The sequence below is a fragment of the Panthera tigris genome, chromosome B3 (genome assembly GCF_018350195.1).
Source record: "Panthera tigris isolate Pti1 chromosome B3, P.tigris_Pti1_mat1.1, whole genome shotgun sequence".
Lineage (NCBI taxonomy): Eukaryota > Metazoa > Chordata > Mammalia > Carnivora > Felidae > Panthera > Panthera tigris.
The window spans coordinates 120935998-121077061 of record NC_056665.1 but is presented as its reverse complement, the minus strand read 5'-3'; the positions used below and the strand labels follow the sequence as shown (position 1 = coordinate 121077061).

At 49.8% G+C, this 141064-nt stretch overlaps 2 protein-coding genes and 2 non-coding genes across 13 annotated transcripts; 2 read left to right on the top strand and 2 right to left on the bottom strand.

Moving 5' to 3' along the window:
- Positions 1–45893: 45893 nt before the first annotated feature.
- Positions 45894–45967, bottom strand: TRNAE-CUC. Its single transcript has one exon. It is a non-coding gene; the product is annotated as a tRNA-Glu (tRNA).
- Positions 45968–64292: 18325 nt separating this feature from the next.
- On the top strand, positions 64293–64399 carry LOC122239776. Its single transcript, XR_006219158.1, has one exon. It is a non-coding gene; the product is annotated as a U6 spliceosomal RNA (small nuclear RNA).
- A 2316-nt stretch (positions 64400–66715) lies between these two features.
- On the bottom strand, positions 66716–100008 carry LRRC74A (leucine rich repeat containing 74A). 6 transcript variants are annotated; one of them, XM_042990199.1, is made up of 14 exons: positions 99622–100008; positions 97749–97877; positions 94888–95060; positions 92000–92107; positions 90905–91001; positions 85929–85978; positions 85473–85554; positions 80823–80908; positions 80189–80383; positions 76867–76962; positions 73498–73644; positions 71089–71196; positions 70881–70963; positions 66716–67114 (listed from the first exon to the last, which is right to left on the bottom strand). In XM_042990199.1, the coding sequence occupies exons 1-14, from the start codon at positions 99656–99658 to the stop codon at positions 66988–66990; spliced, it is 1518 nt and encodes a 505-aa protein (XP_042846133.1). In that variant the 5' UTR covers positions 99659–100008; the 3' UTR covers positions 66716–66987. The 6 variants fall into 6 exon arrangements, with proteins under 6 accessions (XP_042846133.1, XP_042846128.1, XP_042846129.1 ...); XM_042990194.1 differs by lacking the exon at positions 66716–67114 and adding an exon at positions 68382–68560; XM_042990195.1 differs by lacking the exon at positions 66716–67114 and adding an exon at positions 68382–68560 and having other exon boundaries at positions 70881–70960.
- A 523-nt stretch (positions 100009–100531) lies between these two features.
- On the top strand, positions 100532–138915 carry ANGEL1 (angel homolog 1). Of its 5 annotated transcripts, XM_007095023.3 has the most exons (11): positions 100532–100613; positions 112198–112312; positions 116023–116598; positions 117521–117747; positions 118210–118279; positions 118906–119339; positions 121883–122009; positions 122531–122641; positions 135262–135331; positions 135889–136052; positions 136793–138915. In XM_007095023.3, exons 2-11 carry the CDS (start codon positions 112210–112212, stop codon positions 136951–136953), a joined length of 2043 nt encoding a protein of 680 aa, XP_007095085.2. In that variant the 5' UTR covers positions 100532–100613; positions 112198–112209; the 3' UTR covers positions 136954–138915. The 5 variants fall into 5 exon arrangements, with proteins under 5 accessions (XP_007095085.2, XP_042846124.1, XP_042846127.1 ...); XM_042990190.1 differs by lacking the exons at positions 100532–100613; positions 112198–112312 and adding an exon at positions 113195–113298; XM_042990193.1 differs by lacking the exons at positions 100532–100613; positions 112198–112312 and adding an exon at positions 113350–113420.
- Positions 138916–141064: the final 2149 nt, after the last annotated feature.

Sequence of the window (141064 nt, the reverse complement as noted above, 5' to 3'; positions counted from 1 at the left end):
CCAGCTTTCCCCTCCCAGCGCTTTGGCAAAGGCTGCAGAGGGGAGGGTGGCTGGGAAAGGGAGCTGGGAGGAAGAGGGGAGGAAGAGCTGGGGGAGGAAGAGCTGGCCAAAGAGGACCAAGGGCGGTGGGGGGCAGGGGCAAGGCCCTGGCTCACCCCGATGAATGGGTTTCAGGGTGGCTGAGGAAGCCTTGCCAAAAAGGCAGAGTGAAAAGGCCGGCCCCGTGCGGCGCTGTGCGCGGTTTCCATGGTGACACCAGCTGCTGCCTGCGCTGGGCGCTGGCTGGCTCCTTCTGCGGGGCCTCGTCTGCCACCACATGGTTACCCAGCTCAGTGAGGAGGAAAAATCTGACGGGTCGCCTTGGCCCGGCGTGTCACCGGTAGTGCTAGAGGATCTGTGCAGCACTCTATAGGGGAGACAGGGTCCCGGGAGGTGCCACCAGAACCTCTGGGAGCACATGACTCATCCAGTCCAGTGTGGAGGGAGGGGCCATACAGGTGTCACAGGGCCATACAGCTGGACACGGGGATGAGACAGACTCTCCGCGGCCTGTGGGCCTTTGGTGGGAAAAGGCTGGACCAGATGTGTTTGTTAAACATGGCTGTGCCCATAGAGGGCCTCTGGAGGGTACATGAGGTGGTAGGACCCAGAGGCTGGGGGGGAGGTGTTGCAGCAATCCAGGAGAAAGACAAAGGCCTGACCTAGGGCACCAGCAGGAGGTAGGGAGGAGATCAGAGTTACTTAAAGGTGGAAGTGACTACATCTGGTGCTTGGGTGCGAGAAAGCCGATGACGTGGAAGCATCTAGAACATCTATCTCCCGGGGCAGCAGGTAGGTGGGGCCGCGCTCCCCAAGGCAGGAGACAGGGACATGAACTGTCTGAGATGGGGGCTGTCTTATACCATCGCAGTCTATCTGCTCCCCACCGTAGAGCCTACCAAGGACTTGGATCATGGTGGGGATGCCCAAGTTTGGTGAATGAATAAGTGAAAGAGGGAGAGATAAAAAAGTGTGTGCAACCAATAAGAGAGAGATGCACTCGACCCAAAGTGCGCACCAGGCCTCCGGATGCACACCGCCCCAGGAAGCCCGAGCAAAGACAAAGCTGTACGGGTGAGAGCACACCTCTTGTGGAACTTTGTCACCTAAGTGTGTGTGATTGCTTTTGTTATTTTTGGTCACCTTAGCATCCAAATCAGGTACCACAGGTTCATTGCAGTTCTATTTGTTTTCATTTATTACTGATTATTTTTTTTTAATAAGCTCTACCCCCCGTGTGGGGCTCGAACTCACGACCCCGAGATCAAGAGGTGTGCGCTCTACCAACGGAGCCACCAGACGAGCCAGTTCTATTCGGGTTTACTCACGGCAGAGGTTTTTGTTGTTGCTTTTTTGTTTGTTTTTGTTTTTGCTGTGAAACCTTTAAGTTTCTTTTCTATATAATTTATTGCCAACTTGGCTAACATACAGTGTATACAGAGTGCTCTTGGTTTTGGGGTTCGTGATTCATCGCTTACATGCAACACCCAGGACTCATCCCAACAAGAGCCCTCCTCGATGCCCATCAGCCATTTTCCCCTCTCCCCCTGCCTCCCCCATCAACCCTCAGTTTATTCTCTGTATTTAAGAGTTTAAATACAGGGTGGAGCCCTGTTTCCTGAGCCCTAAAACACATCTACCTGTGAAGATGGTTGGTTTGCAGGCACCTTCTGGCTTTAAGTAAGCAGACCCAGTGGGTGGATATTTAGCAGAGGGCCCAGCAGTGTCGCCCTCACGCTCTGGGCAGGAGTCTGCTGCTCTCCTTTATGCGCAGGCGCCTTGAGGCTGAGGCTGCGGGCGCTTCTGAAGGGTCAGTGGACCCGGAGCTTCACAGGGACACAGCTACCTGTCACTTTTTTTTTAATTTTTTAAAAAAAAATTTTTTTTCAACGTTTTTTATTTATTTTTGGGACAGAGAGAGACAGAGCATGAACGGGGGAGGGGCAGAGAGAGGGGGAGACACAGAATCGGAAACAGGCTCCAGGCTCCGAGCCATCAGCCCAGAGCCTGACGCGGGGCTCGAACTCACGGACCGAGAGATCGTGACCTGGCTGAAGTCGGACGCTTAACCGACTGCGCCACCCAGGCGCCCCTACCTGTCACTTTTAAGGGGAACTAGCTGGCCAAGGGCACGCTTTATCTGATCCCTTCCACCTGCTCTTGCCTGCCTACCCAGGACGTCTTAGTACTTGGGGATAACCGGGCTGGCACCAAGGGAGCTCATGCATATCCAGGTCTGCCCCGTGCTCAGTCCACGGACCTCTTCTCTAACAGACCAGCTAACTCACGCTCTCCTCCCAAGACCCAGTTTTAGGCTCTGCCGAACCCTTACCTGTCATTGTTCTGTTTACTTGTTTATAATCAAATGTCGAGGGGTGCCTGGGTGGCTCAGTTGGTTAAGCGTCTGACTCTCAGTTTCGTGAGTTCAAGCCCTGTGTAGGGCTCTGTGCTGACAGTGTGGAGCCTGCTTGGGATTCTCTCTCTCTCTCTCTCTCTCTCTCTCAGTCTCTGTCTGGTTCTCCCCGCTCATGCTGTCTCTGTCTCTCTCAAAATAAATAAATAAACTTAAAAAAAAAATCGAATGTTGGTTGTGGGAGCGTAAGGTCCTTGAAGAAGGGACTTTGGTATAGCTCACTGAGGTTTCTGTTTCTAGAGCAGTTTCTGGCTGTCAGGAAGCACTCAGAGTTTGCTAAAAGAGTTAATAAGTGGATGAATGAACAGATAAACCATGAAAACAGGCAAGTATTTCTTTCTTTTTTTAACTTTTAATTTTGAGAAAGAGAGTGTGCACGCATAAGCTGGGGAGGAACAGAGAGGGAGAGAGAGAGAGAATCTCAAGCAGGTTCCACTCTCAGAGAGGAGCCCGACGGGGGGTGAGGGGGACAATCCTGGGATCATGACCTGATCGTGACGCTCAACCGACTGAGCCACCTAGGTGATCCCTGCCAGTTTTTCTTATGCATTCCTCCTCTGATGGGGTTCAGGAGGCCATTGAGTGGTTTTCTTGTCCATCTTGCTGTTTCCAAGGAGAGCTGGATTCCAAATACCCCTGGAGACTGGACAAGGGCAACAGTGTTATTTATTATTCAACAAATACTCTCTGTGTGCCTACAGGTGCCAGGACCAGTGTGGGACACAGCAGGTGGGGCAGTGAGCCAGACCCACAGGGTCCATATTCTCATGGAGCTTACATGTTAGTGTGGTAGACAGACAATCGTATAAATGAAAGAGTGAAAGAGTAAATACATTGTTAAACGTTGTAGATGGAATGGAAAAAGGCTTATAGCAGAGGGGGAAAAAGGGAATCTGATTTAGATAGGGCAGTCAGGGGAAGTCTTTCTGAGATGACACTCTAGCTGAGCCCTGAAGGTTGAGAAAGAGCCAGGCATGTGAAGAGCTAATGGAATGTTGTTGCCGGGGGAGGGACCAGCAATGCAAAGGCCCCAAGGCAGGAAAAAGTTTGACGTGCTTCTGGGAGGCCAGTGGTCAAGGAGGTGTTGCAGAACCTGGTGTCGGAGGGCCGTATGGCCCGTGGTGACCAATCTGGTTATTTGAAGTGCACTGACAACGGCTGGTAGGTTTACACATGTGAATGACAGGACGTGACCTGTGCTCTGGCTTCTAAGTGGAGAAGGCATTGGGGATGGGGTGGAAAGCCCCATCCTCCAATGGAGGGTGGTGGCCATAAGGATGGAGAAAAGTGGGTAGAAATGAGACCTGGCTGGGGTTGGGCTGAGAGGATTGTTCATGAAGGGCTGAGGGTAGGGAGTGGGACGAGTCTCCCGACACCCAGGTTTCTGGTCTGAGCAATCCAAGAAACCTGGTGAACATCGCAACGCCCAGCCGCCGTCACAGAAAGACCTTGTGTTTACTGGACACATGAGAACCTTTCCTCCAGAGTCCAAACGGGCTGGGCAGGAGGAGGTTTTGCTGCTGCTGATTAAATAAAGAGCCCCTGTGTGAATGGCACCGGGCTCGTGTCTTTGAGACACCGTGTCGCGACAGCAGAGCTTGGGGAGTGTTGTTATCAAACAGTGTGGTGTGGTTTAGGGTCGTCTAATTCTTCCTGTGGCTGTTCCCCCCAATTCTAGCACTTGAGAGCATGCCTGGACCCAATCATCTAGACACAGCACTCTATTTTTGCAAGGCCTTCCTGCGGAAAGGGAGTAACTTGAAGGGCAGATGATAAGCCTAGGGATGGTGATTCTAGCTCAATACGACGAGGAAGAGCTTGCTAACAATCAGAGCTTTCTCACAGGGATGAGCCTCTCATCACTAGATGTATTCAAGGCTGGCAGGATACTGGGGCTTCCCCAACCGGGGAGCCAGTCTCCAAGGAGACTGAATCCTTACAGTTGTGAACACCTCTTTCCTCTAGCATCCCTGCATCTCAGGAGATCAGCCACTGCCTCCCAGGACCTGCCAAAAAAACAAAAACAAAAAAAAAACCCTCTGCTGGCCCGCTAAAGGCAGCAACTCAGTCACCGCTAAGCCTGCTCTGTTTGCTCAGGCTGAACCTCTCTGTTTCCTCCCCGCCCATGGCCGGCAGGAGGGCAAACCCCAGCATGGGTGGGGCCGTGGGGCCAGGCTGATGCTGTGCAGGCCTGCCTGAGGTGTCCCGGCTTTTCAGGAAAGGGAATCCTCTGGAGCCTGGCGTGGTCCCCTCAAACTCCTCCACTTACCAGCTAGACTCCTACCGGGAGACCCTAAGAGCGCCGTCGGGGTGAGGAGGAGGTTGTCCTTGACCAAGCCATCTGGGCAACCCCAGCCCCCGGCCCTGCTCCTGTTCCCGGGGGTGCCCCCCAGAAGAGCAGCAAGCGGGCGGAGGGAGAGGACTACCCTGAAGTCCCCGGGGGAAGGCAGCCCCACTGCCTGGTCCCCGCTGTGGGCGGGGAGTGAGCTAACCCTTCAGACAGGACTGTTTTGCTACTGCAGTGGGTCCCCCTGAGTTTCGGGAGGGGAGAGGGTTGACGGGTCTGCAGCTCTGGAGAGAAAGGACCGCCCCGGGGGAGGCAGCCCCAGGCCACGGGCCACCATCACTATCTCTGCTCTACTTCTGATGACTGGTTCTTTGTTACCTATCAGGAAATTGGGGATATGATAATCCCTGCTCTCTGTGAGAATGGGGACAGGACAAGTCTAGCCCCGTCCTGGCACTTAGTAGTGCTTGACGGTGAGTTTTCTCTGGAATTTTCTTTTTCCTCCATGTTCTCCCCTCCCTTATCATCTATAGGAGTAGCACTGCTCACCAAGGTGGGGAGAGGTGTGCTTGTAAAGAGAGCAAGATCCTTGCAGTCTGAAGGAGCCCTGCCTTTGCTGATAGGGCTGCAAACTTGTATTCAGTCCAAAATAACAATAGAGAAGGCAGGAGGGAGGGTCAGCTCCTGAGCTCCCCCGTGGCTGCCATGGAGCGTGGCTGGCTGGGGTGGGCTCTCCATGTCCAGAGCTGTGGTACCACACCTGGGGACAGGGTCCGGGAAGGGGACCAAGGGTATGGAGAGAGCAGATTAGCATTCCAGATTGGGGGCTGGGCTGAGAGCTGGGGGCCACCCGGCTGGGTGGGGGAGGGGGAGGGGAAGGGGTGGAGGAGGGTTGGGGGGCGGGCTGGGGGCTGCTAGCTCCTCTAGCCAGCTGACCCTGTTATTTTTAGCTCTGGAATGCTCTGCCGGAGCCCCCTTCAGTGCTGTTTATCTTGCTTTTATGTCCCTGCTCCTCTCCAGGAGGCTCTGCAGCCGGAGTGGGTGGGTGAGGGGAGGAGATTAGGGGTGCCAGGAAGAGTAGAAATTGGCCTCGGCTGCGCCTGGGGAGCAGTGGGAGCTGCTCCTTCCCCCCCACCCCACCCCCACCCCCAGGTCCAGGCTGCCTTTTCCTCCTTTCAGCCTGTCCTAGGTTTGGGGCCACCAAGTTAGCCCTCCTCCCTCTCCACCGCCTCTGCTAAGACCTCACCGCCCTTGTCAGACCCCCAGCCCAGGCCATGGGCAGCTCCGTCCTCTCCCTGTCCTGGGCCCTCTGGACAGGTCACCTCCCAGGTGGGGTGGGCAGGAAGGGTTGGCCCTCAGACCCCTGCCCCTGGGTCAGGACACACTGTGGGTGCCTTGGAGGAACTTCTACCTGAAAATGTACAGGAGCAGCATGTTCCCTAGGAGGGAACTGTTGTTAGGACTAATGAAACGGTGAATCTACTGACACTGGGTAACCATGAGCCAGGGCTGTGAGGACAGGACGGGTCAGTCACATCCTCTAGGGGTGCTTGTGGGCTGCTGATGGGCCATGAGTGTCTTAGAATCTTTTGAGCAGCCACTGGAGAAAGCCACGCCCCTCCCCACAGCTCCCCACCCTTGTCACTGTCTGCTGAAGCTCTTTTTTTCTTTTAATAAATATACAGGTTCGTGTATCCCTTTGAATTAGTGTTTTTGCATTTTTAAAGTTTGTTAGTACTCTCTACACCTAACGTGGGGCTTGAACTCCCAATCCTGAGATCAATAGGCAGATGGTCTTCTGGCTGAGCCTGCCAGGTGCCCCTGAAGCTCTGGTTACAGGGATGTGTCACTCACCAATTCCTCTCCCTCCTCCCTGAAACACAGGGTGCTGGTCTGGTCCCCCACCAGCGCTGGGGACGAGGGACACTTTTGGTGCAAGGCCAGCCTCCTGGCTGCCTGAGGGTGGGGGCTTCTAGAGTATACTCTTCCTGCTGGGCCCCAACCACAGACCCCAGAAGGACGGGTTAGCAGAGGAGAGGGGGGCAGAGGCAGCTGGAGGCAGGGAGGAGTGAAGAGCGGAGGAGAGTACAATCCTGAAGTTACCATGATGATTTCCTACCGGGGTGGGCGAGCTACCTCTTCTGGTCCTTTCCTTTGAGCCTTCTGTAGGAAGGCTTTATCCCTCCCTCCTTTTCCTATAGGAAAAGCCCGTCAGCCCCTTTGGAGGGCCTGGGAGGGCTTGGAGCCAGAACTCTGAGAGAGAGGCCTAGGGGGTCAGCAGTGAGCTCGTAGCAGCCCCAGTGCTAAGGAGCCGTGAGAGCATTCTGGCCACCGGCTGCTGTCAGTGAGTCAGTCAGTAACTGTCCATGCTCTGGGCCTAGTGGCAGCCTTGGAAAACCACGTGCCAACGTGGGGGTGGGCCTGCCCAGAACAGTCCTGGGTGAAGGCGAGGGAGCAGGGAGCCCGTCACCGTCACCTGAGGCCACCCCCATCTCCTCCCAGGCATGGGACTAATGCCACTTAGAGGTGGGGAAGAGACAGCAGCTGCCATATCCCGGGAAAGACGCTGACCTTTAGAACCAGAGACAGAAATAGCCCGGGAGAGGACAGATCTGCGTGGGAGAGACGTCCAGGCTGGGCAGGGGCAGGCCCAAACAGGAGGAAGGGAAGAGAGCCATACCAGCACCAACTGAGCTGGACGCCCTGCCAGTCATTTCACGTGCCTTCTCTCGATAATATCCCACCTCCCCGTCTACGGGGTAGGCATCACCATCACTATTTCACAGATGAGGAAACTGAGGCTCAGAGAGGCATAGCTAAGCTTCTAATGGGCAGAGCTGGGACCGCTCCAGACCCAGCTGGCCTGACAGTCCATGACCTCACATCGCCCGCAGGACCACTCCCCGTGGCCGATTACTATTGCCGTCACGGGGTGGGGTGGGGGGTTGTCCGCTGGCCCTGTCCTCACAGTTGGCCCCACGTGGGCCTGCAGGTCTCAAAAGGTAGACCTCTGCTACTTCTGTTTGTTAAATGACCCCAGAGCCCCCGCACCTCGGCAGCCTGTGACCAGCTTCCTTTCCTTACTCACAGAGATGGGGTTCCCCCAAATCGTGCTGGACTCAGGGCTCGGCAGAGGCCCCAGGAGGCCCTTCCCCAGAGGCAGTGGCCAGGACAAGCTTGGGGGAAAGGCCCTAGCTCAAGCCGAAGTCTGGGAAGGTGAGAATAAGAGGCTCAAAATAACAGCCTACTGGCTGGCTGGCTCCCCGACTCCCTCCCCACTGACAGCTTCCCAGCCTCGGCAGCTCCCAGCTGTTTTTGCTTATCTGAAGCCAGGGAGGCTGGTCTCCTGGATACCAGTGCTTCTGATTAGCAGTTGGGTCCTTCTGGGGCAGGCCCGTCTGCGCATCCCCAGCCAGCTGGGCGTGGTGTGCCCAGGCCCTCCTGAACCAGCCCTCGGAAAAGTGGCAAAGGAGGAAATGGGGGGGGGGGGTGCCAGCGAGCATGCTTACAAAGAGACTCCCCCCGCCCCTTGCTCGGAGTTGCCTCAAACCCATGCTTTCGAGCCAGAGAAACTGGGCCCTGCTCCTTGCTGGCTGTGTGACTTTGGTTCACATGAACTGCTCTCAGCCGCTTGCTTTCTTTCTTTCTTTCTTTCTTTCTTCACTTTAATTTTTTTAAGTTTATTTATTTTGAGAGAGAGTAAGAGTGTGCATGCAAGTGGGGGAGGGGCAGAGAGAGGGAGAGAGAATCCCAAGCAGGCTCCTCACTGTCAGCTTGGAGTCCGAGGTGGGCCTCGAACTCATGAACCGTGAGATCATGACCTGAGAGGAGTTCAAGAGTCGGATGCTTAACTGACTGAGCTGCCCAGTCACCCTGAGCCTGTTTCTTTATCTGTTTGTCCTCCGGGGAGGCTGTGAGGGTCCAGGGGGGCGGGCAGCTGGGGAGCCTCAGAGGCAGGTGGTACCACTCCTGCCTCCTTGCTCCGGGGGGAGGACCTGCCCCACCCTCCTGGTGCCCCCGGTGTTTAGCTGGGCTGGGCGGCTGGGCTGGGCCTGGGGAGGGCACAGGGAAGACTGGACAAGAGAACCAGGCAGTGTGGAACACAGCCCTGCCCTGCGACCAGCCCTGGAGGTGGGGGGAGTGGAAGAGAACAAGGCCCTGGGGGCTGGACAATGACCAAGAAGACACGTTCTTGTGGTCTCCTTAGGTGCAGTGGTCCCAGGGGACTTGCTTCACTTGAAAGACAGACGTGAGAGCTGTGAGCACATTGGGAGAAATTGAGGCCACTCTGTAGAAAAGGGCTTCCCCAAGGTCATGTCTCAGGTGTCCGGGACGCCTGTCCAGAGCCAGGCCCATGGAGCCGGCAGCATCTCATGATGAGAAGCAAATGACTGAAGGATCCCAGTGACCCTGAGAGGCATACGTGGCCATCATGACCCTCTTCCTGACCTTCTTGGCTTAAGAAGAGGGCAGAGGAGAATAGGAAGAGTGGGAGGGGCAGGGAGGGGCACGATTTCACCAGGGCCTTTACTTTTTCACTCTCTGAATGGAGCATGAGATCAGCCTGTGCCTGTCGGTAGCAAAGAGTGAGGCCCATGAATAATGCAGGAAGGAGCACAGGGCAGCTAGAAAATGGTTAGTTTCATTAAAGCAGTGAATGGGCCTGGAATACAAAATGGAGGGGAGGCTGGGGCTGGGGCGTGAAGGGAGGGGCTGGGGCGGGAAGGCTGGGCTGGGGCTGCCCTTGGGGTTCCAGACTGAGGGACTTTCTGCCCTCCGTTGGGCCCAGGTCCTATCATGGGCCTCCCCATGGCATCCACAGTTACCCCGGGCTCGTGGACCAGGCCGAGTGCTGGGAGATGCCCCAGGCCAGCCTTCCAGTTGGTTAGGGCCGCAGCAAATGGTCACTACCTCCCAGAGGAGCGGGCGCTGGCGAGCAGTGTGGAAGGAAGGCTTGGGGCTGAACTTTCTCAGGGAAACTGAGGGAGCTTCCAGAGATGCCCTATTGGGAGAGGGGGACACACTTTCAGCAGCTTGGGAATTTGGGGAATTCTTAAGGAGGGGTGTTCTTAAGAGTCAAAAAAGAAGAGAGGAAGTCCCATCAGAAGAGATGTACAGTAAGTGTAGGTAGAAATGTACCCACCTCCTTAGACGCACAGCCGTCTTGCCCAGGGTGCCTCAAAGCTACACCTCTGGACTTAAAAAAAAAAAATGTTTATTTTTTTATTTTGAAAGAGAGAGAGGGGAAGAGGGGCAAGGAGAGAGAACCCCAAGCAGGCTCCGCGTTGTCAGTGTGCAGTCCCGTGCGGAGCTCGATCTCACGAACCGTGAGATCATGACCTGAGCGGAAATCCAGAGCCACATGCTCAACTAGGCACCTAAGCCACCCAGGCGCCCCTCTGGACATTTTTTCCCCCAACTCCCATGGTTATCTATGGACGACTTTTACGGGATAGAGACAAAATCAAATTTGAGTGAGCACATTTACTCAGGCTAGTAGGTGGAGACTGCAGAGTCGGCCAGAGAATCTGGAAACGCGGGTAATATTATTGTGTCGTGGATAGTTATGTGAGAGCCACAAGCCACGTAGCCAGTCTGTACTCACTTCTGTCTCCAGACTTGGTGGTTGCTCTGTGATTTGGAAAGAGGGACGGCACGGGCGAGCGAAGGGACTGTCAGAGCAGTCCTGTGCAGAGGCTGGTGTGGCAGAGGGCCTAAGCTGCAGCTGATGATGGGAGACGAGGTCCCTAGGCCACACCCACCACTCCGTGACCAGCTCAGTGGCAGTGGGGAAGAGAGGTATCAAAGGAGACTGCCTGCCTTCTGACTTGGAAAATTGGGTGCTGGGTGGCCGGGGTGCCGTTTACCCAGAAGAGAAGCCCCGAGGCTTTGGAGTTGGGGGATGGAGGGAAGACCCTAGTTTGAGACTCTTGGCCCTCTGGCAACTGGAAAATGGGTCAAGAGATTGGGGTTGCGCCTTGCTGCTGGGCGCTGTGAGTACAGGCAGGCCTGCTCCTTCCTCCCCTGCCCATGAGGACGGTCCTCCCAGCCAGGGCCTGGGGCTCTGGGTAGTTCTGTTACCCAGCGCAGCGTCCCTGCCAGGAGGGGACCCTCCGTCGCCCTTGTTCCTCTGGCCTCTGAAGCCCAGGGCACTCTAGGCCTTTCTTCTCTCTGCCTGCAGACAGGCCCTGGAGCAGCCCTGAGATGTCTTTCCCACGGGCAACACCCCAGGAGAAAGGCTTCTATTTTTTTCTCTGCCAGTAAAAAGCCCCAAGGGGCTTGAGTGCCCTGGCAAGCACCGAGGGGGGGCCCTGGGGTGTTGCCCTGCGGTGGTGGGGGTTGAGCGCAAGCCTGCCCCCATTTAGGCTCTCTGTTGCCTCCCAGCTCCCCCAGGGGCTCCGGGTCCTCTTCAGCTGCACCCAACTCCACGCCACCGCTGTGCCACGGAACAGTTTCCCGTAAACACGTCCCCAAGCAGCACGTGCACGCAGATAATCCAATTACAGGAGCAAATAGCAGTCCAGGGAGAGGACAGCCCTGTGCGGCCCAAGCAGGGGAAGAAAGGAAACAAGTTCAGCTGAGATTGGGGGACAAGGGAGGCTGTTCAAAGAAGCCCAGAATGCCAGGTAAGGCTGCAGGACAGCTGGAAGTCAGAGAGGAGGCAGCTCTGGGGCTGGCAGGGGATGGAGGTCCCAGGGACCCGATAAAGACAAGCGGGTGTTAAGTCAAATGGAAAATAGAGGAATGCAGATCAGAGGAGTCTCCTTGGCGGGGTCTGGAAATACGGTATCACTTATTCCCACATGCTTCATCTGTGCGCTGCAGGGACTGTTCTGGAGAGGCAGAGAAAGGACACAGTCCTGGTCCCCGAGAAGCTCAAGAGATGGGGCAGAGACAGGGCAGGGCTCCTGAAGACAGAACCTTGACCAGGGCTAGAAGGTGGTGGGGGCAGGAGTCAGCATTCTGGACGTGGTGGACAGAGCTGACTCCATCTCGAGGGAGAAGCAGCAGACATCAGGGAGGGGAGCCGTCATGGAAGGGCCCGGAGGCAGGAGAGAGCCTACTGATTCCGGAGAGCTGCAGTCAGGTCACAGCGTGGCTTGAGCGAGGGGTGTGTGTGTGTGTGTGTGTGTGCGCGCGCGCGTGCGCTGGTAGGTAAGAGCAGCCTTGCTACAGGTCCTGTGTTCTCTGCTGAGAGTTTTTGTACCTTAACTTGAGGGTAGTGGGGCGCGTTTAGGTGACAGGGTAAGATCTGTGTTTTGAGGACAGACTAGGTGCTGGAGGCTGAGCCGGAGAGCAGCTGGTTAGGAAGCCGTTCTAGCAGTCCTTGCTTAAAAGAAAGGATGAAGTCTAAAAACGCCACCTCATGCTTCTGTGGCCGCGTGTGTGCCCTGCACGCCTCTCTTTACAAAGAGTAACTCGCTCAATCACCACCACAATACTCTTTAGCCTGTATACTATTATCCCCACTTTGCAGACCAGGCAACTGGGGCCCAGAGGGGGTGAAGTGACATTCTCAAGCTCCCATATCCGTGCTGGGAAGCCACACTCCGTCTGGCCCAAGGCTGAGCAGTACGGAAAGGCTGTAGCTGTCCAGATGATGAAGATGTGACAGACTGGCAGGACGTCACTGGTGAAGAGTCTGGCTCACTGACTGAGCCAGGAAAGCTTCTTGGGGGTGGGAGCGGGAAATAAAGGAGAGGGTGAGGGAGTATAGTGGGAGGGATGGCATCCTCCCCAAATTCATATGCACCAGGAACCTGTGAATGTGACCTTATTTGGAAATAGGGTCTTCGAGAATGTAATCAAGTTAAGATGAGGTCATACTGGAGCAGGGTGGGCCCTAAGTCCAAAGACAATATCCTTATAAGAAGACGGAAATATGGACACAGACGCAGAGAGGCAAGCAGGGGGGAAACCATGTGCCTGTGAAGGCAGAAATTGGAGTAATTGGTCTACACACCAAGGAGGGGCCGCGGATGCGGGCAAACATCAGAAGCCGGAAGGGGACAGGGAAGGATTCTCCCCTCGAGCCTTCGGGAGGAGGATGGCCCTGCTGACACATTGATTTTGGACGTCTCACCTCCAGAACGGTGAGAGAAGAAACGTCTGATGTGTTAGGCCCCCCAGCTTGTGGTGATTTGTTACGGCAGCCTTAGGATACTAATACGCTCTCCCCACTTCAAAGAAACAGAGGCTCGGAGAGGAAGTGGGTGGTGTATCTAACTCGGGGTCAGGAAAACCTTTAAAACCCGGAGGAACAAGGCAGGTGCAATCCTATTGAGGAGCCTGAAAAGAATGTCGAGCTGGTTTGGGACGCCCTCGAAGACGAAATTCTCTGTGTAATCATGAAAGGTCTTGATGAGAAGGAGAAGGGGAGGAGCCCACGAGATGAAGTGCATCTCGGCAGAGCCGGCAGATGAGCTCAGACTGGAGAAGGACACATTCAAAGCTGGAGGAAGGGCACAGAACCAAGGGCAAGAATAAAGGCGCCACAGCGACGGCAAGAACAGAACTCAGCCCGCTGCACCCCACCTGGGGCTCGGGCTTGCAGAAAGGGCCACCGGCAAAACACTTTTTTTGGAAAGGGGGAGGGAAAATAGGGAGTTCTTTAGAATCAGCTTTTTAGAATCACCCATGGGGTGAGGGCTAATTTAGCATTCGTGGATGACAGATATACCCAGATGTTATTTGTCACTGATCTTCTCTATAAAGATGATGGAATGGGAAACACATTTTTTTTTTTTTAAGGGAAAGGGTAGCACAAATATTAGCAAGAGGGAATTGAAACTCAGGATTGGGGAGATGAGATCTGTAAGGGGATGAGATCCATGTCACGGGAGGCATTCAAGCAGAGAGTGGAGGAAGCTCTCCTCGGGGGTGTTGTAGAGATGATTCCTCTGAGGCTTTACAGTGCATGCAACCCAGTTCTCGTGGCCACGCTTCCTGACCCCTGGATCTCCTCCACCAGGGTCAGCACCCTGGAGGCGCCCTTGCTTTGCTTTGGTGTGGAGGCAGCAGAAAGACAGCACTGCTTCAGTGCTCTGGCCCAGACTGGGTAGTGTTGGGCAAATCAGAACCTTGTGATGTGGTGCTTTTCTTTCTGCGAAGGTCTCGTGGCCTCAAAAATGCAACTAAGTCTTCGGCTTTCTTGTTATTACCAGGCACTGACTGCATCACCCCGTCACCCGCCTCCTGTCCGTCCCCCACTTCATGCCCACCTCCCCAGCTTTGGCCTCCCCCTCCTCTTTGACCTCCAGTGCTTCCCTGTGTGTTCACAGAGGGGCACGGAGGAGCAAGGCAAGGCCGTGTGGGTGGTGGCTGTGGCCAGGCGGAGAGCGGGCTCCCGCTTTCTCCTCCCTTCCCTTCCTCCTCGGCCTCTCTTTGTTCTCCTTCTGCCCTCTTTCTGCCTTTACAGCTGGCAGGATTAGCTGGCTGGGGATGAGCCAGGGCGTGCCCTCGCCGCTCAGTCCTCTGTCTGTCCCTCAAACGGAGGGACGGTGGGAACGTTAGCATGACCCTTCAGGCCCCTGCACCCCCACAATCCGAGACGCTCAGATTTCTGGATTGCCCAGGTGCCTGGGTGTCTGACCCCTGTGTGTTGGATGTAGGTGGGGGGAAGGAAACAGGGAAGTGTGCCCTTGGCTTAGGACAAGGATCTGCATGACGTTTTCTTTGACCTTGAGAATGCCTTCTGCCCACCCCGTCCCTCGGGAGACAGGGAGCTGAAACTTGCCCCTTGGGGCAAATCAGCGTCTGCGGCTCTCACAGTTCCCCGGCATGACTGAGCCAGATTTCTAGTCGGAGGCCTGAGAGACAAGGTGGGAGTGGGCCACGGGATGCCAGCACCCACTGCCTCCGGGACTGGCCTCCTGACATCACTGTCACCTCAGTATACGCGGATGACAAGAGTCTCACTCGCAGCTGCCCTTACCTGGCCTGACAGCCTTTCTGTCCTGCTCTGACTTAAGATCCCTGGTGCCTTTCTCATGCCAAGTTGAGAGTCAGCCTCGCCCCTCTGGGCCCAGCATGTGACACGAGAGACAGAGCAGATAGCCTGCTCTGGCTTTTAGGGGACAGTTGCCTGTGGTTCGTTCCACAGTCTGACCTCTTTCAAATCCCCTTCCCTTTATCCTCTCAGATCAAACCAATACACCTGTTGTTTATTCTTTTTATACATTTAATACATGTTTGCTGAAGAAAAGAAGCAAAAGTCTATAATAAGAATCAGCACCTAAAAACTATCACCACGAACATTTTGGTGTGTACTATTTTTTCTCTCTCTCCTCAGACACTGAAGATTCATCAGTGACAAGACAGGCAGGGCTCCCAAGGGCACACGTCTCTGTTTCCTTCCTCCTACCTACAGCCAACACACAGGGGGTGGGTGTCGGGCCCAGGCAGCTCAGAAATCTGGACATCCGAGCAACTTGGATTGTGGGCGTGCAGGGGCCTCAGGGGTCATGCTAATGTTCCCATCATCCCTCCGTTCGAGGGACAGACAGAAGATGGGGAGGCAAGGGCTCACCCTGGCTCATGCTTACATGTCCATGGGAAAAATGATACATAATCTTTGGAACAACTACTGACAAACAAGATCTAACTCTCCGTACGCTCCTCTCCCCTCTATCTCCATCTCTGGCCATTGATCTCCTGCCCAAGAATCCTTACTTTTCTTTTGCATATATTCGCTGTGGCAGAAACAGCCCTCACACGCAAAGGGAAGGTGCTGGACCCATGTCTGGGGTGGGCTTTGTGCTGGCCAGGCCAGAAGACAGCCCCCATTCTTGCCAGAGGCAGGATTCCTTTGGGTCCTTGTCTAGAGCGCTGAAGTCTGCCTGAGCCCCACGCCCTGTCCCGGAAAAGCCGCATCTCAGCGTTCAGTGTATGAAGGAAGGGCCCCTGCAGACGTGCCCCCTGGCCAGTCCCAGAGGTCAGCCGCATGGCTACTACCTCGCGGCGGGGGGGGGGGGGGGGCCGGGACCCAGTCTGCTCCCACCGTGCTGGGGCCACTCATTGCCCTTTCTTGCATGGCAAGCGGTGTGAAGGAGAAGGAGGGGGTAGTGAGGTGATGAGAAAGGAAGGGAAAGTGAGAGAGGATGGGAGGGAGGGGAGGAGAACCAGCCCGGTTTCCATAGCAACCACACATGTGAGCCAGCTGCTGTTGCCATGGAAACAAGGAGAGCCTGCTCAAAGGCTGTGCTGTCTCAGGGGAGACACAATTTTTGACAAAAAATACCCTTTGATAAAAATAAAGAAAAAATAATGAAAGCCACCCTCTCTGGGATTGGGGGCACTGCCGAGTGAAGTGACAAAGGGAAGGAGGGGGCTGGGCTGTGGGGGAGGAGGCTACATGGCCAGGCGCTTCTGCCTGCTGCAGAGAATTGCCGAGTCAGTGTTTTAGAGCCAAGGGGGCTTCCAGAATCACCCCACTTGATGGATGAGGGAGGGAGGCTTTGGGAGGGAGGTGGGCAGCTCACTCAAGGTCCCAGGGCAGGAGGAAGCAGCTCAGGGACCCCGGGGGCTCTTGGGAGAAGGGGAGGGACACGCCTTTTCTCTGGGGTGGCTGAGCCAAGCCTGTGGGTTCTTCACCAGCCAGTGCCTGGAGACTGGGAAGGAAGAGAGAGGCGAGGGCCAGGTGCAAGCCCCTTTAGCTCGAGCTGTGTGTGCTGCAGGCCTCCTCGGCCTCTTTCTTCCCCTCCCTGTGCCCCACCCCTCTGCTAAGCTTGGCTTCACAGGGTTTTGGCTGTGCCTCAGGGGACCAAGCTCAGACGAGCCCCAGTCAGCAGGGCTGGAGAGAAATTGCCAGCCAGAGACCCCGAGGGAGCTTCCCAGGGTAAAGACGGGAGAGGGGAGGAAAGAACGGGAACCGCCCAGAGAAAGCTCTGCCGTCTTCTGTCTCCTCCAGGGAAAGCCCCGCCACCTGACATCAGCGCCTTGGAGGTGGGACCACAAGTCATGTTCGCAGGGCACTTGGTTCTAGATGAGCTATTTGGCCAGAAGGAGATGCTCGTGGTTGGGGCTGGGCTCCGGGGAGATCAATCAAGACACAGTCAGCACAGGAAGGTGAGGGCTTAACAGCTCAGGGTTTTAATAAATACGAGGGCTCCGTGCAGTATCCCTGGGCCCCTGGCCAGATGGGGGGGCGAAAGGGGGGCTCTGAATACCCTCTCATTTCACCAGAAGCATCTCCCTCTTTAACTCTTTTATGTTTTTTTTTCTCTCACAAAGCATTTTCCCAAACGTGACCTGATTTGCTCCCCTCTGGCTAAACCAAGATACGGATGTGTCCGTCCTCACTGTAAAGAGGACGCAGTCTCGGAGAGGCCGAGCCCCTCTCCCAAGTTAACGCGGGTCAAGAATTCAACCAGCGGCCAGGCCAGAATTCAGGCCCTGGCTCCGGAATGGAATGGCAACCCCGTTTCAAAGGAAGGGAAGATGAGATACAACCAAGGGCATGTTCTTGCTAAGGCTCTCCCTCCCTTCTCCTTGAAGAGTCCAGAGGCAGGACAGGATGCTGCCCTAGGGCTCATGGCCAAGCACGTATTGTGGGGAAGTGACCTTGCTGCCTTTTTGTCCCGGGGCTCTACCTCCTCTTTCCTTGGGAGCTTTATGAGGCCTCGGCCAGGGGCCTGGAGGGCAGAGTGGATGGCAGGAGGGTGGGACTCTGCCCTCACCTTCTAGGAGCGCCTCATGCCTCCTGTCAGCTGCCCTTCACCGCTCCCCACTTGAGCCTCTAAGGCAGAGACCACGTGGGTGAGTTGCCATGGAAACTTCGGAGTTCTAGTCGAAAGCGGTGCCGGGTGAAATCCGAGATGGCTGGGGGAAGGGTGGGGGCTGGGATACCTAGGTGGGGCAACTACACCTGTTTGGCTAATGTCCCCCTAGTTCACCTCTTCCCTCGACAAACCATCTGTTTCACAGGCCTCACTGCCCTTCTTGCCTGCAAGAGACCTGCCTCCCATCATCGCCATAGTGCCCTCTAGCCCCACGCCTATGCGTGATCTCCGGCAGTAGCCCTACAGGCCGTGTCCTGATTCCCCAGAGAAGGAGCGATTATCCCTGTTATACAACAGAGGGGGTGAAAAACCAAGAGAGATCATTTTTGCCATACGGGGGTCGGGACGTTACCGCAGGGATTATCTGGAATATAGGGTGTGTTTGGGAAGGGGGGGGGGTGCCTCAGGGACATGGTGCTCCAGAGAGGGGAACCTGGACCCCACCTCTCTTCTCCCCACCAAGCCTCAACAGCCAAGCATTCAAGGCAGGCTGACATAGGAAACAGGAAAGCTCCAAGTCTGACCTGGGGTTTGAGAGGTGGGTGTGCATCGGGCTCAATTAGAATTTCCCGTAGCCACAGCCAGACCCTTGCTGTTCCCCTGCCCTTGCCTGACCTAGGCACTGTGCATGGTCTTGTCTGCTGTCATTCTTGCTGTTCACCCCCCACCCCGCCCCCACACACACCCCAACTGATAGCAGAGGAGATACGAATTTTGCTTCTCCACTTCACTGTGTGACTTGGGCAAATTGCCTAGCCTTGCTGAGCCTCAACGGCTTCTTCCATGAAACAGGGATAAGAAAATAACTAACTGCCCCATAGGGTTGCTGGGGGGTTGAAAGAGACAATACATTCAAAGGGCTTCGTGCCCGGTATCAACAAAAACAGAAATATTATTGCTATCATTATCTATCCCTCAACACCCAGAACAAGCTCCATACCCTCCAGGAAGCCTTCCTTTCTCTAAAGAGGGAGGAACTAGGGCTGGGGAGCAGCCACCCTGCCAGGCACTTCCTATGCACTTTTTCACTGCATTCTCTCAACAGCCCTGGCAGGGAAGTGTTCTTTTATTACCCCCATTCTCCAGAGGTGGACTCTGAGGTGCAGTGAGTGTCTTGCTGAAGGTCATTGGCTAATAAGAAGCAGGGTCACGATTCAAGTTCACCCTGTCTGGTGCCTTGTTCTTTGTTTCTTACCACAACGTGCACCTCATACATGGTACAATCCTCCCCCAGCCGCTTTCCTTCTGATTGAAAGCAGTTTATTATTGCTTCTGATTTTTTTCTTGCCTTTCTCGCCTGGCCTTCCTACACCAGGGCAGAGAGTAAGGAGGTAAGCAGAACCAAGGAGGGTCAGGACTCAGATGGTCCCCTGCTACCCTGGGAGCTAGCCACAGCCATGGGGGGCTGGAAGCAGGTGGCCTGGCATAGGAATTTCCAGGTAGGGAGCCAGCTCCAGTACTGGTAGGGGTTGTCTGGACTCCAAAACAAATTCTCCCCAACTCATTCTGATTTTCTGCTCAGCTCCGACCTTGGTCTCTGGACTCCAGTGTCCCAGACCGGGGCTGGTGAGGGCTTGATAGATGACCTTGACCTGGCTTTGTCAGTCTGGGGACTTGAAGTGTCTCCTTCAGGTGAAGAGGAGACAGAGAAGTGGGGGGAGGTAGAGGAGAAGGGGAGGAGGAAAGAGAGACAGGAGCCAGGGAATGGAGGGGGGAGGGAAGGACACCGGGGAGGGGAGGGAGGTGGGAGGGGAGACTGCCAAATGTGATTCTGAGCTCTGAGGGAGAAGAAAGGATGAGAAAGCAAGAAATACGCTTCAAGGGCAGGATGAAAGGGGGAGGGAACTGAGGTTGGTGGGAGAATGAGAGAAAGGAGGAGGCCAAGAAAGTGAATGAGGGAGAGGAGCAGGGGAGAGGAAATGAAAGGAGGGGAGAGGCTGAGGGAGAGAGAAAGAGGAACAAAGACTGAGCCGAACTGAGCAGCTGCCGTCCTCCCTCCCGCCAAGTGAAGGCCTCAGAGGGCCGCAGTGGCTGAATGAACTGGGAGCCAGCCATGACTCAGTCTCCGAGGCTCCTGCCCGCCAAATCCTTCCTGGCTCAGCAGTTTCCATGGGGAAGGGGGCACGTCCTCCACCGCCCACCCCTTCTCTGTTGCAGCATCTTCTCTGAGGCCCCATGAAGCCCCCACCTCCCCGGTCTTGGCGGCTGATGCCCGCCCTTAGAGTTCTCCCAGACAGATTGTCCTGGGCAACCTTTCTGGAACCTTCCAAAGAGGTGGAAACCAGCTGCTGTGCTGGGAGGATGGGGTAGGGTGGGAGCAGGTGTGCATGTTGCCCAAGGAAATTCCCCTCCTTTCACTGCTGAAGCCTGGCACCTTTCTAAGGAGGCCAGGCACAGGAATGGCTCCACCTTCATAAAAGAATGAAAATGTATCGAGAGCTTAGCAGCAACTAAGCAGGTTATACTTTATCCCACTCAATCCTCACAGCAACCCCGAGAGGTCTGTACTACTATTGTTTCCATTTTCCAGGAGGGGCATGAGAGCTAAGGAGGCCCAGCTCACATGCCTGGCATCTAACTTCTGGGGACAGAGGTCATGGTTCTGCTGGGGCTGCAGGGGATGGCATTGGTAGCTCTGGGGGCCCACGGAGAAGCTATTATCTGTGATGGTTTGGGCAGGTGTCAGAAGCCTGTGCCTCAGTTTCCCCATCTGGCATCACTGTTGCTGTAAGAATGTGCCAGATGAGAATCTGACCAGAGGAGCCAGGACACAGAGCCAGCGACGTGTTCCTTGCGGGTAATGTCCATTTGCAGGGAGGAAGACCTGGGTATCTGGAAAGAGAGCTGTGTAAACAGTGTTCCCCTCTCACCAGGCTCACAGGCATCTCCAGGGAAGGTCAGGTGGGTGCTCAGAAGTCCTTGCTTTCATGGGGGCTCCTGTGAACCTCTTTCTAAAGTGCTTTCAGGGTCGCCTGGGTGGCTCAGTCGGTTAAGCGTCTGACTTCGGCTCAGGTCATGATCTCATGGTTCGGGAGTTCAAGCCCCGCGTCAGGCTCTGTGCTGCCAGCTCGGAGCCTGGAGCCTGCTTTGAATTCTGTGTCTCCCTCTCTCTCTGCCCTCCTGCCACTCATGCTCTGTCTCTCTCTCTCTCAAAAATAAATAAACATTAAAAAAAATTTTTTAAGTGCTTTTATATATGGGTGAACACACACACCACACACACACACACACACACACACACCCTATTCTTATCTTCACAGCCACCTTCCATGGCACCTAAAGTTCACCTGGCATTATTTTATGTGGCTGGAGAAAGCTAAGGTCACACCTTGTTGGCAGCAGGGACAGTGGATACCATCTGGATGCGTGGGCAGTGACATAAAGTTTCTGGTCCCAAGGTACCCTGTGGGTTGTCAGGAAAGTAGTAGGCACTCTGTGCCCACCCTGTACCCAGACCTCAACACCCACCCACCCCCGGCCTCACCCCCCCCCCCAATACCCAGGGCTCATCCTGCAGGTGGTGTGGGTGCCGTTGTTCCCTTGGCACCACCTGGCAGCCTCTTCACACTGGCCAGCCTCAGTGAGGAGCTGTGCCTGTTTCTTGCCTGCCCTGGGTCTCCCGGCTCCGGCGGATTCCCCTGTCACCTTCAATCAGGGTTCGCGTGTTAGACTGTGGGTTTGGAAAAGGGCTTCCCTTCCTCCTCTCCTGCCCCCCTACCCATGGCGGTCACCTTCCCCTGAGGCCAGGGATGCAGCAGCCTCATAGTGGCCCTTGCTAGGTCATTGGCGGCAGTGGGAGGGCTATTGGGGAGGGCGTGTGTATGCATGTGTGTTTCCATTTTCAGCCTCAGGTGACTGGAGGGGGTGGGGTGGGGGTGCTCCTGGAGTGGGATCCCATCCTCCTGGGGTGGGGCTGGCCCCTCCCAGCTCAGGCCCAGCCAGCTCAGTTGCATCCCAGAGGCAGAAAAGATTGTAAGACAGACAGAGGGATGCTGGACGGAAGAAAGATGCCCCAGAAGGAAAACCAGAGCGGGAGGGTGGAGCTGGGCTTCGGCACCGGCGTCAAAGGAAGAAGGCCCGGATGTGGGGTGGGAGCTCCGGGAAGGAGGGAGCCGGGGCGGCAGAGCAAGCACAGTGAAGGATCCACAGCCACGGAGGGGGGACCCGGGAAGGGGTGGGCCCCTTATTTCTGCCATCCCCCCCCCCCCCAGGTCTCCCGCTGCGCTTCCCCAGCCGAGAGAAGGCCCCTCTGCTCCTCCAACATGATCTGTAATTTCCGGCAGACATTTGAGGTCCCTGACATCTGCATAATGTGGGCCAGTCTCTTAGCAACGGGGAACAGCTGTCTGGCATTTCCAAGATTAAACTGTAACTATACACGGTCCTTGCCAGGGGGAGGGGGAGGGGGAAGGGGATAAACACTGCCTCCTGGCATTTTCAAACTCATTTAGCTTTTATTCATTTCCTGCCTCCAGTAAAGAGGCCAGGGATTCAGGCTGGGCCAGGCTGTTACTGCCCCTGACTCTGCTGCTGCTGAAATGGCAGATTGCGCTTCACCCAGATCTGTTTGCTTGCAGGAGAGGAGAGGGAGAGGGGACAGCACTGGCCCTTTTGGTCTTTGTTGTATGTAATTTTTCTAGGTTCAGTGATCCTGGCACACACCTTATAGGTGCAGCTCGGGAAGAAAAGCTGTGTGGTCTAGCGGTCAAAGTCCCCGAGGCAGCTCTAACCTGGTTTAATTCCATCTAGCTCCATTGCTAATAGCTGTGTGACCTTGGGCCAGATCCCTTTACCTGTCTACACCTCCATCTCTCCATCTGTAAAAGGAGATAATTCTATCACCCTGAGGGGTGCTGTGAAGATAAAATGAGCACTCAGGTAATAGATCCAGGATTAATAATCGTGCCTCTCTGTTCCTCTGCTCATGTCCCTGCCCTGCTTCTCTGTGTTGGCGACCTCAGGCTCTGCTATCAGGGCAAAGGCAAGACGCCGTCCATTTCTCTGGGAGCCACCACCTTGAACTCTGAGGCCCCAGGCAATGACACTTCTGTCCCATAGGAATTAAGCAGAGCTCAGCAGTCCCCAGCGGGGCCCTCTCTGCCACCGGACAGAACATGTCCTATACCTTGACCCGCTCAGGCCTAGGCAGCCCCCCTGTCCCATCCCCTCCACTGCCAGCTCCTGCCATTTGGCTGTAGCTCCTGAACTCGTGAATGCGGTGTTTTGGTTTTGCAGCAAGAAGGAAAAAAAAAAAAAAAGGGCGGGTGTGGGGAGGGACAGGACGGGGAGAGGGAGGAGGAGGGAAAAACCCTTTAGCCGCCTGTGCTGGCCAGTTCCAGGAATGTGTTCTCGGACATCAGTGCCAAAGCAGTGACCCAGGCGAGGCGGCCAGGCCGGGAGAGGGAGCGGCCGGCTCAGGGGCGAGAGCTCTCCTCCTCCCACGGCAGCCTCTGCTGACTCATGACTGCCCCAGCTGGCAGAAGCCTTTCCTGGGGATGGCTGTTGCTAAGATTCCTGGGAGATGACTGATTGCTTCTCCTTGAGCTTGGTGAAAACATGTTTGTAGACTGCACACAAACACATACGTATACTCCTGTGGGCCCGCACGCCTAGCCTGGATACCTGCACACGCATGTTTGCGTGTCCAAATGCGCGCATCGCGTGGGACACCGACACATGCTCACAGCTCCCGTCGCCCTCATGACCCTCAGGTTCTAGTGCATGCACACGTGTGTGGACCAGCACTGACCCCGAAGAGGGGCGGAGACACTCCTGGTCTCCAAAGGCTGAGTAACTCAGGCAGTGGGAAGCTGCCAGTGTCTGGGCCTGCTTTAATCTGAAGGAACTTTCAGGTTGCCTTGAAACATTCTTGGCCTCTGTCCCTCCTCCCCTCCCTCGGTTTCTCGGTTTCCTTCATTCTGCTGTAATGATCTAATCTTGCCTTCTCCCTGGGCCTGCCAGGTTTTTGATGTCTGGTGATCCAGGCACTCAGCTGGAAGCTGGAGTCCTCTAGAGCTGGATTCCTGGCCTGGACGTGACACCCCTAGGGGGCTTCTAGGGAGCCTCAGTGCCTCCGTGGAGGCCTCTGTTCCCCTGGCGAGAGGGGGCTGCCGTGAGGACTCATGGATGCAAAGTGCTGGGCCTTTCTCTGGGCTCTGTGCTGATGTGATTCAGGAAATGTCAGCTCCCCCTGTGTCCCAGGTCCAGAGTCTTGGCTGGGGTGGGCCTGACTGCTCGGTGCTCAGCATGCAGCCCTGGAGGCCTGGCCTCTAGATGCCAGCACCATGTGTGACCTTGGACACACTGGGCTCTTGCTGCCTTGGTTTCCCCACCCGCTGGGCTGAAATCGGACTCCTTGCTGAGTCTGTCCGGGTTTTACTGCGACAGGGCTTGGCAAGAGCTTGGGCACCCGGCGAGGTTGTTTGTCATGGGTTCTTGAAGAGGCAGAGGGGCAGATGGCCCCATGCCAGCGCGGAGCCCATACTCCTCTCGCCAGCTCCGCCGGGCTCAGGCTCAAGTGTGGCTGCTTTAAATGCACCCACCCCAGGGGCTGGTCCCATGAGCACTCTCTGCTGTGTTCCAGTGGCGGTTGCTAAGGAAGGCCCGGTACCTGGCCTCAAGGGATACGCTGTGGCCAGCCTGGCTTCAGCGGGCTCGGCAAGGCTCACACCAGCTACAAGAAAAATATCCATCTGTGCTGAGGGCCCTCAGTCCTAAAATGAAGACAAGGCCGGCTCCATGGTTCCTGCTGGTTTAGACACGCAAGGATGTGGGGCGGGGGCGGAAATTAGGAGACTAGAGCAAATGACAAAAATAAAAACGAGCTGCACAAAGAGACAACTCTTTGTGTGGATGTCAACAGCCTAATGTAAGCTCTGACCGCAGGAACTCTCTAGAATGCCCATTTTGTATACTGCCACAAAAGTTCAGCAAAACTCAACAACCCCAAGGCGGAGAATGTGCAGCATCGTGTTCTGAGGACGCCAGCCTCCCTACTTGGGCCACAGCAGTCTGCTGGCCAGCCCCTCCGCTCCACCCATGCCCCCCAGCTCCAGCCACAGGACAAAGCGTCACCAACAGCCTGCCTGCTGTCCTTGTTTTCACCAGGAGGTGGTTAGAGCTTCTGCGTGAGTTGCCTGCCAGTCAGGTTGGGGAACTACAAGGTACATCAGTGAAAAAAGGAAGCACAGGGTGGTGAACTCTGGGTTCCAGCGCTGTTTCTGAGCAGAAGTGGGCTTGCTGTAATCCTGCTGGCCAGCACGCAAGTGGAGAATGGTCATCGTGATGCACCTCGATTCAGCTTTTCCTCCACGCGAAGCACCTTTCCAAGTGTGTTGCATTTATCCATCCATCTACCTTCACAACGGCCCCATGAGGGAGGCAGTGTCACTGTCCCTATTTTCCAGATGGGGAAACCGAGGTGCAGCGATGTTAAGAAGCATCTGGGAAGTCATGGGGTCAGGATTCCAGCCATAGAAATTTGTCTCCAGAGCCCAGCCCTTAACCACTTTCCTCCATTGTCTCCACTGATTATCACGCTCCGGGTTGGCCTCGGTGAGTGACATCAGCTGTCACCACCTTCCCCACTATTGCCACAGTCAGCAGAGACAAGTGTTCTGATATTCCTGTTCCAACACTGGTCCGCCTCTGCCCTCTGGTGAGCTCACGTGTCATTCAAGACAAGCCTCATGGCCAGTTTTATTAACTTGTTCACTTCTGAGTGACCCAAGGCATCACATTCGACCCCTTGGACCTTTTCTTCTCCCCCTCTGTACAGGGAGAAAGGGGCTTATGAAACCTCCCCATTCCTCTGCTTCTCTGACACCATTCTTAGAAATTTCTTTCTTCCAGGGCTTGTAAGCACAAAGTCACAGGTGCTACCTGGTCACACATGCACACATACATATGTACACACATCATACACACAGCATACACACACAAGTGCAAAATCTTGAACAACGTTGTAGACGCTCTATGGAAATTGAGCAGGGCTGCCGGGAGTCTGGCATGTTGCATTTTTCACGGTAGGAATGATCAGGGGCAGCTATGAGCAAACATTTAACAGTTGGGGTTCTCACACATTTGTGCAGTTATCAGCGGGCTTTCACAGCCATTGTTGTGTGGGATGCACGTGCAAGTGTGTTCTTGTTCATAAGTCTTGTATCCTTGCCTTTGGCCTGGACTGTAATTAACGCCCATGGGAACAGGGTGTTTTCTGGTGTCTCCCCTATATTGCCCAGTGCAGAGACGCTTCTAGCAGGTGATCAGTTTGTACACGTGCATTGACGAGTAAAGCAAAGACACTGAATGACTTATACTAACGGGACTTAGGGGGTGAGGTGCACCCCCCCATCCCTGTGGTACCGTGGGTAGCGGCCGCCCAGACCAAACCCACAAGCTCCTGTCTAAGCCTGCTCCTCGCTCAGCGGTCCCACCCACAACTGCTGATCCTGGGAAAGGTATGCCCGCACCCCCTGCTTCTCTTGTGTCTCTGTCTGTGCCTGACTCTCCTTTTCCATCTTCTATGTGGAGCTTTGCAGGTTCTCCCTGAACTACTGCCTCTTCTCGGCCCCTTCACCCCTTTTGATTTTCCTCTCCGGGGAGGAGCCAGATGCAGGCATCTGAGCAGCTGCTGGAGAGAGAAGGACTTGGAGCTGGAGGGACTGGGCTCCCAGCACCACTTCATTTGGACTGTCCTTCCCCTGAGGCCCAGCTGCACACCAGGAGTGCCAGGACCCGCACTGGACCTCTGGGGAGCTGCAGAGTGAGCCCTCAACTGTCCTCAGGTGGGGCGGGACTGAGGAAAGTCTCTCCACAGCCACGTCCGGGGTCTGCTGTGCACGGAGCTGCAGGGTTTAGGGCTAGAACAGGTGAGTTCCCTCCCTGGGCCTGACAAGGATGGGAAGGAAGCCAGTGTTCAGTACCTGCTGGTTTCCGGGTGACATGCCTTCTGGGCTCAGGTTAGGCTGGAAATGACCAGTCTGAACCTCCTAGTCCTGCCTGACCTTGAACCAACTTTGTTGATGAGGGAGGGGCCGGGGCTGGAGCTGATGAGATACCTCCTCGGTCACGGGGCATGGTGGGTTTGCACAGCTCACTGACCCCTTCTGTGGATGGGGCTGGGTGGTGGGAGGGTGTAGCCTGAGGCAGGGCCCCAGGAAGCTGAGCTGAGCTCCCGCAGAGGAGCATGGTAAGGGTGGAGGGGGCCTCGGGGCCCACCCTGTGGCATGCTGGGATGAGAAAGCAAGACTCAGCAGATAGGTCAAGAATTTTTCTTTTTTCTCATCCTCACCTCATTTCAGGCCATGTGTGGAGACCTTTGCTGTCCCCAGGCTTGTAGACCAGGACACATGCCTTCCAGGGGTGTTTCTGCTGGCCCTGAGGCTAGGGGGACAGAGCCACTGCTAGGGGGACAGGCCTCCTGCCTTGGCTCCCCAGTCCACCAGGTTCGGTGCTGGAGAAAAAGCCTCAGCCTGCAGCCTGCTGGCTACACAGCGACACCTGGTGGGCCTTGGATGTGGTCACAAGAAGATGCCAGAGTCCCCCTTGCAGGCCAAACCCCTGGTTCCAGCATCGCACTGGGCATGTGAGGGGACCAAGCTGCTAGGCTGTTGTCCCAGGCCAATGCCCCAGGGGGCTAACCCCCATTACCACCCCCAGCCCAAAGTCTGGGGCGCTGGGGACCACTGGACCCCAGGAGATGAGCTTTGGCAGGATTCAATGCCCCATCACACAAGGACTTTTGGGGGTCTGGCCAAATGGTGAAACCATGGTGCTTGGTCACTAGGGTTGGGTGGGGTTTGGTTGGATGAGAACGGGCTAGGAGGGACTGGGCCCAGGATGGGTCCTCAGCTCCAGTGCCTGGGGACATTTGGAGGTGCAAAGCAGATTCTGCTGCTCTCCTCAGGGCTGAGTCAGAATCCTTGCCAGGCCCTGACCCGGGCTTACAACACGCCGACAGGGACACGCTAGGTGAACCGGTTCTGCACAATTCCCCTGATGGCACCACCCACATGGGGGGCCCCCGAGCCTCTGTGTTTTTAGAACCGGACGATGACCAGGAAGGGTTCTGAGCAGCATTGTCACCCACTTCTCACTTTTCATGATGTGACTCAGGCAAGGTCACCCAACTGAGCGGAAAACAGGCTTGGAGGGCACGCAGTGACAGGTCGCTTCCTGTGGACTGTGCGAAGCGGGGGACCCAGGTCCGCTCCAGAGCACAGCGCTGCCAGGCATCTAGATGCTGAGCTGAAAGGCCACGGCTTCCTTCCTGCAGATTCTCACGGGTGATGGTGCACAGTATTTTCCCGATCTCTTTTCTCGGTTTCTCAGTGTTGACAGCTACAGCTTTGGACTTTGGGGCTGGAATTCAGTTTCCTTTTATTTATTCATTTTTTCTTTTTTTTAAAGGTGCTTTTAAAATGTTTTTGAAAGTTTATTCATTTATTTGGCGGGTGAGGGAGGGGCAGAGGGAGAGAGAGGGGGAGAGAATCCCAAGCAGGATCTGCACCGTCAGGAACCCAGATGCTGCAGGAATACCACCCAGTGTCACGCGGACCCCGTGGTTGGAGCTGGTTTCCCCAGTCAGCAGGTTGAGGCAGTAGAAAGCTTAATTCCAACCTGCCAGGCATCACCCTGGGCTGGCAGGCTGTTCTAAGCCCCAGGCTCCTGTAATTCAGTGCCAGGGGATGCAGACCCCTACAATGGGGTTGAGTATGAATGTAGAACCCCTGCTGATGTGTGCCACACCCCGGACAACCCCTGCTCCCCAGCCCTCCAACCTTGCTGTAGGCTGTATATTATAGATTCCACTTGCCTATTGCCTGGGGTGCTATATCCTGGGCCAAGGACGTTCTTTTTCAAGGCTGCGGTCAGAGGTCAAATTTGAGCTTGAAAAATGTGCATGGTGGTGTTGGCCATGGATTAGGTTAGGAGAGCTCTCCTCCGAGGCTGAAGCTAAGAGACTGTCAAAGAAGGTGGCAGGAGAGATATGCTGGGAGTATGGGGTATGCCCTAGGCTGGAGGTATAAGCTAGTAGATTCTACCCCTCCATGTGCTCAGTACCTCCCCTCACAGCCCTACCGCTGAAGCGTTGTATCAGTTAAGACTACTTCAGTTGTAAGTTACAGCATTCCAAACCAAACTAGGAAAAAGGGAAATTATTAACACATTTGGGCATCCAGCCTTCAGGCACAGTTCGATCCAGGGGTTCAAACAGTGTCATCAGGGACTTATCTCTCTCTTGGCTCTCAGCTTTGTCTCATTCTGTGTACTGGATTTATTCTGCAGAGGGGCTTTCTTCCTGTGTCAGGAATGTGACAGCCAATAACCTTAGATTCACATTTTTCCAACCTAATAGGTCTCTAGAAACATCTTTCCTGTCTTTCATATCCCAGGAAGGACTCTTAACTGACTTGCTTGGGAGCATGTCCATTAATGAACCCATCCACATAGGGTCCTCTGACTTGGTGGCTTGGGACACTCTCTGACCCTTACATCCCTGGAAGGTGGGGGGAGGGCACCATGATTGACAGCTGCATCAGCACCACCTGGAGGAAGGGGGCGGGGAAATGAGTTGAGTATGCAAAGCCACAGCTGCTCTTCTCAGAGGGACCTGCCCAGGGGGCTTTCCTCTTCAAATCAGAATGTCAGTGCAGGAGTGTTAAACTTCTCAAGTCCACCCTGGCTCACTTGACAAAGGAGAGAGCTGAGGCCAAGGTAAATGCCTTGCTCAAAGTCATCCTGTGTTCTGCAGAGGCATGACATCGTTCCTGGTTCCATCTCTAATTATTCTAGTCAAGAGCCAAGTGCAGTGGCCAAAAGGGTTGTCTGAGAATCCCCTCTTCTTCCAGAGACTTAGAGGAGAGCCAGGGGATGAGGACAGTATAGTGGGAGGCTCCTTAGCTCCTTATCCATCAGCCGAAGGCCTTTGTGTCCCCGACTCTTCAGCCTTCTCAGGGTTATAAGGCAGGAGCCCCCACCCCAAGGAGACGGTCACTGGGCATCAGGACACGAGAAGGTGGGCCTGGGAGGCTGGCTAGGAATGCGGGGAGAGTACAAAACAGAGAGGTGGGTCTCAGTGTGTGGGGGTGAGTCATCTGAGGGTCTAAAAGTCAGGCTAACCTAGGGGATGGAGGCACCTTGGGAAAGCCTGGTGAATTCTGGTCAACACGGGACCGTCAAGCAGAAATATTTTCAGCTGTCATCTTAAGAGAGGTCCTCACCCAGGGCAGGACGTGAAGTCCAGTGTGTGTGTGTGTGTGTGGAACGGGGGGGGGGGGGGGGCGGGAACCAGGAAGGAAGGCAGCTTCTTCCTCCTTCTGGCCACATGATCAAAGCTCTCTCTTTATTCATGGTCACATGGCCACCCCAAACCGCTTGCACATGTCCTCCATGTGACCCCCCTGCCTGCTGCTGTCACGTCATCTACATCCCTCCCCACAGAACACTGGCCCGCTTTTCTCTAGCCCACGAAGTTCTACCCCATAGCTCTCGACCTGGCTTGGGTTGTGTCTTCTGTAGGCTAGTGGTCCTCAACTTCAATTTTGCCCCCCAGGGGACATTTGACAAGGTGGGGAGATGTTTTGGTTGTCACCCCGTCAGGGGGCTGCTATTGACATCTAATGGATAGAAGCCAGGGATGCTGACCCTCTTACACGGCACAGGACAGCCCCCCACAACAAAGAATTATCCAGCCCGTTACAGGAATCGTGCTGAGGTTGAAAAGCCCTGCATGTTGGAGTGTCTGGGGCAGTGCTACCCAGCTTTGCTCCTGTCTCCTCAGGCTGAGCCTCCACCCTAAGCAAAACCAATGTGTGCTGGTTTAACTCCCAGCTCCCCTGCTCACTGGCTGTGTAATCCTGGGCAACTAACTCAACCTCTCTGGGCCTCTGTTTCTCATCTGTATAAAATAGGGCTAATAATAGTACCCACCTCATAGTGTTATGAAGATATCTTTAGATGGCTTTATACACCCGCACCCACACCCACACCACACACACACACACACACACACACACGCACAGAATTTAGAAAGGTGCTTCACTCAGAGAAAGCACTCACTGTATGTCAGCAATTATTATTCTAATCAGTGGTCATTAGGATTGAATCTCCCTTTGGGAAAGTTTTGGAAATTTGTGTGTGCCTTTGGTGGGGAGAGGTCTTCTCCTATAGTCATGCCTGAGAATTGGCATATGGAAATATGTGTTGCTTTCTTATAAACTATTTTTTAAGTTTATGTATTTATTTTGAGAGAGACGGGGCACGGCGGAGAGGCAGAAACAGGGAAAGACAGAATCCCAAGCAGGTTCCACGTTGCTAGCACAGGGCCCGACATGGGGCTCGAACCCACAAACCATGAGATCATGACCTGAGCCATGACCAAGAGTCAGACGCTTAACCAACTGAGCCACTCAGGTGCCCCTATTAAAAACTATGTTTTTTCTTTATAATACAGTTCAGGTGTTAGATTGATTAAAAAATATTATGTCTATAGGTTGGCTAACAAGTTGACTTTCAGATTTTTAAATTATTACACAATATTTTAGAATAACTTTTTTTTAAATTTTTTTTTTAACGTTTATTTATTTTTGAGACAGAGAGACAGAGCATGAACAGGGGAGGGGCAGAGAGGGAGACACAGAATCCGAAATGGGCTCCAGGCTCTGAGCTGTCAGCACAGAGCCCGACGCGGGGTTCGAACTCACGAACCGCGAGATCACGACCCGAGCTGAAGTCGGACGCTTAACCGACTGAGCCACCCAGGCACCCCTAAAATAACTTTTAAAAGGAGCGTTGTTGGGGCTCGTGGGGGCTGAGAGACACAGTTCTAGATAACTGAATCATAGTGCCTCTCTTGCTATTTAAAAACTTTTTTAAGTTTATTTATTTATCTTGAGAGAGAGAGAGAGAGCATTAGTGGGGGGGGGGGGGGGCGGGGGGAGGACACAGAAAGAGAGAGAGAGAGAGAGAGAGAGAGAGAGAGAGAATCCCAAGCAGGCTCTGCACTGTGAGTGCAGACAGAGCCTGATGCAGGGCTTGAACTCACAAACTGTGAGATCATGACCTGAGCCGAAATCAAGAGTCGGACGATTAACTGACTGAGCCACACAGGCCCCCCTACTTCTGCTATTTTTGACTGAGGGCACACCCACCAACTGAAAGCTTGGCATAAATGCACACATTTAAGCAATTTTTACCAGCTCTCCCCACCCTTGTACCCACATCCAGGATAGATCCAGTCCAACTCTGCCCTCTCCCACCCTCGCCAGTGCCCAGCTGCCTGGAGCCCCCAGCACTGCCAGTATGGGCCCAGAAGGGTAGAGCTCAGAGCCGGGATACTCACAGTTGGGGCAGGCACCCAGCCTCGCCTGCCAGTTGCCTGATCTAGAGAAAGTCTGATGTTTTCCAAGGAAGGGTGTTGCTTCCCACCACACCCTCTGGCAGGCTCAGCCTAGGGATTCAACAGCTCAGTTCTGGTCTTGACTAGAGCCCCTTCCTCCCCTCCCTGCCCCCCCCCCCCAGCCTGGGCTCTTTCCATCAGATTTGTCCTTATTACAAAGTGATCGTTATAAGAAAAAATGGACAAAGTCACAGAACAGGAATCACACCTACTCCTGTTATCCGAAGAAAGCCCTTGCTAATATTTTAATTTTTTCTTGGAAATCATGCTTCTGCATTGTATTTTATTTTTTAACACATGCTATTTTGTAACCTGATTTTTTTACCCCACCCAACTATATATCGTGAACATCTTTCCAGGTCATGAAGTATTCTACTACCAAGAAATGTCAATGAGGGCCCAGTATTCTATAAATAAACCATTATTTATTTAACTAGTTTATTGGTTGCTGGACATTTTGTACCTTGTTTTTGACCTTGTTTGAATCCTGGCTCTGCCACTTAGTATCTGTGTGATATCAGGAAAGTCATCTCCTCTTGCTGAGCCCCGGTTTGCTCGCACGTCCACTGAGTCGTCAAACGCCCCAGTGCCCTTGGGCGTTGCTTTGAAGACCCCCAAGTTGTTGTGTGATGAAGTGCTTGGCACAGTGCCTGGGATGCGTCCCCAGGAGTGCTTCCTCAATGTGAAATCTTCATCCCTTTCTCTGTTGCGCTTTCTTCTGCTTGTTTAGGATCTCCATGTGTGCCTTGGCCACCGTGAAAGATGGCCTTCTCTTGACTATCATTCTCAGGGGAGGAGGCCGTCTGCCTGCTCTTGGCTGAAGGAACGAGCTCATCATGGACTCTGGACTGGAAATTAGCACCCAGTGGTGATTGGACTACCAACCAGGCCAACATCTTCCATGGCTGAGTCTGGATTTCCAAGCAGATCTCTTAGGGCAGAGCCTTTGGAAATTCCCATGATGTAAATTTCCTGGGCTAGCAAGAATGACTCACTACCCACCTCTTCCAAGGTGAGGGGCAGGTCTGCTCAGGTCCCTGGGCACCTGCCAGGCTGTGTGCTCCCACCTTGATGTCCAGAGATGTGACACTCTTGGACAGCAGCCATGGTCCAGGAACCTCACACACCTGCCCCAGGCCATTGTAACCCTGTGTGAAGGTCTGACCGGTCCTGCCTTGAACCAGCTTGGGGGGCCACGTTTCTCCACAGCCAGGCGTCCCCAGGACCTAGCCACTGGTATGACTAATCACAGTGCCCATTTCTACTGCAAAAGGAAATGCTCAGGCCCACACCCCTGACTACAAAAACAGCCTCTCAGCAGAGATATTTGCTTCCAACAACCAGAATGCAGGCCCTAAATAACCCCAAATAGAAAACTTAGGCACAGGCCCTGTGCACGCACGTGCACGCGTGCACAAACACACACACACACACACACACACACACACACACTTCTTCACATCCCTCCCATATTCTCACACCCATGTGCACACACACACAACCACCCAATGCAGGTGCCAGACAGCAGTTTATGTAACTTAGCTTGGGCTTGGTCATGATGTTCGGAGGTAAAAGTGGGAAGAATAGGACTTGAGACCCCAGATGCCAGACTGCAGTACTTAGAAGACGCATGCGCTGCAAACAGGAAATGAGACGGCACGCCCACCGTGGCGCCCCGTTTGTCTGACCACGTACGGTGCTCTGACTGGGGTAAGAGGTCCTTACCTCCTCTCGACCCACATGGAAAGTAAGCACAGGAGGTCAAAGCGCTGGGAGAGGTGAGGAAGGGGTGTGAGAGAGAGGCCCTGGGCAGGGAGGCAAGTTGACCTCAAGGAGGAAACGGGATTGCAGACGATCCTGGAAGTGTTGAGAGGATCTCATCAGAAAAGGTGGGAACCTTCATCCCCCCCAACAAGCCCCAAACCTTGGGGGTTTCAGTGTAGAAGAGGGAATCAGTGTAGAAACTTTTACAATGGAGTTTAAGGCAACCAATACTTAGGGAGGTAAAAAAAATTCCTTGTGTTCCACCTTCCCCGGGGAAGCGCTGTCCCCCACTGGGGGCACAGCCACCCCCACTTTTTCCTGAGACAAGACCTTCTTAAACGGGTTGGGCAGCACCACTCTGCCGCTTCTTGGGGGAGTTTCTGACAGGGAAGATCTGGGCCAGTGGCTCGCTGTGGCCGGGGTAACCGCTCACCTCCATGAACTCCGCACCCTTGGGGCGCCTGGGTGGCTCAGTTGGTTCAGCGACCAACTCTTGACTCTTGATTTCCGCTCAGGTCCTAATCTCAGGTTCATGAGTTTGAGCCCCACCTTGGGCTCCACACTGACAGTGCAGAGCCTGCTTGGGATTCTCTCTTGCTCAAAATAAATAAATAAACTTAAACAAACAAACAATGCACCCTAAAGGGTCACAGACAGTTCTTGGTCTCTGCCCCTTGACTCACTGGCCTCAGCTGTTGCACTTTTTCAGTTCATGTGAATATTTTACCTGTTTCTCTCTCTCCTGTACTACTGTGGTCTTCCACCTGGGTGGCCTCGTCTCTGAGAGAGACATGTGGCAATGTCAGAGACCTTTTTTGGTTGACACAGATGGAGGGGGTCCTTCTGGCCTCTAGTGGGTGGAGGGATGCCGGCAATGTCCTGCACTGCACAGGACAGCTTCCGGTGACAAAGAAATAACTGGCCCTGAATCATTAGTGCTAAGGTGGAGACACTCCGCTGTAGCTTATCAGTTCCAGTCGGATCATTGTGCTTCCTCTGCCAGCATCTCCCCCCATTTCTACTGTGGGATTTTTAGTCCACTGTGGGTTGGGGAACTGGTTAACCAAGCTTGCTAGGACCGGTTTTGAAATGAGAATAAAGAGGTGTGGTATTCAACACCATGGACTTCTCATGAGTCAAGTGCATGAACTTTGTGAACCTGACTTGGGCTGGACTGGGCCTTTGGAACTGAACATAGGACTCAGTGGCTCTAGCAAAGGCAGGGAGGTGCCAGGGACAGGGGTCCTGGGCCTTCGAAAGGGGGATCCGTAACACACAGAACAGACCTGGCTTTCTCTCTCTGGAAGGTTGGCTTCCTCCCACCTGGTTGGACCTTGGCTCGCTTCTCTTTGGCTTCTGCTCCCCAATGTTCCAATCCATGGCCATCCCCCGTGTTTCACTCTGCTCTACAACTTGGCTCCTCCTGGCCCTCATCTTGCAGCCAGGCAGAGAACAATGGGCCCTCTTTCTTTCTTTTGGGTTTTCCACAGTGTCCTGCATAGGCAAGAGGGTCACACTTGTGACCTCTGGGTAAGTGACATTTTACCGTATTTGGTTTGGGAACGTACCATATGTATAACGTGCCAACACTCTGTTCTTGGCTCAGGCTTGCTAATTCCAGATTTTTTAGGACTTTGGTTGCAAGGAATGGAAATGAACTCTGGCTGGGCTAAGCTAAACAGGAAATCTATTGGAAAGACCCAAAAGGTATCTCAAGAATTCCAGGGCAGGCCTGCCACTGGGCTTCAGGGATGCACTCAACCCAGAGACAGGGCATTGTGGGGGACACGGAGAGTCCTTCCTCCCCTCTCTACCTTCTGCTTCCTGCTCCTCTCTCCCCATGCACAGCCCTGCTTTCTGGAAGTACAGAACTTGGGGTAGAGAAGATCCAATAAAAACAACAGTAGCTGAATCTATGTGTCCTCCACTCAGAAGCAACCAGCTTGGGCTGGAAACTCGTGGTCTTCATCCCTGATCTCTGGGGAAGGACTTTGATTGTGGGTGTGCAAATAATATACTAGATATCCATGGTGACATACACATTAATGGCCAAGGCAGGATACTGAAAAGCAGCTTGTCAGAGATGCGGGGAGAGCTCCTGTTTGGGGTCTGGGCCGGGTTGAAATGAAAGCAGCGATACCCAGTAGTGCGTGTCGGGGATGGGGAGGGCCTGGCCTCGTTCTGTTCAATCTAACACGCTCGTAGGAGAAATGGCCGTAGCTGCAATTCCCAAGGAGCTCCCCCTCTGCCGAGGGAGTCAGACAGACGCACAGACCAAGAACGACAATACCGAGTTGGGATGTTGACAACAGTGGTATAGACAGAGTGCCCTGTGCGTGCCAGGACAAAGAGATAGCTAACTCTGCCAAGTCAGGTTAGCTCAGGAAGAGCAATGTTTGAGCTGAGCCTTGAAGGATGGAGTGAAGAAGGACACGCCTGAGCTTGTCGAAAGCCCCAGGAGGCCTGGGTGACTGGGTGACTTCAAAACAACATCCTTGGGAGGATGTTTTCTCCTTTCCCCACAATCCCCTCCCTTTTCAGCCCCTGGATGAGGGTCCTCTTGCTGCTGTCACAAATTACCCCCAGCTTAGTGGCTTAACACAACACAAACTTATTTTCTTACGGTTTGGAGGCCAGAAGTCCAAAATGAGTCTTACAAAGTTCAAATCAAGGGGGAGGATCCATCTGGCTCGGGGAGTTTCCTTGCCTTTCCAGCTTCTAGAGGCCGCTTGCGTTCCTTGTCTCATGGTCCCCTTCTTCCAACTTCAAAGCATATGACTCCTGCTTCTGCCTCCATGATCCCACCTCCATCCTGCTTTTGACCTTCCTGTCTCCCTCTTATAACGACCCTTGCAATTATGGGGCCCACCTGGATCATCCAGGATTTCTCATCTCAAGACTCTTAACTTAATCTCACCAGCAGAATGCCTTTTGCTGTGGAAGGGAACATTCCCAGGTTCTGAGAATTAGGATGCAGACATCTTGGGAGTGTTGGTGGGGGCACCATTCAGCCAACACAGCCTCCTTCACCACCTTTCTCCTCCCTGCTGGAGGCAGAGACACCAATCTGATTGGAGATTGTGACACTCCTGGGGTGGGTGCCTGCTCCCAGCATTCCAGGTTCTCCAGCTGTGATTGGAGAGTCCATTAGGGTTGTTGCAGGGTCAAGATTTCAGGGGGCGGGGAGTTGGAGGCCCCGCCAGCTCTGTGTTAGTAAAGCCAACCTTGTAGGCAGGTCTGTGCTTAGCTCCTTCTGGTTTCTTCTTGATGGTCCAAGAGCCCAAGGGAAGAAGTGAGTGCCGAGCTCCCCATGCCTGCCACAGTAGTGGCTGTTGGCTAGGCGGTACGAGAAGTATGGTGCCCAGAGCAAGACACAATGGACTTTGTGTTCCATCCTGGGGCTACAATTTATTTACCTTATTATTTGTTTTTTAAAAAAGATTATTTGTAAGTAATCTCTTACACCCATGGTAGGGCTCAAACTCACAACCCCAAGGTTAAGAATTGCAAGCTCTCCCAACTGAGCCAGCCAGGCGCCCCTATTTATCTTATTTTTTTAAAGTAACCTCTACACCCAATGTAGGGCTTGAACTCATGACCTGGAGATCAAGAGTCTCATGCTCTACCGACTGAACTAGCCACGTGCCCCTCTAATGTCTCTTTAAAATTTTTTTTTAATGTTTATTTATTTTTGACAGAGAGAGAGAGACAGAGAGACATGGGAGGAGCAGAGAGAGAGGGAGACACAGAATCTGAAGCAGGCTCCAGGCTCTGGGCTGTCAGCACAGAGCCCGAGGTGGGGCTCGAACTCACAGACTGTGAGATCATGACCTGAGCCAAAGTTAGATGCTCAACCGACTAAGCCACCCAGGCGCCCCCTTCTTTTAAAAAAAATTTTTTTTAATGTTTATTTATCTGATGTCTCTTTTAAAAGGTAGCCCCAGTTACCTGGGTGGCTCAGTCAGTTAAGCATCTGACTTTGGTTCAGGTCATGATCTCACAGTTCGTTGAGTTCAAGCCCTGAGTCAGGTTCTCTGTTGACAGCTTGGAGCCTGTTTCAGATTCTGTATCTCCCTCTCTTTCTGCCCTTCCCCTACTCACACTCTGTCTCTGTCTCTGTCTGTCTCTCTCAAAAATAAATAAACATTTAAGAAATAAAAAATAAAAGGTAGCTTCGGGGTAGGGGGAGCAGCTGGCTGGCTCAGTCGGTAGAGCGTGAGACTCTTAATCTCTAGGTCATAAGTTCGAGGGCCATGTTGGGTGTAGAGATTACTTTAAAAACTGAAAACATTAAAAGAGACATTAGAGCAGATCTTAGAAGCGTGTTCAGGAGGAAAGGACTAGAAACATGTCATGTGATGAGCAATCACAGGAAGTAAGAGAGTAATTAACATTTGGTGAGTGTCTAAATGTTAAGGTACTTTGCATGGAGGTGCTTTAATCACTCCAGAAACCCTTGAGAAAAGCACACTTATCCTCTTTAAACAAATGAGCAAAGAGGAGCTCAAAGAGCTTAAGAACATCTCCTAAAGTGACCCCACTAAGGAAGTAGTGGGGCTGGACTTGGAGTTGGGGGCCTGTCTGACGACCCCTCCCAAGTCGAGACCCGAGCCTCTCCATACAAGAATTTGGTCTAGAGAAAGCTTTTGAAGCAACTGCTGGTTGCCTGCCCTGTGACCATTCTCCCTTTTTTCTTTACCAATAGCGCTTGGCATCATTTTATTTTTATTTGAGGCAGCGACGTCCAGATGGAAGCAAATAAACAGAAGACGTCCTCTGCTCCGGTGCAACTTGTGGAGCCCATGTGACACAATTCTGGCCTGTGGGACACGAACAGAAGTCTGCTGGGTCTTTCTGGGAAGGTTTTGTTTCCTCGTTGCTTTTCTTTTTCTTCCTGCTTGGGGTGTAGACTGGAGTCTGGAGGTGCAGGAGGCACGTTGCAACCATGAGGCAACCCCAAGGATAAAAGGTACCTATTATGGACCGTGGAGCAGATAGGTAGAAAGGAATGGGGACACTGAGGTGGTCATGGAGCTGTCATCCCAGCTCTGGGCCACCCACCCAGCCCTACTGTAATGCAAAGGGCTCTCTCCCTCTGCATTTGGTTAAGCCGCCTTAGTCTGGTTTCTGTTTCCGTGCAGCTGAACTCAATCCCTACTAGTAAAAAGGGAGATGCCAGCTCTCCTTGAACACCTGAAGGACTGTCTTTGGAAGTGGGCTTGGACTTTTCCTCTGTTGCTAGTGACTGCAGAAGGTTTCGGGAAACAGAAACTGGCTCGGGCAGATGGAGGAAGAACCTTCCAGCTCTGCTCTTGGTTCTTGGCTCAATGGAAAAGTTGACAGTGAGTCAGGGGCAGTCCGCACCCAGGGGAGAGTCTGAGCAGAAACTGGATGACCCTAAGTGGGGCCAGATGCGGAAACAATGTTTGGATCAGATAACAGGCAAATCGCTGACGTCTACATATCTGAGCATGTGACAGGGTCTGTCAACACATGACCCTCCTAATAATGAGTCTGCAGGATTGTATATATGCACATGTAAGGGAATAGCCTCCCCTGATAAAACAATTCCCGGTACAGGGGTAGCCCTGGAGGGAGAATCACAGTGGTTGAGGGATCGTGGCTGGCTTAGATAACCTGGTTATTCTGATTTTGTATTTTCCCTTGGGGGTCTCCCTCTTCTGTCGTGTTATCTCCCAGGGGGTCTAGCACTCAAAATCTCCGCAGTTACAAGTGGCATAAAGTCCCCCAAAGGATTATTGACCCAATTAAAAAGTCTTAGGGGTTGTGGCTTTCAGGCATGGCTGGATCGGGGTGCCCAGATGCTGTCATCAGGAACTTTTTTCCTTTCCTCTCTCAGTGCTGCTTTTCCCTGAGTGGGCTTCGTTCTCAGGCAGTTTCTCACCTGGTAGTGGCCAGATGGCAATGTCACACTTGCGTCACAGCAACCCCAGCAGTGAAACAGTCTTTTTTCTCCATTCAGCAACAATGCTGACGAGGGCTGTCGTTGGCTCAGCGAGGTCACATGCCCTCTCTTGGCCAATCATGGAAGTCAAGGACACACAGTGCTGCCATTGATTATGTCAGAGTCATGTGCTCCTCGACGGAGTCTGGTGAGATGTCTGCCCTACCTCCACTGAAGGGAGGGAAGGATGGGGTCCCACCCGGAAGAAGGTCCATCCGTGCTGGTCAGGGTAAAGCAACAGATATCTCTCTAGTGTAGGCATGCAGCCCCCCTTTCACAGTCTGGCTGAAGGCTAGTCCCTGACTTTGGTGTCCATGCACGTGGTCAAAACTGTCCAAGTCTTTCTCTAAGGGAGAAAAGGAGGACCAGTTAAAGACTCATTAGGAAGCATAAACGCAGCCTGGCTCACCAGGTAAAAGTTTATGACTTCAATATCCAGCTCAGCTGGGACCTGGATGCTGTTTGCAGGAACTTCTACCGGCTTTTTCTGCCTTTAGTTCTCCAACTGCCATTGCAAGGCACTGGTAGAACTTTCCCAAATGAAGTCGCTAGGCTTTTCGACACGTGGATTTGATGTGACTCTGCCAAGAAGACTTCTAACCCTGCTGCCCACTTAAACCTCACTCTTGGGGTTCTGGAGACCACCGCCTCTCCAGCCCCTTCACGGAAAAGGAAAGAGGTGCTGCCTTGACTCCCTCATCAGCAGGCCATTCTGGTATGTATGTATGTATGTATGTATGTATTTTTATTGCTTTAATCAGAGTAGTAGGTTTTTAAAAATCAAATACACTAGGGGACTTACAATGAAACCTCCAGAGGCAACTATCTTTATTATTATTTTTTAATTTTTATTTTTTTAACTTAAAAAAATTTTTTTCAGTAATTTTTATGCCCAGTGTGGGATTTGAACTCAAAACTCCAAGATCAAGAGTTGCACATTCTGCTGCCCGAGCCAGCCAGGTGCCCCTACATTTCACTTTTTCTGTAATTTGTTATGCTATGTACCTCCAGATTTCTAAATGTACTATATATTTTTTATTTTATTTATTTTTTGATGTCTTTTTTTATACTTTATTTTAGAGATAGAGAGTGTGAGTGGGGAAGAGAGAGAGAGAAAGAGAGAAAGAGAGAGGGAGAGAGAGAGAGAATCCTAAGCAGTGCAGAGCCCGATGTGGAGCTCTATTTCATGATTGTGAGATCATGACCTGAGCCAAAACCAAGAGTCAGATGTTCAACAGACTGAGCTACCTAGGCTCCCCTAAAGATGTTATATATAATATATATAACATTTAACATGTATTAGATATTTTTATATATTTAGATATTTATAATATTTTAGATATTATCAGTTGACTTTCTATAGTGGAATCTTAGGATTTAGGTCTCTAACCACACACCCTACTCCTCAGCCTAACGCACCTGTTCTCTGACATTTTTGCTGAAACCACTATTTAGTGTTTACATTATTATGTGCGTGTAAAACTAGTTCACAGCTGAGCCCTGTAGTGCACCATGATTATATTTCCTCTCTTATGCAACCTGGAGTTACTAGATTTGCCTCTTTCTTTCTTTTTTGTCTGCGTGGTTAGCTGTTTGGGTTTGGTTTTTTTTTCCTCTCTCTGGGAGCCCTGTCCTGCTTCAAGTTGAATTAGCTAACTCTGCCATCATCCTAGAATGCTCCTTCCCTCCATCATCCTGGGGATCCTTTATTCCTTTCTCTTTTTGGTGGCACAAATCCTTCCTTTCTTCCTGAAAAAGTGTGCCTTAGAAGTAAATATTTTGACGCCTTGCATGTCTGAAACCTTTGTGTTCTCACCTCCCACTGACTGATAGCAGTTGGGCTGGATATAGAATTGTGGGCTGGACACAGTGTTTTCCTCAGCACCTTGAAAGCATTGTTCGTTGTGACTGTTCCAGTGTCACTGTTGCGAGGGCCGATGCCAACGTTTATTGAATGAGTGAGTGACCCCGGGAGTGCTTGTCACATTCAGGTTGGTGAAGCTGTAGACCTTGGCACCCTGACTTAGCACGTGTTGCTCTGCTGTCATCATTGTCCACCCCTGGCTTCCGTGTTTTGTGAGGGGCAGGGCTCTCACCCTAACTGTTCTCTGGAGGGATAAGTCCAAAAGGTTCTATGGCTGGGCTCTGGGAAGCTTTCAGCCTGGTTAGTGCTGGTTCCGTTCCCCAAGCTGCTACAGAGGTCTACCACGTTCAAACACTCCCGGAGACCGCTGGTTGCCTGCCAGCCTCTTCCTTTTTGCAGGTGGAGGCAGTTCAGGCCACCTCTGCATGTGAAGGGTCCTGTGGCCGAGGTGGCTCCTGCCAACTGGCTCCTGACGCATCACAGTTCCCTGCAACTGTGAGCCATCCCATAAGAATAACTCTCAAGACACTTCTCCTCCCTGTTTCCACTGCCCCTGCCTTGGCTCAGGCCGTGACATCTCTCTCCTGGAGTACTCCTATAGTCTCCTAAACACGTCCTATGGTCTCTTCAAAACACGTCCACGAATCTTTGGCGCTCTTCCTTCCGAAAGGCGGAGGCTGACTCCTCTCCCCTTGAGTATAGGCTGGACTTACGGACTTACTTCTAACAATGGAATTACCCTCCAAACCACGGCCAAAGTAATCTATCTAAAATGAAAATCTGAACAAGTACTTAACATTTTTTCAACTTGAAGTATAGGTGAGGAGGTGACATATGATATTAAGTTAGTTTCAGGTGTACAACGTGTAGTGATGCAACACATGTACATTACAAAATGCTCATCACAAAAAGTATCTGACAGTACTATTGACTATATTCCCTGTGCTGTGCTGTCCTGTACTTCTTAATCCCCTGCACCCGCTTAGCCCACGATCAAGTAGTTTTCCTTCTAAAATCCTGCCCGTGCCTACTCACAACTCTCAAGGAGGAATCCTAACTCCTTTGCTTTGCACTCAAGGCCCCCTCTATCCCACCTGGTCTCTCGGCCTCACTCCAGGGCTTTGTTTCAGCGACACTTCTCACGCTCCCTCACGCGGAACTCGTGGCACTGCCCTAACCGGGCCATGCATGTGTCTTTGGGCCCCTGTCCATGTTGTTCTCTCTGCCTGGACTGACCCACATTTCCCTCTTTCTCCAACTAACCAGCTAACTAACTAGCGTCCCAACAAATTAACTAACAAGAGTAGCTTGGGTGCTGGTCGATCGTGAGCCCTACCGACCCTTGGCACCACTGATCCTTCACCTCCTGGGATTTGAACTAACAGCATAAAGCCAAAGGGGGAGGGTGGCGAGGGTACGTAGCAATGGATTCCTGCTCAGAAACCCTTTGTGACTTGTCCCTGAGATAACCAAGAGATACTGGTTGGTTTGGGCATGCTCACGCACTATCCCGTAATTGCTCTCAAGGCAGCGCATGTCTGTGCATCTGACTTCCTTATGACAAGCTCCATGGTGAAACCCACTTATTTTACCCCTTCTTCCTCTGCTGTGCCCATTCTACCCTCTCTTCCCGGTTGGCGCCTGGTACCCAGGGTGTGCCTACCTGGTAAATGCAGAAGGAGAGCTGGGTGAGGAAGGCTGCGTGGCTTGCTGACTCCGGAAGGAGAGCCACCCTCTCTGTTCCCCTCCCGGTCGCACACAGCCTCATTGCCCCACTGTCAGGTTAGGTCAGGTGGCCTAGAAGCAGTGAGGTGGGGATTCTTGCACACGTGAGTTTTTGAGGGAGGGCTCTCAGGTGACTGCCAGGGGAGTGAGGGGAGCAGGAGGGGGCAGGGAAGATCTTGGCATCTTGGTGTGTTCGGCTGAGGTATGGCATCAGCTGTTTTTTTGGGGAGCTCTGGAGTAGGAGCAGCGCCACGAAATCGGTCACATCGTGAGGCAAGGAGACTGGCCTTTTGTGTCCCAGTATTGGTCAGTCATTGCCTCAGTCAGGAAACAACCAGCATTTCAGGCTGTGCAGCTCCAGTAGGCCGGGGGCAATTCTCAGAAGAAGGGGTCAGGTGTGAGCATCTCACACCCACAGTGCTTGGGGGTGGGGGGGCCAGCCTGGCGCAGGGATCTGGGTCACTATGCCCAGCAACTTGGGTGCACAGCTCCCGGCCTGAAGGTGCCTCTCTGGGCCCACTGGCACTCAAGATTTAGGCTGCCAGAAGCATGAGGCTGAGTTGGGAGCTCAAAACAGGCCTCTAGTTTGCCCAAGGGACTGCTTACAAAAGAAGGCTTTGTAGTGGACTGAATCATGTCCCCATCACATTCTTGTCCACCTGGAACCCCAGTATATGAAATAGGGTCTTTGTAGATGTTTTAAGTTAAGGTATAATTTATATAAGGTATAATCTGTCCCAGATTTGGGATGGGCCCTAAATCCAATGGTGAGTGTCCTTATACGAAGGGAAGACACACAGAGACACACAGGAAAGAACCATGTGACAGCAAAGGTGGAGATTGGAGCGATGTGCCTACAAGGCAAGGAACGCTAGGAACCACCAGAAGCTGGAAGAGGCAAGGAAAGATGCCCTCCTGGGGCCTTCAGAAGGAGTATGGCCCTGCCAGCATCTTGGTTTTGGACTTTTGGCTTCTTGAGCTGCGAAAGAATAAATTCCTGTTGTCTTGAGCCACACGGTTTGCAGTCATGGGATAGGCAGTCCTTGGGAACTCACCCAGGGCTCACCCCCTCAGGGCTGACGCAGGGGCGAATACAACACCCCAGGCTGGGAGTCTCCCTGCCACCAACTTCTTGTGTAACCTGGGCAGTCCTTTGCCTTCTCTGAGCCTCGCTTTCCTCACTTGTAGGCAATCTGCCAGTCCTAAATCTGGCGTGAGGGCATGAGGTTCCCCCGAAATTCCCAGGCTGAGAAGTCTTAAAGACACCCCGATTCCCAAGTACCCTCCACTCACCCCTGGTCAGGGGTGCGGGCCCAGACCTGGGTCAGGTGACTCCAACACAACTGCTCTGCTCCCGAGGCCCCACGTGGGCATCCCTGGAAGAGCAGGCTTCTGAGGAACCTTCTAGCTCTAGGTCTGTGAGAAAAGACTGAGGAAAGCACACCAGAATGGGTAGCTGGCTGCAGGATCTGTTGTTAAAACAGAACAACTCCCTAAGTGGCACATTTTAACGTGCTAAGCTGATGTGAGGGTTTCTAAGACCGAGATGGAAAAACATCTGGGGCAGAGCTTCTCCAGCTCTCTGTGGTCATGGGCCAATTGTTAAGTGCAGGAGGGCTGTGCGGTGCCTTCTCATGGGCGCGAAAACAACGCGGTAGGTCTACACTAAAGTGCCCGCAGATGCACGGGACACCCTGGAAAAGGCGGGGTGCGAGCGGTGGTCTCTGGAATGGGGTCCTGGGGCTGGCGGGCTGCCCATAACCTTTCTATTGTCTCCTCTCCACAGGTTTTGAATTTTTTACCCTCTGCATGTATAACTTAAAAAAAAAAAAAATCAGCATGCTTCAAAGCAAAAAGGAAAATGCCCTGGTGCTTGCAAATAAACACGGAAGAAAGAGAAAGGAGTTTCTCGGCTCCTCCCTTTCCCCACGTGGCCAGCCCTCCCGGCAGTTCCCCTGTGAGTCTATCCATATATCTGTGCACCTGCCTCCTGCAGCGCCAGGTGCCCAGCAAGGCCAAGGGCTAAGGGTGGGAGGTAGGCTTGGCACCCCTGGAGCCCGGGAGCTGGGAGTGCAAGATTCCACACACAGGCAGCCATGCGTGGGCAACAGAGGCTGAAAAGTAGCCACAAGAGGCAACACACGGAGGCCAGCTGGAGGGGGCCCATGTTTCATTCCATAGCATAAAGCTTTGTACTCAAAAACTTTTTTTAATTAGCGAAATCGCCAAATGAGCGGTGGAGACAGCAAGTCCTGTGGGCTCCAGGGGAGGACAGAGGCTGTGAACGGACCCCAAGGAGCGCTTGGCCAGGGGGAAATTCTGAGCTGGGCAGATAAGGTGGGGAGGGGAGGTGACCGGGGTCAGGTATGTTGCTGGGTCCTGGGACTGGGACGTTTTGCCCCATTTGGGCACCCGCTCCCTAAGTGGCACATTTTAACATACTGCGTTGACGTGAGGGTTTCTAAGACGAAGAAGGAAAAAACATCTGGAGCAGAGCTTCTCCAACTTTCTGTGGTCACGGGCCAATTGTTTTCCTAATGTGTAATCAATGACGAGCCGTTTCTTTTGTAAAACATAACACAAAAGAATTGCTGGAAGAAAATGAAATGAACAAGGGACATAAAATACAAGCCAATTTTTTTTGAAGTAGGCTCCATGCCCAACGTGGGGCTTGAACTCACAACCCTGAGAGTGAGAGTCACATGCTCTACCGACTGAGCCAGCAGGCGCCCTCCCCCCCCCAATTTTTTTTATTAGATTCAACTGTCATAAAACCGTTCTGTCGAATTGCTTTTCTAAAATATCTAAATGCTTGGGGACAGTTCTCGGACTTCTCTCATCCTGGATCTGAGCAAGCAGTGTGCACGCCGTGCCAGACCACGCTTCGAGCAGCCCTGCTCCAGAGAGAGAGAGCCTCAGCGAGCGAGGTGGCGAAAGCTTCAGAGAAGATGGCCAAAGAGTGGGGCTTTGAGAGCGCTCCTTCCCAACCGCCCCCACGCCACCGCCCCTTCCAGGCTTCGCCCACATCCTGGTGTCTGATGCTCCTGCTGGGAGAAGCCCCTGGAGAATCAGGCAGGCCAAGCTGGGATGAGTGGTGTCCTGGCATGTTCATTCTTCAGGATGCCTACACATTGTGTTATTTAAGTACTTGTTCAACATTTGTTCGGAGGAGAGGCTGAGTCCCGCCTGGGGCGCAGGGGTAGGATAAGGAGGCTGGCAGAGGCTTCAGTTTCTCCTGGACTCTCCTTGGCGCTTTGGTCCTGCCCCCAGGTTGTCGACCCCTCTTCCTCAGTGAATGCCCTGCCGGTGACCAGACTATCCTCTTTGGAAGGTGGCTCGGGATGGAGCATATTCCTTGGTGAAAGTCTCTCCCTGGCCCTAGGCAGCTTGTCCCCGTGGGTCCTGTGGTCTCCTGAGGTCTCTCCTTCCTGAAGAGGTGCTTGGAGAAGGCAGCCTGCTCAGTCTTGTTAGGACCCGTGATGTTTTAGCACCCAGAATGTGAGCCTCCTCCTGGTTTAGTATCTGGACAGCTGCCCAGCAGGCCTCCTTTAATGACTCTGTTAGGGGGTAGCTTATTAACCTGTTTTCCTGCCGTGATGGGGCAATGATAATAAGAATAAAAATAACTACCCTTGTCTGACTCTGAGCCAGGCACTGGGCTCAACACCTTACGTGCACTATCTTGTCTGTCTCACAACCCTGGGAGGGTGAGTGCTGCTTCCATTTTACAGACAAGCAAACTGTGGCTCAACTTTTAAGCAACCTGCCAAGGTCACACAGGTGGTGGCTGGGAGAGGCAGGTAAGGCCAAGTCTGTCTGACGCTGAGCCCCCATTCTGCACCAGGGCGTGCAGGCCTCCAATGAGTGGGGAGGAAGAAGAACCCAGAGTGGGATCTAGGTGTTGGTCTGAAAGGAGCTGGGCCAGCGCAGGCTATAGAAAGCTGAGCAGGGACAGAGCTGAGAGTGACCATCACCTTCTCCATCTCCTTGGGAGAGGAAGCGGGCAGCCCCCAGCTCCCCCGCCGCAGTGCACACTTTGACTCTGGGCTCAGGGGACACTGGCAGGTACCGACCTCTCCGCCTGGCTTCCACAGGAGGTTTTACACTCAGCCCTCTCGCGGGGCTATAAGGTGCCGGGCAAGCGCCAGCTTTAGGGTGATTTTACCCCAGGACATTCCTCAGCCAGCCAGCTGCAAGATGATGAATAAACTTGGGGCTTTTGCATTTTGTAAAAGGTTAAAAATAAAATGATTGGGGGATGTGATCAGGCAAGACCCCTTCCTTTGCCCCTTTTCCCAGCAACCCCCCCCCCCCCGGAGAGAGAAGGTCTTCAGGTCAGAGGGAAAGAAAGCAGCTGCAGTGAGACAATGAACATCTGGGTTGGGTGTGGGCAGTAAGACGATACAACGAACATCTGGGCGCTATGCCTGGCCCTTCTCACCTCTTCCTGGCTGCACTGAACCCTCAGCAGGGCAGACGCTGGAGGCCCCACTTATGTTTGGATAAAGAGCAGGGGGACAACCCCCCTGGTGTCCCCATGTTGCTACGAAAGCAAAGGGACCTTCTTACAAGGTGAGAAGCTAAGATGTCTCCTGTGATTCTTTTCTGCAAGGTGCAGGGGATCCTTTCTGGTCACCGGGGAAGGAGAGAGTGACAAGTCCGTGGGGGAGCTGCAGTAATACATCCCTCAATAACACGCACCTCACGGGGCACCTGGGTGGCTCAGTCGGTTAAGCGTCCGACTTTGGCTCAGGTCACGATCTCTCTGTTTGTGAGTTTGAGCCACGCGTCAGGCTCTGTGCTGACGGCTCAGAGCCTGGAGCCTGCTTTGGATTCTGTGTCTCCCTCTCTCTCTGCCCCTCCCCTGCTCATGCTCTGTCTCTCTCTGTCTAAAAACTAAATAAAAACATTAAAAAAAAATTAAAAAAAAAAAAAAAGAACCTCGTTAGACTCCACGTCAGCTCCACACGTACAAACGACGGATGTTGCGTAGAATATAAAAATCATGAAGCACGATTGACAAATGCCATGTGTGAACCCACCATGTCACTTGAGGACTATGCACAGCGTTTTCTCCTCACCGTGACCTGTGAGGTCAGTATGATTGCTCCCATTACAGACAACTCAATGAGTCAAGTTCGCAGGAACCAGAGAGGGGCTGAGTCAGGATTTACGCGCTGTTGGTCTGATGCCAAAGCCTGTGCCCTTCCTCTTCCCTCAGCTCGCTCTCTAGGGGTGAGAGTTCTCTGTCCACTCCGTCTGTGCCCTCATTTTCTGTAGGACTGTAGACTCACCCCTCCCGAGGTGTATGTACCCTGCTGAATCACAGAGTTTGAAGGGGCTCCCGATGCTGAGCTGGGTCACCCCAGGCTCTGGGTACCCTGCGGTGTCGAGGACGCAGAGGAGCCCTCAACGGTCTCGCTCCGTACCCCCTCAGCAGCCAAATGGCAATGTTGCGGCTGCCAAGAGCTGAAAACACCCACTTTATCAGCCGTTTCCAGGTTTAGCACACAAAGCTGCTGGCCACAGGGAAAAGAAAACTGGGGTTTGCATCGTCCATTGTTGGGTGACCTGGGCCAGGTGTCCAGAAGCTGAAGTTTGGTCCCCGTCATTTGATTTTCTCTCATTCCCTCCCCCACCCCATGCAAATGGGGTACCGATTGTTCCTGGCAAGCCAGGGGCTCAGTTCACTGAGGGAAGGAAGTCCCCTCCCAAGAGACCTGTTCTAAAGGGGGAGAGGGGTTCTCTTACCCTTGGCTCCCTGGCTGGCATTTAATGGGTACAGCATTGCTGAGACAGAAATACTTACATTCCAGTTGGTACATAGCTGCCCAAGCCTCCCCACCAAACCCCCCACCACTGTCCCAGTCATTCTCCCTGGGAACTCTGGGACATCTCCCAGATCCCACAACTACAGGGACATCTCTGGGGCCTCCAGGACCCTGACCACTGCCAAGGACAGTGCCCATTCTGAGTGCTGAGGCTGTGCTGCTGGGGTCATTAAAATATTTGAATATCCCCCCTCGTGGGACCTATTGTCTCAGGGTTGAGGAAAGGCCATTTTGAGGGAAGTTAGGGGTTCTGGGTTCAAGCTCTGTCTCCAGTAAGCCGTGTGACCTTGGACACACAGTCTTTCTCCTCTCTTGGCCTCAATTTCTTTACCTGTAAAACGAAGGCACTGGACCAGATGAGTTCTAAAGGCTTTGATAGAACCCTGTGATTCTTCCCTCTCTCTCCCAAGCAAGTGTCTGGGGAGGGGGTGTAGAGGGGGAGGAGGGAGGGTGGCGGGGGGGGGGGCGAGGGAGAGTGGCAAATCCCCAGTTTCCTTGCCACCAAGCCTCATCTCCAAAAGTGACAGGACCTGCTGCCTTCCATGTCTTCAGGCTTTAAATCGAGGTGATCCCTGGTCTGGCGGTGTCTGAGCCCCTTTCTGTGACCCTTCCCCCTTCCACCCTGCGCAGTTCACAGCAGCATGGGCCTCAGATCCTCTGTCTGCCTGGCGGGCTTCCCCAGGCACAGCCAGGCAGGGCCGCTTCGCTCTGAGCAGCTCCCCTTCCTCATTGTCACCCCCCTGCTCCTCCAATCCCCGTCCTAGGCTCAGCCCTGCCGGTCCCAGCTCCAGAGGCCCCAGTGAGGACACAGACTGTGTGCTCCCAAAGCGCAGGCTGAGGTGAGGGTGGGACCAGAGGGGAAGGGCTTGATGTGTGGCAGCTGGAGGGGAAGGGGTTGGAGGGGAGGTGGCAGCCCCTCCCCCCACCCTGCTGAGCTGGCCGTCCTGGGGCGCTGGCGGCAATGTCACTCCTAGCGCCCCCAGTCCCCAAGAGCAGGGCTCAGCCAGGTGGTCCTGCCCCCACTTTTTCATCAAAGCCCCAAGTCCCACGGGCCAGGAGGCAAGGGGCTTTCCCATGGGAAGGGGTGGCAAATCATGTGTGGGCCATGTTGAGGTTGCTGATCTGTGATTTGCACCCCGAGGGAAAGAGAGCCGTGACAGATGAATCCTTGTGGATGTGGGAGCTTTTCCGCCCTCTCCAAGGGAATACGGTTGGTCTGTGGATTAGCTGCACCACTTGGGTGCTGTAAAATGCAGATCTCCGGGCCCTCGGACCGAAGGGGAAGGGCTTATTCCTCTTCTTATTCCACTTTTCATAGGCTTCCTGCCCCTCTGATTCTGATGCACACTGAAGTTTGAGAACTTGGGAGAAAGCTAGTTGCACTCTAATAAGCTTTCCAAGCTTCTCCACTAGGACATCTAGATAGAGATTTTCTTTTCTTTTCTTTTCTTTTTTTTTTTAAGAGGGGGCAGGGGCAGAGAGAGGGGGCGAGGAGGGAGAGAGAGAATCCCAAGCAGGGCTTCATGCTGTTAACACGGAGCCTGCCTCGGGGCTCTAACTCACGGACCGGACCGTGAGATCATGACCTGAGCCGAAATCAAGAGTCAGAAACTTAACTGACTGAGCCACCCAGGTGCCCCCAGAGATGTCTTGTTTTGCAGCTACAACCTGGAATTCTCTAGCCCTGCAGAGTCTTCTGGGCCTGTTATCTCCTGCTTTCCTCTCAGCTCAGGGTGGACCCCAAATGCTCAGCAGCACTGCATTCGAACTGTGGCCTCCCCGCCCCAGTGCTGAGTCTAGCTCGGCCAGCCCGTTCCGGCTCCTCCTAGTCCTGTCCATGGACAGTCGTGCCATCCTCCACTACCACCCCACAGTGCTCTGCTTCTCACAGGGCTGGCCTCATGCCCACATTCCTTCGAAATTCCCATCTGGTGTTCTTCCATGGATGATTGTAAGCTGCCCGGAGGATGGATTCCTAATCCTGTGGGCATGTACCCGTGGGAGGTCCAAGGATGGTCTACAGAGGGTCAGCAGAGCCCCCGAAATTGCAGCATTGAGGGAGGCTGCATTTTTCTGGGGCCACTTCGTAGTTTTCGTAAGAGTCTGTGTCCTAGAACATACTAAGAGACACTTTAAGGATGGGGACTTTTTTCTCTTAATGTTTATTTTTATTTATTTGTTTGTTTACTTATGTTATGAGAGAGAGAGCAAGCCAGGGAGGAACAGAGAGAGAGGAGGACAGAGGATCCAAAGAAGGCTCCACGCTGTCAGTGTAGAGCCTGACGTGAGGCTTGAACTCATGAACCGTGAGATCGAGACCTGAGCCGAAGTCAGATGCTTAACGGGCTGAGCCACCCAGGCGCCCCCAACAGGGACTTTATCTTGGACATCTCTGTGTTTCTTGAGGTGCCACTCACCATGGAGTTTTGCACAGGACATGTGTAATCATGACATTCACTGGGTCGTTTCTGGTCAGGGGCGACAGGGAAATGCCATTACCATGGTTAAGAAGAGAGCAGTACTTTTCCTTTCCGAAATACCTTTACGTCCGTCATCTTGGGGAGTAAACATACCACGCGTGGGCTTGGCGGCAGCAGCATTTTCCCCCGAGACGGGAAGGTGTGGGGAATGGATGGACACGAAAGACGCCCCTCGGCAGGCCTCCCATTGAATTCGTGGAAAGAAAGAGAGGTCTGCCAGCCTTACATCCAGTGCTCTGCGCTCGCTTTTCACCCTGCGCCGGAAGGGATGCTATCCAGGAAACAAGACGTGGGAGAGACAAAAACATGGCCAGAGGAGGGTAAAGTGGGATCTGTCAGGCAGGCTTCCGCACGGGTTGTGTTGAGACAGGGGACGATTATGAAATGTCTCAGATGCGGAAGGATCAAGGACAGGATCTCTTGTAGGGGGGGCACGGACGGAGAGGAGTGAGTCTCGGGCAGGTGGCGGAGTTTGGTGAGGAGAGGGCACAGCCTTGGAGCCAGGCTGAGCTGACGGGTATGTAGCAGGGTCCCAGCTTCTGCTGAAGACCTGTCTGTGCAGGAAGGCCTTCTAGAAATCTGTTTGCAGGGCAGCGGAGGGGTCTGTGAGTTATGATTCATCTCCAGGGAGAGGGTCATGTCCCAAGTGCTAGGACCTAGAGGCATCCGGGGGTAGGGGTAATACGAGGATTCCTGTCACACTTGAGCCATGTAGAAACTAGAGGCGGAAATGGAAGGGTATGTGGAAGATTACAGCGGGAAGAATTCTTACTAAAAATGGTTTGTGTCAGTGGGAGCGCAAGCAGCCCGGCTTTGGGGGCTTTTCCAGAGTGAGACACGGCAAGAACAGAGACATTCTCTCCCTGGAATTGGGTACATGGACAGGAGCATGATTGTAACTCCAGGTAGGGCAGTGTCCTTAAGAATAGGGATGGGGATGGGGTGCCTGGATGGCTCAGTCGGTTGGGTGGCCGACTTTGGCTCGGGTCACGATCTCGCGGTCTGTGAGTTCGAGCCCCGCGTTGGGCTCTGTGCTGACAGTTCGGAGCCTGGAGCCTGTTTCGGATTCTGTGTCTCCCTCTCTCTGACCCTCCCCTGTTCATGCTCTGTCTCTCTCTGTCTCAAAAATAAATAAACGTTAAAAAAAAAAAAAAAAAGAAATAGGGATGGGGCAAGTGTCACCAGTGCTCACACAGTTAACCCCCAGGTGCCACCTGGTGATGAACTGGCCTGGTCTGTGAATGCACCCAAGATGCCCTGAATTTTCCAGAAGTTCCTGATAAGGATTAGGGGGCACTTTGCAGAGGCCTTGGGTCCTGGATTAGTGACTAGGGGTGAAGGTCAGGAAGATCTGGTGAGAGGTGGGAGTGGTCAGCATGTGTGTGTGTGTGTGTGTGTGTGTGCAGGGGGGGGTGTGTCTGATGTGCAGAGCTCATGGCTGGAGGTCTGGGACCAGGGATCAGGCCTCAGGCAGGAGCAGAGGCCAAATCAGGAGATGTGCACGTTTAGGGGGAAGATCAGCTTAGGGGAAACTGAGTCAGGGAGCTAGTTGAGGTTTCTAAGCAGGTGGGTGGAGGTGGTGGAGGTCAGAGGACCAGGCCGGGGCCGTAGAAGGCCAAGGATCTTCTGGTCAGGCAAGAACAGCTGGCAGAGTTGTCGTCTGGGGTGAGCAGAGGACCGTGCTTTGTTTTCAGACCCTCAAAAGCCTTGAGGACGTGGAGGCCTGTCCAGAGGCGCCCTCCTCTTATTAAAGGAGGTGAGGAGTGAAGATTTGTGTCCCGCAGCTCTTGCAGATTTGAGAGATCAGGACACGAATCAAGGTGCTTAGCATTCTTTCAACAATGGAAGGAGCTCGTACCGGGCCTCCAGAGACAGTTGACATTTGATCGGCATCCGTGGCAGCTGGCCTCACTACTGAGGCAAGGCAAGGGACGGAAACACAACTCACTGTGTTGGTGACCAGAGCTGCAGCCGGGCCTGGGAAGCTCTTGCAAGGACATGTCCAGATCCCCTTCTAGTTTGATAACACCCTGGGTCTGAAAACCAGGCCTGGAATTGACACTGGGCGATGTGGGGGACGACGCTTGGGTCGGGGGCAGAGTTACCACCATGGAAAGGGCTGGTATCAGTTGACCAAGGGCTTCCCTTGCAGCCAGGCCTGGCGCCAGGCCCCTCATGAGCCTTATTGAGGTTGTGTTCACAGTGACCCCAGGAAGGGGCCGTGCGCTCCCGCTTACAGGGAAGCCAGCTGCAGCTGGGGGTCAAGTGTTTGGCCCGAGCTCCCGAGGCCAGCGAGCGGCAAAGCTGAGATCTGAGTCCAGAGCTCCGCTCGGCTTTGGGCCATTGCTGAGCTGTCCAGGGAGGGCCTCCAGGAAGCTGGCAGCAGAGGCCTCGCTCTGTCCTACCACGAGCTGCTGATGTCACCCGGCATTTCAGTGCTTCTGCTTCCCTATCTGCGAAAATGGGAGGGAAGCAGCCCGGGAGCCACAGCGCCAGCCTGAGCCGGGAGAAGGAAGGGGGCAGGAGGTGGTTGTGAGCCTTGAGAACCGGGCCTGCCACTGGGAAGCCCGGCCGGGACCCAAGTTTGAACAGATTAAGTTCATCTACCCTTCTGCCTAGGTTCTTGCCCCCTGACAAAAGCAAATCTTCACCGCCGATTACACCGAATCCCTCCCTTGCCCTTTCCCTGGGGTTTTACTCCAGGTTGGCCAAGCCTGAACTTCCTACAAGTGTGAAGGACAAAAACCTGATGTGAGGCCTGCCCTCTCCAGGCCTCCTGGGACATCTTCGTGGGCGGGGATTAGCCGCCTGGGATCCCGGGAGATGCCAAGGAGGGAGTCTCGGTGGCCTCAGGGACAGAAGGTGGGGATGTTGAGGCAGGCCCTGCCCAGGCTCCTGGCTCCCACCTAACTTGGCCAGTGCCTGCCAGGGAGGGCAGACGGCACTGGGCCCAGCTTCTGACAGCCAGGCCAGGCTCCAGGCTGGGCCCCTGGCAGATCCTGGAGGCTGAGCCTCCCTCTTTCCCCTGCACAACACACACAGGGTTGGGCCCCCTCTCCACCCTCTTCTGGGGAGCTTGGGTTCTCCCCAGCCCTGGCCCAGGATGCAGGGCCACTCCCCTCCGGCCAGCTCTTTCCCGGCACCGTCTGACCCCAGACCAGCTGTGAGTGAGGCGGGGAGGCCGCAGGAGTCCCTGGCAGGCTTCTGGGGGATGGAAACTAGCAGTCTGCCTGGTCCAAGCAGGCAGGCTCAGGCGGGGGGTTGGGGGGGCGGGCGGGGGTGGCGGGGGCAAGGCGAGCAGGCCCTGGCAGCATTCTGGAGGAATTTCTGAATTACTTCCTGGCTGGAGACCAGAGACCAGAGCAGGCCTGGGCTGGTCCTGCTGGCTAAGGACCTAGAGGAGACTTTCTCCTGGTTCTGAGGCCTCACCACCTCCCGCCTCTTTGCCCCACTTCCCTCCGCCTGCCCGCCTCAGAACTGAAGCCTCCTGCAATGGCGAGCTCCAGCTGAGGGGGGTCACCAGTGCTCCCCACTACCTCATTTGTGCAAGAGGCAACCAGGGCCTAAGGAGGAGGGGCTTGTCCTCTCCTGGCCCCTGCCCTTCTTTCTTCTCGGACTTATGGGCAACCTGTTGAAGTCAGAGCTGTTCTCGATCTCTCCACTCTTCTGAAAACACATACTCCATCTGGCCAAGAGAGGAGGCCCTCTCTAGTCTCTGGATCTTCACTGTGTTGTTGCAGAGAGGATGGTGGGTTGGCTGTTCCCACGCTGACCTTCCTCCTGGGAAAACTGAGGCAGCAAGGAGACTGGAGCCTCAGGATCCCACGCAGTCCCACCCACCTGAGACGACGAGGGAGGGCCGGCAGTGATAGCGGGGCTCAGGGGCTCCCCTTAGCTGCCCATGTGCGCCAGCCCCAGAGCTCTGGGTGGGAGGTCAGGTCCCCGTCAGTCAGCCGTCCTTCCCGAGGGGAGGGAGCAGAGGCCTGCAGGGCTGCTTTGCCAGCTCCAAACCAGGCCTCCACGTGGCCAAGTTGCTTCACTCTTTGTCACCTCTGCACAGTAGCCGGCTCAGCTACCAGCTGGCAGGGTGACTGCCCTTGGGGCCGTGGCGTCCCGAGCCAGGGGAGCGGTGGGACCTGGGTCCAGGAGTGTACTGACTCAGGAATACTGTTTTGACTCCAGGAGCTGAAACTCGGCCAAGGTCAGGGAAAGCAGGCAGGCCCTGCCCGGGGACTGGAACCCACCCATTGGCTGCGTGACAATGCCCGACCAGAGGGAAGGTGGGCCTGAAGGGAACAGAAACGAGCGCTGCTCCGCCCTGGCAGGCCCTGTGGGCACAAGCCTCTGCAAGACCCTCCTTTCTGCAGCCTCGTCCCCAGGTTTCCAGGTCTGCAATCAGCCTCCTGAAGTGGAGGCTGATTGTGGCCACCATTCCTCCCATCAGGAGGCACTTAGGGCCTGGTGACAGGCTTAGTGGCCCGTGGGTGGTGTCTCATTTATTCTCAGAGAAGCCACGGGAGGTGGGTCCTATTGTCCCAGTAACGAGAGTCTGATTAACTGAATGACTGGTGCCAGTCCCCACGGCTGCCATGCTGTCCCGGAGCACTCCTACCATGGCGACGTTCGGGTGGCTGTTTGTTTCTGTGCGCCTCCCTGATTGTGGTTTCAGCTCCGTGTCACCCAGTGGAGCTGCTGTGTGAATTCACATCTGGTCGACTGTGATGCTTAAGGCTGTCACCCTCCTGCCACACGCAGCACCCAGCACGTAGCAGGACCTCATAGATGGTAAGGGGAGGAAGGAAGAGAGGATGGGAAGGAGGGAGGAAGGGGGCGGCTGAGTGAGGACTGCGGCATAGGCCAGCCTGACACAAAGTGTGCGCCCCTAACCATTGGACGACACTACCTCGCTCTCACTGAGGGCTCCCTGCCAAGCTGACGTGGGTCCTTGTAGCAAACCCAAACGGGGCTCTGCACCCAGTCGAGGCTGGAAAGGGGGCAGGACTGACCTTGGCATCATGGAAGGAGCTTGGGGTGAGGAGGAATGAGGCTTTGTCACCCTCGCCACCCCCGGTCAGGGCCCCTACCACTGAGCTCTTGGGAAGAACCCTTCTTCGTGGGAGACCCCACTGGGCCAGCTGGTTCCTGGCTGACTTCTTGCTTCCGTAGCCCTGGGAGGCTGGGGTCTTGGCAGGTGGAAGAGTCTATCTCTGTGGGGGTTGGGTAGCAGGGTGGGTGTCCGCAAGGAGGCCTGTTCTAGAAGAAACATCTGCGTTTACAGCATGTTTCCAATCTGGCCCCATGGAACGATTCAGTCCTCGGCTTTCCCCATGCACTTGGAATTTCTGCTTTCGGAGTTGTGCTGGAGCCACAACCTCTGGGCCAATACTTCTGTCATCTCAGCATCTGTGGGCGTTCACCCCAGACGTGTTTACACACGGGCACTGCCAGGCGGCTGGGATGGTGTGTCCCCCAGAGCGGCTCACAGGAAACCCAACAGCTGGGCTGAGAGCAGGGATCCCTTCACTCCATCTTCCATTCTTCCAATGTATTCATCAGATATCGCTGAGCCCCTACTCTGTGCCAGGCATGTTGCTAACTACGCATGGAGATCGCAGATGGGAACACAGCCCGGACTTCCAGGGGCTCGCAGTCCAGCAGGAGAGGGCCGTGTGTCACCAGACAGTGGTCGCACAGTGATGCTGTGCACAGGAAGCACGGGGAGGGTGATCTGTGTCTCCTAGGATGCTTTTTGTACAAGTAACAGGACTCAACTCAAAGAAGCCTAAGACAGAAAGACACTTATTGGTTCATTTCACAGGCGAGTGTGAGGCAGGGTTGCCTAGCAACTTAGTGATGTCATTGAAGTCGGGCGAGTCCCATCTTTCTGCCCTGCTGCCCTCAGCCTTTTTGGTGATGCCCCCTCCAGTTCACACGACGGATGCCACAACGTGAAGCATCACGTCCTCACACAGCCATGCCCAGGAGCAGAGTGGAAGGCAGGCTCTCTTGGTGCCTGTTCGTCTTATCAAAGAGGAAAGATTTTCCCAGAAGCCCCTAGTGGCCTGCCTTTCGCATCTCAGAACCCCATTGGGTCACGTGGGCACAGCTCGTTGCAAGGGAGGCTGGGAAAGCGAGGGCCAGGCATTGTCAGTTCTCACTAGAAGACAGGGAGGGGCACCTGCCCCCTGCTCCATTTAGTGTCAGTTTGTTGAGACTGCTACAAAGGAACAGTGTGGACTGGGTGGCGTATAAGCAACAGAAGTTTCTCTCTCCACAGTTCTGCAGGCTGGAATAATGAGGTGCCACCACGTTTGTGGTCTGAGGAGCTGGTCCCTGGTTTACAGATGGCCATCTCTGTGTCTTCACATGGTGGAGGGGCAAGGGAAGGCTCTGGGAGTTTCTCTTATAAAGGCATTATTCCCATTCATGAGGACTCTACCGTCGTGATCTAATCACACCCCAGAGGCTCATCTCCTAATGCTGCCACCTTGGGGTTTAGGATTTAAACACACGGATTTGGGGGAGCACAAACACTCCGTCTACAGCAGGGTTCCTGTGTGCATCACAGATTCGGCAGCACCCTTGGCCTCTACCTCCTCGATGCACCCTTCCCCAAGCTATGACAGCCAAAAAACGTCTCCAGACGTTGCCAAATGTTCTTTCGGGGGGAGGGGGCGGGATCACTCCGGTCAAGAAACATGGATCTGGTCTTTCTTAAGCCATGTTGAGAAGCTAGGGAAGGTTGGCCCTGACTGAACTGAGCTCTGAAGAGGAGGGCTTCTGTAGCTGAGTGAAGGGTCCCCTCCTCCCCCCTCCCTCCTCCTCTCCCCGCCTCTCCTCCTCCTCACATTCCGGCAAATGCATATTGATAAACCCTCACATTTGTATACAGCTCTGCAGTTCATAATGTGTTCTCGTTTATTTCCTCTTACTTGTTCCTCGGGAGGCGGGTGGGGGAGGGGTAGCGGGCAGCTACCCCAGCCGTGGAGACCGTGAGGTTTACTGCCTCTGATCCCCTCCCAGCCCAAGAGTCTTTGGCTGCTGGTGTGACCGCACCGAGCTAAGGACTCCTGCGGGGCCCCGATGAGAGATTTGATATTTAGGGCCCCCTCCTGTCCCTTTCTTCTCCTGTCGCTTTTGCCCTCAGCCTGTCCGAGCTCTCCGTCCTGCCCACCCACCGACACTGTTCCTAGGAGAGGTTTTGGAGTGAGTCTTTGTGGCTTGGCCGCTTTCCCTGCACCCTGGGGTCCCCCCCTCCCCTTGCTCAGCCCCTCAGAGCCTCTGCTGGTCTCCTGGCACTAAATGTCATCTCTACCACACCCAGTTCCCCCAAGCATACACCCCAGTCCCGATGCTTCCCCCAGAGCCCATTCTTGGACCTGTGTGACTCCTCCCTGCACCATCTAATAACCCCCTGAATTAATTGATTTTCCTTCTCCCCACCTCCAACACCCGAATCTGCTCCTTCAGAGACTTTTCTGTTTCAGCGATGAAGACTTCATTCTTCCAGGTGCTCGGGGCCCCAAACCTTGGGTCACCTTTGGCTGCTCTCTTTCTGCACAGTCCACATCTTATCTGCTGGGGGAATCTTGTTGGCACCACCTTTAAATATACCCAAGGTTCTGCCACCCCCATCGCCTCCACAGGTCCCCCTTCACCTCTGGGTTATTGTAATAGCCTCGCAAGTGACTCTCCTGATTCTGCCCTTGAGTCTCTAAAGTCAGTCTTTTTTTTTTTGATGTTTATTTATTTTTTTAATTTTTTTTTCAACGTTTTTTATTTATTTTTGGGACAGAGAGAGACAGAGCATGAACGGGGGAGGGGCAGAGAGAGAGGGAGACACAGAATCGGAAACAGGCTCCAGGCTCCGAGCCATCAGCCCAGAGCCTGACGCGGGGCTCGAACTCACGGACCGCGAGATCGTGACCTGGCTGAAGTCGGATGCTTAACCGACTGCGCCACCCAGGCGCCCCGATGTTTATTTATTTTTGAGTGAGAGAGAGAGAGACTGAGCACAAGCCGGGGAGGGACAGAGACAGAGGGAGACAGAATCTGAAGCAGGCTCCCTGCTGTGCTGACAGCTCAGAGCCAGACGCAGGGCTAGAACCCACAAAATGCAAGATCATGACCTGAGCTGAAGTTGGACACTCTCCAGGCGCCTCCCTAAAGTCTGTCTTCACGCAGCAGCGGCCCAAACACCCTTCCAAAGGATGTCTGAGTATGCCCTCTGCTGCCCGAACCCTGCAAGGGCGCCCTTCACCCAGACCCCGTGTTCTATCCTGGCCTTCAGGGCCCCACCTGGGCTGGCCCTCCCCTCTCACCTCACCCCCCACACGGAGCAGTCTCCTCCCCTCACTCAGCTCCAGCTGCACAGGCTCGCTCACTGGTCCTGCACGGCTGCTCCTGTCTTGGCGCCTTTGCTCTCCCTGGAAAGCTCTTCCTCCAGACGTCCTTCAAGTCGCTGTTCAAATACCTCTTTTTACACCCCCAACAATGCACCTCCTGAACCTCCTTCCCTGGCTCATCCCCCACCCTCATAGCTCTTATTATCTTCTAACTTACTGTATGACTCACTTATTGATTGTATTTATTGTTTGTGGTCAGTCTCCTCTTGCTGGAATGTCATCAACTCCATGTAAGGGATGGCTTTTGTTTTTACTAACTGATGTATCCCAACATACCCACAGCAGCCGTGGACACCAGTTAAGCCCCTAATAAATGTTTGTTGAATTTACTTGAAGTCGTTTACACTTTAGTATAAATAAATGTACATAATTTCCCCCACCCCATCCCCCAGACTTGCATTCCCCACTAATTTTTAAGAAAAGGTTATTTCCTGCCTCACAGGGCCCTTAGGAAAGGCATTTTAGGGGCTGTGAGTTTTACAGTCTTGAAATAATGGCAAGTGGATTGAGAAACCACTGTGAAGCCAGGACTCAAGGAAGAAGAGAGATCTCCCTGGTTCCTCAAAAGGCAGAGGGGACAGGCTCCAGGGTGTGGCAGAGAGGAAGGGACAGCGTCCTGCACACGTACCTGGTCATGGTGCGGCTTCAACTGGCTGCTCCAAGGACTGTGGTGGGGAGAGAGGGGTTGGAGCTGAGTCTTTCTAGCCTGTTTTCATGGCAGGATGGGCTCAGGAGGCAAGCTGGACTCCCCATTCCCAAGCGTCTGGCCGCTGCTGGCGGTGATGCAGGCAGAGGCGGAATCACCTCCACCCCTAAAGAAGCTGAAAAGTCTGGAGCTGAGGAGACCCTCACTCAGTGAGACCCTCTACCAAGGCCTGGGCTGATGTTCAGGCCACTGTCAACTTTTAGAAAATATGTGGATTTCTCCCCCATTCTAAATAAACATCCACTTACTATACCTCATATTGTATTTGTAATTTTTTATTTCTTAAAGAGGTCCCCCAGATTGCAGAGCTCAGCCCCCACAGAACCTGGACTACCCCTGGGTGGAGAAACTTGATCTCCAGGCAGGTGGAGAGTTCCTGCCCACGCTCCTCCGGTATGACCGGTATCGCCGAAGCCGGTTGCACCGCTGCCCTTTTCGTCTGAATTTGATTTCCTGGAGCCAGTTTGGGGTCCTGCTTTCTTTTTCTCTACTCTCCCCAGACCCCCCACCCGACCCCACCTTAGAGAGCGGAAGCTTTCGGAGGTGGAGGATTTGTGAGGTTGGAGCGCCCTCTGCTGGGAAATCGGAGGTTCAGCCAGGAGAGGTACAAGCCGAGAGTGACCCGGTTTGGCCTTTAGGATGCCTGAGAGAAAGGATCCTTTCTTGCTTTCATCCTTTCTGGGGATTAGTACACAGGTAAACTCCTCTTGTTGGGCACCGACCCCCTCTTGTTGGTCACGGACATATTTAAAACATTTTTTAAATGTTTTTTTTGAGAGAGAGAGAGAGCGAGCATGAGCAGGGGAGGGGCAGAGAGCGTGAGAGACACAGAATCCAAAGCAGGCTCCAAGCTCTGAGCTGTCAGCACAGAGCCGGACAAGGGGCTCGAACTCACAAACCGCAAGATCATGACCTGTGAAATCATGACCTGAGCTGAAGTCAGATGCTTAACTGACTGAGCCACCCGACGCCCCCTGTTCCTGGACGTATTTGGGTACACACACCATGTCTCCATAATTCAAATGTGAGCATACATTTGTATACACATGCTCCTTTTCCATCATACCTTGGGCAGCATCTCTAGAGTGAGCTTTGGAGTCCACAGGTGAAGGGCTCAGTCCCCTACAGACTACTTCAGATGCCAGCTGCAATGAGGTCCCCTGGGATATCTGCACTTCTGATCTGCCAGCTACAACGGGGTGAGGGGGGTTCCCAGGACCCCCTCGGGTTTGATAACTCACTGGAACAATCCACAGAACTCGCAGAAAGTGCTATACTCATGATTACAGTTTTATTAGAAAGGATCTGGCTCAGGGTCAGGCAAATGGAGGTGTGTGCAGGGCAAGCCCTGAAAGAGGGTGCAGAGAGCTTCCATGCCCTCCCACCCCAGGACATCCAGGTGTTCACCTCCCGGGAAGCTCCCCTGAGCGGCGCTGTCCAGACTTTCCACTGGAGTTAACTCTAGGGAGGCAGGATTGCACACTGGCTGCGCGCTTGAACTCAATCTCTAACCACCTCTACTCCCAGGTTGGTCTTTCCCAGCTACCAGCATCCCTAAGGGATCTAAGGGCCCACTCCGCCCTCATTAGCATAACAAAGACAGTCTGGCCACTCAGGAAGTTCCAAGGGTTTTTATTATTTTTTTAGTTACTTTTTAAAAATGAGACTCTTTTCTTTTTGATAAATGTTTATTTATTTTGAGAGAGAGAGAGAGAGAGAGAGAGAGATCATCCCAAGCAGACTCCACGCTATCAGCACTCAGCCCCATGAGGGCTCTATCCACAATCCTGAGATCATGACCTGAGCTGAAATCAAGAGCCTGATGCTTGGCGCCTGGTTGGCTCAGTCAGTTAAGTGTCCAACTTCGACCCAGGTCATGATTTTGCAATTTGTGAGTTCAAGCCCCGTGTCAAGCTCTGTGCTGACAGCTCAGAGCCTGGAGCCTGCTTCGGATTCTGTGTCTCCCTCTCTTTCTGCCCCTCCTCTGCTCGCGTTCTGTCTCTCTCTCTCTCTCAAAAATAAATAAACATTACAAAAAAAAAAAAAAAAAGAGCCAGACGCTTAACGGACTGAGCCATGCGGGTGGCCCCCAAGGGTTTTTAAGGCTTTGTAGCAGTCTGGGAGAAAAACCCAGTATGTTGATTTATACTACAACGCGTGTACACACACACACACACACACACACACACACACACAGGAGTTTTGTCTTACTCATCCTGGCCACCATGGCAGCCAGCTGGTCAGCCCTCCTCCAGCTGATCCACAGACTCCCTAAGGTGGTGGCCAGACAGCAAAAGCAGTCTTCCCAGGGTCACACCATGGACCCTCCTTAAAGGCACCACTGGGCCTCAAGGTGGGCCTCCCAGCCTCCTGGTCCCCCTCCCCCTCCAGGATGTCTGCTTCCTGAAGGAGAACTGTTCCCTTCCTGTAGTTCAAGGCCACTGGTCTGCAGCCAGGATTTAGGTCGCAGGCTTGCCTTGCCAATCATTGTTTTCTTTTGCTTAAAACAAAACAAATCAAAACAAAACCAATCCAGAGCCCCCGCTTGGCAAAGCAGCCTGGTCCCTCGAGGACGCTGCAGCTGCCACTGTGGCCACACAGCAACCCTGCAGCTCATCCCGCCGAGCCGCGGGTTCTGTATCCTGGCCCATCCCACCAGTACTGATGTGGAAATGTCGGGGTTTGGAGCTGACGGCCAGGAAATAATTCTTGAGACGTCTTTGGTGCGAAAAGGTGGTTTTATTAAAGCACGGGGACAGGACCCGTGGGCAGAAACAACTGTGCTGGGGTTGTGACGGGTGACTGAATATATTCCTTCAGGTTGGGAGGGGGTTAGGGATAGAGTAATTCTCCAAGGTATTTGGGAAGCAAGGTTTCCAGGACTTTGAGGGGGGCTAGCTGCTGTTAGGAAAAGGTCAGTTATTACTGTTTAGTAAACAGTCATGAGGCCCTTCAGATGTCTGTCAGTGGGCCATATGCTTGGAGGATGATGGTTAACATATATTTGGGGGGCGGGTAGAGATAAAGGAAGTTTCTAAAGGAATTTTTATATGTTAAAGCAGACTTAGAGGATTCTGGGCGGTAGGCTAAGATTGCCTTTTGCCTTTAGCAAAGTATCGCATTGAGGCAGCAGAGTTCCTGGCAAATGTCACTCTGCCTGTGTCAAGGACTTGTTGATGGGCTGTAGGCCATAAGGGAATTTAAGTTTTCATTTGCCTGTGTTTCCCGCATCAGTCTCGCCACCGCTCTGAGGCCACGCATCCAGCTGCTGTGTTGCAGCTGTTAGAGAGAATTCACTGTGGCCTTTGGTTTTTGGGGATGCTAGCTCTGGATTCTTGTTCTGAGCCTCTGGTGGAGGTGTGATCCTAGGTCCCGGCTGCAAGTCACAGCCACCCCTCCCCCGAGGTGAGGCATTCCCAGCCCAGGGAGAGGGGTTTGGACCTCAGCAGCCAAGAAAAATGCCAGCTCTTTACCGTGTCCCCTGCGTTGTCCACATGGCGCTGCTAGTCCCTGGTCCGCCCTCCTCCCTCTAATTCCTAAGATTCTGGACGAATTCTTTTGATCTGATGCAAGCCTTAAACCAAACCCTGAGATGAGAATGCTTCCCATGACGTTTCAAAGGCCCAGTACTTAGTGCTCGCTTCGGCAGCACATATACTAAAATTGGAACGATACAGAGAAGATTAGCATGGCCCCTGCGCAAGGATGACACGCAAATTCGTGAAGCGTTCCATATTTTTTTCAAATTTGTAGATGGTTCAGTGTGTGTGGGGACATGTGCATATGTGTATATGTGTGCACGTGCATGCATGCATCTTAAATTTAGAGATGGGTTACATTATCAGTGAGCCAAACTGTGTCTGTAAGCCAATCTGTCTTTGGTTTCTTTAATTATCTGGGGGACCCAGAGAGGCCACAGCTAAGAAGGGGAAAGGAAATCCCAGGAGTGGTAACATTGATTTTGGTGTAGAATTATCTTGTGTAGGGGTGCCTGGGTGTCTCAGTTGGTTGAGTATCTGACTTTTGATTTTGGCTCAGGTCATGATCTCAGGTTTGTCGGATTGAGACCTGCATTGTACTCCATGCTTCAGTGTGGAGCCTGCTTGGGATTCTCTCTCCTTCTCTCTCTGCTTTCCCCTGCTCAAGCCCTCTCTCTCTCTCTCTCTCTCTCTCTCACACACACACACACACACACACAAACTTAAAAAAAAAGAATTATCTTGTGCAGAAATCTGGCAAGAATAATATAATTGTAGCTTTTATTGACCTTCCATTGGTCTTCCATATCATAAGCTCAATATAGACACAGCGTTATTGATAATTCTACAAGATCTGCATTTTAATAGCCCTCAAGAATACAGGATTGTTAGAAATTGTCCTATATCCTAATGATCTGAAACTGAAGACAAAAATGGATGCCTAGCCTTCCAGAACAGGGGGTTAGTGTGCTGGGTGCTGATGATACGGTTTTAATGTCCTGGTCTTAGAGTGGCCTCAGTAATTGGTTCTGAGTAATTAACCATTGTCAGTGCTGTTGATGCAAAGGATTGTAAAGCTAATGTCATTATCATTAGCAGATATTTCCCAAAATTCAATTGATTTAAATAAATAACAAAACCAAACAAAAACAAAAATCAAAATAAAACAGAACCCAAATCCAAAAAAAAAAAAAAAAAGGCCCAGTACTTAGATATTTCAAAGGTGGCTGCTTGGTGTGGCCCCTCTTGTGCCCTGCAGGACCTAGGCCTCCCCTCCCCCCACCTCTCGGAAAGGAAAGCCACTGTGATGAGGTCATCCTTATAGGAAGCACTTATTGTATGCTAGGCCTTGGGTTTCACCGGCACAATCTCATTAAATTGTGGGGGAGGGGAGACCATTATCATCTCTATTGACGGGTGAGGAAACTGAGATTCAGTAAGGTTGAGTGACTGGCTCAAAGTCACAGAGCTAAGTGGGAAAGCCAGGCGCAATTCAAACCTCAAAATGTCTGGTGCCAGAACCCCGTATGCTTAACTGCTTTAAGACGCGGGTGCACAGTGCTTTCCATGTGCTTCCTTCTGTCCTCCCGTCCTACCTCCCCTGGCACAATTTCTGATCAATACTGGGAGCAGGGACGGCCTGTCAACCTGACCTTCAGCAATCAGCCACACTAGAACAGTATCTTCCGCCTTTGCCTCCCTCCTGGCCTGCAGCTCGTGCTTGCTTATCAATCTAGTTGTTCCTCACTCTGTTGTAGACACAGTGTAGACAGAGTAAGTGCATTTAAACTCCGAGGTCTGGATGTGGAGCTGCTGCACAGAAGCCGCAGGGGGCAGGGAAGCACAGTGGTTAAGACCCCAGGGAGCCAGAGCTATATTGTTAGGGCCTGCATCTCCGCCTCCCCACTTACTGGCAAGAAAGCTTGAGTGAGATGCTTAACTTCTCCATGCATCCGTTTCCCCAACTGTAAAATAGGATAATAAACTCTTCCTGCACCGGGTTTCTGTGAGGAACAAAAAGCTACCACATGACACTCACCGAGTTAGGGCAGGTTAGGAGGGGCATAGCCAGGTGCTGATTCCCTCGCTTGCAGCCGGACCTCCTTCAGTGCTGGGCGTGTAGTCCAATGCCTCTGGGTCATTTTGACCTGCTGGCCTCTCCTACTTTGCAAGATTCCTCTACCTCCACCTTGGGTTTGCAGCTCCCGCCCACCAGCCTCCAGACTGGGCAAGCTGATGGTCAGAGGAGGAGTTCCTCGTGCACTCCTACCCAAATGAAACACTGTCTCCTCTTGTGGTCTTGCCCGGCTCCAGGGTGGGCTGACTGGGGGAGGGGACTGAATATTTACGGAGTTTTTACCCGCCCACCCCTGATTTTCTGCCTCACAGCACCGGTGCGAAGTTCGCTGTTAGAAACCGCAATTCACGAGGACATTGAGCATTGGAGAGGTTTGCCCAAGTGTCAGGCTGCTGGACACTCCAGGGCTCAGATTTCGTGTGTCGGGCTTTTGGGGGGTGGTGGGCAGAAGTTTGGGAGATCACAGAAAGTACAAAGGCTGCAAAGCGTTCTGTAAGGATCTGGAAGCAGTGTGTTCACCAGGAATTTGAAGCTGACCTGACACCTAGTGGCCACTAGTCGGAATTACTCCAACTTTGGGAAGGTTCCCAGACTGTTGCAGGCAGGTTTTGACTCTGTCGTCCTTCACTTTCTTGGGATTGGTAATGTTGAGGGTTGGCCTGGAGGATTGGGGGCGAGGGGGTGGATTTTAGCTTCCCTATATCTCCATAATTTCCCCAAAGCTACCCAAACAAAACATAACATTTGATCAGAAAATTGCTGCCTTTCATTTTTATGCAAGAGATACATTAAAAGCATCTGGAGAAAACTTTGCTGTTTTTATTGATCCATAACATAGTCCACAATTTTTGATACCCCCTGGCTTCATAATCCTCAGGGCTCCACCCAGACACCAGCAGCTGCTGGACAAGAGACTTGGTGGGGGAAATTTATAGATTATAATAAACCTAAATGACACGGCTCCTGATTTTAAGGGGATTCGATTTATTTTTGGAGTCAAAGACATCTACATACCCTGACAAGTATGAGAGATGTGAGTTTCAGCCCACGAACCCCTTAGTGCATTTCTTTATTTTCTTTTATTATCCTAATTTTGACTCTGAGCCCCTCTGTCACCCAATTAATGGAAATTCAACTTCAGGCTAAGACCTTGAATAAGGAAGGGAAAGGGGAAAATGCACTGCGGGGAGGGGGTATAAATTATTTCAAATAATGATTCTGCCACATGGGCAGAGAGGCCTCAGCCTCCACTCCAGCCCTGGTGAAGCAAAGGGAAAGCCAAAGGCAGTGACTGGATTCCGAGATGCCGTTTCAGCATGCATCACACATCAGGGCTCTAAAGGGTCGGTTCCTGGTCACCCCCAAACTTTCCCACTTTTCCACCACTTGCCCCCCAAAATTGCCAGGTGAATGTGTTTGTTCACCCCATAGGTCTTTATTGAGCATCTCCTATGTGTCAGGCACTGTGCGGTGGTACAGAGATGTGTGATTCAGTCCCTGCCCTTGTGCATCCACAGAGACGACTGGCGGGGCTAATCAGAACCGGCCAGTTACCCATCCCCGCACCTGCTCAGCGCATGCTGTTCTTGACTATCCCTGCTCTCGTGCTCAGCAATTCGTGTCTCCTTAGCTTCCAAGGAATTTTAAAAAGAAATGTAGAACAGTAGATTCCCAGAACAGATTGGGAAGCCTTAATTTCGGCTGTCCTACTTTTTTCCGATGGAAGCGTAAGGCTCCACGCTCAGGTGGCGAGGTGGCGCTGGGCTATGACTACATGCCAGGTCTCTCTGTCTCCCATCCTGGGCTCTCTCCATATGACCCCTCAGCATTTGCTTCTAAAGCAGCCCCCCCCCCCCAACCCCGTCCTTGTTCCTGAGCATCTGCTCCCTCTCCACTGCCTCTGGCATCTCCGAAATCTCTCTCCTGGATACAGTTTACATTTACTAGGATGACTGCCTTTGTGCACTGACTTCCAAGCTCCCCCCCCCCCCCCCCCCCCACTGCTCTTTTCCTGCTGCCTAGCAACACCATTGCATTCCCAATTTGTTTTCCGGCTCCTACTAAGGCCACCAAGGATGCGCCCCCTGCTGGTCGCCAAAACCAAAGGGCGCTGCTCCAGTTGGGGGGGGGGGGGGGCGGGGGCACGCCACCTGCAGCCCAGAGACGTGGGGACCCAGGCAGACTTTATTGGCTCGCTCGCAGTCTGGCCTTGGTGTTTGTCTACGGAGGTTTCAGAACAGATCTTCGCCTCCTGAATGCCACCAATCGACTTGCCAGGACCTCTCCGTCGCGGCGACTTCTTTTCAGACCAGACTTGTTGCTACCGCTTCTCTGTTTTTAGGACACTGGTTTGAAAGGTAAGGGGATAATGCTGAGTGCCAATGCCGCCTGATTGAAGGGAGTGTTTAGGCAGACTCAAATCCAAGCAGGATCATTTGTAAACCCATCGCAGCAGGAGGGTTGAACATGGGTAAGTTTTGGTGTCAGCCCGGGGAGGGGGCAGAAGAATCGGTTTTTGCCATTGGCAAGGAAGGGTTTAGCAGTCGACTGAAATTTAGAATGTGCACACCCTTTGGCCCAGCGATTGCCCTGGATCCGCTCCACCTTGTTAGAGAAGCATGTGTGGGCAAACACCATCTACAAAAGGATGCTGGTTATAGTATCATTTGTAGTAGCAAAACAATGGAAATAATTTAAATGTCCCTAACAATGAGATAAATAAGGAGACTTCTGTGCTATGAAATAGCACGCGGCAGTTAAAAAAGACTGAGATGGATCTAAATGCACAAACACGGAAAGATTGCCAAGGCATACTGGAAGGCAGAGCAAATTCAGAGGAACGTGATAGCATGATTCTATTTAGGATAAACAAGAAACCGTGTGTTTGTCAGTGTGAGGGTACAATAATGTATAATAAAACATATGTGTACTCGGAGCCTAGCACATGCCAGGTAATGTTCTAAATGCTTTACAGGCATTAATCCATTTACTCCTCAAAAGCTCCAATGTCATGGGTACTATTATAAGCTCCACGGTACAGATGGGGAAATTGAAGCTTACGGAGATTGGGTAACGTGCACAGGAGTGGAGCTGGGCTTGGAACTCAGGCAGTCTGGCCAGAGAGCCCACGTTTTAAACCACTACACCACACACACTCACGTGTGCACGCACACGTGCACACTCGATGGCAAGTATGGGAAAGGCACGGAAATGTGCGCTGGGACTGTTCATGGGAGGCAGCATGTACCGTGGAGAAGAGATAAAAAAAGAACCTTCACTTTCTTCTTGCTATACTTCTGTGGATTTAGAATTTTTACAAGTAGATATTATTTGTAACAAAAATGAAAATAAAAAATTCACGCAACAATAAAAATGACCGCTCTGCTCTTCAATGAGAATAGAGCTGAGGGACAATTTGAGGTGCCCACGAGAGACCGCCCCCTCAGTTCCCAAGACACAGGGACCCAGACCCCAGTATTGCCTCTTGATGGCCACTTGACCTCATCTGCAAAGCTGAAGGGTTTGCTGGACCTGGAACCTGGTGTCTTGGCCTCTGCCTGGGCACTTCCCACCAGCTTCCCAAAGACAACAAGCACCACTTTAGCGGGGGCAGGTGGGGAGTTTCAGGACAGAGAGGCGGTGTGGGGGACGTGCAAGCCTGAGACATCTTCAGAACGAGCCCCCTTGCTGGGTGACATGTGCCAGCCTCTTAGGCACATTGTCCCTACTCTATCCTTACAAAGCTGCTTGGGTGCTGTGGTTACACCCCATTCTAAACACTTGGAGACTAAGAGCCCTGTGAAGAGCTGCCCCCTCCCTAGAAGCAAGGTGTGCAGATGGGTCCGGCTGCCTTTCCTATCTTTGCCCTGGCTTCTCCCCATGACAAGTATTGAAGAGGGCACAGAACAGAGGTCCAGGGTGGGGAGGCTCGGGGGGCAGGACCAGAGGGGGGTCCCTCTGATAGAGCTCCCTAAGGACTGGTGTCTAAGACAAGAGGTTGCTGGGTCCGTTGGGAGCCTTCATCCTTCACTGCGTACGGGTGATGACAGAACCGGGCACCTGGGCCACATATGGGCGACCACAGCGTCAGGCACCTGGGCAGGTTTGGGGCCCCACAGAGTACTTGGCCCGAGGAGGTAGGGGCTCACAGGTGTTATTACAGTTCTTACTGTTACACAGGCCCTTTCCTGTCTCCTTAAGGAATTGAGCCCAAGTCACAACGGCATCATCCCCTAGGCCACAGCAGAGCTGAGTGGCTGCAGTTTCCCAGCCACGTGAGGCTCACGCTTCCACCCTTGTTTCTTGCCCAAGTAATCCTCCTCTTTGAGCTACCCAGGCACCTGCCACAGACCTCTCACCACGCCAGGGCCTACCCACGTGCTCTGTTACGTCCCCTCCTACTTGGCTTTGACACTGTGTCCCCAGAATCTGGTCCCACAGCCAACAGCACACGGTTGAGGCTGCAGCTCTGCTGGGAGGGTGAATTGGAAGTTGAGGAGGAGGGCAGACAGTGGGGCCAGCCTCGGAAGCCAGGGAGGGCGCGGCCAGCTGCTTCAGGGGAGGCTGTACCTGATCAAATGTAGACACCACTGGGACGCCTTATAGAGAACTGGGGGCCTGCCTGGGGCAGAAGCAGGATAAGATGGGCGCTGGGCCTAGACTGACCTGAAGTTCACCATGCCTGTCTTCTCAGCCAGCTTCTTTATCAGCTCCCTGACTTGGTACGGGTTCATAGGGACCTTGTCCTGCTGAAGAAGTGGATGGAACATGCAAAGTCAATGGAGCTCTCTGCCTACCCCTTCCCAGGCCTAAACACACACACACACACACACACACACCCCACACTGGCTGTTGCCACTAGGGTTCAGCACACCTGTATCATAGCTTTCCGGAAGTCACCCACAGACATCATCATTCTTCCATTAGGGTTCAAGCTCTTGAAGAAGTCTATGACCGTGATTTGGTGCTGGTCTGCATAGCTCTGAGAGAAACCGGAGACACCAGAAGCAAATACTTGACTTTGTAACATCTATTAACAACACCCCACCCCATCCCCACCCTCCACTGCCACCTTCCGCCAAAAGGTGGCCCAGGCTCCCAGACCTGGCAGGCCCAAGGAGGTGAACTTGAATAGAGACCTAGAGAAAGAGTAGGAATGAGTACGACACTGAGGACAGGAAGAAGGATGTTCCAGGCAGAGGAACCTGCACGTGCACAGGCCTGGAGCTGAGTGAGAGCTAGTGCAGAGAAACAGGGGGAAATCTTGTGGGGCTGGATTTCCGGGAACCAGGGGGGATGGGTAGGTGGAGAGGGTGGGGCTACAGAAGACCTCCCTGTGGTGGCAGCGTCACCACCTTTATTTTAGTCCCTTGGGCTTGACGTTTTGGAGTTATCATTGGCTCTCTCCTATCATCACAGGCCTCCCTTCTCCCAGCGCGCACACACACACACACACACACACACACACACGCATACTTGCCCACATGCACCATGTGCCCAGCCATTTACCAAATCCTGGAGCTTCCCATTAGGGGATCTCCTACATCTGTCCCTCCACTTCCACTGCTATCCTCAGGCAAGGCACCATTCTAGAATACTAGTTAGCACACGGAGAATACTACCATAGTGCCTTCATTAGCATTCCCACTCTCATATTTACCCCCTTCAGTTTATTTCCCTCCCCATTGCCTGAAAGGTTACTCTTTGGTCCTACCGGATTCACCTTACCCACTGCTCCGCAACTGTAGCTGGCTCCCGCTCCCTGTGGAATCCAACCCCAGCCCTGAGCCTAGAATCTGAGGACCGCCACATCTAGCCCCAGCCTCCCTGGGTAGCCTTGGCTTCCAGGCTTTGCAGGAGCCTGGAACCACACGGTTCTCCTGCTGGAGCCACATGGTTCTGTTCCCATCTCCCAAGCACACTGTGTGCACCCTGCTCTGCTCCTCTGCTAGTGGGAACCCTCTCCCCAGAACTCCCTCCCTGTCACTGTCACTGACCTGAATTCTTTCTTGCTCTTCAAGACCCTTCCCCAGGACATGTCCCTTTCTGTTTGCCTAATCCCACAGTGGCCTCTAATCTGGATTCAGATGGTATTTGCTGCCTTGGTCACTCATTTATTATTTATCTTATGATGCTTTCTATGAGAAGTTACTGCTTCTGTCCCATCTTTGCAACCAGATTGTTGCCTGTCCCCTCTCCCCAGAGGGGAAGGACTGTGTTTTACATCGCATATCTGGCTCGGTTTCTAATCTGAGATTCCTATGAGATCCCTAGAGATTTCTATGCTGTTTTAAGCAGGGGTGGGGCCCCCGCTTTCCATCTGAGATCTCCATTCCTATTCCCTGCATCATCCTCCATCCCTTGCAAAACAGGTGTCCCCTCGGTTCCATCTGATGTCGTCTGACTTGTGAAGGTACTCGATACCCCCCTTGCCTTCTAGAACTTTCCACACAACAATAATTGCCATGCAGAGCTCTTCTGTTTAGTCCTGGAAACTGAGGCACAGAGCAGACCAACCAAGGGGCAGAAGGTAGCCCCAGCGGCACACGTCCTCTAGAATCTACATCTGCATGGGTATCACCCCAGGTAGCAAGCAGTCTGTATCCGGCTTCCCCGTCAACTCTGCCTCCAGTGAGAGCCAGGCATGGGAACACCAGCCTGGGCTGGGCGCTACTCTGTGAGGTGGTCAGACCAGAGGAGCTCCCTGGCAGCTCTAAAATTGTCTGGGTTTTCATTTCCATGGTTTTATCTGCCTCCTGTGATCTAAGACTAGAGCCGGGGGCAGGTCACCACTGGATATAAAGGATCTGAGGGTCCCACTTTAGCTGGAGCCACCAAACAGCTGTCTTCACCACAGGGGTGTCTTGGCATCCTTACTGGCTATTGGAAAGAGCTGGCATTTGTTGGGCGCTTATTATCGGCCAGGCATTGCTCTAAGCACTTCTTGTGTGTTGTAGAATTCAATCTTCACAGCAGCCCTCCCGGGGTGAGTCCTATCGTTATGCCCATTTTCCAGGTGAAGAGACTGGGGCACAGAGAGCACAGCGACTTGCCTTCAGCCACACATTAACAGGTGGAGGAGCCTGGCTGGTGGAAACCATCCTGTTCCAAGCCCCTCCCTCTTCACCCAGATCCCAGATCCCTTCTTCCTGCTGAGGGGACCCAACATCCACAGGGAATATTCCATGTCTGAGACATTCCTTGTCAGAGAGGACTGTGCAGACACTTCGGGGGAGGGGAGACGCTGGTCCTTGGGGTCTCTGAGAGGAAAGCAAGGGCTCACCTGGATCAGTTTCATGGGGTTTGTCCACAAGAGCAGCTCTTTCTTGGCAGAGAAGCCTTGCACTGCCTTGTACGTCACGTCCAGCTGGGGGTGGATGGCACACACCCCATCCAATATTTTTACGAACTGCTCAGACACCAGCACATTCTGAGGAGGGGAGAGAGGGGACCCATCGTGAGGAAGGCATCGCCCGCTGTTGTAACATCTCCACCCCCATGCCCATCCCCCACCCCCCTGCAGACCAGCCGCCCCATCCAAGCCAAAGGCAGAGAGGTTTTTTTTTTTCGTTTTTTGTTTTTTGTTTGTTTTTGTTTGGTCTTTTCCAGCTTGTTCTGCAGTGCTGCTTCTAGACTGGGAGAGTTCATCTTTCCTAGGGCTTGTGATTTGACTTGTAAAGTTTGCACATGAGTGTGATCAGATGTCCTAGTCGAGTGCCAGCAGCCTGTGTCACACACGGTCAGCTCGGCTCTGCTCTTAGATGGCGAGCATCGGTGTCTGCATGGGACAGATGAGACACAGCTATGGGGTTAGGAGACTGGTCCTGAGGCAAATGTCCTAAAATGTCCATTTCTACACCAGTGTTGGTCTTGGGAGCAGGTGCCCCGGACGAGGATCCCTCATTCCAACCACCCTGTCCTGGCTCAAAACCCATTGGGAACTCCCCTTTTGGAAGTGCCCTCAGAGCTGGGTTGTAGGCCACAGGAGAAGACATGGTCTATGAAGCAGTATTTGACCAAACTGGGCCTTCACTGGTTCAGTCAGCCTGCTTCACTCCTCAGATGTGGTTCTGACCACTTCTGCCACTTCAAATAATGAAACTCATGCTAAAGGGCTGACGGCTTCCCCCATCCTGATTTGTAGATATTCTAGAGAAAGTTCTAGAAGCAGTGAAGGAATTCCAACACTATTTAGAGTTACATCAGGAGAGATGATAAAAGAGAAGGAAAAGTGTAATTCAGACCTGTCTGTCCTGGCAGGCTTGTAAAATGCCAGTGTGATCCCAGCTTGTGGGTTTCTGTGCCATCTGGGGCCTAAACAGCACCATTTCTAACGTTCCCTCAGACACCAAGACAGTGACTGACTCCACGCCTTCCAACCTGCCCTGGGGGCGGGGGGAAGGAGGGAGAGCAAATGCCAACAAAATCTGGACACATAACTGAGACCCAGAGGCAGGGTGGGGTGGGAGCTAAGGCAGCCTCAGGGGTACAAGGTCAGAGCTGTAGGATGAGCGTAGAGAGAAGCCCCCTAAGGAGAAACAGACTGAACCAGGGGACAGACTGAAAAGAAAAGCAGGTATGTTTTTCTAATGTTTTATAATCTGTGGCAAACCTAAGTCCAAATTTTACTTATTATTTAAGTTCCAAGGTGTTTGGGTTTAAATATTCAAAATATCATCACTGATATAATTGTAAGGCATTGAAATCTTGGCAAAACGTCATATTTGTGTGGCTTTAAAATAACACAACAAGACTTTAACACTGCACTAGAGTGGGAGGCAGAAGGCTCGGCTTTACTCTTTGTTGTGCTTTTCACTTGCTGTGTATTCCTGGGCAAGTGATCCAACCTCTCTGTTTCAGTTTCCCTGTATGTAAAATGGGAAAATGAGGGAGAGTTCTTGTTATGGGTTGAATTGTGTTCCCATCAAAAAGATGTTGAAGTCCTGGGGCACCTGGGTGGCTCAGTCGGTTAAGCGTCCGACTTCGGCTCAGGTCATGATCTCACGGTCTGTGGGTTCGAGCCCCGCGTCGGGCTGTGTGCTGACAGCTCAGAGCCTGGAGCGAGCCTGCTTCGGATTCTGGGTCTCCCTCTCTCTCTGTCCCTCCCTTGCTCATGCTCTGTCTCTCTCTCTCTCAAAAATAAATAAAGATTAAAAAAAAAAAAAAAGATGTTGAAGTCCTAACCCTTGGGAACCTGTGAATGTGACCTTATTAGGAAATAGGGTCTTTTTCAGATGATCAAGTTAAGATGAGGTCATTAAGGTGGGCCCTAATCCAATATGACTGTGTCCTTATAAAAAGGGGCATTTGAGGGGCGCCTGGGTGGCTCAGTCGGTTAAGCGTCCGACTTCGGCTCAGGTCATGATCTCACGGTCCGTGGATTCGAGCCCCGCGTCGGGCTCTGTGCTGACAGCACAGAGCCTGGAGCCCGTTTCAGATTCTGTGTCTCCCTCTCTCTCTGCCCCTCCCCTGTTCATGCTCTGTCTCTCTCTGTCTCAAAAATAAATAAACGTTAAAAAAAAAATTTAAAAAGGGGCATTTGAATACAGAGACAGACGTGCATACAGGGAGAGCGCCATTTGAAGCTAAAGACAGAAATCAAGACGATGCTCCCACCAAGCCGAGGAACACCACAGATTGCCACCAAACCACCAGGAGCTGGCAGGAGCACAGCACGCATTCTTCCTCGTGGTCCTCTGAAGGAACCAGTTCTACCACGACCTTGATCTTGGGCTTTGGTTTACAGGACACTGAGACAATACATTTGTGTGGTTTGAACAGCTCTAGGACATGGGTGCACTCTACCTGCCTCCCAGAGAAGGATCAAATGAGCCGAAGCCTATAAAATCCCTTTGGGGGGGAAACCGTATAAAGTGGCGGACGGGTCTAGGATATTGTTTTTACCAGCTATCACCTCTCTGAGGATTCAGGCAAGAATACCTGGTCCGGTGAAGTCACCTCCTCAGGCCTTCCTCCTCCACCAGGGGGCCTTACCTTCAAATTCTACTCAGTCAGCCAAGTCACGAAATAAGAATACAAGTTATTACATGTTTTAGGACTCAGATTCTAAAAGTTCTGTGATTCTGGGAGCGCCTAGGTGGCTCAGTCAGTTAAGCATCCATCTTCGGCTCAAGTCATGATCTTACAGTTCATGAGTTTGAGTCCCGCATTGGGCTCTGTGCTGTCAGTGCAAAGCCTGCTTGGGATTCTCTCTCTCTCCCTCTCTCTCTGCCCCTCCCCCACTTGCACGTGCTCATGCATGCTCTCTAAATCAATCAATCAATCAATACCAAAAAAGTTAAAAGTTCTATGATTCTGGAACCATTCTGGGGCCCAGGGCTGTCCATCAGCAAAGGTGGCAGTGAACAAATTCTGCTCTGGGGGCCTCTCACCTTTGATTCTGGTGTTTCTGCTCTTAGACCCATCAGGATCTGGTAAATGATTTCACACCACAATGTTATCGACCGAATGGCTACTCCTATTAAAAGGACCCCAAGAGAAGGCCAAGTCGTACTCTAGAAGGAGTGACCTTTTCATGGAGTATTTGTGTGAGGGCCCATGAGGGGACAGAGCTGTTGGCACCTGCCAACATAGCGTGGCCGTGGTACCTGGCATGCTCCCTGGTGCAAGCAACCACGATCTAATCACTTACAGAAATGTCAATCTCCTCCATCTTGGATTTGGGGTTCCTCTTGATGGACAGGATAAGTAACGTAGCCCCATCCATACTCACAGGGTTCAGGAAAAGCTGTGGGAGGAGGGGCGAGACAGAAGGAGGACGAGCTGGCTATAGGAGAGCCTGGCTCAGAGTGTGGCTTCCATTTCTTCCCATCAAATCGTAATCTCTATCTTCCACCCAGACTCCTCTGTAGGCATCTGTCTCCCTGTCTGTTTGTCCAGTCATCCATCCACCTACCCATCTCACTGCTCATCCATCCATCTATCCATCCATCCATCCATCCATCCATCCATCCATCCATCCAGCAAACATTTATTGGAGGCCTGCCGTGTGCCGGTTGCTGGGTTGAGTGCTAAGGGATGCACAGGCAGATGTGACAAGGTCTCTGCCCTCACGTAGCTTACACTCTAGAGGGGGACACAGGCAAACAAGCACATAGCATCAGACGTGTGGGGAGGGCAGTGACAGAGAGGTACACACTGGTACTGCAGGAGCAAGGAAAGGGGCATCTGGTACAGTGGAGGGGACACTGGAACTAAGCCTTGCGGGACTAATAGGGATTATTCTGGTCTGAAGAAGCAGGGCTAGGACCAGAGGAGGGAATGAGATGCACCAAAGAAGGCAAAGGGGAGGCAAGTGCAAAGGTGCAGAGGTGTTTGGACAATAGCAAACATTTCATGAGCAGGAGCAGAAAGAACAAGGCCACAGAACAGGGCTGGGCCAGAACACGGGGACCATGTGGACTTAGCTAAGCACTCAGGGCATTATTCCAATGGGGCTGGGAGCCAATGAAGCTTGGTGTGGTGGTTCACAGCAAGGAACATAGATCCCAGTGGCTCTGCTTACTAGCTTTCTGGCCTTGGGTTATTTCCCTGGCCACTGGGCACCTATCACTTAGGGCTACTCTGAGGATCCAATAAATCAATTCAAGCAAAGTATTCAAGAGAGTGCTTGGTACATAGTAAGCAGCAAACAAATGTTAGTTAATACTGTTGAAGGCTTTCCACCGGGTGGCTTCTTGATGAGGCAGCCAAAACTTTGAGTATCTACTATGTGTCAGGTGTCTCCCGGGCTCTGATGGACTCCAGAGCGAAAACACAGACTTCGTAGGGCTTAGCTTCTAGAATCCTTTGCTTGACTCCCTTCCCTGGGAACATCATTATTTTTCCAAGAGTAGGGAAAGGAGGGTGGCACTTGATGTGTTTAAAACTTTTTCTTGGGGTGCGAGCCTGGCTCAGTCAGTAGAGCGTGTGACTCTTGATCTTGGGGTTATGAGTTCGAGCCCCACATTGGGCATGGAGCCTATTTAAAAAATAAAAATAAATCAATAAAATTTTTTTCTTTCATTTTAAAACATTTACAGATTTTAAGTATATTTAAACACGGGACAACGTGTTTAAACATTTAAACAGTGATGCATGGTCATTATAGAAAAAATCCAAAAAGAGGTAGAAAAAAATGTTAAAATCACCAGTACCGCCACCAATTACAGAAAATCCCTATTGCCATTTTGTGGAGGCAACCTTTCAATCTTGGAAGATGCAGGTTCTCTGCACTTTCCTTGGCTTCACGGTTCCACAGAGGCTGAGCCACTGGCAGGCTGCATCAGTCTCTCTTCTCTGAGTTACTCCTCCTCCCGCTCTGGTCAGGCCTCGTTCCCAGCTCTCACTGTCACTAGACAGTCACCATGCTCCCTCCAGTGCTGGCAATCTGACTTCCTCTTCGCAGCTCTAAGGTGCTTGTCCTCTCGGATGGCAGCTCATTGTTGCTGATTTCTTTTTTTTTTTTTTTTAATTTTTAAATGTTTTTATTTATTTTTGAGAGAGAGAGAGAGAGTGAGTGAGCATAAGTGGGGGAAAGGCAGAGAGAGAGAGAGAGAGAGAGAGAGAATCTGAAGCAGGCTCCAGGCTCCGAGCTGTCAGCACAGAGCCTGACGCGGGGCTCAAACTTGTAAACCACCATGAGCCGAAGTCAGATGCTTAACCGACTGAGCTACCCAGGCGCCCTATCGCTGATTTCTAACTCCCGTCCTTCTCCACCAGCACCCCCACACCTGTGGTCCTCCCGAATCGCCCCCACATCTTGAGGAATTTGAACTGCAGCGGGGAAGCCTGGCAAGGCTGACTTCCTTGCCTCTCGAGTTACATCACCCGAGCAAGTCACAGAGCCTCAGCTTTCTCATCTGACAGGGGAGCTAGTGGAGCGCACGTCGGAGGGTCGGGCTGTGAGCCAGCAGCAAACCACCTGTCTGCCCCTGGCTCACGGCAGGAGCCCCAGAAAGGGGAGCCGGTAGTGGAAGTCCTCATCTTTCTTCTGTTTTCCAACGACCCAGGAGCTGCCATGTTATACATTAGCGTCTATAAGCCAATCAACTTAAAATGAAAGATGGATCCACTCAGTCACTTAGCTGACATTCATCAGGCATCTCCTATATGCCCAGCACTAAGCTAGGCCCCGGGGGGAATAGTAATGGGCAGGACCAAACACAGTGTTCGCTCTCAGGAAGCTCTCACACCAGTGGAGGTGACCAGTCAACTAGTCACTGAAATGAGAGTATGAGGAAGAATCTTGAAAGAAACCCCCGAGGCCGTGGCTGGACAACAAGGGAGAGCATGGGGTAAACTGAGGCTGGAGAAGCACACCGGGGTGAGAGAACTGGACTTGCACCACAGGAGGCCACGGGGTGGGGAGTCTGAACTGGAGGGGACTAGATGGGGGGTGGGGTGGAAGTCAGACTTTGCTCAAAACACACACTCTGGCTTCAGGGTGAAGCAGAGTCTGGAGGAGACCCAGATGGGAGGAAGGAAGACTGGTTAGGAGTTGACATCATGCACCTGGTGACAGCAGAGGGTGACATTAGGTTTACAGGAGAGAGACAGTCAAGAACCTACGCACATGTGAAACATAAGGTGAATTTTCCCAATGATTCTCTCCAGCAATATGCAACTCCATCACCCTGCTCTCCCCACCCTCCCCCCACAGATACACACATACACACACACGGATGCGTGGACGCACAAGGACACAGGGACACGCACTGATACACACACACGGGCACAAGGATGCATAGACACACACATGGATGCACACACACAGATGAACACACATAAGCATGTGGATGCATACACACAGATGCATGGGTGTGCACGCACAGATATATACACGGATGCAGGCACACAAGCGTGGACACGTGGGTGCCATGGAAACATGGACGCACAGAGAACCATGGGCGTGCACACATGCACAAGGACACACACACAAAGTGGCCCATCCCCAGCTTAAGTAAAGACTTTACCTTCAGAACTTTGAGGCTCTCATTGAACTCCAGTCCTTTGCTGATTTTGATGACTCCTTCGTTGCTGATGTCATTGCTGCTGACGTCTATGTAGACCAGGGAGTTGTTGAGCCTGAGGACCTCTCCCAGGGCCGTAGCCCCCTCGTTCCCAAAGCCGTTCATAGAGAGATCCAGTTTCTGCAGGGTTACATTAGCCTCCGGGGAGGAAAAAGAACAGCACCAGCCTCAAGGTTGCATGTGACTCACCCAGCCAAGAGGCCCTGGTTTCTCTCCCCTGCTGCCATCCAGACTGGGTGCTCAGTGGCCCCCAGGAGGGAGAGCTCAGTCAGATCCCTCCCAGTGGGGGGAGTCAGAGTCTGGTCATTCTTTACCCCTTAATTAAACTGCCCTCTTGAAGTATCCCCAAAGATGACACCAAGACCCCAGCAAGGTGAACCTGCTGAAGTAGGATTTATCCTAAAGAAGAAGGCACATCCAGGAATTGGGGAGGGATGCTAACAACGTGAAAGCACTTGATGAGAGCTCAGTGTGTACTCATCAGGGGGGGTCACGAGGAAGAGGTTCAAGACGGTGGGATGCGAAACCCTGACCATCCTCACTGGTTTCAACACACCACTGCCAGAGAGAGACTTACCCGGAGACCATTGCACAAGGCCACAGCTCCCCGTGTGTGGAAGTGATTCCAGCTCAGATCCAGTGACTGGAGTCCTATATTGAGGGCTAGAGGAGGGAGGGAATCATCTCAGTGTGCCCCAAATCCCAGAGAACCCACTCTCAGAGTTGACAGATAGCCATGACATTGGGGAATAAGGACTACTCAATACTCACTCAAAGTAAAACTCTGGGACAATAATTTTTCCATTATTCATTTAAACCCCAAATTGTAAGATGATTCCCAGTGTTGGCAGTAATGTAGTAACATAATCATACTCCTGTATCGCAGGTGGCAAGCAAATTGCCACAATTTGGCAAATGTGAGGTGGTCACAGATATTTTGCCATCAGACTGCGTGTACCCCCTCACACAGCAATATCACCCCGAGGCTCTTCCTAAGGAGACAGTGCAGGATATGAGAAGAGTGATTTATCAGGTGTTTATCATGGCATCACTTATAAAAGTAACATTCATGACTCACAGGGGAAGGGTAAAGTACAGAATAAACATCCATTTGGTAGAATGTTGTGCAACCATTACACTAAGAAGAGAGAGCATGGAGAACAGGGGTTGCATTTAGGGAGGGAGGCTGTGGTGGGCAGGGCATATGACCCCACGTGATGTGTTTTTCCTGGAGAACTTCAGGAGCAGAGGTGGCTCCAGAAAGCTTTCGGGACACTATCACTTGTAAGTGCTGCAGCATCAGGCTTGTCTAGAAGCTGACTTGCACAGACGTTTTAACTTGCATAGAACTTTTTAACTTAAAAATATTTTTCCTTATGTGCTGCGTAGGGTTGGGGAAAACATCATGTGGAAACACATCATCATCCTTATTTTTATTGGGGAGGGCGGATATGCTGAGGACACTGTTGGAAGGACGCTGAAGCACTTCTGACGTTTTACTGGGTGGGAGGCATGGCCTTCAACCCTCAGGCCCAGGACGATGTCTTACTCTATTTTCTTCTCCATGGTCAGTGCCCTGTGTGCTGGTTGTGGGTCTCTTGTGTCAACAACCAGGAGCTACTTTGCATAAAGTGAACACCGTATCTTATTTTGAGAACAAACTTTCTCCTGCCTTCATCCTCTCCCTCATTCTCTCTCTCCCTTCTTAATGTTTTTTTGTTTTTGAGAGAGAGAGAGTGTGTGTGTGCAAACTGGGGAGGGGAAGAGAGAGAGGGAGACACAGAATCCGAAGCAAGCTCCAGGCTCTGGACTGTCAGCACAGAGCCCAATGTGGGGCTTGAACTCAGGAACCGACTTCAGCTCAGGTCATGATCTTGCCGTTTGTGAACTGGAGCCCATCAGGCTCTGTGCTGCCAGCGGGGAGCCTGCTTCAGACCCTGTTTGCTCCTCCCCAGCTTGCCCGGGGCATGCTCAAACATGCGCGCTCTCTCTCTCTCTCTTTCAAAACAAATAAACATTAGAAAAAAAGTTGTTTTAAAATTTAGATTTTTTTTTTTAAGATTTTATTTTTAAGTAATCTCTAGACACAACATGGGGATTGAATTTACAACCCCGAGATCAAGAACCGCAGGTTCCAACTGAGCCAGCCGGGCACCCCTAAAATTTAGTTTTAGAATATTTAAAAATCAGTTTTCAGATGGACTCAAATTGCCCCATAATGCTTGCAGACTTGCTCCTTCCCTCAGACCTGCCGGCCTGAACCCTCTCTCCAGGAAGGTGCTGTTCACACATCCCTGAGGGGGCGGCAGCAGAGAGATGGGAGAGCTCCCCCCTCCCGACAGGACAGACTCCCCGCCCCCGCATGCTCGCTCCTTCTCGCTCTATTAGCGCTGCGCCCTGCCTGTCGGTTCCAGTCTCCGTGGCCGCCAGCCTTTTCAAGGATTCTGCTCCTGCCACCATCTCCTCTTCCTTCCCCAGACGCGGATCTTCCTTCCTTCCTATCAGCATCTTCCATCCTTGGGAACCTTCCTGCCCTCAAATCACCCATCTTTCTGGCGCAGCCTCTCTCAGTGGGGCTTCTGCAGGTGCCTTTCACTTTTTTGCGTCCCATTTTCAACTCCACCCCCTGGGGGCGGGTCTCCACACTCATGGCACTTGTCAAGGTCACCAATTATCTCCATGTTGACGAGTCCTGTGGTCACTTTTCTGACCTCATCTTATTTAACCACTAAGCAACACTTGACCCCGCCGAAGATTTCCCCCTTCTTGAAAGAATCCCTTACTTGGCTCCTGGATACTTCACCTTCCCCCTCCTTGACTGACCACTCCTGCTCAGGTTCCTCCTCCCCGCCTCTGGTACACCTAAAAGTGTCAGAGTGACCCAGGCAGCCATGGGACAGCTGCCTTCTCAACTCTATCCACACTCCTTGCCAGGATCTCATCTCGCCCTGTGGTTTTAAATGCCTTGGAATGCCTATAACTCCCAGATATGTATCTCTAGTCCTGACCTGCTCACCAAGCTCTAAACCCATATAACAAATCAGGTGTCTCCATGTAGATGTCAAACAGGCAACACAAACATCATATGGCCAAAATGGGAATTTTGGCTCCTGACTCATGTCCCTCCGTACCTGTTACTCCCTGAGTTTTCCCTCCAACCAGTTCCTGAAACAAAATAACTGGGCATCTATCTTTCTCCCTTTCCTTCGTTCTGCACATCAGCAAGTGGGTTTGGCTTTACTTCCAAAGTATGTCTGGATCCATTCACTCCTCTCTATCACTACCTCCTCCCTCAGCTCCAGCTATTGTCCTGTCTTGCCTGGACTACGGCATTAGCCTCCTCACTGGCCTCCCTTCTTCCGTTCTTTTTTTTTTTTTTAAGTGTCATTAACATACAATGTTATGTTAGTTTCAGGTGTACAATGTATTGATTCAACAATTCTATACATTACTTAGCATTTACCATGGTAAGTGTATCACCATCTGTCGCCAAACAATGCTATTACAGTACTGTTGACAATATTCTCTATGTCACACTTTTCATCTCCATGAACTGGAAGTGTGTACCTCTTAATCTGCTTTGCCTATTTCACCCATGCCCCCCCTTCCTCGCCCCCCCCCCGCCCCCCTGCTGCTCCTGGCAGCCACCACTTTGTTCTCTGTATTTAAGAGTCTGGTTGTCATCAGTTGTGTTCTTCATAAAACTGCGTAAAACTTCACAAAACAGTTCCTTAGAGGAACTGCAAATCAAGCCATGTCACTCCCCTGCATTAACGTCCTTCAATGGCTTCTCAGCACATGGAGAATAAAATCCAGATTTCATGCACCTCATGGCCCACAAAGCCCGACCTTAGCGGCTGCAGGCCACCTTGGTGACCTCCTCCTTCCATTCCCTTCCCCTGCTCTGCTGCAGCCACAGGGTTCCCCCCCGCCCCGCCAGTCTGTTCTTTCTGCCTGGAATGCTGTGCTTCTGGAACTTAGCATGGCTGACTCTTCTTTGATATTCAGGTTTCAGCAAAAAGCCACCTTCCCTGTAGGGCTTTTTCTCACTCCTCCACCTAAAGTAGCATCTCCTTTGCTCATAATGACCCCCCCCCTTACTAATTTCCCCAGGAATGAACACTTAGGTTCTTTCTTTCCTTTCTTTCTTTCTCTTTCTTTCTTTCTTTCTTTCTTTCTTTCTTTCTTTCTTTCTTTCTTTCTTTTTAAAAATTTTATAACAAATCTGCAGTGAACCTCCTCGGACATCTCTCTCTGCGTACGTGTGAGAGCTTCTCCGAGACATGCACAGGTGAATTGCTATATCAAAGAATACATTTTTAATTTCACTAAATACTGTCAAACTAATCTCCAAAGTGCCTTTACCCAGCAGCTTCAGAGAGTTCTTATTTCTCCCTTGTGTTTACTTCACTGGATGTTCTCTCACTTGAAATTTCTGCAGCTTCGGTGGATGACAAGGGAAATCTTTTTGTTTGTTTTGCATTCCTCTAATTACTAAAGAGCTTAGGAATTTGGCTTTCTTTTTTCACTGTCCATAGGCCTTGACCACTGTTTTATTGGGAGTATTTATCATTGTCATGGATCCGTAGGATCTTTTATCAATATTCTGAAGACAAATTTTTTATATTCTACAAATACTGCAAGTATCTATTTTCTGTCGCTTATCTTTTAACATGGCCCAATCTTTTATCATAAATAAGTTTTAAACTTATTGTTGTCAAGTAAATGAATCATTTTTGTTACGGTTTATGCCCACTGTGCATATTTAATAATCCTTTGCTTCCTTGAGGTCAGCAAGTTATGTTTTTCTAGTCATTTTATAGTTTTTAAAAAATGTTTTATTTGTTTAGTTAGTTATTTGTTTTGAGAGAGAGCATGAGTAGCAAAGGGGCAGAACGAGAGGGGGACAGAGGATCTGATGTGAGCTCTGCACTGACATGCCGACAGCAGTGAGCCTGACGCGGGGCTCAAACTCATCAACTGTGAGATCATAACCTGAGCCACAACTGAGCCACCCAGGCACCCCTGTTTTTCTAATCATTTTAAAGTTTTACTTCCCGCATCTAGGTGCTCGCTCCACTTTAAATGTATTTGGGGTGTGGTTTACATCACTTTTTATAACCAGAACGTTCAATAACAATAAAAACCAGGAGATGCAGCTCTGACAGGTGACTGTCTGCCGAGTGCCCTCTCCTAGGCTGGCCCCTTGCCCCCGTGGGGGACTCACCCAGCATCTGCCCCAGGTGTTCTCCTCCCTTATCAGAGAATTCGTTGTGGCTGAGATCCAGTGTCTTAATTCGGTAATTGGCCTGGAGAGAGAAACGGTGCAGAGAGAGGTGATTTTTGTTTTATGTGACCGCAAATACCTCTCTTATCTCAGGGCGTGGTGATGGAGGGCTCCCACACACCAAAAATCGGGTGGACTAGAGATTTTAGACTGAAGATGACTTCTTGTGCATTTTTTTGTTTAACCATCGGTGACTGCTAGGAGGGTCTAGTCCCATCCAAACAGCCCTCCCTCTGCTGCGCTTTGGTCAGGATCGGCAGAGTTCAGCCACTCACCAGCTCCCTAAACATTCAAGTGACCTCACTTCTCTATACCAAGAGCCACCCTCCAGATCCCCCACATCTCCCAGGGCCATCCCCCACAGGGCTGGGTTGCCCCTGCCCCCTTGTTACTTACCGAGAAGGCTTGGCAGAACAGCTCTGCGGCTTCGTCCTTGAAGTTATTTCCTGTAGTGAAGGTGGGTGTTTGCAATGCTGTCCAGACTAGGGCTCCCTCACCCTCCTGCATTCTAGCCCTGCCAGTCTCTCCCCTTTGCAACCATCAGCCACAGGAAAGGTGGCAAGTGCTTAAAGCAAATATATGGACACAGAAGGAAACAAGAGAAAAGAGGGCAACTATTTGCCATCCCCTTTAACATTCCTTCCTTTCTCTGCCATGATAGCTCGGGGAGTTCCAGAAGTCAGTACAGCATGCCTTGTGCCCCCACTGGCAGCATCAACCCCTAGCTTAGCGCCTAAATTCTGTAACATTATTAAAAATACGAATCCAGCGGCAGGGCCATGACCAGAGAGGCACAAGTGAGGCACTCCCTCTGTGTGCAAAATCTAAGCTCCGTAATCACAGGGAGTAACGTCTTAATATTTGTAAAAGTCAAAACTAATGCAAGACATCTATGATGAACAAAATTGTATTTTTTTAATTTTTAAAAATTGTAATTTTTTAAAATTCTTCTTAGAGAAAGAATCCCATGCAGGCTCTGAGCTGCCAGCACAGAGCCCGCCAACGTGGGGGCTCAAAGCCACTAACCGTGAGATCATGACCTGAGGTGAAATCAAGAGTCAGATGCGTAACTGACTGAGCCACCCAGGCGCCCCTCAAAATTTTTAAATTTTACATAAAGGCAGGATCTGACCCTGTACTTGAATGGTTAGGCCTCACTCACCTCACCAATAACCTGTCCCTGTTGGATCCTATTTTATATTTAAAGTGTGGATATTTTGTTCACCACAGGCATTTTTCGCATTATTTTTGACTTTGACAAATATTGCAATAGGATATTATTTACTTAGTTACTGACTTTTTTGAGCCCCTTGAGTTCTGTGATCGAGGTGCGTGCCTTCCTCATCTTACTCTCACCCCAGCCCTGCTGAATAGTTTAAAAGATTTCTGGAGGGGCGCCTGGGTGGCTCAGTCGGTTAAGTGGCCGACTTTGGCTCAGGTCATGATCTCGCAGTCCGTGAGTTCGAGCCCCACGTTGGGCTCTGTGCTGACAGCTCAGAGCCTGGAGCCTGTTTCAGATTCTGTGTCTCCCTCTCTCTCTGCCCCTTCCCCATTCATGCTCTGTCTCTCTCTGTCGCAAAAATAAATAAACGTTAAAAATATATATATATAAGATTTCTGGAAAATATATGCGATTTCTGGGAAATAAGTGATATAGAGACTTATCCCCAAATTTCTTCTTTAAACCCTTAATAATCTTTGTATCTCTAGCACCTAAATAGTGCCTGGCACATGATAGGTGCTCAGTAAATGTTTCCTGAATGAATGAATGAGTCCACCTAGACACAAATGCTTCTTGGTTGCATTTGTACCAGTGTAATAAAACGAGACGATAAGCTAGTCAATGTGTAAAATTAGGTTATTAGCTATTCAAATTGTTGTGTTTACATCAGTGGTTACAAATAGTACGGAGCTGGCAGTAACAGAGTCATTTGGGAAGTCTGATAAAATACAGATTCCCAAACCCCTCCCTTTCAAGATTCTGATTCAGCAGTCTGGGATAGGGCTGGGTAATTTGTATTTTTACAGAGCTTTCTGTATTATTTAATGTTATATTAGAGGTGTTAGCCAATGCGACTAGAAAAATCATTAGGAGCTGCAGATATTGGAAAGAAGAGACAAAACTCCCATAATTTACAGACATGATCACCTGCCTAAATAATCCAAGAAAATTAACTGACAGAATGTTAGAACTAATAAGATAATTCAATAAAGTCACTGGACATAGGATCAATGTACAGAAATTAACAGCTACCAGACATATCAGTAATAACCACTTAGAATATATGATAGAAAAAACATTCTGTTCACACAGGAATAAAATGATAAAACACCTGGACCTGATATGAAATGTGCAGGATTTCTAATGGAATAAAAGCATAGGACTTTATTGAGGAAGATAAAAAAAGACTTGAAGAAACAGAGGTAAACCCAGTGCTTGAAATTTGGACCCAAGCGCTGACCTCAACATCCACACATTTAATCATTCTGATTCACAGATAACTTGCTGATAGCCAAAACGGACGTAGTACAGGGAAACAGAAAACAGTTCATTGTAGAACTGTAACCTGGTACCATCTTTTTTCTTTTTTCAAATGTTTATTTATTTTGAGAAAAAGGGTGAGCGGGGGAGGGGCAGAGAGAGAGAGAGAGAGAGAGAGAGAGAGAGAGAGAGAGTCTCCCAAGCAGGCTCCTGCTATCAGCACAGAGCCTCATGCGGGGCTCCATCCCACGAAACACGAGATCATGACCTGAGCCGAAATCAAGAGTCAGATGCGTAACTGACTGAGCCATCCAGGTGCCCCTAGGCCGTTTTTTTTTTTTTTAATTTTTTTTTTAATGTTTATTTATTTTTGAGACAGAGAGAGACAGAGCATGAATGGGGGAGGGTCAGAGAGAGAGGGAGACACAGAACCCGAAGCAGGCTTCAGGCTCTGAGCTGTCAGCACAGAGCCTGACGCGGGGCTCGAACCCACAGACCGTGAGATCATGACCTGAGCCGAAGTCAGACGCTTAACCGACTGAGCCACCCAGGCGCCCCCCTAGGCCGTTTTTAAAAGTTATCTCTACACCCAATGTGGGGCTCAAACTCACAACCCTGAGATCAAGAGTCACACACTCTCCTGACTGAGGCAGCTAGGCGCCCCTGGCACGGTCTTCTTGAGGGGAGATTTGGAAATTCTTTCTCAACTTCAGAAAAATAGGTGTATCTTTTTATATTCCGTAATTTTGCTCTTGGGTGTCTATCTAGAAATACTAGAACATATGTCCAAAAGTTGCATGTACAAGAAAGTTCTTTAAAAAGTATTTGAAAGATTGAAAAACTGGAAATGTGCCCCTTCCATACACACACAAATGGAGAGAGGTTAGATAAACTATGCTATATCCATCCCATGGAATACTATCCAGCTGTTCCAGAGAATGAGATAAATCTATTTTCTATGTCATAGAAATAGAAGATATATTTAGAGTGAAAAAGAGGAAATTGGAGAAGAGAACCTGATATGTCATAACATTTATATTAAAAATTACACAAACTCTATTTTTGCATTTTCTCTCTGGATACTTTTAAGATCTTTTTATTTTAGATGTTTTTTCTATGATATATTCAGGGGTGGATTTCTTTTTATTTACCTTATGAAGGACTCACTAGGATTCCTGCATCTGAGAATTCAGCAATTCAGGACATGTCAGCTATTGTTTGCTTAGAGATCACTGCTCATCCATTCTCTTCTTCTGGAACTCCAATGAGCTCTGTTAGGCCTCTCTCTCTCTCTCTCTATATATATATATATATCTATATATAGATATCTATAGGTATCTATAGATATCTATATATAGATATAGATAGATGCAGAGATTACTTAAAAATAAAATCTTTTAATATAATTTTTAAAAGATTTTATTTTTAAGTAATCTCTGCATCCAATGTGGGGCTCAAAGTCACCACCCCAAGATCAAGAGTCACATGGTCCACCATCTGAGCCAGCCAGGAGTCCCTCATCCTTTTATATATTTTTTTATCTTTTATGTCCTCTGTATCTTAAAAAAATTTTTTTTTTAACGTTTATTTATTTTTGAGAGAGCCAAGAGACAGAATGCGAGTGGGTTAGGGGCAGAGAGAGAGGGAGACACAGAATCCGAAGCAGGCTCCAGGCTCTGAGCTGTCAGCGCAGAGCCCGACACGGGGCTTGAACTCACGAGCTGAGAGATCATGACCTGAGCCGAAGTCACTTAACCGACTGAGCCACCCAGGCACCCCCTATCTTTATCTTTCTGTACTGCAAAGGATTTTCAAGGTCATTAATTTTATTCACCTGATTCTAATTTGCTGTTAAATGTATCCATTGAGTCTCTAGTTTGAATGCTTATATACTTTCCATTTCCAGAAATTCTATTTTGGGGAGGTCTTTTAAAAAATAGTGTTTTGTTCTTGTGTGTTTTTATTTTTATGTTCTTAATGATATTAAACATAGTTTATCGTTGGGGTCAAGATATCTGTTTGCTTGCAGTTTTAGTTAATTAATAGTGCTTTTATGCAGTTGGAAGATAAATTATATGGTCACCAAATGTACAGTTTATTTCTGATAATTCTATTTTCTGTAGTCCTTGACGGTCTGATGCTGCCGCTTGTTAGAATCTCACTGCTCTCATGGTGTTTTGTTTCCTTGTTTTGCAATTTTGGACTCTGAGCCCATCTTCATTGGAGCTTTATCTGTGGGAATCCCAAGCAGCCTGCAGCCTGGGTCAAGGGTCATTCCTCCAATGAGGTTTTCTGTTTGTGTCTGTTGCATGCCCCAGGGTATTACCAGTATAGGACGACTTAGGTTAATGTCTTAGGGGTTCCAGGACCCTGAAGACAGTATAAACTCAAACCACAAACCTGGGTTCTCAAGTGATTTTTTTTTTTTTTCTGTGAGAGAGACAGGTAACAGACTAATTAACAAGTGAGTGTACAATAAGGGGCCAGGGGGCAATAAATGCTGTTAAGAAAAAACAAGTAATGGAAACAGGATAGTGATGGTGATGGAGGGGAGGGGAGGGAAGCCCCCCTCAGGAGATGACATTTGAGCAGGAGCACGGATAAAGCAACAGAGTGAGCCACGCAGTTATCTGGGGTAGAGACTTTCAAGCAGAAGCAGGTGTGCTGCTGAGTGAATCAGAAGTTTCTTGTTTGGGAAAGCCAGCAAGCCAGTGTGGCCATGGGGAGGGGGAAAGGATGACTGGGAGGGTTTAGCGGGTGTGGACACAGTTTTCTGATCTCAGAACTCGGAGGGGCCTGTTCTGGCTCACTTAGACCCTGGATTCTCCCTGCCCTTCCCCTTCTCTTCTTTTCATCCCTTTGTCCTCTCCCACCTCTTCCGTGGGCTCACCTGAAAGCTGGAGGTTCAAGAGCGAAGAGGTATTTCTCTGAAGAAATTCTGAGATGGTGCTGGCCCCCTTCAAGCCAAGATCATTGTTGGAAATATTCTAAAAGGCAAGAACACATTGATGTGTGTAAAAATCCCACCCAAGGGCCCTTACTAACGAATGGTGCCAGTGTGAGCCTTACTTGAGGCCTGCACCAGGGAGTAGGGCTGGGTGGGGAGAGGGGCAGGAGAGGAGGGGCAGGATGGATTGGGAAGAGCAAAGGAGCAGAGGACCATGGGAACTCAGCCCTCCTAATGCCTGGCTGGGGGGCCCCTCCCACTGGTCTCAGTTTTTCTGAAGTTGGCTTTGGTGACTCCCCACCTCTCCAGTTTAGCTCTAGCACTTTAGATAAGCACACTGTACATTTATTTTTTGAAATCCAAGAGAGCTTTGTTTAGACAGTTTGGCGTAAAGCAATTGAAAAATTAGCTTCGAGTAATTCATCGTTATAAATTCCATTCATTGATTGGTGAAGCATGAATGAATCTGCTGGGGACACCCAGGGATACAAATGGACACATTCCTTTCAGGCGAGTGGGAGGGACGTTCATATAAACCAGCCATTATTATCTTAATTGTTTCTCCCCTCTCTTTTTCCCTTTTTTTTGTGTGTGTGCGTGTGGTAAAAATAGACATAACACAACATTTACCATCTTAGCTGTTTTTAAGGGTATAGCTCCGTGGTCTCAAGTGTATTCACCTGGTTTGCAACTATCACCATCATCTATCTCCAGGCACATTGTGTTTGATGAGCGTATTTCGTGTCTTTATTTTAAGTTCACTTTAGAGTGACTCTGCAGAAATAAGGGCTTATAAGGTGCAGACAGAATTGGTTTCTTAGGGTTCCTGGGACCACAGGGGACACAGCTCCCCTCGCAACCCTCCCCGCGGCCAGCCTCGGATGTGTGGCCCTCCTCTGAGGAGTCACATCTGGAGGAGAGGGCCTCCAGGCTGCAGAAAGCCGGAGGCTGGCCAGGGCTTGGGCAGGGGCCCCTGGCCCGTGTCGGGTGTGTTCCGAGAGCCCAGGTGGTAGGGATCGGCAGAGCAGAGCACGGTACCAAGTCTTGCAGGTAGTAGTTCTCTTGCAGCATCTGCACCAGGCTCAAGGTGCCCTCCTCCATGACACAGTTGTCTGCCAGCTCCAGGGTGACAACACTCGTGTTGGACTTCAGCCGCCACAAGAGGAGGGGGAGAAAGACAGAGGTAGTCGGCGACCTAGTCAGTTCCCTGCCCTTTCCCAGATCCCGTCCTCTCTCTTGACCGTCCCAGCCTTTTCAGAGGGTACGGAGAGGCAGGCTAGCAATTCTGGAGAAAGCACAGGGATGATCCATCCCGCTGAGTTTTGCTAGCACGATATGCTTATCCTGGGCACCTCCACCAAAGGGGGCTCTGCAGGGGAATTTCGAAAGGGGACATTAAAACGATGAAATCCTGGGGCACCCCGGTTGGCTCAGTCAGTCAAGCCTCCAACTTCGGCTCAGGTCATGATCTCAGGGTTCGTGAGTTTGAGCCCCACATCGGGCTCTGGGCTGACAGTGTGGAGCCTGGAGGCTGCTTCAGATTCTGTGTCTCCCTCTCTCTCTGCCCCTCCCCCGCTCATACTTTGTCTCTCTCTCAAAGATAATAAAGATTAAAAAAAAAATTTTAAAGTAAAAAAACCAATGAAATCCCTAAAAAGTGTGGGGCACAGGGATGAGCTAAACAGACTGTAGCTCTTTCTCAGGGAGGAGAGAAGCTGTGACCTACTCTGACATTAAGGAGAAGTTGACGCCTTTAATAAAGGTATTTAAACATAAGGCATTTACTGTGCCTGTTTCTTTCACAGGTCTTTCTTCTGGTTTAGGCGCTGGCTTATCTGGTACTTTCTTTCAGTCAGGACGTTGTCTCAAGGCTGTTCGGAAGGACCTGGATTTCAGTCTTAAGTATCCATATCCAAGCTAGTCAGCACCCCCACAGGCAGCAAGGTGAGAGGAAGCTACGTGCAGCATGAGGGCCCGGGGTCAGCTCTAGTCAGGACTGTTATTCTTCCCTTCCCCACCTCAGTTCCGGTGCAGAAAGGTATGAAGAATAGACACATCTTTGGATTTGGGTATTCTCAAAGTGCACCAAGCGGCGGGAGAGGCAGCCACCGGGAAGGAGTCCTAGCCACCCCCGCAAAGGGCAAATGTGACGGCTCGGATAATGCAGTGCCTAACAGTCCACCCAGGGCCTTCACCAAGTGCCTTCTGGCCTCAGCTCTCTGAGGTGGGCAAAATTACATTGTGTGCAGAGGCAAGGGTCAAGGCTCAGGGGGCCAGGTGTCAGTCAGTGCCCAGCATCGGGGGCTGGACGACCAGCTGCATAGTCACCCTGGGGACCAGCGCAGTGTGTGGGGCAGTGGGCAGAGCCCGCACCAGGCCTGTCCACATTCACATCACACAGGCCAGTAGCCGCTGGTTACTCTTTGTGCCAGTTTCTGGAGAAACAAGGATGAGCAGAGGACATCCCTGCACCCCGCCAAGCACGAGGGCGTCGAGGCAGGCAGGTGAGAGATGGACGGGAAGCATGAGATATGAGCACTACCATCAGCGTGCTTTTAAGCCGAGCCAGGGAAACACAACATGTGCAAAGTTAAATAACTTTTAAATACAAAAAGATAAATAACAGTTCAGTCCCCCAGCATGTCACAGTGATTAATTGTCAAATTAGTGACACAGAGAATCAGGGAAAAAGAAACTCCCCCCAAACAGAAACTGTTGTTACTAAGAGACAAGCAGCCCAAATCCCGAGAGAATTGCATGATCTGGTTTTTTCGTGAAACTCATGCCGTAATGGTGCATTCCTAACACCTCATTAATCAGTCTTTCAACACTCAATAAATTTCAAGATGCCTTTGTTCTTTCTGTGCTCTTCCCTTCTTTCCTCCCTCCTCCAGAAAGCAGCACAATCTCACATTTCACGTGGCCTCTTAATGGGTATGTGCCAAATGCAAATGCTATGATATTTCCCAAAATGAATGCTTTTTTTTTTTTTTAATCAAACTTTCTCTTTAGCGTCCTAAATGAACAGGCAGTGTTGTGCTGACATACAGTTGTTACATGATCTGTTTTTCTGGGATGGAAGCTGGTTTGTATACAAGCAATTATAATTATATAAGGCTATGATGAATTCAAGGTCAAGTCCTTGGTTGCTCATGCCAGGCTGAGAGAGAGAGAGAGAGAGAAAGAGAGAGAGAGAGAGGACATTATTCCTATGGGAAAACATGAGTTATTCTACAGTGTGATCTTTTAAGAATTGCAACATTGCAAAATGGGGCGCCTGGGTGGCTCAGTCGGTTAGGCGTCCGACTTCGGCTCAGGTCATGATTTCACGGTCCGTGAGTTCGAGCCCCACGTCGGGCTCTGTGCTGACAGCTCAGAGCCTGGAGCCTGCTTCGGATTCTGTGTCTCCCTCTCTCTCTGCCCCTCCCCTGTTCATGCTCTGTCTCTCTCTGTCTCAAAAATAAATAAACATTAAACAAACAAAAAAAGAAAGTGGCTGCACTATTTAAAAAAAAAAAAAAAGAATTGCAACATTGCAAAAGGCAAACTTTGAATAGAACAGCTCAGTAGTGAACACCTTTATAGCAAAGGTGAGCTTTGGAATTGAGATCCAGGCTGGCATTTTGTATTATGCACCAGCATTAGTGACAAGCCGAGCCACTTACCTGTGGCTGCTGCCTTTGCTTCCTGAATCAGAAAGAGCATAGACTTCCAAAGCCAAGGTCCCTAGCAGCCCCCTTCCCAGGAGCCAGTTGGGCATCCATGCCTATTACGTAAATCGACTGGCAGTCAAGCAGAGCCTAGGGCAGGGCGGGCATAAAGCTTGCAATTTAGGATCCCATGGGGGGTCTCTCTGAGTCTTGAGCCCACTACTCTGTCAACCCCCACCTCTACCCATCATCAAGGGCCCCCATTAGCATGCTCACCACCAGGGCTATGGCAATAGCCTTGGTACCACTGGGTCCCAGCCCATGGTGGTTGAGGTTCATGTAGGACTTCTCCATGTTCCGGATAAAGTAGGAGACGGGCACTACACCCACCAGTTTGCAGGCCTCCAGGTACAGCTCCCTTTGTCCGGTGGTGAAAAGTTTCTCCGTATCTACACAAAAAAATGGAGGAAGTGGGGTTTTTCTTCCACCTTTGCCTCATTTCTCCTCTAACCCTGGGCCGAGTGTGCTTCTGCCCGGTGTCCCCTCTGCCTGAGGATGTCCCTGTGGGCGTGTGTGGTGGAGGGCAGCTCTAATCGGAAGATGGCCAGAGGCGGGAGAGGGAGACCCAAACTCCAGAAAGCCCCAAATCTCCCTCTGAGTAAGAGATAAGGCCCCAAGTTTTAGGCCCCAAGTCTTCCCAGGAGAGGGAGCAGCATGCCCACACCTTCCCGTGTTGCCCACATCCAGGACTGATTATCAAGGATGCATAAAGGCCAGCTCTCTTGTCCACCTTGGGATGGCTCTGAAAGGCCAAACCAAAAGCTGATTTGTGACGGCTGAAGGAACCCTATTTGTTTCAGTTTCACTACCACTATTGAACTGAGAGCCACGAATAAAGCTTTACTAAAGATTTAGAGATTCCAACTTTCAAAACCCCAAGTGGGACTGAGTGGGCTTCTCAAGGTGGCAAATCACTGCAAGATGGAAAGACCTCCCCAAATCACGTGGAAACAAAGTTGTATTTGAATTGATACTCCTCTTTCAAAGACTTGTATGTCATTTTTCCTGACAAAAAGGACTATTGTGTCTACTTTACCAATGACAAATCTAGCCGCAAATCACACACAGCTCATCAGTGCTAACACCAGCTACCAGAATTGGGGACTTTATCTCTCCGTTCCAAGCTCTTGGGGCCTTTGTTCCTTGGACTTTAGATGGGTTTGGCTCGTGGTCAATGGGCCTCCCTGGATTCCATATGCCCTCACAGCTGTGTCCTCATTAAGTGGGTCCCTTCAACAGCTGGGCCTCCCATGGCTAGCTGGGGTCTAAGCATGCATCTGTGATCCCTTTGGATGCCAGGGCCTTTAGCCAACCCACCTCGGACATTTTACGAGGCAGACAACGTGAGCTTTGTTGGTGAACAGACAACTTTACGAGGAGGCTCACTCTGCAGGCACAGCTTCTAACTGGCCTTCTCTTTGGGATGGTTGTAGGGTAGGCTCTCTCAAGCTCGGCGCTGCTGACATTTTGAGTTGGGTCATTCTCTGTTGCAAGGCACTGTCTTGAGTGGTGAAGGATATTTAGCAGGATTCCTGGCCTCTGCCAGTGAGATGCCAGTAGCATCCCCTCCCCCCACCCCCCCTGGGGTTGCCAAATGTCACCTGGGGTGCAAAATCGCCTCTAAGTGAGGACCGCTGTCGCATAAGCAAAACTGCACGTGGCAGGTGCCCAACTTCTGCCTTCTCTCCCTCTTCTGTAGCCTCACTGCCAGCTTGCTGTTCCACCGGGGGGCTCACGTCTCAGGCCAGCTCAGAGAAGCCCTCCGGCCCCATTCCCAGCTCCTCAGCACCAGGGGGCACCAGCTGCTGGAGCAGCTGGGCCCTGAGTTTCTGCCCCAGCACAGCCTAGCTGCCGGTAGAGATTCTTCTTTGCCAAGGCAGGCGGTAGGTAACCCCCACCTTTGTCCTCGACACTAATTCTGCTCTGTTTCACTCTGCTGACCCTTTCTAGCTGTAGTCGCTATGGTTATATTTTAGAGGCAGCTGGCAACCGTGTTATCTCTTGTGGGGAGCTGGGGGGGGGGGGTGGAGGGAAGACGCGACACAAGCAGGAGTCTGGGACAAAACATCCAGTTTCTATCTGCCACCCTCCCCCAACCAGGTAAAGGTCCGGGTTGAAACCAACATCAGCACACTAGCGGCAGCCTGGACGTGGAAAAGAAGTCAGAAAAAGCAACGAGATGAGGGCGGGGGCAGGGAGGAGGCATATGGGGAGGGGAAGTTGTACGCTGGCCACTGTAGGGAGGTATATGAACGGACTGACCCAGCCGACAGAACACAGGAGACAAAGGCAATGGGCTAGCCTCAGCCTGGAAGTTCCAGGCTGGCCTTTCAGGTGGGGCGAGCCATGTGCTCATCTTGCTTCACAGGTGTTCTTGGCACTTCCCTCCCTGGGGAAATGGAGAGGGCGAAGAGGGTGGAGGCATTGTTTGCAATAACACAGTCTTTGCTGCAGCTCAGCCGGCCCTCTTCCTCCCCACCCCCACAGGGCACACTTGGCTTTGTCCAGAGCAAACTCTCAAGTAGGGGAACCAAGAACTCTAATGTGAGTAAAGAGAAAAGTCACCGGGTTGCAAGGGGGGCCACAGACGGTCCAGCGGCCCCCACAACACCGAGCACGAAGGCAGATCAGCAGAGCAGCGTGAACAGGGGATCAGCAAACATTGGCAGCTCTCTGTGGCCTTGGGCAACTCATACAATCTCCTTAAGCCTTAGTCTCCTCCTCTTTAAAAGGAGGGTAATGATGACAACCTCCTGGGATTATTGCAAAGAGGACATAAGATGCCACACGTGGAAACATTTAGAAAACCAGAAATCCCTGTGTAAGTACTGGTTCCACTTTCAACAAGCTGATGTGACCACTCTGCTCAGCAGGTAGGCCATGAGCACGGGGCAGCTGCTGCCACCAGGCCAGCCTCGAAGAGGACATGGCATAAGACTGCCCCAGAGGTTGCTGCCATGTTCCTTCTGTGGGGTGGCCCACTGGGCAGAGCCACGGCCGACCCGGGACAGCTGAGGTCTCCAGCTTCTGAGGAAGGAGGCGTACCCCCACCCTGTCCACTAAGCGCCCACGGTCACCTTCGATCTCCAGGTCTGTTTCTGAGCTCTCCCCGCCTGGCTTCTCTTTTTCTCCAGCCACAGAGGCCTCAGCCTCACAGTAGAAGGTCTCGTCACTGTTCTGTGCTGCCGGCTCGGTTTCAGGTTCATCTAGAAGAACAACTCATCTCCTTGATTCTGGAAATGAAACCTGAGGGCCTCTCAGGTGAAGTCTACCTGTGGCTTCTCCTCCCACCCCCACCCCCTTCCTTTGCCAGCTAGGTCCTGGAGGACCTCCCCCCACCAGCCAAGGACCTGCAGTGTGCATTCAGTCCCGTCAGGGACTCCATTCTACAAGCCCTCCCTCTCGGACACAGGGCCACTGCCTGATCGTCTGTAGAGTCTTGTGCTAAACACCCCCTCATGTCCTCTGCAGACTCCCTGCTCATTCCCTGCTTTGGGCTCGTCTCAGAGATTGGCTCTTTGCCACTATTTTCCTTCTTGTCGGCTTGGGTGGGGTTCAGGGTCTGCTTTACTCTTTCAGGGAGAGGGTGTGTGCCGATGCCTAGGCTGCCTCATTGGCAGGCACAAACGATGTTGCAGAAGGCGAGGGGCAGGGCAGAGCGGGTGACTTGGGACATCCATAAAATGCAAGGGAACACAAGCAGTCCCAAGGAGAAAGAAGGATAACTTGATCCCTAAGAATTTGACCTAGCTTCTCTTCCTTCCAATCCAACATTTATTTTAGGATCATGAAGAAGGAAGAGCTCGGGGGGGGGGGGGTGCCTGGGTGGCTCAGTCGGTTAAGCGTCTGACTTTGGCTCAAGTCATAATCTCACGGTTCATGAGTTTGAGTCCCGCATCTGGTTCACTACTGTCAGTGCAGAGCCTGCTCGGGATCCTCTGTTGCCCTCTCTCTGCCCCTCCCTTGCTTGCACTCTCTCTCAAAAATAAATAAACATTAAAACAAAAAAGAAGGAAGAGCTTGCAAAATCTTGCTGGGGTTGAAACTAGTTGCTATGATTAAATACACATGTCCTAAGCTTCCCTTATAGCAGTCCCGATACTTTGCTGGACCTGAGTTTTCTGCTGCTGGACCACTGATCTGGGACTAGGATGAGTTCCTGAAAGCCACACATAGGAGTCTAGAGCTACTCCTCCCACATCCACAGGATGCAGTGTTTGGGGGAGCCATGCTGTACCAGCAGGTAACCCATCAAAACGTAGCCAATCTACTCTTTGGGTGGACTGAGCATTTGTGGCAGGGGTCCCCAGCTTTAACCACCCAAGTTCTCAGATGGTGGGCTTCCTAATAAGTTCATGCAGATGTTTTCTTAGTCCTTCTCCGTACACCAAGCTCCAGGAATTATTTCCGAGACTGTAAGACAAGGTCTGTGTGATAAGGGGTGGAAGTAATAGTGGCCCAGCAGTTAGAAGATACACAGCAGCTTAGCCATCAAATACAGCCATCAAAAAGTTACGACTTTCTGAGTCTCAATAATCTCATTAGACACACAATTTTAGAATTCCATCCAACCAGTAGAATGCTATTATGTGTTCAACGGGCTCTCTGGAAAAAAAAAAAAAATCCTTGATTTGTAAAGTTAGCCAATTCAGGTGGGGTCAATATTCCCAGTATGGCTGATTTCAAACTACCAACATGACATCAGACAGCTCACAAAGCGGAAATTAAAGTTGGCCAGAGCTAGTACGAGCCAATTCCAGCATAGCATTGCCTCCAACTGTCTCATTCCCTGTTTGGGAGGCCCTGAGGCCAAGTTGACGTAACACATCATCCCAATTCTAGAGGATCCCGGGTGAGGAGGGAAGGGGGCTTCAGGGTCCCTGTGATCACTGGGTGTTATAGAGACAGCCCAGAAGGGCCTGAGTGGTGAGAGATGGGATGCCTGTTCACCTTTTGTCTCAGGCTCAAGAGGTTCATCATTGTCCATGGCGCCAGGGCCCTCTCGGGGGCCACTGTCCACTTCTTGTCACCTTTCTGCCGCTTCCCTAAGAAGCACACCCGTCCATTCACTTCTGCCTCAAACTTCGTGCACCCTGCCCTCACACAGACAAATCCCAGGGGGACTGTAGTTATTCTTCCTCCCCAGCAAGCCTGGAGAGAGTGGGCTTTGGTGGGGAGAGGACATGCGTGGATTTGACCCCAACTCTGTCTGGGAGAAGCAGCTACTTGCTGAGATCATCAGGGAGAGTGGTATGGCTCTATTCCCGGGAGCCCTGTCAAAAGGATGCCCACCCTCCTGCGACTTTGTGACTTAAGAGCCACTTTAATGTCACCTCTTCAACATTCCATGACCTCATGCAGCCATTGTGATCCACACGGGTGGACCTGGCAACAGCCAGCCTCCCGCCCTCTTGGTGGCTCTGGCAGTCCTCTTTCCTCATATGTCCACTGGGGCCGAGCCCGGGCTCGGCTGTGAGTGGGCAGGTGTTGTGGGGGGGCCTCTTGGTGGTGGTGTTTCCCTCTGAGTCGGGAGCAAACCCAAGCCCCTTAGTCAGGTGACTGTGAAGACGCACCACCATGTTCTTCTCTCAAGGTGGTTGTGCTTCAGGTACGAAATATTTCAGTGATGGGTGAAGTCAGTTTTCTTCTACCCTGTTCTCATTCCTTTTTTCTTTCCCCTTGGGAGAGTATCCTCAACGTTGGAGCAGAAGATCAAAAGCAAAGCACGACAAACATATGCTCTATCACTACAATTTGTTGCAGCCGAAGTACTGTTCAATCCAAACTACTGGGCTGCCTAACTTGAAACCCCTCAACCATCATTCCCGCGCTTGGCTGTTTTCACATGTCTTGGAGTTGAAGTTCACTTGCAGTTTACTATCAAGAGAATCTGGAAGCGTGTTTGTTCCTTCTTGATAAGCTTCCGGCACATCAACGGTCAGGTCAGTGACTGGAGGGCTTGGGGACACGGACATCCCTCTTTGCCACTCAGAAGAATGAGGAACATCTGGGAATTTGTGTAGGGAGAACATAGTTAGAGGCTTGGACCAAAAGAAACATGTACATCTGACACGTTACTCATTCCTTCAGGCATTTGTTCTGAAAAATATTTATAGAGCATCTATTATGTAAAAGGCACTATGCTAGGCACCACTGTGGGGAGGGAATGCAGACATGATTATGGCTTGGACCCTTCAAGGCATGTATGATACAAATTAGAAATTGACACAGCTACTCCTAGGGTTATGAGGGTTGTGGGCAAATATTTTTGGCAGAGCTCCTGTTCACATAAAGAATTGGAGTCACCCCAAATCAGCATGGCCACACCAGTCTAGGGGTCCCATCTCATGTAGTTCCTTGAAAGAAACACCAAATAGACCAGGGGGACTGGTCAACTCCCACGATGATTTGGTAAGCATGAGTCCTGGAGACTCTTTGGGCATCTGGTCTACGCCATGCTGGCGAAGAGGATAGAAAATGTCCTTAAAGGAGAAAAATGGGGACTGGAGAGTATGTAGATCCTGGTCTAAACTCTAGGTGCTCTGCCTAAACAGCACCATGTGGTCTCAGGCCCCAAGGGCAAATTAGAAAATTTGGGGGAAAGCACTCTAGCCACCAGCCAGAGGCACCAGGCAGTACTGGAAATTGATAAGGATCATGAGGGAGATTTGCTGGGAGTTCAAGGGAAAGTGAGGTTTCTTCATGCTGCGGAGCATTTGTGGGCTCTGGACAAGTAGAGTCCTGGCAAAAGGCATTTCTAGGAAGGCAGAATAAAGGAAGGAAACAGAGCCCAAGGTGGGTTTGGAGGAGTATAGGGTGCAAAGAGTAATGGGAAAAAGAGGCGCAAAAGGAACACGAGCTATTTCATAAATAGATTCAAATGCAGTGAAAAGTCAATAGAAAGCCACTGAAGATTTTTGAACAGGAGCATGATTTAATCAGGGCTTCTCTTTATAATGATAGGCAGCAATTATTTACTTATTTGGGGAAGAGTTCATTCTGGAGAAATAAAAATGTTCAGGAACCACAATTTAAAAATTTTGTATCTTTTTAGAAATCATGAAATGTAATACCTTCAACTTCTTTTCATGTGTTATTTTGAAAGTTTATTATTATTATATCCTGTTTTAATTCAAGTTCTAATTTTGAAATATTTTGGATTATAGCAGAGTTACAAAAATAGTAGAGTTCCCATGTACTCTTCATCCAGCTTTCCCTTGTGTTAACATCTTGCACAGAAACATTACCAAAACTGAGGAATTAACAGTGCTACAATGCTATTGACTACATTACAGACCATTTTTATATTTTATCAGTTTTTTCACTAATGTCCATTCTTTGTTCCAGGATCCCACACTGTGTTATCACGTCTCTCCCAAAATATGACATTTCTTTAGTCTTTGTCTCTCATGACCTTGACCCCTTATAGAAAGTACTGGTCAGATATTTTGTGTAATGTCCCTCAATTTGCGCTTGTCTGATGTTTTCTCATGATTACTGGGAAGGGTGCCAAAGTTGATGTGCCCTTCTCAGTGTGTATCAGGGACACATGATATCAATATGTATCACATCGATCTCTTGGTCAGGGTGGTATCTGCTGGGTTTATCTACTGTAAAGTTCTTTTCCCCTTTGTAATTAATACATATTTTGGAGAAGATATTTTATGCAAATATCTTATTTCTTATTTCTGCTTAAAATTTTTGCTCAATAATTTTAATATCATAAAATTAAAAAAAATTTTAAACATTTGAAAAAATGCTTACTTATTTATTTTGAGGTGGGGAGGGGCAGAGAGAGAGAGAGAGAGAGAGAGAGGAGGGAGAGAATCCCAAGCAGGCTCCATGCAGACAGTGTGGAGCCTGACATGGGGCTCCCATCCCATGAAACTGTGAGATCATGACCCGAGCTGAAATCAAGAGTTGGATGCTTAACCAACTGAGCCACCCGGGCACCCCAGCACCCATGGATTTTATTGAGATCTTGCCTCAACAAGTACTATTGTCGTGTTCTAAGGGTGATTTTCTGTTCCTGCCATCCTTCTACATTTGTTAATTGGAATTTTGTAAGAAAGAGTGGTCCCTTTCCCTCATTTATTTATTTGGTTGTTTATATTAATAGGGATCATGGATGCTTATTTTATTATTCGGGTTACAGTACAATACTATCATTATTTTGCTGTTTACATTCCAACTTTGGCTATGGGAGCTCATTCAGGCTGGCCCCGGTGCCCGTTTGACATGCTCTCCGCCTTTCATTTTTATTTGTTTGCTCATATCACAGGCATCAAGCACTTTTCCCAGGAGAGTGAAAACCTAGATGTGGGTGCTGGCATGCTCATCACCGTTAAGTTCTTACTGCTTCTCGTCATTTTCAGTGGGGTAGAGTGAGGAAATGGGTGCTAGCATGTATGTATGGGTACTGACCTGTGTATAACATCTGTATTTATTTCTATACCCATCTATCTATACGTATGTGAAACAAAAGCCACGGATACACCAATACCTCTGCTTGTAAGCCAGCACCACAGGAGACATTCATGTCTTTCCCCAGTGTGTATTTGTCACTTCTTTCTCGTCAAGAAACCCGGCTCTCGTTTTCTACCATATATTTACTTATTTTCTCATCTCTAGTATACATATAAAATAGTTTTAGGATTGGTAAACCATAACAGGGGAAACAAATTTACCAACTAGAATACAGTATTTATTGTGTAGGGGTTTTTGTTTTTTGTGAGTGTGTGTTCATCCTTATGTACCCAGTTAAGACACTTGCCCTGCCCCCGAATTATCTAGGTCTACTCTTTCTTCCTAGCCCCTTCGTTGTGGTTATTTGATGCATTTGTAACATAGGTGCACTTGTCACAGCCTGCGTTTCATCTTTCCCCGCTTATCTTGGTTGATTTTACTTGATTTACATACAGCAACATCCACTTCGTGCAGCACGGTTCTGTAGGTTTCAACAAATGCAGAGAATCATGTGTTTACTACCATGCTTCCACTCAAAACACTTCCATCACCCCCAACTTTCCCTCATGCTGCCCCTTTATGATTAAGCCCTTCCCCCAACCTAACCCCCAGCAATCATTGTTCCGTTTCCAACATTATGGTTTTACCTTTTCCGGAGTCATATAAATGAAATCATACAATGTGTAGTTTTGGGGGTGGCTTCTTTCATTTAAGATTTATCCTTATTGTTGCATGAAGCTGTAGCTTGTTGTTCCTTTTTATTGCGGAGTAATATTCCACTGTAGGATGTCCCACACTTATCCATTCACCTGCTAGCTCTTCATTTTTTCCCTTTCTTGGTGATTATGAACAAAGTAGCTATAAACCATCACATACAGGTTTTTGTGTGAACGTAAGATTTCATTCTTCTTGAGTATTAAATACCCAGGAGTAGCATTGTCACGTGTATATAGCAGGTGTATGTTTAACCTTGAAACCACCATGTTGTTACCCGAAGTCCAAAGGGGGTGTACCGATTTGAATTCTCAGTAGGAAGATATGGTAGCATCAGTTGCTCGACATTCTCGCTAACACTTGATTATGTTTTTGGGTTTTTTCGCCATTCATATATCTTCTTTATCGTTTGTTCAGATGTTTTGCCCATTTTAAGTTGGGTGGTTTATTTTCCGATGGAGTTTTGAGAGTCCTTGATATATTCTGAAGTCCTTTGTCAGAAATGTGGTTTCGCTTCTTATCCTTAACAATGTCTTTCACAGAGAACACACTTCAATTTTTATAAAGTCAAATAATTTTGATAATTTTTCAGAATCCATAATCAAAACATTTTCAAAATTTATCAAAATTATTAATTTTTTTTCTTTTATGGATCATGTTTTTGGGGTCATAGCTAAACTTTCTGCCCACCCCAAGTTCGTGTAGATTTCCTCCTGTGTTGCATCATAGAAGCTTTACAGTTTTAGTGTTTACATTTAGATCTGGGATCCACTAAAATTTATGGTAACATAAAATGTATCGTTTTAACCCTTTTAAAGGACACAATTCAGTGGCATTAAGTACATTAACAATGTTGTATAACCATCACCATTTGTTGTTTTTTCTCCATTTAATTGGCTTTCTACCACCGTCAAAAGTCTGTTGACTATATGTATCCTTTGGTGTTATTTGTGGGGCTAGCATTTCAGACTGTATAACCAGCATGTTACATTCCATCTAATCAAAATGTTGTACTTTTAAACTACTAATTTGTGAGATGAGCCCGAGGCGCTCGGAGGTAGGCGTAAGGCATTTAGGGGGCAGCAGGTAAACTAACTCTACAGTTAATCCACAGAGCAGGGACAAAAGAGAGTCCCTGGGGAGGAGGGGAGCTGTGATTTTGACTTGGAATGAGTCAAAGAGAATGTCACCCTGGGTGAGGTATGGCCAGTTACTAAGAGAATGAAAATTTCTTCCTTTATAGCCAATTTTATTGCTACAACACTTCCACTAGTGGGGAACATGGCAGAGGGACCCTTTACTATCCTATAAGCTACCATTTATATGGCACTTGTAAGTGACCACACTGTTCTGTAGAGTTTACATTTAAATTGTCTATTATTATGCTATTATGAGATACTATGTTTAAAATTTTTTTAATGTTTATTTTTTGAGAGAGAGAGAGAAAGAGAGGCAGAGTGCCAGTGGGAGAGGGGCATATGAGATACTATTTTTTAAACTTTTATTTATTTATTTTGAGGGGGGAGGGGCAGAGAGAGAGGGAGAGAGAGAACCCCAAGGCTTGGCACAGAGCCTGATGCGGGGCTTGACCCCATGGCTCAGACCTGAGCCAAAATCAGGAATCAGATGCTCAACCAACTGGGCCACCCAGGTACCCTGAGATACTATTTTTTATTACCATTTTACAGAGGAGGAAACTGAGCACAGAGAGGCTAAGTAAGTAGCCCAAGATCACACAGCTAAAAAGTGGCAGAACTGGGATATAGATGAAGTCTGGCTGCAAAGCCCATGCTGCCTCTCTGCACTGACCCCCTTGCTGTTAATTTAACATGACAAGGTTGTTCTCCTTTCAGGACAACTGCTATTCATGGTTTAGAAGGGTCTGGGTGCAGGTGATATATTTCAAGAATTGTCAAACTATAGTAGAGTATATATAGAGGACCAACTCTGGACCACTGCTTGTTTTGTAAATAAAGTTTTCTAAAAATACAGTCACTATCACTCATTTAGGTATATCTGTTGCTGCCTTCATGCAGTCACATGGCAAAGTCAAGCAGTTGCTACAGAGACCCATGGCCTGCAAAGCCAAAAATATTTCCTATCTGGTCCTTTAAGGAAAAGTTTGCCATTGTATTTGATAGCCACTAGCATAAGATCATAAGATAATGAAGGTTCCAGCTCTCCGAGGAAAGAATGGAGGGAAAAGAATCCAAGAAAGTTGGCAGAAACCATGTTAGAAGGCAAGATGAGGAAGCACATGGCCACCTGGGTAGCTCAGTCAGTTGGGCAACTGACTCTTGGTTTTGGCTCGGGTCATGATCTTACGGTTCATGGGATCGAGCCCCACGGTGGGCTCTGTGCTGACAGCATGGAGCCTGCTTAGGATTCTCTCTCTCTCTCTCTCTCTCTCTCTCTCTCTCTCTCTCCCCCTCTCCCCTCCTCTCTTTGCCCCTCAAAATAAACAAACAAACATATTTTAAAAATTAGGAAGCAAAACCAAAGAAAGAAACAGACGCCATTATTATTAGATGTAATAAGATCCCATTTTATGCAAGGGCTTTTCAAAACAATGATAGTTGTAAATCAAGTGAGATTTCAAATATGAGGGGGTCTTTTCCTCTTGCACTGCTGGTGGGAATGCAAACTGGTGCAGCCACTCTGGAAAACAGTGTGGAGGTTCCTCAAAAAATTAAAAATAGATCTACCCTATGACCCAGCAACAGCACTGCTAGGAATTTACCCAAGGGATACAGGAGTGCTGATACATAGGGGCACTTGTACCCCAATGTTTATAGCAGCACTTTCAACAATAGCCAAATTATGGAAAGAGCCTAAATGTCCATCAACTGATGAATGGATAAAGAAGTTGTGGTTTATATACACAATGGAATACTACTTGGCAATGAGAAAGAATGAAATATGGCCTTTTGTAGCTACATGGATGGAACTGGAGAGTGTTATGCTAAGTGAAATAAGTCATACAGAGAAAGAAAGATACCATATGTTTTTACTCTTATGTGGATCCTGAGAAACTTAACAGAGGACCATGGGGGAGGGAAAGGGGAAAAAAACAGTTAGAGAGGGAGGGAGGCAACCCATAAGAGACTCTTAAAAACTGAGAATAAACTGAGGGTTGATGGGGGGTGGAAGGGAGGGGAAAGTGGGTGATGGGCATGAAGGAGGGCACCTATTGGGATGAGCACAGAGTGTTGTATGGAAACCAATTTGACAATACATTTCATATTAAAAATAAATAAAAAGAAAAAAAATGGCAAATATGAGGGGGTCTTTGAAAGAAAGGCACTTGCAGAATGATAAAGCAAGAACCGCCCCATTATGTGTCTACTTTTGCAAGTGTGGATTTTATTATGCTTGGTTTCCTTATGAAACTGAAGCTCTTCATTCATTCGGTGTGTTGAATGCCCTAGTGCTGGGCTAGGCGAGGGGAACAGAGTGGTGAACCTCATGAGGGGCACTGATGAGTAAAAAGATAGTGACCGTGTTGGGTCCAGAATAAGCAAGGATGAGAGAAAAGCAAAGAGGAGGAGGCTGCTGGTCCAGCCTGGGGGCAGTGGTACGTTTGTGTGGGGGTGGTGCTGGAGATTTGGGAGAGCTTCCTTGAGGAAGAAATGTCTAGGCTGAAACTTGAAGGTCCATTAGGCAGATGAAGGCAGGGGCAGGGGCAGACCCAGGGGAGGAGGAGTATTTGAGGCTGGGAAGAAAGCATATACAAAGTCCCTGCAGCATGCTGAGGCCATCACAGGTGGTTTAGTGAAGCTGGGTTGGGATCCTCATTGAGGGGAGTGGTGATGGAAAGGAAAAGCAGACAGAAGAGATAGGAGGTGAGCAGAGGCCAATAACAGAGAGCCTTTGGTGCTGTGCTAAGGAGTTTGGCCTGCATTTGAGGACAGTGGGGTTTACAGAGAGGTTTTAAGCATCAGTGTGACCTGACATGATTCCCAGAGTAGAAATATTGCTCTGGCTGCAGCGTGGAAAGCAGACTGGGGAAAAGAGGAGGATCAAAGCCAGGTAGAAGTGGCTGCAGGGGGCACCTGGGTGGCTCAGTTGGTTAAGCGTCTGACTCTTGATTTCAGCTCAGGTCATGATCTCAAGGTTCGTGAGATCGAGCCCCGCATTGGGCTCTGTGCTGACACGGTGGAGCCTGCTTGGGATTCTCGTTCTCTCCCTCTCTCTCTGCCCCCACCCCACTCATGCTCACTCTCTCCCCCTCTTAAAAAGAAAAAGGGGCGCCTGGGTGGCTCAGTTGGTTAAGCATCCGACTTCGGCTCAGGTCATGATCTCATGGTCCGTGAGTTCGAGCCCCGCGTCGGGCACTGTGCTGACAGCTCAGAGCCTGGAGCCTGCTTCAGATTCCGTGTCTCCCTCTCTCTCTGACCCTCCCCCATTCATGCTCTGTCTCTCTCTGTCTCAAAAATAAATAAACATTAAAAAAAATTAAAAAAAAAAAAGAAAAAAGTGGCTGCAGGGATGAAGTGGACTTACTGAATAAATATAAAGAAGGCCAAAACACTCGGACTCGGAACAGTTCGGATATGAGAGTAAAAAGGAAAATAAAAAGCCTGAGGCCAGGGTAACTTGGTAGATGACTGTGCCATTCAGAGCCAAGAGGACAGAAGAGCTGAGGGGACAGAGGGGCAGTCATTTTTGGAGAATGGTGGGGAAAGGTGCTGAATGCAATTTGGGGTGTGTTGAATCTCTAAGGTGCCTCTGGGCCATCTATTGGAGAGGCCGTTAGGCAAAAGGATTTATGAGTCTGTGGCCCAGGGAAAGGATTAAAAATGTAGGTATGTGAGTTGTTGGTATGTGAATGGTATCTGAAGCCATTGGAAGGGTGAACATTTCTCAAGGAGGGATTTTAAAGTAAGAAGAGGAAAGAGACCAAGGGTGAAATCCTGGGAACACCATCATTGAAAGGGGGGTGTTCAGGGGAACAGAAATAAAAGACACTAGGACAAATGTCCACAGTGTCAGAAAGAAAACAAAAATGTCAAAGAAACCAACAGGAGAGAATCTTACAAGAGGCGGGGAGTTAGGCAAGATTACAGAACATTCAAGAAATAATAAAGCCTGGAGGGTGCCCATTAAATGTGGCCACAAGGAAGGCACTGGGAAATCTGGTGGGGAGTTTCAGTGGAGTGATGAGGACAGAAGCCCCACTGCAGTGGGATGAAGATGAGACGAATGAGAGATGAGGAAGTATGGATATCAGGAGTGGACAACTCAAGAAGCCTGGCTATGAAGGAGACGTGGGGAGATGGAGGGATGGCTGGAGGAGGACTTGGGCTGGGGGAGAGTTCTGTATAGGAGATCCGAAGCATGGTTAAATGCTGATGGGAAGGAGTCCAGGAAAAAAAGGAGAGTGGTGAGCAGAAGGAGCATAATCTCTGAAGAAGCAGGAGGAGGGGATCCTATGAAAGATGGAATGGCCAGCCATCGTGTTGGGAGGGAAGGAAGGCAGTTAGAGTTGCCTGTCAGTGAGTTGGTGTGGCAACAAGCAGTAGAGAGTTTTCACTTGGTGGCTCTAGTTTTTCTCTAAAGTTGGTAGGGAGACGATCTCCCGAGAACAAGAAGGGACACCACAGGACAACAAGTTTGAGAAGAATGGTCATGATGGGAAGTGAGAGAAACCTAGTTAAGAGCACAGGATTGCTGGGGAGGGTTGAGGGCTGAAGTGAAGTTGGAGGCCAGCACACTAGGAGCTCCAGTCCAAGGGGCTGGTAATTTTATTCACCAGTGCTCAGCAGCCCAGATGTAAGAGCCAAGAAGGAGAATGGTTTTACTTGACCTAGCAGTAATCAAAGAACAATGGGCAAGAGAGATGATACTGGGAAGACAGTGATTTAAAAGATGGCTCATGGAGTGGGGGGCACCTGGGTGGCTCAGTCAGTTAAGTGGCAGTTCGGCTCAGGTCATGATCTCACAGTTTGTGAGTTCAAGCTCTGTGTTGGGCTCTGGGCTGACAGCTTGGATCTTGGGGCTTGCTTCGGATTCTGTGTTTCCCTCTCTCTCTCTCTCTGCCCTTCCCCTGTTCGCACTCGTGCCTCTCTCTCTCTCAAAAATAAATAAATATTAAAAAAAAAAAAAAGATGGCTCATGGGGATTCCATGTTGGATAGAGAAAGAAATGGTGATTGAGGGAAAGTGTGAGGACAGAATAGAGAACCCGAGGGTTTGATGGAGCTAGAGAACTGCTGAAGTAGAAGCAAAAGTGGGCCATGAGGTGATCTGTCGGAGTGGGTGTGTGAATTTATGATTTCGGAGGCAGGGCAGTACCCCGTAATGATACTCCAAGGGTATCTGATGTACAGTGGGAATGAGGCCACCGAGGAGGTGGTGACAGTGAGCTTCTAGGGCTTGGGATGGCTCATCCACATTGGGCATAGGAGGATTTCAGGTAGGAAAAACGGAGTCTAAGGCTAGAGTCTGCAATGAAAGAGGAGGAGGGTGCTGGAGGTCAAGAAAAGACAGGATGAGGCTGGGGTAACACTGATGAGTGCTTGATAAACATCTAATGGATACATGAATGTGTGAATGAGTGAATGAGTGAATGTATCAATTCAGACCAATCTGGCACATTCTGGGAATATCTAGCCATAAATCCCAAGATCCAGGAGGAAACACTAGGCTAACAGAAGCCAAGTTAGGAGAAGTGTACAGGTGTCAGGTTATCATAAGATTTGAATGGAGGCAGTTCTTTTCAGCATATCCCATCTGAGAGGCTGTTGAGCCCTCTAGACCTGCGCAGGTTCAATACGATATCTACAAGCCCCTTGTAGCCACGGAGCACTTGAATTGTGGCTAATCTAAACTGAGATGTGCTATCACATATACTGGATTTCAAAGACTTAGTACAAAAAAAGAAAAAAAAAAGAACATAAGCTGCCTTATTTTAAAATATTGATGATGTTGAAATGCTGATTTTTTGGATAAATGGGGTTAAATAAAACATACTATTAAAAATTAATTTCACCGTTTTTTTTTGTTTGTTTTTTTGTTTGTTTTGTTGTGCTTTTTATATGAGGCTACTAAAATTTTCCAATTACATATGCGGCTCACATTATATTTCTCTTGGGCACCTTTGCTCTAGGCCTTGCTCAGCAGCCTCTGCAATCCTGAAAGGAAGCTTCATGACAGCCTGTGTAATGTACACGTTCGACCAATAAATTAATAAGGGCAGCCATCTTGAACTTCCACACATACCTGCTGGCATAAGTAAAATTTGAATCCGCAAGAACTTAAGCTTCTTGCATACAGAAAATTTCCCTGTAAAAGAACATTTTATATCCTTCAAAGTATTGCAAAACCTTCCACTTGCCCTATTCGTTAGGTTCTGCATCCTTGAAACCACCCAGTGGTTTATCATTGCCTCCACTGTTATCACAGTTGGGATGAATCGAGGGACTCATCCGATCTCTCTTCTTGGAATATTTCTGACATGATGAAGCTGCAAATTGTAGTACCACATTACAGTTTGGAAGGCCCTTATTTCTGCCAGAGATTGTAGAAGGTGACCCTACATTAGCAGTAGCCAGAGCTGGTTTGCGCTTATGTTAAAAACATGCATATAATGGTAAACACTAAGAGCTTACCCTGGGTTGGGCACAGCAAGGAAACTGAGGTTTCAAGAGGTTCAGTAACCCGAGAGGTTCCACAGGTAGGAACTGGCAAAGCCATGGTCTGAACTCAGGTGGCCTCACTCCAAAACATGTGATGCTCACAACCCCCTACCCTTTCCAACATAGCTGAAAGTGGATTAGGAAACAAAAAGAGATCAGTCTTGCTTACTTGGCCTCGGGAAAAGCCTCTGAAAGAATATGGCATGAGCTGGCCTGACACATTTTGCTCACACATGCATTGAACAGCACAGTTGAGGATTAGGTCCTTTAGCAGAAGTTCCCAAACTGTATGCCAGAATAACCTGGTCAGTGTCCATGGCCCCATTCCAGACCTGTTAAATCAGAACCCTGGGAGTAGCGCCTAGGAGTTTGTACTTTTAAAACATTTCCAAGTGGATAAGGGAACCCTCATTTCACAAAATGAAACACAGTCCCTAGGTAAGTACCTTGACTTGGGATCTGATTTACAATTTGGACTTCTCGGTAACCACTGGGACAATACAGAAGGAAGGTACAAGGAAGGTTTATTTAAGCCACATAAAAGGAGTGGGCCTGGCTTTGGAGGCTCTTTAGATAGAGCTAATATTTGTGCACTAGTTTTTAAGAGGCTTCTCAACCTTCAGATGGTCCCTGGGGCTCCTGCTTCTTCTCAGGCAAAGGCGTGAGTGCTGTTACTTGAAGCCAGACTGACTCTCTCCTCCTTCTTTTAGCCTTTCAGTGTTATGATGTATCCAGCTGGTCCTGGATCTGGTGACTCTCCAGAGGGCTTCTCCGAGCAACCGAGGCTCCAGTCACAAATCGGAAATCACACAGCTCAGACACTAGGTACCAAATTTGGGAGTATTACACGGTCCTTCCTTCAGAGTGAGGCTGAGGCAGACTGAGGGTGAGGGATGGGGGAGAGAAACTCAGAGGTCTTTGGGTAAGCGCACAATGGACGGAAGACCTGGCCTTCATTAGGTGACATATGCTTTGTTTGGTCAACAAAGATTTGGTCCCTACTATGTGCCTGGCATCGTTGGAGGCACTAGAGAGATATACCTCAGTGAAAACTAACCAACAAACCAGACTTGGTCCCTGCCTTGTGGAACTTTTTTCCCCACCTTTCTTGAACCCTTTACCAATGGGATACCCCCTCCCCTTTTTTTCCCCCAGATTGGGTAAAAAAAAAAAGGGCCCATTTTGAATAGGATGGGAGAGGAGACAAAGGTGTAGACTTAATTTGTGACCTAGAATCTGAGCTGAGTAAGACAGTAGAGTCAGGAAAAGTAAACAAATGGGGAAGAACTGGCTCTCTTTTCTGGGATGAGAAGAGATTATAGAAGTCAGGGCTGTGTGAGGCCTTAGAGAAAATTCTGCCCTTCATTTTACAGATGAGAAAACTGAGGGGCAGAGAGGTTATAGTGTACCCGAGGTGGGCCCCCTAGCTCCGTGGCAAAAGTAGCTGTGAAACTGCCTTAGAATGGATACTATGGGAGCCTCCAATGAGGTGCTTAATTTTCAAACTGGGCTCCTGGATGGCTTCCGGGAGGCAGGCCGGGCCCGTTGCCACGGAAACAGACTCACCGACCTCGCGGTCCCACACGTGGCTCTGCGCTCCCAATAAAGTTGTTGTTGAATCGCAGCGGTACCACGTGAGCCGCCCCGGGGGCGGGGCCGGGGGCGGGGCCGAGCTGAGAGAGACCCGGCGGGCGGCCGTGAGGAGGGGAGGCGGGCGCGGGCGCGAGCGCGAGCGCGGCGGCCGGCCATGATCGCGTCGTGCCTGTGTTACCTGCTGCTGCCGGCCGCGCGCCTCTTCCGTGCCCTCTCAGGTACCGGCCCCGCGTCCTGGCAGGCGGGCGCCAGGCCCGGGCCCACGTCGGCAGGGCCCCGCGGGGCCTGGGGCCGGCGTGCGGCGCGTCGGGCGTCACGACCACGTTTCCCCCCGGCCGAGGTGTGGGGAGGCGGCCCCCGGTGCCGCTCCTGGACCCCACGAGGCCCGGGCCTGGCCGACGAGCCTCGCGGGCGGCCCCCCTCACGCCTGTGGCCTGGTGGCGTCGCGCCACGGTTAACGTGGGAAGAGGCCGGCGAAGGGGCAGGGGCCCGCCGAGGCACGGCCCTGGGAGGGGTCGGCGAGGGTTGGGGCGAGGCGAACGCCCGAACTCCCTGGGGGCGGGGGGTGTGAGCCGAAGACCCGCACGCACCTGCCTTCCCCTGGGTTACTCCACACTCACCTTTCACAGCCGCCTCTCCGCTCTCCCGCCGAGTGTCTGGTTGAAAACCTGGTGCTCGCAACCCGGAGACCATTTAACCCCCAGCTTTGAAGCGGTCTCCCGTGGGTTTGGGTTTAGAGAGTCCGTGCGGTGGAGCCAGCGCCCAGAGAGAAGAGAGTTATTCCGTCACTTTTCCGTGATCTGCCCGCGCTCCCGTTCCTGGTCTTTGAAATTCCCGAGGCTCTTAGGAGACCGTCAGTCCCTGTGACAGATCCCGCAGAACTCCCAGAATGTTCTCCGGCAATTTAGAGGGCGGGACAGACCAAGAACTACTTTCTTAGAAATACGCGGTTCAGCTGCATTCTGTGTTTGTCGTTTCCGGAACTTTACGCAGCGTGTGTATGTAAAATAGCCACTCAGGTATTTATTTCTGTGGGTCTGTCGCTAGAATGCAAGCCGCAGGAGGGCAGGGCCATGTCTGTCCTGCTCCCTGTAGCTCTAGCGCTAGCACACTGTCCAGAATATAGTAGGCACTCAACTAAGCAATATTTGTGTGTCCGTACTTCTGAGGAATGAGAAGCTCCGCGGAAGTAATTGTTTTCAGAGAATTAAAGCAGATTCCTTTACCCATGTTGCTGCCATTTCTGGAGCCCTTCCGATGTCCCGTGACAGCCTTAGTGACATATACTTGTCCGCAGGTTTATAGACCAGTAGTCAGAGTTTAGAGAGATCACAGGAGGGGCCACTCCCTCCCTCCCTCCCCCATAGAAGTAGTGCCACTTCTTTCAACTTTGTGTATTGGTTCCTACAGAAGGTTTTCTTTCTATGCTTCCCATTCCCTTCCTTCCTCCCTCCCTTATCAAACGATTCTGTTGAAAAACCAACGGCCGCCGCCATGCCACCACCACCAAAAATCTGCTAAATTTGAAAACGAGTACTTTCACACTTGTAAACAAGAGAAACTCTTCCGTCTGCTATGCAGAGGATGTTTCCAGGGGCAGGAGATTAGCAAATCCCTGAGGTTAAAGCCAGCAACACAGCCCGTGGATTTAAAACAGGGTTTCCCAATCTCAGCATTATGGACATTTGGGCCTGGGCTGTCCTTTGCACTCTAGGATCTTCAGCAGTATCCTTCTCCTCTGACCTCTAGATGCCAGTAGCATCCCCACAGTTGTGACAGCCACTGTGTTTCCAGATAATATCAAATGTCCCCTGAGGGCAAAATTACCCTCTGGTTGAAAACCACTGGTTTAGAGAGCCATAAATCAACATAGACTATAAATAAGATAGTATCTTTCAACATTTGAACCATTTTGAAGTTTTTCTTGCCTTTTAAAAAATAGAGCTGATAAAATGAATCTCTGGTGATTGAGGGTGAGTGTCGTGCATGTCACTTGTCCTGTGTTGTAAATAAGTGATTTAGTGAGTGTGGGTGTTTGCTCGCACCAAAATACTGTGCTTGGAGTTTGGGGGCTCTAATTTTAGAGTTTTCCCACCTGCTTTCTTGCCTGTTGGCTGTCATTTGTGGCTGCCGTAGCAGAGAGATGACAGCTGTCTCTTGCTGTCAGTTGTTGGCGTCTTCTGATTTACAGCCTCTGGTGTGTTATGGAATGGGAAAGCTGATAATGAAGTTTGTGAAGATTGATGAATAGAATACATAGCTTTGAGACAAAGAGCAAGGGCCTTTGCTAAGAAGTAAATTGTATAGATTTTGAGACACTCTTTTTGTCTACTTTAGGACTTTTTCTTTTGGAATGTATTTGTAGGTTAGAGGATTTATAAAACTGGAAAGGCTCTTGGAGATTATCTAGTTCAAACTTCCCCTGTCTCCACTTTATAGGCAAGAATGAGTTCATCTCACCAGAGGCATTGTCCAAGGTCACATGATTTGTTAATTTCATTGCTAGGTCGTAACCCACGGTTCTGATTCACGGTCAAGTGCTGGTTCCAATGTAATATGGCCCTTAGAACCAGAGAGTTCTGGTTCTGATGTTTAATAGGAGTCTTAACCTCCAGATAAAAGGGATGTGGTTACATGTGACCGTCTTTGTCCTAGATTATGTGGGATAGCTGTTCTTTCATTCATATAGTGAATACTTTTAGATCCCTACCATATACATTAGTTAATATGTATGAAGCACTTAGAATACCACCCAGCACGTAGTAAGCACTTCATGCTAATGATGAGGTGTTCCAGGTATTAAAATGGGCAGGCTCAGTGGTGGTACAACTATGAGCAAGGTGGATATGATTCTTGCTTGTATGGGACTTACATTCTAGTTGGGAGAAGAGTATGGGTTGGGTGATGTTGTCATCTTATAACATGGTATTTTGCCTTCTTAGATGCTTTCTTCACATGTCGAAAAAATGCCCTCCTGGCGAAGAGCTCGTCCACCCAGGTAGAGGGCAGCTTTGCCATGGCCCCTCGGGGGCCCGACCAGGAGGAGTGTGAGGGCCTGCTACAGCAGTGGCGAGAAGAAGGGTCGAGCCAGGTGCTCTCAACTTTGAGTGAGGGTCCCCTTGTAGATAAGGGACTAGCCCAGAGCAGCCTGGCGCTTCTGATGGATAATCCTGGAGAACAGGATGCTGTGTCAGAGGACAAGTGGTCCAGCAGGCAGCTGAGTGACCTACGGGCAGCAGAGAACCTGGAGGAGCCTTTCCCTGAGGTGCTAGGAGAGGAGCCACTGCCAGAGGTCGAGGGCCCAGTGTGGACGGCTGTCCCCATGCAGACCGGCCCCGAGTATGCAGACTGTGCTGCCCTCCCAATGGGTGCCCTGGCTGCAGAGCAGTGGGAAGAGGACCCTGCAGTGGTGGCCTGGAGCATAGCACCTGAGCCTATGCCCCAGGAAGAGGCTCTCATCTGGCCTTTTGAGGGCCTGGGGCAGTTGCAGCCTCCCCCGATGGAAATCCCATATCATGGTGAGTCTGACAACTGGCTGAGTGAGCCAGGGTAGCAGCTTGTCTCCACTCTGGGCAGAGCCATTGCTAAAGAGAAGACTCTCTGGTGGGGAGCTCTGTCTCTGCATTCTGATCTTACAGTGTCAAATCTAGAGGGGCCTTAGAGATTGTCTCATTCAGCCCCATGGTCTTTCAGATGAAATAACCATGATGCAGACAGGTAGCAGGACATGCCTGAAGTCACATGGCTAGATGCAGAAGCGAAAGCACTGCATCTGATTCTGATTCTCCATGATGCTGCATCTAGTTCTGATTCTCCATGATGCTGTTTCTAGGAGTAGTGGTGGAGAGATCTCAGGGCCTGTACTCTGCCTCAACCAGAATTTTATCTTCTAGTTTTACCTACATATTTGGCTTCCACTAAAATTTGAAGAATGAGTTCTGTGGCTCAAGTGGGTTGAGCCCACTTGCATCTCCATGCTCTAGGGGAGATGGGGAACATGTGGTTTACAGCTCCACAGGCTTTTTCAAGTATAAAGGTTAGAAAACACCCAAGGCTAAGATTACTCTCGAAATGTCTTTAACCTCAGGTGACTATTAAACACATTGATCCGAGGGATCCTCCACAGAGACCCATGGATTTATCAAAAGTGAGAAATTGTCAGCCTTCATTTATTGAACATGTACTAGGTGCCAGGTACTATGCTAGGTACTGGGGATCCACGCTGAACAGGCCAAGATTGTCTCTGGCTTTATGGAGCTTGCTGTCTAGTCTGGAAATGTCCATAGAGTACTGCTCAAATAGCCAGAGAGAGGGATGGGTGACAGGAAAGATGACAAAAAGGAACTTCAGGCACAGTATCTCTGAGTCAGGAGTGGAGATGGTGGGGCCTGTGGATAACATGTACTTCTTGTGGACTTCTTCTCCCCAACCCCTTTGCAGAAATCTTGTGGCGAGAATGGGAGGATTTCTCTACTCAGCCAGATGCTCAGGGCCTGGAGGCGGGGGATGGCCCTCAGTTCCAGTTCACTCTAATGTCCTATAACATCCTGGCCCAGGACCTGATGCAGCAGAGCTCAGAGCTCTACCTGCATTGCCACCCAGACATCCTCAATTGGAACTATCGCTTTGCGAATCTCATGCAGGAATTCCAGCACTGGGACCCTGATGTGAGTGACGAAGGGGGGAAGGTGCCATCTTGTATTTGCTCTGGACCTGGGCTATTTCCCAAATGCTCTTAAAAAATGAGTTTACAGTTTATATGTGTATAGGGTCAGAGTTCTGCCTAGGGCTGGAGCCTTCTTGCCTGGAATAAATGAGTTTTTGGCAGGTGTTGAGAAGACTCCGTGGGTACACACTTTCCAATACCTTTATGCAGGGAGGGAGACTTGAGGGATTCAAGGAACAGGAAAACCCAGCACATGCTTCGGGTCTACTCAGCTTAAGTCTAGGCTTTTCCTTGATGGGGGTGGCTGTATGGGAAGAGTTGGCCCTGCGGGAAGCTTCAGTGTGACCCTGCCTGAGACCAGCAGCAGCTTTCCACCTGCCCTCAGTCCCTGCTCCTGGGGTGGGAGTCACTCTCCAGCACTCTTGGTACTCTGGAGTGATTGGTTTCCTTGTCACTTTTCCAGATCCTGTGTCTCCAGGAAGTCCAGGAGGATCATTACTGGGAGCAGCTGGAGCCTTCTCTGCGAATGATGGGTAATGCGGTTCCCTGGCATGTTCACCAGTCTTGCTTCCTATGGCCCTGTCTGTTCTCTCCTGAAGGCACCATCTTTTTCTTTTGCTTCAGTAAATCCTCATTCTCACCTGTGCACTAGCTCCTCCTTTGTATGGGTGAGAAAGAAAGACTTCTGTAGTTTTAAAGCAATTCTGGCATTAATTGCCTTGAATTAATTAATTGACATGAATTGCCTTTAATCCTTGAAGTAACCAACCCTGTGAGGTTGAGTATTGTTATCCCTGTTTTACAGTGAGGAAACTGAGGTTCTGTAAATTTGTGTGACTTGCTCAAGGTCACCATGCTACAAAGCTAGTAGGTTGTGCAGCTAGGACTCCAATTTGTTTGACTCTAGAATCCATGCTTTTCCTGTCGAGTTCTGTCTCTTCATACCCTTCTGTCCTACTTCCCCTTTAGCCACTCAGTCATCTGCTTACCACTGTAAGGGAACCTCTGCAGAACCAAGGAGTTGGCAAGGACAGGAACTCCCCTTATGGAGCAGCGGGAGCAGTGCCTTAGGCATACACGCCTCGGCTACTGCCACTGCTTGGAGGGATTCAGGCTTCAAGGACTCTGACCCATCTCCTTGGCCGGGTGTTCCTTGCAGGTTTTACCTGTTTCTACAAGAGGAGGACCGGATGTAAGACAGATGGCTGCGCTGTCTGCTACAAGCCCACGAGATTCCGTCTGCTCTGTGCCAGCCCTGTGGAGTACTTTCGGCCTGGCTTGGAGCTCCTCAATCGGGACAACGTGGGCTTAGTGTTGCTGTTGCAGCCACTAGTCCCAGAAGGCCTGGGGCAAGTCTCAGTGGCCCCTCTCTGTGTGGCAAATACCCATGTCTTATACAACCCACGCCGGGGTGATGTCAAGCTGGCCCAGATGGCCATTCTCTTGGCAGAAGTGGACAAAGTGGCCAGGTTGTCAGATGGCAGCCATTGCCCCATCATCTTGTGTGGTGACCTGAATTCTGTTCCTGATTCACCTCTCTACAACTTCATCAGGGATGGGGAGCTCCAGTACCATGGGATGCCAGCCTGGAAGGTGAAATGGGGGAAACCACTTCGGGGGTGGGAATATGGCCAAGGGAGAGATTCAGCTGTTGGCAGCTAGTGCTGCTTCTGTGGCAGGGACCTCAGTTACACCTGTTCTGGCTCCCTCCTGCCTTTTCTTGTTCTGTTGAATAGTTTTTGTTCTGAAACCTGGAAGTTAGAAATTCCTGGGTGCCTTTGGCGTCTTGAAATCCTTTCAATTTTTACCATTGATTGGTAGTTTAGATGTAATACACAAGTACATCCTTGCAAGAATTCAAACATAAAATAAGACCAAACCCACGTTTATTACATACATTCCTTACCTTTTCCCTTAGAGTGAAGTAGTAACTGTTTGAAGTTTGGTGGTTGTCTTCCAGAACGTTCTGTATATATTTACGGTGATATCTATGTTCCTGTGATATTGTAATTATAATTTACACTTATTAGGTACTAACTGGATTCCAGGTGCTATTTTAAGCACTTTACATGTATTAACTCACTCAACTTTCACAATTTCTGTCATCGCTTAACATTTTTTAAGTGAGGAAACTAAGGCGTAGAGAAGTTAGGCAGTTGCTGGCTCTAGATTATGCAGGTAGGTAGTGGTGGAGCCAGGATCTGTAACCAGGATCTGCAAGCCCTAGAGCTCTTGCCCCACCAGTGCTATGCTGTGATTGCTTCTAACTGCTGATATTTGACCTATTGTGTATATGTGTGTACTCTATGTTTCGTTTTGTAGTTTGGTTTTTTTCACGCAGCAACGTATATATGGATCTATCTCGTTCCTTTTAAATGCTGAATGTTGGTAGCATAGATATCTTACAGTTTTATCATGTGTATTTAGCCTTGCTGCTAGACCTTCAGCTTGTACTGATTTCTTTATATGTCCCTTAATCTCCCTGATCCTCTGTCTTGTCCTTGCTGTCCATCTTCTTGCTTTAACTTTTGGCAGGGCACAAAAATGGCTGAATTGTTATTAAGCACTTTGGACTTTTATTTTAATGAGGTTACTCAAGTGCTAGCAATATCCTGGTTCTCATGTATGCAGAGAAAGGCCTTATCCTGCTGGAAAGCTGCCATGGTCAAGGAGCTCAAGAGAATGGGAAAAATAATTTAAGTGCCTACCATGTGACTGGCACCATTAGGCATAGTGATTAAGAGCACTCGTTTTGAAGCCAGACAGTCCTGAGTTCCACACCCTGCTCTGCTACCCTATGCAAGTTACTTAACTTCCTTAAGCCCCATGCACCTCATCCATATGCTAGGGAAACAATGGGAGCTACTTCAGAGGGGTTTTTTGTTGTTGTTTGATGGATCAAATACAATAATGCACAATAAAGTATTTTCCAGTTCCTGCTTCAAAGGAAGCAGTTAACAATCAGTTATTATTATCAAGATCATTAATTGTATGTGGTATTACTATCCCATTTTATAGTAGAGGATATTGAACCCAAGGGAGTTAACTGACTTGCCCAAAGTCACACAGCTAGAAAGTAGCCATTAGATTCCAGCTCTGTTTTACTTGAGGTGGCATATTGAAAATTTATGTCCTTCAAGGCCAGAGAGATTGTTTCTATCACTGCTCTTGCCTCCCCACTTAGCTAGTGTCTTGCACATATTTGGCATTCAAATATTTGTTGTTGTCAAATGAAATAAAGGGAATTTTGCTACACACGTTGGAGATATGCAGATGACTGATGTTGCCGAATGTGTTTCCCTACTGCGTTCTGTCCGTTCCCAGGCTGCTCATTGGCTTTGACCGAGGATGGTGACATAGATACGGTAAAGTGCTTTGGTGCATTTCCCATTTGGTTTGACCCTGTGGTTTCCTCATGATAGGCTTAAGATGCTAGACCTTGATCCAGAAGATCCAAAGATCAGGATAAACCTTTTCCCACTGCAGATTAAAGCCCCTGAAAGTTGATATTCTCCGTGGAGACTCAGGTAGATTTTTCCGAGGTGAAATTTAGGAGACTATATGTTCATACACGTTCTATTCTCTTTCACCCTCATACCTCATTCTCTTACCCCTTATTTCTGCCTCATGGACAATTCAGTGTTTCTAGTTAAAAAAACAAAAAGGGTTTTACTCTCTCTCCCTCAAAACAAACAAACAAATAAATAAAACGGGGCACCTGGGTGACTCAGTCAGTTAAGCATCCGACTCTTGATTTCAGCTCAGGTCATCATCTCACAGTTTGTGGGATCAAGCCCCGCACTGGGCTCTGTGCCAGTAGCACAGAGCCTGCTTCGGATTCTCTCTCTCTCTCTCTCTCTCTCTCTCTCTCTCTCTCTCTCTCTTTCTCTGCCCCTCCCCTGCCTGCGCACAGGCGTGCTCTCTAAATAAATAAATAAATAAATAAATAAATAAATAAATAAGGTTTTCATTAGCTCCTTATTTTTAACCTTACCCAGAGACTTACATGTTTTGCTTATATTATGTATATAGTGCGTGATTGTGTGTGTGCGTGTGTTTGTCTGCATGTCCCAAATCATGGGCTATTTTCTTTTTCCATCTTGGTGTCCTCATTCCCACCTGCTCTTTCCTTATAGGTATCTGGACAGGAAGACTTCTCCCATCAGCTTTACCAGAGGAAGCTACAAGCCCCACTATGGCCCAGCTCCCTGGGTATTACTGATTGCTGTCAGTATATCACTTTCTGTCACCCCAAGAGATCAGGTGAGCATGTACCACATTTTTAAAATTTATTTATTTTGAGAGAGACCGAGAGAGAGCAAGCAGGGGAGGGGCAGAGAGAGGGAGAGACAGAATCCCAAGCAGGTTCTGCACTGTCAGTGCAGAGCCCGACACAGGGCTCGAACCCACAAACCCTGAGATCATGACCTGAGCTGAGATCAAGAGTCGGAGGCTTAACCAACTGAGCCATCCAGGTACCCCCATAGACCCCATTCTTAATTGGCTGTGCCTCTGTGCCCATTTTGGAAGAAAGCTAGTATTTCAGTGACAAGAGAAAATGTTAATTCCTTCAATTCTGTTAGCAAATTCCTTTGTTTTTCTCACCGTCCTCATGATCTCCCAGTGAAATGGACAACTTTAAATCCTATCTGTTGGAGATTCAGCTTGTCTTCAGAGCCAGGCTTCCCCTGTGTCCCTACACTGGAAGCTTCTCGGTATTAAGGAGGTTTCAGCATGTGGCTTGTCTTCCTTTTTCTCACTGTATGGCTTTTCCTGGTTTACAGAGAGACTACAGTATAGCCGAGACTTCCTGCTGAGATTCCGTTTCTGTGATGTCGCCTGTCAGCGACCAGTGGGACTGGTTCTTATTGAAGGAGTGACAGATACTAAGCCAGGTAATGTAGGAACTAAGCTTGTTTTCTTGGTCTTCTTTCCTCTTCACCCCTGATATTTGTCAGTTATGTGGTTCCTTAGTCTTTTTGTAAGTATAATTGTTATAGGTAAGCTTGTGGTGATAAACATGCTTAGAAGGAAGGTCCATGGAGTTCTTTGGCCATATGCACGTATGGGTGTGCAGTGCAGTGAGAACATAGGCCAAGAGTCAAGAGACCTGAGTTCCAGTCATCTTTGAGACCTTAAATGAGCCATGTAACCTTTTTAGGCTTAAGTTGCTAATAACTAGCATGTGTTCGGCATAGAGGAGGGAAGGTACACATGACAGGGCTTTCAGAATCATAAGGTGACAGTAGTCCTGCTTGTAATAAAAAGTTACTCCTACTGAGAACTTCCAGATCAAATATGGCAGAGTATACTTGACATTCTCCTCTTCTCGTCTCTGAAACCATTCCAAAGCAACAAGGAGAATGGAAAAAAGCAATACAACAAAGCAATACAACCTGTATCGTTGAGAAAGAAGTTTTGAAGGTATTTGAAACCATGGATCACAGCGCAGGTGGAATAGCTGCAGAAAGCACTGGAGATCGTGCAGGGGTGCTGGAGGGAGTGTGGAGGGACTTATCTGGGGACTGTATGCATCTCACAAGGAATCAGCACAGTGTATTTCTCCAAGGTGAGGAGTGTACCTTAAGCCACAAAACTAAAATCCCTTGTTTCATCAGCAAGAATAAGTTGCACAGGTTGTGACAGGAGATTTTCTGAACCCGTTTTGGTCTTAAGAGGCACCGGAGAAAAGCCTGATCAAGGAATCAAGCCCTATTTGCATTAAGCAGTTTGAGTGGCAGGGGGGAGATGAGATACTTACAGAGCTGCATATCGCTTTTGGAGGGAGAAATCAAGATTAAAAGGACTCATATATTCATATATGGCCCTGTGTCATCAGGAATATTCCTTTTCCTTGGAGTGCCTACACAGTTCTTCCCTTAGAGAAACTATACAGATAGCTGGTATAGAAAAACCTCGACTAATTCAAAGCTGGGCTGCCTAAAAGGAGCCAGCATGAGATCTGTGCTAGAATACTGCAAGAAAGAAAAGCAGAAGGAACTGGAAAAATAAAAGGCAGATAAAGAATGCTTACCTCAGAGATAAAAATTGTTGCCATGAAGCATGTGAAAAATTATGAACATTGTCCCGTGAATAAAAAAGTGAAACAATTGCCTTTATAAAATAAGAGTACAAAAACAATTGCCTTGATAGAATAAGTTCATGCAAATGGCAAGGCATCGGAAGATGAGACAGAAGCTGCAGAACTCAGGAAAGAAGTAGATTAAAAAATTTTAAAAAATCACATAAAATGAAGACAAAATTTGGTGTAGCATAAGAAGGAATAGGAAGAGATACTGCTGAAAACAAGAGACCGAGGCCATGAAAGAAAAAGCAAAATCAAAAGAAGTAAAAAGATAAAAGAGACTGGAGAGAAATGACAGTAGTGAAGGATAAGGAAATTCTCAGCATACACATAATTGAAGTTCACAAGAAAGTCTGTATAATGGCATACAAGAAATGTATAAAGGTATGATTCAAGGAAGATTTTCCCCAAATTAAAAGATTTGAATCTTCAAATTGAGAGGATGTACCAATTTTCAGTAAAAAATGAAATAGGAGAATCAACAATAAGACATCCTTGTGAAGTTATTGGAAGCCAGAGATAAAAGAATCCTTTGGGCAATTGAACCAAAAAGATTGGGCTACTCTTAAAGGTAAAAATAACCAGGTTGGCTTCAGACTTCTTAACATTATCATTCAACTCTGGAAGACAGGAGAACAAGGCTTCAAGGAAAGAAGGTGTGGCTCAAGAATTTCATACTCAACCAAAAGCGTTTCTTGACCAAACGGCTACAATAACCTAAGACAACCAAGCAATGACTGGAAAAACTATAGAACGACTGGTGATAAAGCAATGAATTTATTTTTTTCTTGTAGGGATTTAATTTGAATTGGCATTTTGCACAGAGTAATGAACATTTCAGTGGCTCAGTTTTTTTTTTTTTAATTGCAAAGCTAAATCAATTCTCTAACTGTAGCGTTAGCGAAAACAATACTGACGGCCCTCGTGCATTAAGCAGCGAGCACGTGCCACGTGCCAGTGTTTTAGAATTACAAAAACCTAAAGTTAAACAGTAGTAGGATACCACATTTCAGGTTACGAGTAGAAGATTAAAAACAAAATGGGGGTCCTGTGTGGCTCAGTCGGTTAAGCATCCGACTTCGGCTCAGGTCATGATCTTCCGGTTCGTGAGTTCAAGCTCTGCATCAGGTTGTGTGCTGACAGCTCGGAGCCTGGAGTCTGCTTCGGAGTCTGTGTCTCCCTCTCCGTCTTCCCTCCCCCACTCATACTCTGTCTCTCTCTCAAAAATAAATAAGCGTTAAAAATAAAAATGAAACAGGTCTCCCCTGGCTCAGTTCATGGAACATGTGACTCCTGATCTCGGAGCTGTGAGTTTGAGCCCCATATCAGGTGTAGAGATTACTTCAATAAATAAACAAACAAACAAAATATAAAACAAAACAAAATAATACTATACTTAAAGCAAGTATTTTTTACTTCATGTTTTTGTTGGCCATTTGTATGTCTTCTTTGGAAAAATGTTTATCTGATGAATGTCTTTTAAAGACTCCAAATCTAAAAATCTACCACCTTTTTTAGACCGTGACTAGAAAGACTTAAGTGCAATAAGGAGATGATAATATGTGATCTTTTTTTTTAGAAGATGTATTAGATGTGCTAACAAATAATATTTCTAGTCTAATACTAGAGTCATGCAACCCACTAGTGCACATCAAAACTTGCTGACTTGACTGTGACACTGATTTCAAGGGGCAGCACGTGAGTTGCAAAAGAAGCTGCAATGCTAGGTAATTATGGTACCTTCCTGTAGGCTGATGTTGCATTGCCCTGGAGCATTCTACATTGCCCAAGTTGTGTAATAAAAACATGTGGTTCTCACTCTCCCCAACTCCCTTTTTGGGGGAATAATTCATAAAGAGGGAATCTAAAGTTCAAGTCCTCTGCTTGTAAACATTTTCAGTTATTAATGATTTCTTCTTTCCAGTATGGCCTTAAAGACACTGAAAAGGGGTTACTGTGTTTTTTTTTCTTGTGAGCACTTGCCCATTTCCATTGAGCTCTCGACCTTCAGGTCTTTTTATAAATAAGAACAAAGCATGTACCCAATAAAGTGCATTATAGGAAAAAATAATTGCTAACAGATTATTTTTGTAACCACTATTTACAAACTGACCAGATGGCCACAGACCAAAGGCTGTCTGATCAGTTTTCTAACCAGGGAAGTTCTGAATCCAGCTTCTTCACTTGCTTCTCCACATGCCTGGACACAATTTATCCTTTTCCCAAGTACTTGCAGAAGAACTTACTTGTTTGGCTGCTACTTTGCTGACTGGGTCAGGAAGCCACTGCAGCTTAGGTAGAGGCAGCTGTGGCCCATGTGGTCAAATGGCCTGGTGGGGCATGGAGAGGCCTCTAGTCTTGTGTGACTGCCAGAACGCTGCTGTTTGTACCCAGTGCTGCATGGACAGAGCCTGGTGTTGAGGGAAACCATTTTTAGTATCCTGCTGGTCACTGAGATTTTTCTGGTATGTTGTAATGGTAAAAGATGTGACTCAAAATGAAGATATTAGCGTTACGAATATTTATGCTCTGAATAACATTACATTAACAATCACAAAGTGAAACTGCAGACTTTAACAAGGAACAATAGTCAGAAAATAACTAATGGTAAAAGGTTTTAAATAGTCTCAGCCTACAACAGGACAATTAGATAAAAGGTAAGAATATGGAAGTCTTGGGGCTCCTGGGTGGCTGACTCAGTTAAGCGTCCGACTTTGGCTCAGGTCATGATCTCATGGCTCGTGAGTTCAAGCCCCGCATCAGGCTCTGTGCTAACAACTCAGAGCCTGGAGCCCACTTCAGATTCTGTGTTTCCCTCTCTCTCTGCACCTTGCCTGCTCATGCTCTGTCTCTCTCTCCTTCAAAAATAAACATTAAAAAAAAATTTTTAAGAATATGGAAGTCTTCAGTATACGTATTATGGTAAATCTGATTGGTACATATCAAACTCTGAATATTGAAAGTAGAGCAAAGACATCTTTTTAAGTATTCATGGAAAATTCTTAAGAATTAGACCACCATTGGGGCACCTGGGTGGCTCAGTCAGTTAAGCGTCCAACTTTGGCTCAGATCATGATCTCATGGCCCGTGAGTTCGAGCCCCATGTTGGGCTCTGTGCTGACAGCTCAGAGCCTGGACCCTGCTTTAGATTCTGTGTCTCCCCTTCTCTCTGCCCCTCCCTGACTCATGCTCTGTCTCTCTGTCTTTCAAAAATGAATAAACATTTAAAAAAAAAGACCATCATAAAAACCTCAGTAAATCTCAAACAGTAGAAGTTGTACAGCCTTTCTCTGATCACACATTCAATAAAAATAGAAATTAAAAACAAACCATTATCATCTGGAGATTTGGACATTTTCAAGCAACTTTTGAATCAAAGGTGAAATTTAAGAAAAATTGCAGAATATCTAGAAAATAATAATAACAAAAGTGCCGTATTGGTGGAGTATGGCTAAAACAGTGTTCAATGGAAAGTTCGTAGAATTCTGTAGAATATTTAGAATTACAGAATTATATTAATAGAGAAGAAAAAAGTATGTAAATTACATTCAACTCAAGAAGTGAGAAAAAAGAACAAATAAAGAGAGCAGAAGATAAATGGGAGCAATTTAGGTAACAAAAATAGTGGAATAAAATCTAGAGTTGTTTGGGCAGAAATCAGCTGTCAGTTAGGTGAGTCCATTAGCTAACCTATTTTCAAAGGGCAGGGAAAGGAGCAAGTGAAGGTATCCAGATGCAGAAAAATTAATAGGATTACAAGGGGGTTCTTGGCCCAGCTAAGTGCAAAAGAAATTAAAACTTACAGGGCATATATTAATTTGAGAAAATGTAATTTAGTAAAACTGATTACAGAGAAGAAAGAGAATCTAAATAGGGAAGAAATACATAAAATTCTCAGAGATGCAGTCCCATGAAAACACTAGGCTCAGATTGATAGAATATTATCAAATCTTTAAAGAATTTGTAAAATCATTATTATTTAAATTACTACAGTGCACAGAGGAAGAAAGGGGCCAATTATTTTTATGCAACAAGTATTTGACACCGATACCTGACCATTACACACAACCATAGACGCTAATATTCTCCACTTATGAAAATTGATGCAAAAAATTTTAAATAGATCACGAGACAATCTAGCAGCACAGTGAAAGAGCAGTATACTGTGACCAGATGGAGTTTATCAGAAATACAAAGATTATTTGATATTGAGAAATCTATTAATATAACATACTAATATATATGAAATCTATTAAAACATATGAAATGTGTGTCATCCTATAGATGTCAAAGAGACTTAAAATTCAACATCTATTCTAGATTATTTTTTAATTATTTTTAAAATATTTTTTATGTTTATTTTCGAGAGAGAGAGAGCAGGGGAGGGGCAGAGAGAGAGGGGGACAAAGGATCTAAAGTGGGCTCTGTGCTGACAGCAGCCCAACACGGGACTCGAACTCATGAACTGCAAGGTCATGACCTGAGCCTAAGTTGGACTCAACCGACTGAGCCACCCAGGCACCCCTATTCTAGATTCTTTTTAAAAGACCACCCCCCCCCCGCCCTAAAATTAAGGAAAAACTAGATACAGGCGTACTTTGTTTTATTGTGCTTCACTTTAAAGAGCTTCACTATTGCTCTTTTGCAGACATTGTGTTCTTTTTACAATTTGAAGGTTTGTGACAAACTTGCAATGAGCAAGTCTGTCAGCACCATTTTTCCAACACCCATTTGCTCACTTTGTGTCTGTGTCACATTTTGATAGTTTCTGCAATATTTCAAGTTTTTTCATTATTACTATATTTGTTACGGTAATCTGTGATCAATGATCTTTGATGTTATTATTGGAGTTGTTTTGGAGGGTCAAGAACCACTCCCATATAAGATGCCAAACTTAATTGATAAATGTTTTGTGTGTTCTGACTGCTCTACCGACCAGCCATTTCCCTGTCCTTCTCCCTCTCCTTAGGCCTCCCTGTTCCCTGAGACACAACAATAGTGAAGTTAGGCCAATTAGTAACCCTACAATGGCCTTTAAATGCTCAAGTGAAAGGAAGAATCATATGTCTCTTACTAAATCAAAAGCTAGAAATGATTAAACTTAGTGAGGAAGGCATGTTAAAAGCTGAGACAGGCAAAAGCTAGGCATCTTGCCTCAAATAGTTAGCCAAGTTGTGAATGCTAAGGAAAAGTCCTTGAAGGAAATGAAAAGTGCTACTCCAGGGAACCTGTGAATGATAAGAAAGCACAACAGCCTTCCTACTGATATGGATGGAAAAAAAGTATTAATGGTCTGGATAGAAAATCAACGTGGCCACATTTCCTTAAGCCAAAGCCTAGTCCAGAGGAAGGCCCTAACTTTCTCCAATTCTGTGAAGGTTGAGTGGTGAGGAAAATAACAAAAGCAGAGTTTGAAGCTAGCAGGGGTTGGTTCTTGAGGTTTAAGGAAAGAAGCTGTCTCCATCACATGAAAGTGCAAGATGAAGCCTGCAGTTCTCGAGAAGATCCAGCTAAGATAGTTAATGAGGGTGGCTACACTTAACAGATTTTCAGTGTAGACAAAACAGCCTTCTATTGGAAGAAGATGCCATCTGGAACTTTCATAGCTAGAGAGGAGAAATCACTGCCTGGCTTCAAAGCTTCGAAGAACAGACTGACTGCCTTGTTAGGGGCTAACACAGCTGGTGACTTTAAGTTAAAGCCAGTGCTCATTTACCAGTCCAAAAATCCTAGAACCCTTAAGAATTATGCTAAATCAACTCTGCCTGTGCTCTGTAAGTGGCACAACAAAGCCTGGATGACAGCACATCTGTTTACAATGTGATACACTAAATATTTTAAGCCCACTGTTGAGAGCTACTGCTCAGAAAAAATGATTCTTTCCAAAATATTACTGCTCACTGACAATGCACGTGGTCACCCAAGACTCTGATGGAACTGCACAGCAAGATTAATGTTGTTTTCGTGCCTGCCAACACAGGATCCATTGTGAAGCTTATAGATCAAGGAATGATTTCAGCTTTCAAGTTTTATTATTGAAGAAATATACTTTGTAAAACTGTAGCTGCCATAGGTAGTGATTCCTCTGATGGATCTGGGCCAAGTAAACTGAAACCTTTTAGAAAGGATTCCTTTTCTAAGAACATTTGTGATTCATTAGAAGAGGTCAGAATACTAACATTAATTAACAGAGCTTGGAAGTTGATTCCAGCCCGCAGGGATGACTTTGAGGGGTTTGAGACTTCAGTGGAGGAAGTCACTACAGATGGGGTGGAAACAGCAGGAAAACTAGAATTAGAAAGAAGTGGACCCTGAAGGGGCGCCTGGGTGGCTCAGTCGGTTAAGTGTTTGACTTCAGCTCAGGTCATGATCTCACGGTTTGTGAGTTCAAACCCCGCATCGGGCTCTGTGCTAACAGCTCAGAGCGTGGAGCCTGCTTTGGATTCTTTGTCTCCTTTCTCTGTGTCCCTCCCCATCTTGTGCTCGTGCTCTCTCTTGCTCTCTCTTGCTCTCTCTCTCTCTCAAAAGTAAGTAAATAAACATTAAGAAAAATTAAAAAAAGAAGTGGAGCTTGAAGATAGGACTGAATTGCTGCAATCTCATGATCAAACTTTAACTTATGAGGAGTTGCTTCTTATGGATGAGCAAAGAAAGTGGTTTCTTGAGATGGAATCTACTCCTGGTGAAGATGCTGTGAAGACTGTTGACATCACAAGATTTAGAATATTCCTTGAACTTAGTTGATAAAGCAGCAGGAGGGTGTGAGAGTGTTGACTCCAGTGTTGAAAGAAGTTCTGTGGCAACAAGGTCTATCAAACAGCATCGCATGCTACAGAGAAATCGTTTGTAGCCACCACCCTGATCAGTCATCAGCCATTGACATTGAGGCAAGACCCTCCACCAGCAAGAAGATTATGACTTGCTGAAAGCTCATGTGATGGTTAGCAGTTTTTAGCAATAGAATATTTTTTAATTAAGGTATCTACATTGTTTTTTTTAGACATAATGCTGTTGCACATTTAAAATATAGTACAGTATAAACATAACTTTTATTTGCACTCTGTTGTGGTGGTCTGGAACCGAACCCGCCATATCTTTGAGGTATGCCTATAATATCTTTGAGGTATGCCTGTAATCTCTTACACCATTAAAAAAATCTTGGTCGGTCGGAGTGTGTGGCGGCAGCCTGCACGGCAGAGGTCAGGAGCAGGAGGAGGGAATGGAGCCACTGCAGGCCTGAAAATTAAAAACGATACCAAAACCAAACCACAGCATTTAGCTCAGCTCCAAAAATCAGCGTCTTGCTTAAAAGAAGACAACTGTAGTAGCATCCGTGTCAGTCAGGAGTAAGACAAGGATGGTCACTGTCATTATTCAACTGTGTTCAGAGATTCCAGCCAACAGAATTAGAAAATAGGGGTGTCTGGGTGGCTCAGTTGGTTGAGTGTCCGACTCTTGATTTCAGCTCAGGTCATGATCTCGCTGTTTGTCAGTGCACAGCCTGCTTGGGATTCTCTCTCTCCCTATCTCTCTGCCCCTCCCTTGTTTGTGCATGCACGCACTCTCTCAAAAATAAACTTAGAGTAAGATTTATTTAATACCCTTTTTACAGCTTTGTTGTATTGAAATTCATATACCATAAAATCCACCCATTTAAGGTGTATAACTCAGTGGCTTTATTCAGAATTGTGTGACCATCATGACAGTCTAATTGTAGAACATTTTCATCACTCGTGAAAGGAACCCCTATATCTGTGAGCTGTCATTTTCCACTCTTCTTCCCCTTGTGAAAAATTCATTAAACATGGCCATATGGGTGTCTGGACACTCCATTCTATTCCATTCATCTATGTCTATCCTTATGCCAGCACCACACTGTCTGGATGATTTTGGCTTTGTATAAGTTTGAAATAGGGAAGTGTACGTCCTGTTACTTTGTCATCTTCCAGGTTATTTTGTCTATTCTGGGTCCTTTTCATTTCTATATGAATTTTAGGGTAGGTATGTCCATTTTTGCACAGAAGCTAGCTGGGATTGTGATAGATTTCTACAAATCTATAGGTTAGTTTGGGAAGTATGGCATTTAAATAATGTCTGATGATCACTGAATATGAATGTCTTTCCATTTATTTAGCATTTCTTCCCATGTTTTGTAGTTTCCGGTGTGTAAGTCTTAACACTTTTGTGAAATTTAGTACTATCTATCATATTCATTTTGATATCGTAAATAAATAGAAACGTTTTCTTCATTTCATTTTTGGATTTTTACTGCTAATGTATAGAAATGCAATTTTTGTATATTGAGCTTGTATGTTGCAGTCTTGAGAACTCATTTATTCGAATAGTTTTTTAGTGGATTTCTGAATATTTCCTGTATATAAGATTAAGTCATCGTGCACACAGAAACAGCATTACTGCTTCCATTTTAATCTGGATGCCTTTTATTTCTTCTTTCCCATGATTGCCCTGGCTAGGCCTCGTTAATGTTGATTGGTTAAAGTGGACATCCTTGTCCTGTTCCTGACCGTAGAGGTAGAGCTTTCAATCTTTCACCATTAAGTGTGATGTGAGCCCTGGAGTTTTTGTGGGTTCCCTGTATCTAGTTGGAGATGTTCTCTTCTGTGCCTAGTTTTTAATGTGTCCGTTTTTTTTTTTTTTTTTTTTTTTTTTTCATAAAGCATGTTGAATTTTGCCAAATGTTTTTTTCTGTGTGTGCTCGGATGGTCATGTGGTTTTTGTCCTTCAGTATTCTATTAATATGATGTATTACATTAATTGATTTTCAGATGTTAAACCAACTTTACATTCCTAAGATAAATTGTAACTGGTCATAGTATGTAATCATTTTTATATTTTGCTGGATTTGGTTTGTTAATATAATGTTCTTTTGGTGCTCTGAAACTTAATTTCCAACGTTGGGAAGATGGGGGTTTCCCTCCCACACCAACAATTCAATTCTATTCTGACACCATCTGCCCAGAGATAGCATCAGATTCCACAGGTTAAATAAAGGTTCAGTCCTGGAAGACTGCCCCCTTCCCCAACTTCAGACACCGGTCACAAGCCCAGCCTGTGCTTCTGACAAACTGTAGGTTCCAACAACCCCCTCCATGGACTTTAGATGCCAGTCATAAGTCCAGGATGTTACCTGTACTTGCTGACCAACTGACTATTATAAATCAGAGGTTTCCATGACCCTCTCCTTCCTCGGATTTAATTAATTTGCTGTAATGGCTCACAGAACTCAGAGAAACATTTTACTCACTAGATTACCGGTTTATTATAAAAGGATAAAAGTCAGGAACAGCCAGCCAGATGAAGAGATGCATAGGGCAAGGTATTTGGGAAGCTTCCATGCCCTCTCTAGGCATGCCATTCTCTCCAAATCTCCACGGTATTCACCAGCCTGGAAGCTCTCTGACAAACTTTATTACGTAGGCAGGGTTGATTAGATCATTGGCCATTGGTGATTCAAGCTCCAGCCCCGCTCCCTTCAGGGAATTGGGACAGAGAGTTCCCAGAGGTTCAGGGAATTGGGACAGAGAGTACCAACCCTCTAATAACAGGTTGGTTTTTCTGGTAACCAGCTCCCATCTTCCAGTGCTTCCCAAAAGTTACCTCACAATATAACAAAAGACACCTTTATCACGCTCATCTCAGGATATTCTAAGGGTTTGGGGAGCCATGAGCCAGGAACTGTGGACGAGGCCGAGTAAATATTTCTTATAAATCACAGTATCACAGTCATTGAGGAATTTTGCATGTACATTCACAGGGGATATTCTGTAGTTTTCTTTGTGATGTCTTTGTCTAATTTTGATTAACTTAGTAACACCTTATAGCATGAGTTGGGAAGTATCCCATCTTGTTATTTGCAAGTGTTGTGAAGGATATGTATTACTTTAAATGTTTGGCAGAATTCATTAGCGAAGCCATCTAGTCCTAGACTTTTCTTTGTGGGTAGTTTTAAAATTACTAATTCAATTTCTTTCCTTACAGGCTATTCAGATTTTCTATTTTTTCTTGAATCAGTTTACATAGTTTGTGTCTTTTTAGAAATTTGTCCATTTCATCTGAGTTTTCTCATTTGTTGGTTATAAGCAGTTGTTTACAGTATTCTCATGATTTAAAGATTTCTATAAGATTGGTAGTGGTGGCCCTTCTTTCATTCCTGGTTTTAGTAATGAGTCTTTTTTTTCTTGGTCATTCTAGCTAAGGGTTTTTCAGTTTTATTTATCCTTGTATCCTGTTGTCTTAATCAGTTTGGGCTATTATAACAAAATGCCACAGCCTGGATGGTTTATAAACAATAGAAATTTATTTCTCACAATTCTGAAGACTCGAAGTACAAGATCAGGGTACCAGCATGGTCTAGTTCTGGTGAGGGCCCTCTTCTGGGTTGCTGAGTGCTGACTTCTTGTGTCCTTACATGGTGGAAAGCAGGTGAGGGAACTCTCTGGGATTCCTTTTATAGGAGCATTAGTTCCATGCATGAGGGCTCCACCCTCATGACCTAATTACCTCCAAAAGGCCCACCTCCAAATACCATCTCATTGGGGATTAGGACTGCAACATACTTTGGGGAGATACACTCAGTCTATAACACCTATTAATGTCAGTAGGCTCTGTAATAATATCCCCTCTTTCTTTTAAATTTTTTTTTTAACGTTTATTTATTTTTGAGACAGAGAGAGACAGAGCATGAACAGGGGAGGAGCAGAGAGAGAGGGAGACACAGAATCTGAAACAGGCTCCAGGCTCTGAGCTGTCAGCACAGAGCCCAACACGGGGCTCGAACTCACGGACTGTGAGATCATGACCTGAGCCGAAGTCGGACGCTTAACCGACCAAGCCACCCAGGCGCCCCTATCCCCTCTTTCTTAACTGATGTTGGATATGTATCTTTTTTCTTTATGTGTGTGTACATATTTATGTGTATTTAAGAGTTTATACATACATGTTATATGGTATGTGCACATATATGTATGAGCACATACGTGTATATACACATAACAGATGGTGTGTGATAGAAAATCTCTGAAGGAATATACCAGGAATTTGGTAACATTGGTTGCTTCTCGAGAGGGAAATTGGCAGGAGTCCCAGAGTGGGAGGGAAACTTTTCACTGATATTTTTCTCTACATTTTGATTTTTATACCATGTTACTCTATTACCTATTCTAAAGAATAACTTTAAATAAATTATTTGAAGAGGGGCTCAGCCAAGGAAGAAATGTCTGTGTTTAAGGACTCTGTCTGCCTTCCTGGGTTCTTGACTTTGGTCCATTGTTACTTTCTCCCATCACCTTCTATTTCTCCTTTTCCCTTTTGGAGTCCGGTGAAGGATCTGAGAAAGATTTCAGGGTGCAAGGTTCTGCCCTTCTTAACTGTATGTGAAGAATAAAACCTTTTTTCTCTGGTCTTCTACAGAGCGACCTGCCGGCTGGGCTGAGTCTGTCCTTGAGGAAGACACATTGGAGCCTGAGCCTGTCTTGCCCAGGTGATCTTCCTTCCAATTCCCCTCAGCTTGCTTATTAGCCCCTGAGTGTATGAGATTCTCATTGGCTCTCCTGAGGCTGATTGAGGGGGACACTTTTTGCTGAGCTCTCTCTTTTCCTAAGATGTGCTAAGCTTTGGAGGTGCTGGTGTGCAGAGGCCAGAGGTGACTCACTTAAGTTCTTGCAGACAAAGAGCCCATGCACTTTTCCTGAGGGAGTAAGGCTTCACAGAAAAATTTGCTGCTCTCCCCCCGCCCCCTGCCACCCCCCCCCCCCGCCCCCCGGACAGGGGCACATTAGGTATACATACTTTACCAGGTAATAAGAGGAGAGTTGGGGGGTGGGGTGAGGAAAGTCAGGGGGGGACTGAGTATAAATGTGTCTGTTTCTAGGCTAATTTTAGCTAAGACCATCTGCCTCTTATTAGCATGGGAAGTAATTTGCTGAGATGGAGTTATTTGGGATCGTCCCTTAAAAAACTTTATAAAACCCACAGAGAAAGTGACTTTGAGAAACGTTCAATGTTTGTTGACCGACATCTTCTCCTTCATCCCTGTAGGACTGTAGGTACCATCCAGCACTGTCTTCACCTGACCTCGGTATATACTCATTTCCTGCCCCAGCATGGCCGCCCAGAGGTCACCACAATGCCCTTGGGTCTTGGAACAACAGTGGATTACATCTTCTTCTCAGCTGAGTCCTGTGAGAATAGGAACAGAACTGGTAAGCCTGGTGGGTCCTGGGTTCATAGAAGCCACCCTCAAAAGTCCCTGGGAACAGCTGATAGTAGGTCAGGCGTTTGGTCACATGGCTTGGGCTACTGGGACCTGACTCGCAAAGTAGCAGATTTCATACCTAACCTGGCACTGGTCGTCCTCATCATAATTCCCTTAGGCCATTTGCCTGCCTTTTCTTTTTGCAGCATTAGAGAGAGGTGGGCAGACCAGCCCCACCTCTATTTAAGAGGTAAAAATAGAGCACCAGGAGGTAAGTGGATTTTGAACAAGGCAGCCATTTAGTGAGGGGCTTGGTTAAGTTAGAGATCCTATTTCTTGTTTCTTCCCCTGATAACCAGCAGTGTAGCAGTCTGTCAACCCCATGCCTATCTTATTTAAAGCAAGTCTTTTAAATGTTGGAATTGGTTGCCTATGTTGAAAATTCAGATTTTATGTAGAAAATCTGGATTTCCAACTTTTCTTGGAAAATCTGAAGATTTGGTAAATGCTGAGCCTGGGCATACGTTCTCCATTTGCCGCAGTTTCCCTGAACCCACCTTATTTCATTCATTGATGTATCACAGAGTATCTGAGAGAGTGAGGCCTCAGCCACAGGCAGCAGGGGAAGTGAGGGAGGGCGGGGCATCAAGGGGATGCAGCCTCCCTGTGTAGCTCCCGCAGGCCCCAGCCATGCCCATGCAGTGACCTGTGGCTGCTTTCTCCACTGGTTTCTGCTTTGTGCCCCAGATCGCAGGCTGTGTCAAGATGGGACTCTCAAACTTCTGGGCCGTCTCTCCCTCCTCTCTGAAGAGATTCTCTGGGCTGCCAACGGCTTACCCAACCCCTTCTGCTCTTCAGACCACCTCTGCCTGCTGGCCAGCTTTGGGATGCAAGTCATCGCCCCATGACGGGGCTCCCAGGGGAAGAGAGCTTCTCTTCCGGAAGAGCTCACTGGATCAGAGACTGTGGAAATACCCCATGCTTTTGGAAACTTAGATCCAAGAAACTTCCGTCCCCTCCCCTCCCTTCCCCTCCCCTGTTACCTTTTTCCTATGGTTAGATTTTCTCCAGGCCTGTCCACGTTCTCTGCCTGTGGTCCCTGCCCACCCCAACCTCTTCCTAATCCTGTGCCGCATACTCAGTGGCCCTGGGAGAGGCCGAAGGGGAGATCCCCCTTCCTTCCATGTATCCAGTGCTCCCCCTTGATTTTTAATTACCAGGGTTGCGGGAGCTATTGATCTCATTGGTTATTTGCTTTCAGGCCGTTTCTTGATGGTATCTTCGAACCCAGTCTTCTTCCTGCCTTCCTGACCTCTGGGCCCAGCCCTCTTGCCAGGCCCGTATAACATGTGAGATGTGCGTAGTGTGCATGTGTGTCCTCTCGGGGTGGGACTGCTCTGTACGGCGTGCCTGCCTCTGATCAGCCCACTTTCCACATGGGGGCTGTCAGCCTAGGGGCAGGTCGAGAGCATGACCTGGCTGCTATGTGTTGCCGGGCAGCAGCAGGAGCATGGGCCCTTCTCCCCTTTTATCTTGTGTGTCTCATTAGGCGTTCATCATGCCAACCAGGGCATCCTCATCATCTGGGCTCTGGGAAAGAATGGGCCACACAGCCTGGAGCAGCGGATTCAGGGATGTGCTGCCTGCCCCAGCTGCCTCTGAGCCTCCAACCCAGAGCTCCCACAGGCCTGGCATGCTTTCTCTAGGGCTTGTCCCTTTCCCCAGGCTGCTGTGAGAAAGGCAAAAGTTTGAACCCCTGTATGGAGTCAGTGGGCTGGAATAGTAGTTTGAGGTTTAAAAGGATGAGAAAGAACCTTCAAGAAACTCTTGTCTTGCTGGACTCTGCCCCCTGCGGAACTGGGGCAAGGGTGGGAGTCCTGGTAGGGGAAAGAGCAGGCAGGCTGTGCAGCTGCCTCAGCTGGGACCCAAGACCTCAGGGACTTGTTCTCTTCCTCTGCATACCTCAGAAGCAGTTTTCTGTTCCTTTCCTCCCACCTCTTTTTACCTCCTTCCCTCCCCCATTCCTTTCCATTTTGTTCTAGAAAAGCCAGGTATTTAGCTCAGGCCAAACCCTCTCTGCAGAAGGTGGCCTTGGGCAAAGCCTGTCCAAGAACTCAAGGTGGCAGTGTTTTAGGGTTTGTTCCTGCTGGCAAGACCTCAGCTGCTCATTGCCAGTGTTGCCCCTCTAGCACAGGGCTACCCTGGCCCATTCATGGCCTTGCCCTGACCCCCCTGTGTCACCTGCATGCCTTAATCTTTCATAGCTGGGGTACAGCCTAGGTGTTACCGGGCCAGCTGGTCCTCCCAGAGTAGCTGCTGGTCCTTGCAGACTGGCCTTGCTGTTGCCCTGCTTGGCCTTCGGAATGGGACTGAAGGGAGTACCTGAGCGGCTAGATGGCTAGAGTTAGGGACAGTTAGCCAGAGGTTCTCTCCCTTTTTTTTTTTTTTTTGAAAGCCAAAGACCCAGCTTGAATTCTGCTGCTGTGTTCATGGTTATAAGCTTTCTGTGCCTAGGTACTGGGGAATTTATCTGTGCGTGTATATTTTTGAACATTGTTTCCTGGGTACTGGGCATGTGCCTGTCTGAGCCCCAGGCCCACTTGTCCACACCCCACCCATCGTTCACTCTGTCTCTCCCCGGGTGCCTCCTGAGATGGTCTTAAGTCAGTGCCCTATTGGTTGTCAGGACTGTGGCCTATCACTGTTCTCTTCTGCCAGGAAATGCGGTTTAATCGGCTCAAGATGGCAGAGGGCAGGAGTTTTTAGATTATCTTTTCCTTGTTTTCTTATTTGTTTCTGTTTTGGAATTGAAGTGGGGGTTTTAAGTGGTCATTTAAGCTCTCTTTTCCAAATAAAGGTTTACCATTTCCCCCCTGCTGTTGGTCATTTGTTAGGATCCTGAAGGGCAGGGGAGGATGGGGGAGAAGGTCTGGAGAGTGAGGTGGCCAAGAGGAAGAGACATCCTGGGCTGGGCTCTCAGGTCCTGAATCTCAACCGGAGAAAGGTGTAATCGTCCTGTGATAACTGACACGTATTCCCGCTGCTTTGAGGCCTGGGACGAGCAGGGCTTGAAGAAACCTCGTGCCCTGCCTTTTGTTGGGGTCTAGCTCTCTTCTCCCTCCTCACCAAGCTAGAGAACAGCTCTTTCGGCTTCTTTCATTCCCATTCCATCTGCTACTACCATACCCCTGGTCCACATGCATTTCAGGAGGGTCTGTGCCGAACGTGGGGTGAGAAGTATTTTCCTGGTCAAAGCCACGGCCGCTGTGTGAGGCATGACGTGTGTGGCAGTTGCTACTTGCTGAGTGTCTGTTTCTGGTCATCTCTTTTGCACTGTGGAACCAGAGCTGGACTGTGGGCCATCTGTTGCTGGAAAGGTTTCCTTCCCGGGCCTCACTCTGCTGGTACTTTCGTTTTCCTCCAGCTCCCTTGTGCAGCAGGTCCTTGAAGCCCACATGGCCACGTGAAACCCTGAAACCAGGTGTGGCTTCCTGCCTTACCTCAATGGAATTCCAGACCCCACACCTCTGAATCAGCCTCTGAGCCTCTGAATTATTTAAAGTTACCTGGTGCTTCTGTTGAACCACCCGGGTTGGGATCCAGTTGAAAGAAAACAGCCAGGGATAAGGAACACTACTTGTCACGTTGGCCTGATCATTTGGTGACTGTGGGTAAGTCAAGCCCTTGTGTTTCAAAATCTTGGTGAAATGGGAATTAAAGTAATCCTCGGAAGCTTGTGAGGAATTGTCGGCTCTGGAATAGTGGTGTTGGGCTTTGGCAAGCAAGGGACTAAGACTTGCAGAGTGTCACTGGCTGAGCTGAGGGTGGGTAGTTCTCCCCGGTCTGGCTGCGTGGTTTGCCCAGAGGCGAGTTCTTTCACCGCTCCAGGCTTTGAGGTGCATGCCCAGAGACCCTTTCCAGCCTGGAGGGTTTCCTGAGTCGCGTAACATTTGCACAGACTTTCAGTAAGTTTAAGCAGTGCTTCCACACCCACTGTCCACAGGCGATAGGACCACGCGGTGGCAGGTGCAGCTGTTCCTACGTTACCTTATTTACATCTGAGGAAACAGAATTCCCAAATTCCTTGACTCCCCAAACTCCTCAGAACCACAGCCTTTCCTGGGGTAGGAGAGACAGGTTATCTTGTAAGGCGGACACATGGGGGTGAAGGAGAAATGACTGACCAGCCTGCTGCTGCTGCTGCTGCTGGTTTTTGTCTTTAAACTTTTTCTCTCCAGTTCTTCTCCTGGTGTAGCAACTAATTGAAGGGTTACTTTTGATTGGTTATGTAATGTGTAGTGTGGCCTCCCTTTTCCTAGGAGTTGGAGGGGCCCACCTCCTCTAGCTTCCACCCAAGGAGAGTGGACCTGCGGCCCCAACACTTCCAGACTCATCCTGGTGTGCCTTTCCCCTCTGTTTCTTCCCTCCTGAGCAAATGCATGAAAACAAAATTGTTCCAGGCAAGGACCAGCCAGACAAGAGAGCCTGGTAGGGTGTAGATGTAGCCCCACTTAGGAGAATGGGAACTGAATGTGTTTCTAAGGGGATTCTGCCTCCTGCCCCATCCCTCCTCAGTTCCTCTGCCCCCGAGGCCTCACACAGCTGTGGAGAGAAGAGTGGCATCTCTACACTTAAATTTAAATTCTGGGAGGTTGTCTTTCCCATGACCAAGCCCTTTCTTGTTGGGACTTAGAGGAAGTGCACATCCCCAGAGAACTGTTCCTTCAGCCGACCTGAGGTGGCCCATCTCCACCACCTGCCAAGCCTCAGCAGTGGGTCCCCTAACCCACTTGGCAAACACTGAAGACTATCTGGGCCAGTTGGCTTGGGCCTTGGTATGATCACCTCTTGTCACCATTGCCCTCCACAGTAGCAGTCAAGAGGTCAGATCCTGGTAGATGGGGATGACAGGGCTTTCAACCTCTTCGTGTTCAGGGCTCCAAGAAGTGCCACCTGCATCCAAAAGTCCAACACAAATTAGTCATGTGCCTAAATGAGGCTGGGACCTGCTGAGAGCCT

Coding starts and splice junctions, on each gene's coding strand:
- LRRC74A (XM_042990199.1), bottom strand. CDS start 99,658: ATGGACAATGATGAACCTCTTGAGCCTGAGACAAAAG. Junction 95,061..97,748: donor AACAGACCTGGAGATCGAAG/GTGACCGTGGGC, acceptor TTTTTTGTGTAG/ATACGGAGAAACTTTTCACC. Junction 85,555..85,928: donor TGTTCTGCCAAGCCTTCTCG/GTAAGTAACAAG, acceptor TTCTCTCTCCAG/GCCAATTACCGAATTAAGAC.
- ANGEL1 (XM_007095023.3), top strand. CDS start 112,210: ATGATGTATCCAGCTGGTCCTGGATCTGGTGACTCTCCAGAGGGCTTC. Junction 118,280..118,905: donor GCCTTCTCTGCGAATGATGG/GTAATGCGGTTC, acceptor TGTTCCTTGCAG/GTTTTACCTGTTTCTACAAG. Junction 135,332..135,888: donor CCTGAGCCTGTCTTGCCCAG/GTGATCTTCCTT, acceptor TCATCCCTGTAG/GACTGTAGGTACCATCCAGC.